Source organism: Perca flavescens, chromosome 15 (assembly GCF_004354835.1).
Source record: "Perca flavescens isolate YP-PL-M2 chromosome 15, PFLA_1.0, whole genome shotgun sequence".
In the NCBI taxonomy this organism is placed as follows: Eukaryota; Metazoa; Chordata; class Actinopteri; order Perciformes; family Percidae; genus Perca; species Perca flavescens.
The window spans coordinates 34,382,221-34,526,399 of record NC_041345.1 but is presented as its reverse complement, the minus strand read 5'-3'; the positions used below and the strand labels follow the sequence as shown (position 1 = coordinate 34,526,399).

At 43.0% G+C, this 144,179-nt stretch overlaps 3 protein-coding genes across 3 annotated transcripts in view; all 3 read right to left on the bottom strand.

The window, feature by feature from the left end:
* Positions 1–963, bottom strand: part of cdc27 (cell division cycle 27) — a 38,338-nt gene extending 37,375 nt beyond the window's left edge. Inside the window, exon 1 of the mRNA XM_028599970.1 lies at positions 663–963. Within this exon, the coding sequence (XP_028455771.1) occupies positions 663–689 (27 nt within the window). The 5' untranslated portion in view covers positions 690–963. The remainder of the gene's footprint in view (positions 1–662) is intronic.
* A 25,120-nt stretch (positions 964–26,083) lies between these two features.
* Positions 26,084–29,444, bottom strand: gh1 (growth hormone 1). Its single transcript, XM_028598648.1, has 6 exons — positions 29,386–29,444; positions 29,109–29,242; positions 27,964–28,080; positions 27,664–27,807; positions 27,146–27,292; positions 26,084–26,403 (listed from the first exon to the last, which is right to left on the bottom strand). Exons 1-6 carry the CDS (start codon positions 29,393–29,395, stop codon positions 26,341–26,343), a joined length of 615 nt encoding a protein of 204 aa, XP_028454449.1. The 5' UTR covers positions 29,396–29,444; the 3' UTR covers positions 26,084–26,340.
* Positions 29,445–42,440: 12,996 nt separating this feature from the next.
* scn4ab (sodium channel, voltage-gated, type IV, alpha, b) lies at positions 42,441–136,568 on the bottom strand. The gene is given in 33 exon segments (XM_028599566.1): positions 42,441–44,443; positions 44,900–44,977; positions 46,199–46,343; positions 47,289–47,910; positions 49,717–49,987; positions 50,090–50,194; positions 50,724–50,861; positions 52,350–52,403; positions 53,307–53,591; positions 54,126–54,248; positions 54,658–54,831; positions 55,257–55,411; positions 56,946–57,051; positions 57,232–57,467; positions 57,740–57,938; positions 58,365–58,721; positions 58,876–58,977; positions 71,216–71,287; positions 73,754–73,992; positions 74,141–74,213; positions 74,302–74,502; positions 86,585–86,726; positions 86,818–86,881; positions 87,706–87,764; positions 87,766–87,979; positions 88,175–88,266; positions 88,465–88,593; positions 109,329–109,418; positions 109,521–109,639; positions 112,149–112,286; positions 127,002–127,186; positions 128,282–128,337; positions 136,497–136,568. Coding segments are annotated over 33 exon segments (5,361 nt in total). The 5' UTR covers positions 136,511–136,568; the 3' UTR covers positions 42,441–44,119.
* Positions 136,569–144,179: the final 7,611 nt, after the last annotated feature.

The following is a 144,179-nucleotide window of genomic DNA, read 5'->3' as shown; positions in this document are numbered from 1 at the left end:
CTGACTGAAGCCTCTCAGCTAAACGCTAGCTCCACTGTTAGCATCTCAGCATTAGCGATGCTAATAATACAAAACTCCATTTGAGATCTGGCTGATTATTATTATTATCAGCAGAAAAACACCAGTCTCTTAAAGACCTTTAACCAACCAACACGGCCCGCTGATATATTCTGTACAGACGGTTTGTTCGGGTACAATATCAACTTTAATAAACACTGCTAACACTGCGACCCACAGGCCAAGTTAATGTTTTTAACGTCGTATGATCTAACCTAAACACAGGTTGGGTATTCAGTCTAAGCCGAAGCGACGAGAAACATAAAGCAAATCACAAAATATCACAACAATTATTCCATTTAGTTTATTTCGTAACGAAACCACCGGAAACCTAATAACTGTTACGACCTTAGATATGTGAACTAGCATAGTGTGAAAGTCTTGAACCAAATGGCTCTAACATTGTGTTGAACCAAAGGGCCCCTGGCAGACCAAATCTCCCTGTAATTATCGGAGTTTTTAATAAAATGTCCCGTGCAACTAGCCGCGGGCTGCGGGGGCCTGTGGCGGAGAGAGGGCTCTCACACCGCGGACTGGACCGGCCGCTGAGGCCGCCGGAACACGCTTCATAAACACATGACAACGAAGTGAAGATGTGTTTGTACCTGGACAGGTTCCTGCAGCACCGTCATTCCGCTTCCAGACTCCGTATATCTGTTCTTGTCGTCTGTTTTCCCTCTTTTCTGTCGGCTCTTTCTTTACTTCAGTCTCCAGGAGGAGCTGCGGCCGAAGATTTGAACACACCGACCGTTAGCAGCCGAGCACAGCCGAAGAATACCGAGCAGGGTGGAGGGCCGGGGGCGGAGATGACCGACAGTTACAAGCCGAGCACAGTCGAAGAATACCGAGCAGGGTGGAGGGCCGGGGGCGGAGATGACCGACCGTTAGAAGCCAATCACAGCCGAAGAATATCGAGGAATGATTGTAGAGGAGCTACTAACTACTTCTTCTTCTTCTTCTTCAGTTGCTTGTTTAACGGCGGATGCGGACTAACTTAGCGCACTACCGCCACCCTCCAGATAAATTGTGCATGATCATCACTATGGCTTACATCCTTGAAAAATACTGTAGCCTGCAAGCTACAAAAAAAAAAAAAAAAAAAAAAAAAACCCTATATTCTGTCAATGAGTCCAGTGTTCTTTAAAAATTCAAGCATATACTTTATTACTCTGTGATCAGAGCCCTTAGACAAAAGATCTCTAAGGATAAAACTTTCTCCACTGCCCTCTATTTTCCTTTTCATAAAAACCCTTTCTCTTTTAAATTTCCTACACATCATAAAGACGTGTTCCACTGTCTCTGGCACATTACAAATCTCGCAATTTCCTGTATTATGTTTTCCTATTAACTGTAATGTTTTGTTTAGTCTAGTATGCCCTAGTCTCATTCTTGTATAAATTCCCTCTTCTTTTCGACACCTTAGTACTAAACGACCCTGACCCACCTCAGGATTTACACTGTAAAAATCCCTCCCTTTAACTTCCCTGTCCCATTTATCTTGCCACAACTTTTTAACATGTTTTTAATCATTGACTTAGCCTCTGATTTTGATATTTTACACTGAATAGATACATTTGTCGCTTTCAAAGCCTGTTTAGCAAACTTGTCTGCCAACTCATTACCAACCATGCCTACATGAGCCGGAACCCAAATAAACTTTACATCGTCCCACAATTTTGAATACTATGCAGCAACGTCAATATCTCACATACAATATCAGACCTTTCACATGAGTTACCTGATTTAAAATTTTCTAAGGCTGACAACGAGTCTGAGCATATAGCTACTCTTATCGGTTTACTTTGCTCTACCCACTGCAAGGCCATCACAATAGCTATCAACTCTGCTGAAAACACTGATAAATGATCCGAAACTCTTGCAGAAAACTTAATATCAAACTCTGGTATCACATATGCAATTGCCACTTTCCCTGTATCTGGTTGCTTTGACCCATCAGTAAAAATTTGCACATACCCATAATAGTTATCCACATACCTCATAGCCATTTGTCCACTATCCCCCTTATAGTTTTTTATCTTTTCATGCAAAGTTATATCAGCATCTGGAACCGGTAGCAGCCAGCTACTAACTACTGTAGTTTGTGTGTGTAAATATATATTTTAGACATTTGACGCATTGGCCTAAAGCTGCTCGGTGCAAACCACTTTGAGAATATGAACTACAATTAGATTTGAACTTATTATAATAAATGTTTTGTCAGTAATAAAATAAAGTGGTCCGTTACACCCAACAAACCAAACTTAAAGAAATATAAATCTGTCTGTGTGATATTTTGTGAGAAGATATGTTTTGTGTCGATAGTTTCAGATGGATGTTGAGAACAAAGCAGAGATATATATTTTTTACTATTTAGGAAATGATTTGGATAATAATGTGTTTTCATTTTGAATCTTTTATTTGCTAGTATAATGTAAACAGTCTGAAAGAAAAACCAAAAACTCAGCAGTTTAAAACTTACATTAAATTATATTTTGAAACTATAAAAGGTGACATAGGCCTATTAGAAAGCCGTCCGGACTCTAAACATCCACAAAATCACACAAGCTCTTTAATGTCCATTTCATGTTATTATGGGATGGGTTAGTGTCAGGGGATTCCAACAATGATGATAAAACATAAATGTGATAGTCCTAATAAAGGAACGTCTTCTTCTTCATGGACTTTAACTGCGGTTGGCATTTATAAGTGTTGCATTAGCGCCATCTACTGGAGAGAGCTGGATCTTTTTTATTATTATTATTGACCAAAAACAACAATATACAAAACTCTCTTTTGGGAAAATAATATACACGCGTATATGTGACGGGTCACAACTGTATGTGATGAAATGCAGCTCCACACTACTGTCGCTCCTACACATCAGAGGCAGCCAGGTGGATTACAGGGGTCTTTATTGCACCGTATCTTCCTTATTGCTCTGTAACACAGTACAGCAGTGGCATGTCAATCGCATTGGTCTCAGGATAACAGTCACTGCGCTTCCCGCATCACTCTGTGTAGTTCCATAACTGGATGTGATCGTATAGTGGATATTACCTGATATATTCTAATACATTACAATGCCTTAGACTACACTGTATTCACATTTGCACAATCAAATATATCTCTATATGTACTGACATTATATTGGTGAAAACACCACCCAGTGATCCATTTTATAATATAGAAAAAAGGCTGAAAAACCCATTCGCCATTTAACATGAGGTGAGCATAACCACAGCACAGGTATACGTCATACACACCTAATCAACAGGCTGCTTCACTAACTATGAGCTAGCCAAACTAGTGTGAGCTACTTAACAGTTAGAAAAAGCTGCTCACGCAGACGAACAATAATTGCAATAAAACATATGAAAACTAACACAGAAATGCATAGGATATTACCTGTAACACAGTACAGCAGTGGCATGTCAATCGCATTGGTCTCAGGATAACAGTCTGAACAAAACACGGAACAGATGCAAACAATTATGCTAGGCTAACACTGACACTGTACGTATCAGTAAGTCTCTAAAATATCATTTTAAAGACTAGATAGCTTATAGTCTGGGTTCAAGATAGTTAGCTAACGTCAATATATGTACATTACATGGTAAAATACAAAGTATGAACATTTGAAATCTCACAAAATTATTAATTATCCCGGACCATGCGCGAGAACGTGACCTACCACTGCGCTTCCCGCATCACTCTGTGTAGTTCCGTAAACACAATGTCATAACTACCACCGTGCCAATAGGTGGCATTGTTGCCCCACTTTTGCCATAATTAAACCAAGTGTATTCTACTCCGTTACATACACCCCCCTTAAATTATGCCAAATAGGGGCAACACTACAGAGAGAAAAAAACAAATAAACTGTGGATTTCGGGCACTGACGTACGAAAAAGTCAATGTTAGAAATTCTTCCTTAAGAAGTGTGTAAGGACAGGATGGCACCAAAACCCATACTTATCACAGACAAACAAAGATGCCATTTACATCTCACATACTTGTACATATCTTTGCCCTATTAGTGTAGAGAATCTCATACTCCCAAATCGTAAACCAAAACAGACTGATAAAATAAAAAAACAAAAGGGTGCTACTCGTCACCAAATCTCATCATTAGCACTACACACACATTGGCGCTGCAATAACACTAAATGCAGACCCCAATACAGGTTCAATATTCCCCACAAGTCTCTGGTTTGCCATCTCACAAATAAGCCTATTTGGAAGCTTAACGCTCCTCCCAAATCTTGTGAAAACTGAAGGGGCTTGTGTGGTCTGTGGATATGTGCAAACAACCTCCTCTAGCTCAACCTCAACTGCAGTGAGAGGGTCACCTATGACTACAGGTTCATTGACAAGCAAGCGTGCTGTGTCGTGTACCAGGTCTGATGATGAATCAGTGTGTGCATGAGTGATGTGGACATGTTCAGAATCATCAGGAAAACTGTCCGGCAACTCATCCAATTGGTCCCCTTCCATGACACCCACCATTAAGGCATCGTCGAGGCCATCTCCTCCAGAAACATTCTCTGCTTCCACTTGGGCTGGTGACTGCATGAGCCAGTTCATGGTGCGCACTCGAGTATCCTCCTCATTATCCATGACGGAGCTCTGAGCACTCCTTTGCGAGCTCTGAGCACTCCTGTGTGATGCATCAGATCGTGACTCTCCAGAGGCAGCTTGGTTTCCATCTTGCTCAGGAAAAGCCAGAAAGTCAACTGGGAGCAGCATGTTCCTATGTACAACCTTCTCTTTTCCTGTGACGCTATCTCGGATCCTGTACACGTTGATTCCGGATCTCACAGACACCCCATCAAAAGGGGTTGAATCCCACCGGTCTGCAATCTTCTTCTTGCCTTTCTCACCTCGATTGGCTAGCAGCACCCTGTCACCCACAGTCAACGGCGATCCTCTGACCCTGCGATTGTAAATCTCTGCGTGACGGTCTTGCTCGCCAAGGGCATTGCCGCGCTAATCTGGCGGAGGTGTGGCTGTCTTCTGTGTACCTGTCATTTCTGTCTGCTGCTTGCCGCCTCCCCTGAGCATGCTCTGCGTAACAGCCCTCTAGTGGCTGTGCACGCACTCTGGTGCAGGCTCAACCAGGTGAACTGAATTAGGGTAATTAGGAGCTCTTGCTTAGTCAGTGGCTTAAATAGGCATTAGTTCACTGTGAGGGGAAGACGGACAAAGAGGACGGCAGAAGTACAAACTCTTTTACTGTGAGGAACTAGGACTTTTGATCGTAACGGGCTAGCGGTTTTCACCTGTTTCCTGATCCTGTTGCATCATTGTATCAACTGATAAAAGGAAAAGAATAAACATTCTTCTGAGTGAAATCCCAAGTCTGGTCCTTTTCAAGTGTGGGCACCTCACAGCTACAAAACACTTGACAGTGAAAACCGTGGCATCAGAGAAGACTCCACAAAAAGCCTGCCACAAGAGGGGAAGATTTCCACCTGGGGGCCTGGAGGCAAGCCAACTATCTGCTGTCCACCCGTCCGTCCACCTGTTTGTCCAACAGCCAGGAAAGCAACATGGCCGAGTCCAAGTCACTCGAAGAGTTGAAAATTGAGCGAACCACAGCAAAGAGACTTTTTTCCCGACTTACCAACTATATAAGGAGGACCCATATGGAGATGTCTCTGGAGGAGCTAGAAAATAGCTTCAAAAGAGTCACAGTGGAGGGATCCAAAGTGATGGATGTAAATGAGGAGATTGAGGCTGCTTACATTGCGCAGTACAAAGAGACCGAAGAAGAGGGCGTACCTGAGTTAAGCGACCAGCAGAGAGCCGACCTCAGCAGGGCAGAGGGAGAGTGTGAGCAGAAGTTAAAGGAGGTAAAGCACCTAATCAAAGAGACATTGTGGGCCACATTTGGAGAGAGGGAGCTGACCCTTGCTCTAAACACTGCTGAGGCAGAGTGCGAGACTGTTTCTTCCATCGAGCCTGAAACCCCCCTGGAGGCATATGACTTTATGCTCCACCACTTAAAGGGGTTGGTACATAAAGCCAAGGAAGCGCACAAAGCCTGGAACCATTGGGCTCCACAACCCGAGAAGCAAGACTTCAATTGTCGCCTAACAAAGCTAGAAACCCTCCTTCCTAAACTGGTGTCAGGGAAGGCCACCCTGATGATAGCAGCAAAGATTAAAGAGGACACCGACAGGTTACCTGCCACAGCCCAAAGAGCACCCCCTGTCGCTGCCATAAAGCTCAGAGCCACAGCTTTACCGAAGTTTACTGGCAGTCAGCGTGAGTACTACAGATGGAGGAAGGAATGGGAGGCTCTGCAGAAGCAAGGCGAACCAACCGGGTCCAGGGAAGTGAAGAAATTCCAACTGCTGGACAGCCTCGATGAAAGAGTGGCCAAAGATCTACGCCTGTCTACTTACACCTCAGCAGACGAGATCTTTAGAGTTTTGGAGAACCGTTATGGGAACCAAGCCAGTATCGCCATCGAGATTATTGAAGAGCTAAACGCTATCCCACCTGTTCGTGGAAATGAGAATCGTAGAGCTCATCCAAGAAGTTGGAAAAGCCCTCTATGATCTGAATGAATTGAGCAGTGCAGATGCCATAAAGAACCCACTGGTAATAAAACCGATTGAGAGTAAATTGCCGGGGTCCCTCAAGAAAGACTGGCTTACCCACGCTGCTGACCTGAACAATGCTGTGAGCCACCAGAACCGCTTTGACAAGCTACTTGCATATCTTCAATCCCAGGAGTCCATCTATGAGCAGTTAGAGCAGCTGAGAGATATCGACCGTGCCAAGGAGAAGACCAAGTTTCAAACAAAGTATGCTCGAACAAAGGCAGCCAACGCCAGCAGTGGATCAACAGGCTGCATTATTTGTGGAGACCCGAAGCACAAGAGGAAACTCTACATCTGCAGGAGATTTAGAACTACCACAAAGCTTCAGGAGAAGAGTGACGCAGTGCGACAGCTCGGAGCCTGCAAGAGGTGCCTGGAAGTCCACGATGAACCCTGCAGACAGACGACTTACCTGTGTGGGAATCCAGAGTGCAGAGACCAACACCACTACCTTCTCTGTCCCTTGCCTAGACTTCTGTCCCAGAGACCCAAGTTTGGTCCAGTGAGAGCTGATGGGAGAAGATGCACTGAGGTCCAGGAAGAATTCCTCTCTAAACTTCCACCTGAGCTAGCGCAGCAGGGTCACGATGCCTTCTGTAACATTGCAACACGAGCGTGCAACTCCATTGCAGCGAGGAGAGCCCTTATAGAAGAGACTGGTTTGCATGAGTACCCTGTGATTCTGATGCTCCTTGACGTCAGCGCCAATGACGGGCGACGGATCGGGACACTTATTGATCTGGCGTCTGACACAAATTATATAACTCATGAAGCTGCAAGCAAACTGAACCTCCGCAGTGAAGATGTCACATTGGTCGTCCATGGCGTCGGAGGGATGAAGGTGTCTGTAGCAACCAAGCGCTACATCCTCAAGATTCGTATCAGCACGTTAAGAGGGACCCTCAAGTCTCACCAACTGATCTGCTACGGACTTGACAAGATTGCAGAAGTGCAAAGACATGTTCCACCTAATAAGTTGCAGAAGATCTTTCCTGATGTTCCCCTCAAAGACCTCATTAGACCCAGAGAGATCCAGCTTTTGATCAGCCACAAGGAAGGCCAGCTCGTGCCACAAAAAGTCCGCTCTATTGGCGACTTGGTGCTCTGGGACGGTCCACTCGGCAAGACAGTCGGGGGCATGCATCCAGATCTCTTCGAGGAAGTCATCCTGAAGGCCCATATGTCCAAGACTCACTTTGCGAGATCGATGAGAACTGCAGCAGTGAAGTATCGAGAGTCTGTAAGACACCCAGCTTTCTGCCAGTATCCAGATCACTCTGAAGCCCAGTCGAGCACAGCCACCAGCAGCAGGGACTTTCTGAAGTGGTGGAGGTGGGAAAGTATTGGAGCCGCCTGCCAGCCGAGATGTGGAGGGTGTCGCTGCGGGAACTGCCAGCCAGGGGGTAAAGAAATGAAATTTCGCAGAAGAAAGGGAGATGGAGATCGTGAGAAATGGCTTGACGTATACAACTGGAGATGATCACAGTGCTGAACCACACTGGCATGCAAGGTATCCGTGGGCAGAAGATCCAACAACTCTACCAAACAACAAGAGAGCAGTAGAAGCAACATTCCTCAGAACTGAGAAGCAGCTGTCGAAAGAACTTGAGTGGAAGGCAGCCTATACTGCGCAAGTTCATGAGATGGTGAACAACAAAGCTGCAATAGAGCTGTCTGAAGACGTCCTGCAGAGTTGGACCGGGCCAGTGTGGTACATAAGCCATCTCATCGCGCCAAATCCACACTCAGCCTCCACCCCAGTGAGACTAGTGTGGAACAGCAGCCAAAAGTACAGAGGTCTCAGTCTGAACGACATCCTCATCAAAGGTCCTGGCGTCCTGAATCCGATCAGAGCTGTCCTCCTTAGGTTCGAACTGGAGTCTATGCTGCCCTTGGTGACATCCGCAAGATGTATAACTCCGTCTGGCTGGAAGATCGAGAGGTCCACCTGCACAGATTCTTGTGGCGTGACAGTGAAGATGCTGAGATAAAAGAATATGCCATTACAAGAGTCAACATTGGAGATAAACCTGCCGGTTGCATAGCCCAAGTTGCCATGCGAGAGACTGCAAACTTGCCTTTGTTCAGTCAGTTCAAAGAAGAGAGACGCGTGCTGGAAGAGGATGCCTATGTTGACGACATTCTGACTTCTCACAACAACCTTGATCATCTGAAATGCCTCACAACCAACATTGAGCACATCCTGAAAGCTGGAGGATTCTACATGAAGCCCTGGGTCTACTCTTTTCGAGGTGGGAGGAAAGATCCCAAGAGTGAGAGACTCAAAAAAGAGCCAAAGACTATGATCCTGCCTAACCAGCTGATGGAAGATGACAACAAAGCCCTTGGCCTTGGTTATACCATGGATGATGACAAGCTTCATGTCATGGTTGCAGTGAACTTTTCAAAGAAGAGGAAGATGCGCCTTGGTCAAGACCTGGTGAGAGAAGAAGTTAGAAATCAAACTCCCGATCCACTCACGAGAAGAGAGCTTCTAAGCCAAGTCTCTGGCCTGTACGACCCACTCGGCCTGGTGACTCCTGTCAAGCAAAAGGGTGCCATTCTGGTTAGAAGAGCTTTTCAAGAAGCCAAAGTAAAGTACTGCTCAGAAGACACGTGGGACGCTGCCTTGTCTGAAGGTCTCCGGGAAGACGCTATAAAGCTTTTAGAAGAATATGCTGACCTGAGCCGACTTCGCTTCTCCAGATCCCTGACTCCGCCAGATCACTGTGCAAAGCCCAGTGCCATCACATTCTCTGATGGCAGTGAAAAAGCATATGGAGCGGTGATGTATCTTCGATGGAGCTGTAGCCATGGTGTAGTTGTGAGATTGGTCGAATCCAAAGCCAAGCTGACCCCTCTCGACCACAGAGGAGATCCTGTGAAAGCTGAGATGTGTGGAGCCATATTTGCAGCCTGGCTCAAGACCTACTTCCAGAGACACTGCCGACTCCAGGTCGAGAAATGGTACCATCTTGTCGACAGTCAGACCGTCCTGGGCGCAATACAGCGTGAGAGTTATGGTTACCAGACCTTTTTCGCAAACCGTGTTGGCGAGATTCAGAGCAGCACCGACGTCCAGGACTGGTGGTGGATTCCAGGGCTAGCAAACATTGCAGACATCATCACCAGAGGGTCCAATCCAGATGCCCTAACCGAGGACTCCGAGTGGCAGTCGGGTCCAAAGTTCCTTCGACTGCCTGACGATGAGTGGCCAAAGAAATCCGCTGAAGACGTCTCAGCCCAGGCTCGAGACAAGGTCACAAAGATCCAGAAAAAGGCATTTGTAGCGGTACTTACTAGAAGTCACCTGAAGACAGCGCAAGATCCAGCATACGATCTGGCCCGGGTGGAGTCTAGAAGACCACCGCCAGGAGGAGCAATTCGGCAGCTCGTCGATATAAGGCGCTTCAGCAATCTGAGAAGGTTGGTCGGGACTGTGGCGTGGATCTGGAGAGGAGCTAAAAAGTTCCTGAGCGCCAAAATCAGAGATAAAGAAAAGTGGGAGGCAGTATCTTCCTTGGGGGTTCTTACAGTCGGCGAGAGACGAGACGTGTTTCGGGACCTTTGTCTAGCAGCACAAGAGGGCGTCAATTTCCCAAGCACCACAATAGACCGACTAGTCGTCTACAGGGACCAGACAAGTGGACTTCTGGTCTGTGGTGGCAGAGTCCAGACCTTCGGAGAAGACCGCGGAGCTGTTCCTCTTTTACCATTCCAAACTTGGTTATCCACCCTGCTAGCCAGAGAAGCACACAGCGAGGGACATGACGGGGTGGCAGGAACTCTGTTGCGGATGAAGAAGAAGGCGTGGGTCATAAGAGGAAGAATTATTGCCCGAAAAGTCGTTGACAAGTGCATCGTCTGCAGGAAGGCAAGAGGAAGAACCTGCAAGCAGATAATGGGAAACTTACCTGAAGAGAGGTCAAGTCCTGCTGCGCCATTCGAGTTTACGTCCGTTGACTTGTTTGGACCTTATCATGTGAAGGATGATGTCAAGAAGAGAGTAACTATGAAAGTATGGGGCGTCAGATTTTGCTGTATGTCCAGCCGAGCGATCCATGTCGAGTTGGCAAACACATTGTCAACAGAGAGCTTTTTGCTTACCTACCAGAGGTTCACCGCTGTCCGAGGCCATCCCGTAAAATCTGGTCTGATCCTGGTACAAACTTTGTTGGAGCAAAGACTGTCCTAGAGAAAAATGTACACTTACCTGAATCAACAGAACAAGGAATCGCTTGAAGAGTATGCTGCCAGAAATGAGACCACCTGGACGTGGAAAATTCTCCCGCAGATTCACCTCACCGAAATGGGGCTGCCGAAGCTGCTGTCAGAGTCACGAAGAGAGCTCTCCAAAGTCTTGGGAATGTAGAAGGCCTTACCTTCAGTGAGTTCCTGACTGTGCTCCAGCTAGCTGCTAATCTTGCTAACGAGAGACCGATCGACGCCAGAGTGCAGAGCCGAGAAGAGCGCATCCAGTATATCACGCCAAACAACCTGTTGCTTGGGCGAGCCACACAAGGTGGAGACTTCAAAGCTGTCGACTACACCATGTATCCGTTCAAAAGACTCAGAGAAGTTCAAAGTATAGTCAACAACTTTTGGAAGTCCTGGAGCCAGCTTGCTGGCCCGAACCTGTTCATTCGCAGTAAGTGGCATACTGCTGAAAGGAACGTTGCCATTGGAGACATAGTGTGGCTCTGCGACCAAAACGCTCTGAGAGGGCAGTTCAGACTTGCGAGAGTCGTCGGCGTGAATCCTGATTCCAGAAGTGTTGTCCGAGATGTTTATGTGAGGGTCTCTCTGAACTCCAGCGTTTCGGTGAGAGATCCAAGATTGGGTGCCAAAGATCCCGAATTGAGTACCATTCTGCATCGGGATGTCCGGCGCCTTGTGGTCCTTGTACCGGTGGAAAATCAGGGCGAAGACCAGACCATTTGAGAGTGCGATCTTTCCGGGCATTGCCACGGAAAAGATCGAGTGGGAGGTGTCGCGCTAATCTGGCGGAGGTGTGGCTGTCTTCTGTGTACCTGTCATTTCTGTCTGCTGCTTGCCGCCTCCCCTGAGCATGCTCTGCGTAACAGCCCTCTAGTGGCTGTGCACGCACTCTGGTGCAGGCTCAACCAGGTGAACTGAATTAGGGTAATTAGGAGCTCTTGCTTAGTCAGTGGCTTAAATAGGCATTAGTTCACTGTGAGGGGAAGACGGACAAAGAGGACGGCAGAAGTACAAACTCTTTTACTGTGAGGAACTGGGACTTTTGATCGTAACGGGCTAGCGGTTTTCACCTGTTTCCTGATCCTGTTGCATCATTGTATCAACTGATAAAAGGAAAAGAATAAACATTCTTCTGAGTGAAATCCCAAGTCTGGTCCTTTTCAAGTGTGGGCACCTCACAGCTACAAAACACTTGACAGGCATGCTGCTGAGCAATCTGCGCAGCCTCAGAGAGATCTCTCCTCAGATGGTGTACAAACTCATGGTGGCTGACGACGTCAGCATCCTCCAGGACATGATGGAACATGACATCGACAGGCAAGCGCGGGATCCGCCCAAACATCAAGTAAAATGGCGCAAAGCCTGTGGTCTCGTGCACCGTGCAGTTATAGCAGAAGGTCAACATCTGGAGCATCTGCGGCCACTTGGATTTGCACTTTGGGGGAAGAGTCCGTATCATGCCCCCAAGGGTTCTGTTAAATCTTTCTGTGATGCCGTTGCCCATGGGATGATATGGTGTTGTATGGGACTTATGCACACCTGCCATTTCAAGTAGATCTTTGATGAGCCTGCTCTCAAAGTTGGCCCCCTGATCTGAATGGATCCTTTTGGGGAACCCGTAGATGCAGAAAAACTTGTCCCATAAGCAGCGGGCAACTTGTTTCGCAGATTGGTTTCTACAGGGAAAGGCGAGAGCCAGCTTGGAGAAATGGTCTGTAACAACAAGGACATCAGTAGTTCTCTTATCACTTGACTCCGCTGTCCAAAAATCAATGCACACTAGCTCCATAGGAGCTGAAGTGCGAATGATCTCAAGAGGGGCTCGAGCAGCTGGTTTAGGAGTCTTCCCTAAGATGCACCTCTGGCAGTGCTTCACATGCCTCACAATATCCTTCTCCATGCCTGGCCAGAAGAATCGTGCACTGGCCAGAGAGAGAGTCCTTGAACGGCCCTGGTGACCAGCTGCATCGTGAACACTGTGCAGGACTTGTCGTTTCAGAGACTCTGGTATGACAAACTGAAAGATCTTTCTGTTCATGCGACGGTCACTCTTCACTCTGTAGAGAATTCCATTGCGCACCTTCAGCTTCTCCCAGTGCTTCAACAGCCTGAGTACACAGCCCGACTCTGTCGCCCGTTAATGTGCGTTCGGCCTCCTGCCGCTGAACATAGAAGAGAACTCTGCTCACTGCAGCATCCTGCCGCTGTAGATTGGTCAACTGACTGTGTGGGAGGACAATGGATGGGTCTTCCTCAGGTAGTTGCAGCGACTTAGGGCTTGCGCCAGACATTTGAGAGACACCACCAGCGCGATGGGCATCCAAGACTGCCAACACTTCCTCAGCGCAGATGGCACCTCTAGATGGCGGACAGAAATCTTGTTCTGGACCAAGGTCTCCATCAGCATGGCTTTCAGCGGTTTGGACAGCTTGACAGTTGGTGGTCAGTCGGAAGTCATCCTGTACTGTCCCAGTAACAACTCCATTGACCTCATCCAACAAAGACAGGTAAGGTTCTTTCACCAGGCGATGGCTTACGCTGGACCGGACAAAAGGCTCACAGCTCAGTGCATCAGCGACGGTGTTCTTTGGCCCTGGGACATACTTTAGGTCAAAGTCATATGCCGCAAGCTTCGCCACCCATCTTTGTTCGCACGCATCCAGCCTGGGCTTTGTTAGAATGTAGGTTAAGGGGTTGTTGTCAGACCATGCAGTGAAATGCCTTCCTTTGAGCCAGTGGGAGAACTTGTCACAAATGGCCCACTTCAAAGCGAGAAATTCTAGCCTGTGGGCCGGGTAGTTCAACTGAGCCCGTGACAGTGTTTTGCTGGCGAAGGCGACTGGCCTCGCAATTTTCTCACCAGGCTGAAGCTGGGAAAGGACAGCTCCAATGCCATCAAAAGAAGCGTCCACAGCAAGAATGAAGGGCTTCCCGAAGTCAGGATGGGCCAAGGTCACACTGTGCGATAGATCGTGCTTCAAAGTGTCAAAAGCACCCTGACACTCGGTTGTCCAATCCTCTGCCGACAGCTTCACGTGACCAGAGAGATTATTTCTGGGCTTCCTCCCTCGTTGGGCTTTCACCCCAGTCCTTTGTTCTGAGAGGAGCTTGAAAAGGGGCCTGGCTTTAGTGGAGCAATCTTCGATGAAATGCTGATAGTACAGCACCATCCCCAAGAAGGACCGAATCTTCTTCTGCGAAGGAGTGACACCGTCACTGTCCATCAGGTCAGACACTTGCACCCGGCTAATGGCTGCAACCTTGCCAGGATCCGTCTGCACTCCTGACTCAGAAATGACATGGCCAAGGAACTTTACAGATCTCCGCAGAAAGTGACACTTTTTCGGTGCCAACTTGAGGTTATGGTTCTTCAAGCGAGAAAACACCATCTCCAGATGCTCAAGTGCTATCTGCTCAGTTGGGCCGAAGACCATGAGATCATCCAAGTAACACAAGAGGCTGGTGAAATTCTCATCTCCGAAGATGGAAAGCATCATTCGCATGAATGTAGCTGGACTGTTAGACAGACCTTGAGGCATCCGGTTGTACTCATGCAGGCCAAAAGGGGAAGAAAAGGCAGTGTACCGTCTGTGGTTTTCGTGCAGAGGCACATTGTAAAATCCAGAGGTAAGATCCATGGTGGAGAAGAAGGCATTTCCCCCGAGTGCAGCGAGAGCATCAGCCTGATGAGGCAGAGGGTGTGCATCTTTCACTGTCCTAGCATTAAGCCACCTGAAGTCTGTGCAGATGCGCAGATCCCCATTTTTCTTCCAGACGAGAACCAGTGGTGATGCGTACTCGCTGTAGGATTTACGAATGATGCCTTTTTCCTCCATGTCATTGAGAGCTGTTCTTAGCGTCTCATAGTGGCTTGGCGGCACTCTGCGGTAAGGCAGGCGGAATGGCCTCTCATCCACCAGATGTATCTTGTGCACGAAGTCAGACGCCTCTCCACAGTCCATCTTGTCCCGTGAGAAAATTGACTCATGTCTCTCAATGATCTGTGAAAGTTTGTCTATCCACACGTCAGAGACAGCACACGCATCCAAGTCCAGATCTTGTAGGCCAAGCTCGTCTAATGCCCTTCTGACAACCTCCCTGGTCCTTGTCGTCGTGGCATCAGTCAGGGATTGAGAGTGGACTTGGATGTGGCCAGACTGAGACATATCCTCCACGGCGATGCAGGGAAACACATCTGCCAGCTTAGTGTTTCTCCTCAGCACTATGGGCTCACTGGAAGGGTTGATGCCCTTCATGGGCAGCCATCGATCGCCCCACATTGGTGTAACGAGTCTACCAACCAGTACTTTCCTGGATCTGCATCTTGATTGAGTTGGTTCGACTATCACTGCACTGCCAACTGACATTGGTGCTGAAGCAGGAAGCTTACCCCACACAAGATGTTCACTTGGTGGTGGCGTCACACACCGTTGTAACTTCAGTGTGCCAACCTTGTCAAGCACTGTTTCACCTCTCCATCTCTCTGTGTTGGAAAGAAGGGAGAAGAAGCGATGACAGTCTTCATCAGAAACACTGCTGGGCTCTGACATGAGTCGCCAATAGCTGTCAGTCTTCCTCATCAGTTGAAGAATCTTCTTGATGGCGTTGCTGCCCAGGATAACATCGTCAGTCTGACCAGGCACCACAAACATAGGAACAACCATCTTGCAATCATACACCACTACTTCCACATCACATACGGCTGAAGGCGTGACCTGGTGACCACCACATCCAATAATGACGACATCGTCTGCAGAGTAACGTCTCAGTAACGCCTTCGGAGCAACATTTCCTGCAGTGACAGTGGTATAGAACAAACTGTCTGACTTCTGGATTCTTTGTGTGTCTTGAAATATAACAGTTTTGCCTGGGGCTGCTGTGGAACTGAATGACTCGAACACTGACTCAAAATCCTCCATATCACTACTGGGAGGTACACTAATAGGATCTGCATCGTCCTCCCCTGGATGCAGACCCACTAGTTTCCCAACTGTGCAGGTGTAGTGGACATTGTCTGTACAGGGCAGCTGCGTCTGGAGTGATCAGGTGAATAGCACTGAAAGCAGAGTTTCTTGTCACGGCAATGAGTGAGAGCAGAGTGGGCAGCATCACCGCAGGTTATTCAGACCCTCAATCCTGGGGGGTTTCGACCTAGGCTGTCTAGAGGTACTGGCCCTATTCGGAGCAGATCTCTCTAGTAGAACTTTCTCCAGCATGGTGATGACACGTTCAAGAGCAGCAAGGTCTGTCGTCTTGGCTGTGTGAGAGTCTGAAGTGTCAGGTGGAGGCACTGCAGTGTGAAGCATTTCGACTTTGTTTACGTACACATTCTCGCTGGGCTTCCTACTCACAGCAGCAGTAGCAGGACTCTTCGAACCCATCTCTGAGTGGTACGCATCCAGCACGTCCTGGACCTCCACCGCAGACCACTTGTCAATTGTCTTTGACCTGAATGTTATGGCGAGCTCTTTGGAGGGACAGTTCTCGATAAACATACGCGTCACTTCTAGGCTCGGGCAGTCCAGTTCCTTGCCTTGCTCTTTGAGGCGATCAGCAGCAACGTCTGCAGCCTGGTTGAGCCTCAGCCAGTAGTCGTACGCATCCTCATTACTCCTCGGCAGTGTAGTGTAAAAGTCTGCTAGGGGAGAGGTGAACAGGGGACAGCAGCAAAACGTTTACGGAGAAGACCATAGATGGCGTCTGGGTACCGGGTCACATCAATGCCACTGTTCCTCATTCCGAATTTAACAACATCTTTTGCCCTACCCCTGAGGTGGATGAGTATTTCCTCCGCCTGTTGCTCCGTTCTGACATCCATCCTCTTCACGTAGTTCCTCATCAGGTCCTCCCACTCATGCATATCTACAGTGTCCGTGCCATCCCCTTTGAAGGTTGGAGGCTCATTCACCTTCCTGTGAGGCACTAGCTGAACTCGTGACAGGTCCAGACTCTGCGTGGATGTGTTAGTGGGTGTGTCATGTGGAACTGAAGTGCTCGGTGTGGGCACACTATGTGTTGGGCTGAGGCGTGCAACTATACTATCTGCTAGCTGCTGACCAACATGTCTTATTATCTCACTCATCTGACTGACTACATCAGGTGACTGCAAGATAGGTTGTGGTGTGGGTGTGACAGTAACCTGCGAGCTTGGTGCAAGTTCAGTGTGGTGGCTCTGAAGAGGAACCCTGTCCCCACTAACTGAAGGGGCCTCTGCCGTGTCTGGCCTATTCCCTACCACATGAACGTCACCCCCCTGAATAGGACTGTTAAAGTGCAACACCATAGGGGTCCCCCTACCTCTACCAATACCTCCAGTAAAAGGCGTACTGAAACTCCCTGGAATGTAGCTCCATAGAGGACTACTACAAACTCCTTCAGAAGATTGCAGTTCTGGAAACCAAAATTTACCGGTTAGAAGTAAATATGGAAGTGAACGGATCATGTGGAAATGACATCACTTTACCAGTGACCCAAAACAATGGACAAAAGCATGCTAACACACGGCTAACTAGCACCAGCAAGACCACAAAGAAACAGGAGGGCTGTGGAACGGATAATAAATCAACAAGTGGTAGTCCTCCCTGTAACTCTTTTGGTGCAAAGCCTAAGAGTAAATCATTTTCCTGGGAAATGGGAGGACGACTAACGGGCAGGACACATGGCCCTGAGATTTGTGATACGTCCGGCTGGCCTGCATTACCACCCAGGCAGAGCGCCTCTTCAACCCCTGTACTTAGTAGGACACAGTCGTGGACAGCTGCAAAAGGGAAAATCAGCAACAAAATGCCTCCCCAACAACTGAGTGTGCAGGTGAAGAACAGATTTGCTCCTCTGCTGCAGGACCCTGGACATGACCTGGATTACGTCTCATCGTCACACAGCAGGGTAAGGACTGAGAGCAATTCTAAAAGTAAAAAGCTACAGGGAAAGCTAATGACTGGGCCCCAAACTCTGATTGTGGGTGACTCTGCTGTGAAAGATATAAAAAGCAGTAAAAACACCAAAATACTCTGTTTTCCCAAAGACATGGTGTCTGACTTGGCCCAAAGAATCCCAGATATCGTAGCAGCACACCCAACTGTGAAGAACATTATACTGCATATAGGGTCAAATGATGTTGTAAAGCAAAAGTCTGAAGTGCTGAATCGTGACTTTATGAATCTGCTGAACACAGTCAGCTCCCTAAACGCAAAGGTGTTTGTCAGTGGCCCTATACCGCCAGTCAGAGGAGGAGCTGAGAGTTTCGGCAGACTGTTGGCACTGAACAGATGGCTTTCAACTGCATGTACCAACAACCATTCTATGCAGTTCATTGACAATTTTAACATTTTCTGTGGCTGCAGACATCTTTTTAAAGCAGATGGACTATTCCTTAACAAGCCAGGAGTAAAGCTGTTCACCTCTAGCCTACTTTACTTTCTGCACCACACATCTGCTCCCTTGGCCAAGGACACGAGACAAGATGAACCAAAACAAGAGGAAAACACAACAACGTGCGGCAGTGGGCCACCACAGCCCCCACCTGAGCAAAGATTTGACCATGGGAGACCACAGAGCGGAGATGAGAAATCTCAACCCCCCTTCTCACCCGTCCACCACTCCTCAAACCCCTTTGACAACCACGAAAGCTTTGAGGACCTCTTTAAGGATACGTCGCTCTCCCCTCTTTCCCCCATCCCCATGTTGGAGTTCACTGACCAGATGAAGCAGCTGGTAAATGCTGGAACCAAGTATGCCCCCCCTTCCTTCTCCCATCGTAAAACGCCAGGCACCTCTGCCCCCTCAAGGACGGCAGTTAATTCCTTCTCCCCAATATGATAAGGATGCTTTTGTGCAAAATGCAGCAAGCATTAACTGATATGGGCCGGGTCCAGGCTGCATGCCTAGTAGCACTCATGACTTTTTCCAAGACAAGCCTGGGCCCTACGTATTAGATTCTTCCACAATTTATGTTGTGATAGGTAATAGAAAAAGAATGGTGAATAAGCACGGAACTGCAAACTTTGCAAATTTAGCATCCATTCCTCGTCAGCCACAGTCTGTCCCAAAAAATGAAAACGCACTAACACTAGCCCTACTAAACGTTAGGTCTTTGGCGGGAAAATCATTTTTAATCAATGATTTTATTATCAACCACAATCTTGATTTTATGTTTTTAACTGAAACCTGGTTGGACCATAATAACAGTGCTGCTGTTCTCATTGAGTCAGCCCCCCCTAACTTCAGTTTTATGAGTGAGAATAGAGTGAATAAGAAAGGAGGTGGAGTCGCCATTTTGTTTAATGTCTCATTCCAATGTACGCAAATATCTTACGGAAATTTTGCTTCTTTTGAATATGTGGCTCTTCAGCTAAGATCCTCCCCTCAAGCTCTACTTCTAAATATCTACAGGCCACCTAAATACTGTGCATCCTTCTTTGACGACTTTACTGAACTGTTGTCTATAATCTGTATTAACTTTGACCGTGTAATTATTGCTGGTGATTTCAACATTCATGTTGACAACCCCCAGGACCGAGGGACCAAAGAACTGTGTTGTGTTTTTGAGAGCTATGGACTTACTCAGCATGTGACACAGCCCACGCACAATAAGGGGCACACTCTGCACTTGATTATCTCCAAGGGTCTGAACATTTCCAAGGTTGTGGTGACTGATGTTGCTCTCTCTGATCATTCCTGTGTTTTCTTTAACGGCACTATCTCTCTGCCCAAAAGTGCTCAAACAAAATTAATCAGAAAACGGTATATCACTGAAAACACCATTGAATCATTCGTTCAGCTTTTCTTGTCTACACCCACTCTCACTAGGGCCTCAGTCACTGAGCTTGTAGATAATTTCAACATTAAAATTACGAATGTTATTGATGCTATTGCTCCCACTAAGGTCAAAACTGTCTCTGGTAAGGAAAGATCTCCATGGAGAAATTTTATAGTTGTGAGAACAGAAAAAAGAGAGTGTCGAAAAGCTGAACGCAGTTGGCGAAAATCTAATCTCCAGGTCCATTATAACACTTATAAAGAGAGACTTCGCATTTATAATCTGGAACCAAGGAATGCAAGGCGGTCCTTTTTCTCTGACATTAACAATAATAATTCACGTGCTTTGTTTGCTACTGTTGATAGATTAACAAACCCTCCAGTACCAGTAGCATCTGAACTGTTGTCTACCAAGGCTTGCAATGACTTTGCCTCCTTCTTCACAGACAAAATTCAGAAAATTAGACAAACAGTCAGTGCTTCCATATCAAGTACAGGATATGTGTTGTCACAGTGTGCACGCAAAACAAATTCCAACATGACACAATTTCATACGATCAACCTTAAAAACCTGGAGGACATAATACAACATCTGAAAACCTCCTCCTGTTGCCTTGATATTCTACCAACGGGTGTTTTCAAAAATGTTTGAATTGTTTGGCTTCTGATCTTCTACAGATTGTAAACACATCTCTGCTCTCAGGTATCTTCCCACAGGCCCTGAAAACTGCAGTCATCAAGCCACTCTAAAAAAAGAACAATCTAGACATGACACTAATGAGCAACTATAGGCCAATTTCAAACCTTCCATTTTTAAGTAAAATCATAGAAAAAGTGGTTTTTCAACAACTCAACCTTTTCTTATCACTAAACAACAGTTTTGATGCCTTCCAGTCAGGTTTTCGACCACACCACAGCACTGAGACAGCTCTTGTTAAAGTCTTTAATGACATCCACTTAAACACAGATAGTGGCAAAATTTCAGTCTTAGTATTACTTGATCTCAGTGCTGCATTTGATACGGTAGACCATGACATATTGCTTGACCGATTGGAAAACTGGGTTGGTCTTTCTGGCTCAGTACTAAAGTGGTTTGAATCCTATTTAACTGTGTCTATAGGTAATTATACATCTGAGCATACAAATATGACGTGCGGAGTTCCCCAAGGCTCAGTTCTGGGGCCTCTTCTGTTCAACATCTACATGCTTCCACTCTCTCAGATTATGGAAAACAACAAAATAAGTTACCATAGTTATGCGGATGACACACAAATTTACATAACCTTATCGCCAGGGAACTATAGCCCAATACAACAATTAAATATGTGCATTGAACAGATTAGTGATTGGATGTGCCAGAACTTTCTTAAATTAAATGAAGAAAAAACGGAGGTGGTTGTTTTTGGAGCAAAAGAGGAACGATTGAAAGTCAGCGCTCAGCTTCAAACGACAATGTTAAAAACAACAGACAAAGCAAGAAATCTTGGTGTAGTCATGGACTCAGACCTAAATTTTAAAAGCCACATTAACATAATTAAAAAAATCAGCCTATTATCACCTTAAAAATATATCAAAGGTTAAAGGGCTTATGTCTCAGCAGGATCTGGAAAAACTTGTCCATGCTTTTATCTTCAGTAGACTTGACTACTGTAACGGTGTCTTTACAGGTCTCCCTAAAAAATCAATCAGACAGCTGCAGCTGATTCAAAACGCTGCTGCTCGAGTCCTCACTAAAACCAAGAAAGTGGATCACATCACTCCAGTACTGAAGTCTCTACACTGGCTTCCAGTGCCTCAAAAAATTGATTTCAAAATACCTTTACTGGTTTATAAATCACTAAACGGTTTAGGGCCAAAATACATTTCTGATCTGTTACTACATTATGACCCACCCAGACCTCTCAGGTCGTCTGGGACAGGTCTACTTGTTGTCCCCAGAGTCAGAACTAAACAGGGGGAAGCAGCGTTCAGTTTTTATGCTCCACATATCTGGAACAAACTCCCAGAAACCTGTAGGTCCGCTGCAACTCTCAGTTCTTTTAAATCTAAGCTAAAGACCTATCTTTTTGATGTTGCTTTTCTTTAAATAATCTATTTTATTAACTTTTATTTCTTATACTGCACTGTAACTTTTATTATTATACTGCACTATCAATTTTATTCTTGTCTTTTAATGTTTTTAAGTTGTTTATTATTGTTTTTTAATTGTTTTCTAATTGCTCTTTAATGTTTTATGTAAAGCACTTTGAATTGCCCTGTTGCTGAAATGTGCTATATAAATAAAGCTGCCTTGCCTTGCCTTGCCATTGTGAAATGTCACTCAACAAAACAGCATGAAATAATCAAAACAGAAAAGTACATCAATGACAAGACAGCTCAATAAGAGCAAGGTCACTTAAACTAAGTGTACTAGTTATGCAAGGCTGACACACTGTCCACCTGGTAGTACAATGCAGAAGCCATCCAGTAAGATGGTCCCGGGCCGGGGTGAAGAGCCAACTTCAAATCGACGGGTCACGGCACCAATGTGACGGGTCACAACTGTATGTGATGAAATGCAGCTCCACACTACTGTCGCTCCTACACATCAGAGGCAGCCAGGTGGATTACAGGGGTCTTTATTGCACCGTATCTTCCTTATTGCTCTGTAACACAGTACAGCAGTGGCATGTCAATCGCATTGGTCTCAGGATAACAGTCACTGCGCTTCCCGCATCACTCTGTGTAGTTCCATAACTGGATGTGATCGTATAGTGGATATTACCTGATATATTCTAATACATTACAATGCCTTAGACTACACTGTATTCACATTTGCACAATCAAATATATCTCTATATGTACTGACATTATATTGGTGAAAACACCACCCAGTGATCCATTTTATAATATAGAAAAAAGGCTGAAAAACCCATTCGCCATTTAACATGAGGTGAGCATAACCACAGCACAGGTATACGTCATACACACCTAATCAACAGGCTGCTTCACTAACTATGAGCTAGCCAAACTAGTGTGAGCTACTTAACAGTTAGAAAAAGCTGCTCACGCAGACGAACAATAATTGCAATGAAACATATGAAAACTAACACAGAAATGCATAGGATATTACCTGTAACACAGTACAGCAGTGGCATGTCAATCGCATTGGTCTCAGGATAACAGTCTGAACAAAACACGGAATAGATGCAAACGATTATGCTAGGCTAACACTGACACTGTACGTATCAGTAAGTCTCTAAAATATCATTTTAAAGACTAGATAGCTTATAGTCTGGGCTCAAGATAGTTAGCTAACGTCAATATATGTACATTACATGGTAAAATACAAAGTATGAACATTTGAAATCTCACAAAATTATTAATTATCCCGGACCATGCGGGAGAACGTGACCTACCACTGCGCTTCCCGCATCACTCTGTGTAGTTCCGTAAACACAATGTCATAACTACCACCGTGCCAATAGGTGGCATTGTTGCCCCACTTTTGCCATAATTAAACCAAGTGTATTCTACTCCGTTACATATATACAATACAAATGTCAATGTACAAGAAAGAATTACCTGAGCAAAAGAAACAAACCAAAAGGGGGAGCTACTTAAATATACACAAGTCAAAAGCAAAAAGGCTAGAGAAAATAAAATTAACGTTTAGAGCGGCACACAAGGGGAGATTCATCACAATAGCAGTTTCCAAAAATGTCACTACACATTTTTCTTGCAATTTTAATAGATCTGATCTTCTTCAGGGAGGAAAAAAACAATTTAAAGTGATTTATAAACCAAACAAAGGAAGGCTTAGAACATGATAATATGAGCTAGGGTGAATAACATTTTCCAATATTAGAGAACTTGTTTGTGGAAGTTTGATAACTTAACAGGAATTTTGGTCACCTCAAAATCACATTGCAGAAGAAAATCAAGCCCTCCTACTTTTTAAAATAGATGTCTAGGTATGTGAAACCACATAGAATCTGGTTGTGATAGGTATGTTTTCAACCAGTTCATCTTAAAGGTCCTAAACATTGATTCAAAGTCCAATGCTTTAATACCACCCATATCATACTCTTTAACCAGCTGTGATTTCTTAATATAATTGGTTTTGTTTTTCCACAGGAATTGGAAAATAATTGAATTGGCTTTCTTACATTACCGGGAGAAACATAGAGGGAGTGACATGGATAAATTGCTTTGGAAATACCTTCTGTTTTAGACAGACCAAAGATAGTGAGGTCTCTGGTAAGCCAGCGACTCAAAGACTTATTCATATCTATTAAACGGTTGGAAAAATTAACATCTTCACTTCTAATAGCATTTTAGATAAAACTATTCCTACATATTTCACTTCAGCTTTAACCTCGAATGAAGAGATGATGGAATCCGTTGATGAGTGAATGGGAAGTACCTCACATCTTTTAATATTAAGGGTTGATCCTGAAGCTTGAGAGAAAATCAAGACTGAACCAAGGGCAACATCCACCATAAATGTATTCCTTAAAAGGATTGCTGTGTCATCTGCAAATTGACTAATTTTAAATTCCTTATCAAATATTGAGCTCCCATGTAAGTTGGGGTTGTGATTGCTGTGCATGATAAGTGATTGGGTGGCTAGAATAAACAGTTTGGGAGAAATCAGACATCCTTGCCTAATACCGCGGAGCACTTCAAACGTAGGAGTTATACCAGGATTCAGGGACACAGAACTATATATGTCAGTATAAAACATCTTAATTATTTTACATAAGTTGTTCCCAAAACCTAAAAATTCTAAGATTTCAAATTAAAAGGTACGTTCAACAGTATCAAATGAATAAAAAAATAATATCAAGAAAATCAAGAAATAAATTAAAAGCATCAGTGTCAATGAGGTCTTGATAATCAAGCATGTCTAGTAGCAATCCGGTATGATTATGTATGTTTCCACCCTTCATGGAAGCTGATTGGCACTCATACTAATATGTGATAATCCCTCATTCAGACGATTAGCATAGACAAGTGCCAGCAATTTATAAGTTTCTCTGACAAACATGATTGTAGGCTGGATTTATGACAGCCATTCAAACAATAACAAAACAAGTGTTGAGTTTGGGTCCACTCTCCGGTTATCAATCAAAGCGTATCCTTCCTTCAAGAACGTCCGTTTACCTGTCTTTCACCTGTCTTTCACCTGTCTTTCACCTGTCTTTTACCTGTCTTTTACCTGTCATTTACCTGTCTTTCACCCGTCGTTTACCTGTATTTTACCTGTCTTTCACCTGTCTTTCACCTGTCTTTTACCTGTCTTTCACCTGTCTTTTACCTGTCTTTTACCTGTCTTTTACCTGTCATTTACCTGTCTTTCACCCGTCGTTTACCTGTCTTTCACCTGTCTTTCACCTGTCTTTTACCTGTCTTTCACCCGTCGTTTACCTGTATTTTACCCGTCGTTTACCTGTCTTTCACCTGTCTTTTACCTGTCTTTCTGACTTCTTGGACCAGTGGCCACAGCTTCGCACGTGCCTCCCGGTCTTCTTTCGACAAGTCTTATTTAAAACGTATGTGCATGTCTTTACACAGTCTTGCATCCTTCGACTTCTTCCAAACATCGTCCCGCACCGTTCTCATCCCGAACTGAATGATGATTGCTATTCGAGGTGAACGGTGTCTACGGTGTCTCACAGCCGCTCCACTGACATTGGAACAACTCTTGTCAGTATCCCGATGACAACTTCCCTCGTGTCCTCTCCTTGCCTGGGACACACATTCATACGCTTTGATGAAGTATTTATTGGACTTTAACTTATCTTTGCACTGTGCTCAATTTAGGTCATTGCGTCGTCTCATCTCCGGTATTTCCTGCATCCACCATGTGTGTGTGTGTGTGTGTGTATGTGTGTGTGAGTGTGTCTGTGTGTGTGCATCAGTCGCGGGGTGGAACTGAGCAGCAGCCCCCTGCAGAGAGCCGACAGGATTCAAATAGCAGCAGCTTTTAGCGACTAGAGTGAAAAAACGTTACAGCGTTCATTGATGTTAAAATGTCTACATGTTGGCAGGACGGTCTTTCGCTGTACGCTTTGTTGGTAAATGAGATGTTCAAGTCACACACATCTCGCCTTCATATCAGTAACAAGGAAATTAATTTGGTGACGTGCGTGTGTTACGTCAACCCATTCTCACTCCCATTTGGTCAGTGGCTCTCAGAGTCACATGATGATACAAAGTCTGGCCTGGGGGACTATTGGGATTGGTTGAAGTTGCGGGAAACTCCGGTTATTGGTCACATTTGCAGGAAAGTTGCATTGATTGGTCAAAATTGCGAATCACACTGAATTTGCGTTAATTGTTGCAATTGCGACATCGCAATTCCTGGAGGGACTGTTCATTTGTGCATTGTGTTTCACGAGTTGCAAATTGATAGGAGACTTTTTTAGCACCATATTTATGATTCTGACACAGAGACGCGCCTGAATGCAACACAGCTTTATTTCACATGTTGACAGTATGACATCACTTCCTGTTCTCATCAGAAAACATTTCATCATCAGCAAAGAAACACTAATTTCTAATGCTAATCCTAGTTAGCGGCAACAGATAACATGGAGGCCTGGGCTACAGAACACACAGGATGTGACATCATCTACAGGGGTGGGGCTACGTGCCAGAGGGTGGAGGGGCGGGGCTACACGATGGAGGGGCAGGGCTACATGATGGAGGGGCGGGGCTACAGGGTGCAGTTAGCTTCTGGAGAGAGTCGACATTTCGCCACCGTCAGGTACGTCTCCACCTGCAAAACACAAACATCAGAGCCGCAGAGATTCATCGGTTAGTTGTCAACTATTAAATTAATCGCCAACTATTTTGATAATAATGTTTGAATTTACATCTGAAATTGAAAACAACACATCTGTTCTCTTCACTGATTGGAGTCGCTGCAGACGGTTTGAGAAACACTGTTTGGATTTTTAATTTAAAACGTGATATTTTACCAAATCTACTGGCCAAACACCAGGCGTTGCTCTGAGAGAAAAACTGATCTAGTGGACTCAAACAGCCAATTATTGTTAGCCTGGCTGACCCCAGACCCTTCTCAGCTGTAACTGAGAGTGGGTCTATGGAAGCTTCATTCACAGCCCATTTCCAAAGGGGCGTCACCAACGGATGCCGCTCAAATGCCTCTTGGCGCAATTGGATAGTTCTTCAACCAATCAGACCAACAATCTGGTTGATGTAGCAGCGACAGCGGCATCAACGCCTCAATGGTTGTGATTGGTGCCTCGATTTGGAAAAATTAGAAATGGGCTTGAATGGGCTCTTGGCCAGACGGACTTGCAGAACAAATCTCAAATTTGCCAGAAGTTCGTCAGGGTTTTCCCAGGCTAAATTATTTTATTATTCTCATACCAAACAGTTAAATTCAAAAGTTTTGTTCCTATAATAACAGATGGATACTTGGCATCTGTGTGTCAATACAGTATTTAGTTACAGTATTAAGTTACAGTATTGTTAAAGTATCCCCCCATCCCCACCTTGTGCATGTCTTTCTTGAAGCAGGCCAGCAGTTCATAGGTTCTGCGCAGTGACTCGTCAGTGCTCAGACTTTGGTAATAGTTTCCATACGGCGCCAGCTGCAGAGCCGAGCTGTCGGGGAAAAGCTCGGCGCCATCCTCGCTGGCCTGCAGGGTCACATGGTTAGTCAAATCATCAGGTATCTACAGGGTCACATGGTTAGTCACAGCCAGACTCACATTACTGTTGCGTATTGGTGTGTGTGTGTGTCTGTGTACGTATGTGTGTGTGTGTGTGTGTCTGTCTCTGTATGTGTGTGTGTGTGTGTGTGTGTGTGTGTGTGTGTGTGTGTGTGTGTGTGTGTGTGTATGTGTGTGTGTGTGTGTGTTGTGTGTGTGTGTGTGTGTGTGTGTGTGTGTGTGTGTGTGTGTGTGTGTGTGTGTGTGTGTGTGTGTGTGTGTGTGTGTGTGTGTGTGTGTGTGTGTGTGTGTGTCTGTGTGTGTGTGTGTGTGTGTGTGTGTGTGTGTGTGTGTGTTACCTTGATGAGCAGCAGGATTCCTGTCTTCAGTTCCGACAGTTTGGGGGAAATCTGGTTTCTGGAAACTGAACCTCCAGATAGAGAACGACTCGGAAACTCCCAGGACTCGACCAAACGATAGGAGATGGACAACAGCTTCAACACCTAGAACCAATCAGACAACAGTTATGTCTCTGTAAATGATAGAGTGTGGAATAGACCTACTCAATCTGTAATGTGTCCTGAGATAACTCCTGTTAGGATCTGACACTATAAATAATAATAATAATAATAATAATAATAATAATAATAATCTCTCACAGAGCTGCGTTGTGTCTCGTGTTTGTCGATGGGGCTGATGATGTAATCAGAGTTGCAGAAATCCTGTAGGAAGATTTTGTTGAGTTGACGCTGCTCCTCCGTCTGCAGAGAGCTCTCCTAATAAACACAAACACACAGTTATACACATAGTTATAAACACACAAATACACACAGTATACACACAAATACACACAGTCTGGATCAAAATAAGAACAATTTCCACCTTCCTCTCTCTGTGTGTTTCTGTTCTCAAACTCCGTTCTCTTCAGGAAACAACACCAACCTTGTAGCTAGCAAGCTACACGCTGAAATATCAAGTTATGAAGAAGATGTAGATGGAGCAACAAGTCAGACCTTCTTGGTTCTTTCAGGGAATGATTGTAGAGATTTATAAAGAATATGTTTAGGTAATTTCCTCTCTAACTGGGAGGTTTTATAAAGAATATGTTTAGATCATTTCCTCTCTAACTGGGAGATTTTATAAAGAATATCTTAGATCATTTCCTCTCTAACTGGGAGGTTTTATAAAGAATATGTTTAGATAATTTCATCTCTAACTGGGAGGTTTTATAAAGAATATGTTAGATCATTTCCTCTCTAACTGGGAGGTTTTATAAAGAATATGTTAGATCATTTCCTCTCTAACTGGGAGGTTTTATAAAGAATATGTTAGATCATCTCCTCTCTAACTGGCAGGTTTTGGGACTGATTGGTGGGATTGCTGTGGATGAAGTCCACACAGAGATCCACTGGTAAGAGCCAATGAGGTTTAACCATGTATCAGCTGATTTAAATAGCTCACCTTACTGGATTGTGTCAACAGTTAACTTAATTTAATAGTGGATGAGGAGTTTTCTTATACGGGGTGCAAATGTTCCACCAGAACCAGTTCCTTCCTAAGACTATTTAGCAGAGCCACCCTCACTGCGTCTGGAGCTTAGTGCCCAAGACCATTGTGATTGGTTTAAAGATATGCCATTAAACCAGGAGAGTCTCCTATCTTAGAATGCATCTGTGGTGTATCCAGACCTTACTGCACAGCGCTGTGGAGGTAAAGCTGGACATGAGAGACTACAGACACAGTAACAGACACAGTTAGACACAGTTAATGAGGTTTTTTTCCCTGCGAGCTGCCGTAGACTCACAAATTCTGAGAAGATTCTCTGAGCGAGCAGGTGGAGGTGCTGAACTCTGCTGACAGCAATGGAGAACAGACGCTGGCCGTCGGTGATTGGCTGAGAGGACACGCCCAAAGACAGCAGTGACAGCAGGAGGACAGCTGAGAGACAGAAAGGTGGGGGACAGAGAGGTTTGACAGACAGACAGACAGTTAGACAGACAGACAGTTAGACGGACAATAAAAATTAATTAATTAAATGAGTGATGTCAGTGTTTATGAAACCAGTAATCTTCATGTCTTGCCTCTTTCCATGGCTGGTTCTGGTTGAGTTCTGGTTGAGTTCTGGTTGATCTGATCTGAGTTCAGTCGTTCAGCTTTCTGATGTTTCCAGCTCAGAGTTTTGTGGTTTTATAGAAGAAAACTAGATGATTAAATTCATCAACAGAAACATGAAACGAACAAACAACCACTGAGAGAGAGAGAGAGAGAGAGAGAGAGAGAGAGAGAGAGAGAGAGAGAGTGTGTGTGTGTGTGTGTGTGTGTGTGTCTGTGTTTGTGTTGACCTCTATTTAACACCTTAATAATAATCACAGAAAATAAAAACTCTGACGATTGAATGGATTTCCAGGTCAAAATATTCCAACGAGTCAAAGTAATGTGAGATGGAAACTTCATAATTTATTAAGGTAACAACATGTTGAGAGTGACGACACTTCAGACAGAATTAAAACCTACAAACTTACAAATAAAAAAACAATCTTTACCCTAATAAGGAAAATAAACAAGGTAAAATCAGTATTAGTGATTCCTTAACAAATTTACAAAATACTTCCATTAAGAACTTTATATTTAATATTCTGTTCATATAAGAACAAACAAGACTGTCCTCTAAAAAATGCCCCCAGAAGTTGTTTTGTTTAATATTTAGGTTTCAAGTAACAGCGCCCTCTAGTGACTATTAACTACTGTTCATCATATCCCCAACCGGCCCGTCAGACACCACCTACCAAGAGTCTGGGTCTGTCCGAGGTTTCTTCCCAAGAGGGAGTTTTTCCTCGCCACAGTCACACTGCTTGCTCTTGAGGGAATTACTGTAATTGTTGAAATTGTTGGGGTTTTGTAAATTATAGAGTGTGGTCTAGACCTACTCTATCTGTAAAGTGTCTCGAGATAACTCTTGTTATGATTTGATACTATAAATAAAATTGAATTGAATTGAATTGAATAGTGGCCGTAGTAGTTATGACGGGAGCAAACACTGCTTTTCTAAAACTCAAATGATGTGTTCTCATCCTTTAATGAAGGCCAACTCACAGGTTTAATTTGATATGGTTGATTACACTTCTGTGTCCATCCATCCGTCCATCGTCATCCTCTTATCCGGGGTGGGTTTGCCCCTGCGACCCCACCACAGATAAGAGGATGACGCTCCAGTAGGGGACCCCAAACTTCCTTTCCCGAGCCACATTAACCAGCTCCAACTGGGATATCCCGAGGCATTCCCAGGCTGGGTTGGAGATATAATCCCTCCACCTAGTCCTGGGTCTTCCCCTAGGCCTCCTCCCAGCTGGACATCTCTCCATCTAGTCCTGGGTCTTCCCCAAGACCTCCTCCCAGCTGGACGTGCCTCTACCTAGTCCTGGGTCTTCCCCGAGGCCTCCTCCCAGCAGGACGTCCCTCCACCTAGTCCTGGGTCTTCCCTGAGGCCTCCTCCCAGCTGAACGTCCCTCCTCCTAGTCCGAGGTATTCCCCAAGACCTCCTCCCAGCTGGACATCCCTCCACCTAGTCCTGGGTCTTCCCCGAGGCCTCCTCCCAGCTGGACGTCCTTCCACCTAGTCCTGGGTCTTCCCCAAGGCCTCCTCCCAGCTGGACCTCCCTCCACCTAGTCCTGGGTCTTCCCCAAGACCTCCTCCCAGCTGGACATCCCTCCACCTAGTCCTGGGTCTTCCCCAAGACCTCCTCCCAGCTGGACCTCCCTCCACCTAGTCCTGGGTCTTCCCCAAGACCTCCTCCCAGCTGGACATCCCTCCACCTAGTCCTGGGTATTCCCCAAGACCTCCTCCCAGCTGGACATCCCTCCACCTAGTCCTGGGTCTTCCCCGAGGCCTCCTCCCAGCTGGACGTCCCTCCACCTAGTCCTGGGTCTTCCCCAAGGCCTCCTCCCAGCTGGACGTGCCTGGAACACCTCCCTAGGGAGGCGCCCAGGGGGCATCCTTACCAGATGCCCGAACCACCTCAACTGGCTCCTTTCGACGCAAAGGAGCAGCGGCTCTACTCCGAGCTCCTCACGGATGACTGAGCTTCTCACCCTATCTCTAAGGGAGACGCCAGCCACCCTCCTGAGGAAACCCATTTCGGCCGCTTGTACCCTGGATCTTGTTCTTTTGGTCATGACCCAGCCTTCACGACCATAGGTGAGGGTAGGAACGAAAACTGACCGGTAGATTGAGAGCTTTGCCTTCTGGCTCAGCTCTCTTTTGTCCGACTTACTGCTGAGAACCCGGACAGGTCGTACAGAGATTGGATATCCCTGAAAAGGTTACCCACATCCCATTCTTCCACAGCACCTCTCACAATAAATCCCAGAGACTCAAACCAATGCATAAATTACTTCATACCAGATTTGTTGACTATAATCAGAAAAAATGTGGCATTGTTTCTTATCATATTAGATAAAACCTGTTACTATACTAGCAGTATGTACTGATTTGGCCAAAATGTAGTATGCAGTATGCAAACAAAAGGTAAATCTGCATTATGCCAAAATGGTGTACTGATTCAGAGAAAATCTCCAGGCTGCATGGGTCCAGTCTACATCAACTACTGCGCCCCTCAATGCAAAGCACTGGAACGGTAACAACAACAACTGGAAGCTTTTTACAATTTCCATCTCCCATTTCATTACTAAATTCACTTCTGGTCAAGACGCTCCACTTCTGAGATGCTCCCGGTGTGGTATGGCACTTGGCGGAGGACGGAACAAAACTGCAGCACAGATGCCCTCAGCACAGACGCCTGGTGGAAAATCTGGGTTAAATAGATTCATTTATCATATCATCTGCAGGTGTCTTACGAAGTTTGACGTTGTCCCAGGCTGATTGTATCTGTGTTAGTTATCAGACTGTATCAGTGTTAGTTATCAGACTGTATCAGTGTTAGTTATCAGACTGTATCAGTGTTAGTTATCAGACTGTATCAGTGTTAGTTATCAGACTGTATCAGTGTTAGTTATCAGACTGTATCAGTAGTAGTTATCAGACTGTATCAGTGTTAGTTATCAGACTGTATCAGTGTTAGTTATCAGACTGTATCAGTGTTAGTTATCAGACTGTATCAGTGTTAGTTATCAGACTGTATCAGTGTTAGTTATCAGACTGTATCAGTAGTAGTTATCAGACTGTATCAGTGTTAGTTATCAGACTGTATCAGTGTTAGTTATCAGACTGTATCAGTAGTAGTTATCAGACTGTATAAGTGTTAGTTAACAGTTATCAGACTGTATCAGTGTTAGTTATCAGACTGTATCAGTGTTAGTTATCAGACTGTATCAGTGTTAGTTATCAGACTGTATCAGTGTTAGTTATTAGACTGTATCAGTGTTAGTTATTAGACTGTATCAGTGTTAGTTAACAGTTATCAGACTGTATCAGTGTTAGTTATCAGACTGTATCAGTGTTAGTTATCAGACTGTATCAGTGTTAGTTATCAGACTGTATCAGTGTTAGTTAACAGACTGTATCAGTGTTAGTTATCAGACTGTATCAGTGTTAGTTAACAGACTGTATCAGTGTTAGTTAACAGACTGTATCAGTGTTAGATAACACCGAGGTTAATGAGATGAAGCTGTTTTGTCACTCTGCTGGTTAACATGCATCTGATCTCTGTGCTCGGATCAGTTTCACGGAGCTTTGAATACATTCAGTTTCCTGTGTGATGTAACTTCTCACATCAGACTGAATAAATTCATCAAACATCTGACTCTGTTTTCTAAAAGTGTTAACATCAGCAGCATGTTTCCACTGAAACACAGAACATCCACTTTAAATATTCAAACGATTCCTCACTCTTCTCCAACACATCTCCACTGATCTCTGTATAGCTGCTATCGATTATCGATTATAACTATTGATTCTTAGTCTGTGGATTATTTCCTCAATAAATAGATTAGTTGTTTGGTCTCTAAAAGGAAGTTTGGGAAACTAAATGTCATCAGTATACTCGTTTATAGTAAATATACAAAGATCAGATATCAGATCAGATCTTAAATGTCAGATATTGGTGAAAAATGTGGATCAGTGTTTCCCAGAAAGCCCAAGATGACGTCCTCAAATGTTTTTGTTTCAAATTGTTTTGTCCACAACTCAATGATCTTCAGTTTCCTGTCCCGGAGGAGAGAAGAAACTAGAACATATTGATATTTACAGGGCTCTCAAGACACATGCATTTCAACCCGTTCACACGCTCACACGCCACACCTTGTATTTCTCACTCAGAGAAATTACCAGGATAACGCCCACCAAGTTGCGTCGCTATTTTTAACAGTGAAACAGGTCGAGGAATCAAGTGAGTTCCCCATAGAGTTCAGAACGCCCTGCCACCACCCGCGGCACTACCATTGGGCATTTTAGTTCCGGGCCCGCCCATTTTGATCCAGGTCTATAGTGAGTAGTGAGTGATTTTAATTCTAGCATGTCATCAAATAAGCAGCCCGAGGAAAGCTTTGAGTGAAAGCTTCTCAGCCAATCAGCGGCTTCTACCCCACGTATGGACTATTAAGCCTGCCCACACAGGCTGCATCGTCACTAGCAAGTGATCCAATGAAATGAATGATGTTTGCACGCAAGCTTTTCAAGCAAGCTCAATGAGACAGACACAGCTAGCTATTAGCTAATATGAAACGTATAGCAAAGCAAAACAGCTTGTTTTCATTTAAATTCAGCAAGAAACGCTGCGAGGAGCACATTCTAATTAACGCTGTTACAAGTGACGAGTTACCATCCTGCTCGGCCGCCCTCTCCCCATCAAGTCCTCCCGTAGCCACACCTCACACCAGCAAGGCAAGTAGTGTCTTAACGTTATTAGTGTCTGGCTGTCTGAATGCAGGGGGAACCTGAATAAATTTTTTTTTGGCTTATTTTAATTGGCCCATCCAGTTTTCTGGAGGCCCACCTACAATCAAAATGCTGGCGCCACTAGTCCCTGCCATGCACCAGCTGAGTGAGTGTGGATTTTCGTCACTGTTTGTGACTTTGCCTGAGATTGAGTGACCAGTGTAGCCTACTCGCCCTGTTGTTTATCTGGTTGCCATGACTTGATGAGTGATGACGTCCTGTCACTGTTCCAGTTGAGGGGAGAGAGAGGAGGACAGTTCACTTGAGTTCAGTAGAGCTCAAGGCTCTGTAGAGTTGTGGAATTAGGACTTTATATACTACATGTAGCTACATAGCGGAAACCCTGTTGTGTGTCTGCCCTATTTCTGATACTGTGGCGGCAGAAATCAACATAGAGGAAATACTGGGTAGCTTTTGCTTTTATTATTATTATTATTATAGCTACATGTTGAATTGGCTGCAGGGCCTCTCTGACAGTTTTATATTTTTATAAAGATACCCATTTTATAATAGGCCTACCCATAATATTTTTATAACAGTACCCATAATAATTTGGAATATGTTTTATGTAGTTTTTTCTTTCCTTTTATTTTTACCGCACAACCTCCCGGCCCCCATTGTGAACACCTTTGGCCTAGGCAATTTCATTATATTTTATCCAGACAATGCATATTATTAATTATTGCACACACACACATAAAGAAAAACTGAATGAAATAAAAAAAAATATTTGTACGAATTATATGTCAGATCAGACTCCGTCCTCACCCAAACACCTGCGGCCAAAATCTCACTCTGAACTCTGTTCAAAACTTGAGAGCCCTGTATTTAACAAGCTGACATCACAACGGTTTACCTATTTTATCATAAAAAATGACTCAAACTGATTAATCAATTATCAGAATAGTTGGAGATTCATTTAATAGTTAAAAAATAATCCAGTAATTGTTGCAGCTCTACACAACTGTTTAATAACCATTTTGGGTAAGAGATGAAAATCTTAAATGCTTCCCAGGAAAAGGAACTAAATCAAGTTTTGATCATTTAAAAAAAAAAAAATAATAATTGGAAGATTTACTTTTTAAATTGAACTTTAAGAAATACGACAACATATTCAAACTAAAGATAAGTTTAAGAAAACAAATTTCAGGTTAAATATAATGGATTCAGTTCTAACATTCTCTTGACTAAATTATTTATTTTGATTTTTACTTTAATATATATTTTGATGTTTAATGTCTATTCATATTCAAATGTTAGTTTTTCTGGTTTCAGATCATTTTAAGTTTCAGATCAAACTGAACTGGAAGAAAAGAATATGCTTTAAGGGAAAGTTTCACTGCCTGCAATGTATAAACTGGATGTTAACAATAAAACTATCCAAATTCAAAGACAGATGCACTATGAGGCATTTCTAAAAACAAACTGCAGAGCTACAGTCACACAGCTACAGACTAAAATCTTATTACAGCCAGTGTTTGTTTGGAGACATTTAGGATTCAACTTCCACTAAAGGTTTCATTTTAAAGAACAGAACCTTAAAGACGCCTGACAGGGCAGAACAGGTTTACAAATGTGCAGGTTAGGGTTAAACGTGGAAACTAGATAACGTTACATGTCTGTAGCTGACACTATTCTCTAAAGTGACTTCTAATTAAGTGAGAGGAAGGGGAACATGTTTTTAGGGGTAGGGGAAACCAGAGCACCCCATACAGACACTGGGAGAACATGCAAACTACACACAGACACGGAGAGAACATGCAGACTACACGCAGACACAGGGAGAACATGCAAACTACACACAGACACAGTGAGAACATGCAGACTACACGCAGACACAGGGAGAACATGCAAACTACACACAGACACGAGGAGAACATGCAGACTACACGCAGATAAAGGGAGAACATGCAAACTACACGCAGACACGGAGAGAACATGCAGACTACACACAGACACGGAGAGAACATGCAGACTACACGCAGACACAGGGAGAACATGCAAACTACACACAGACACAGTGAGAACATGCAGACTACACGCAGACACAGGGAGAACATGCAAACTACACACAGACACGAGGAGAACATGCAGACTACACACAGATAAAGGGAGAACATGCAAACTACACACAGACACGGAGAGAACATGCAGACTAAACGCAGACACAGGGAGAACATGCAAACTACACACATACACAGTGAGAACATGCAGACTACACGCAGACACAGGGAGAACATGCAAACTACACACAGACACGGGGAGAACATGCTGACTACACGCAGATAAAGGGAGAACATGCAAACTACACACAGACACAGTGAGAACTGTGTCTTATAGTACATCTTTGGACACTTTTCATCCACTCTTTATTTCTGTTTAATTAGAGTTGTTTTAATTTCTCCCATCTTCGGCTTTAACTTGGTAACTAACATCACATCCCAACCAGAGCTGGAGTTCCCACTGAAGAAGACTTCTGTCACTTCGTACCGAGCCTCAAGAAGTCATTAATGACAACATATTGTTATATTACAGCTGTAAAATGAGTCCAAATCTCTCTCAGTCTCCCAGTAAACATGTTCACCTGCAGGAAGTCTGCAGAGATAATGTCAAAGTGAGTTTAAATTATCCAAACTGTGTTTCAGACAGGTTTTATCAGGTGGAAACATGGCTTTAAAGCCCTCAACAAGAAACCCTTCAGTCCAGAAACCCTTCAGACCAGAAACCTTTCAGACCAGAAACCATTCAGTCCAGAAACCATTCAGACCAGAAACCATTCAGACCAGAAACCTTTCAGTCCAGAAACAATTCAGTCCAGAAACCATTCAGACCAGCAACCATTCAGACCAGAAACCTTTCAGTCCAGAAACCATTCAGTCCAGAAACCATTCAGACCAGAAACCTTTCAGTCCAGAAACCATTCAGTCCAGAAACCATTCAGACCAGAAACCATTCAGTCCAGAAACCATTCAGACCAAAAACCTTTCAGTCCAGAAACCATTCAGACCAGAAGTCTTTCTGTTCAACTCTTTAACATCATCTGGAGTGTAAAGTCTTAATTTTGCTGCCATCTCCTGGTGAATCAGATCATTACAAAGCTTGAAAAGGCTGAAAATAAACCGAAGAGGGTTGTAATAAAAGTCACCCACTTTATGAAGATGCTACTCAGTTAGAAACCTGTAAAAAATGCGATACTTCAAATTCAAATCACGAGCTGAAACATCTGTTCAGATTAGCAGGACTTCCACAATGTTTTTAACAAGCCACCTGGATTTTACTTTTGATACATTTAGTCATGCTTTTATTAATGTTTTTATTAACGTTTTCATTAATGTTTTGTAAGGTGTCCTTGGGTGTCTTGAAAGGTGCTGACAAATAAAATGTATTATTATTATTAATGATTTTTATTTTTTTTTCACATTAAGAGAAAATAATAGCCAGTTTAAACTGTTTCTCTGAGCATGTTTAAAGAAAAGATTACCAAGCACCATGTTTCAACAATGCAACTTTAAATGTTCTTACCTTTTATGAAAGAGAAAGAAAGAAAGGAGGATGTTGCCAATGCTTCCCGCCTCCTGCTTTTACATGTCAATAATTATATAATAAATAAATAAAGTTCTTAATGTTATAAATATAGTGTTGTGTATCACAGCAACATTTGGCAGCTTGCTTTAAAGCCTCTGAACCCCCACACAGCTGATATAGGGTTTGAGGTTTCAGTTCTTTTGGCTGATTAAACTCTGCTCAGCTTGAAGTTGGCCAAAGCTTAAATGGGAATTTATCAGGTCACAAATCCTTTCTACCAATAAGAATGAAAAAAAGTCCCACCCTAAAAGGTGCAACAAAGCTAACAAGAGCTTGACATACAACTTTTCAGCACTGTAGCCAGGCTGACAGATAGTCACAGCTCTACTGAGCCATCTATTCCTCTAGCATTGAGTAGTGATGACTTCATGAGCTTCTTTAATGATAAAACTACAACAATTAGAGATGAAATTCATCACCTTTTGCCCTCAACTTCTAATGGTTCACCTTTCAACGCAGGACTGCTAGAAAGAACAACTAGACCTGACATATACTTAGACTGTTTTTATCCTATAGACCTTCAACAACTAATGGTAAAAGTATCTTCAACAAAGCCATCTACCTGTCTCTTAGACCCCATCCCAACGAGATTACTCAAAGAAGCATTACCCGTGGTTAACACCTCTCTACTAGGTATGATCAATATGTCTCTATTAACAGGTGATGTACTGCAGTCATTTAAAGTAGCCGTGATAAGACCTCTTCTGAAAAAACCCACCCTCAATCCTGAGGTCTTAGTAAACTATAGACCTATAGCTAACCTTCCCTTTCTCTCCAAGATCCTTGAGAAAGTAGTTGCTAATCAGTTATGTGATTTTCTCCATAGCAACAGCTTATTTGAAGACTTTCAATCAGGATTTAGAAAGCATCATAGCACAGAGACGGCACTGGTGAAAATTACTAACGACATTCTAACTGCTGCAGACAAAGGACTTGTCTCCATACTTGTTTTATTAGATCTTAGTGCTGCATTTGACACTATTGACCATACAATCCTGTTACAGAGATTAGAACACTTAGTCGGAATTAAAGGAATTGCACTAAGCTGGTTTAAGTCTTATTTTTCTGATCGATCTCAATTTGTTAATGTTAATGATAAATCCTCTAAGTACGCGAGGGTTATGCATGGCGTTCCACAGGGCTCGGTGCTAGGACCAGTTTTGTTGTCCTTGTATATGCTTCCTCTTGGTAATATCATTAGGAAACACTCAATTAACTATCACTGCTATGCGGACGACACCCAATTATACTTGTCAATCAAACCAGACGAAACAAGTCAGTTAGCTAAACTTCAAGCATGTATTAAAGATATAAAATCCTGGATGACCTATAATTTTCTGATGTTAAACTGTAACAAAACTGAAGTTATTGTGCTGGGCCCTAAACACCTCCGAACTTCATTATCTACAGATATAGCTACTCTTGATGGTGTTGTCCTGGCTTCCAGCACTACTGTCAGAAATCTAGGAGTTATTTTTGATCAGGATATATCCTTTAATGCCCATCTAAAACAATCATCGAGAACAGCCTTTTTTCATCTTCGTAATATTGCCAAAATTAGGAATATCCTGTCTCAAAACGATGCTGAAAAACTAGTCCATGCATTCGTTACTTCCAGGCTGGACTATTGTAATTCCCTACTGTCAGGTTGCTCAAATAAGTCCCTTAAGACTCTCCAGCTGATCCAGAATGCTGCAGCACGTGTTCTGATGAGAACTAAGAAAAGAGATCATATTTCTCCTGTTTTAGCTTCTCTGCATTGGCTTCCTGTAAAATACAGGATTGACTTTAAAGTCCTTCTCCTGACCTACAAAGCCCTTATTGTCCCACTAGAGCACTGCGCTCCCAGAATGCAGTTACTTGTGGTTCCTAGAGTCTCCAAAAGTAGAATGGGAGCCAGAGCCTTCAGCTACCAGGCTCCTTTCCTGTGGAACCAGCTCCCAGTCTGGGTTCGGGGGGCAGACACCATCGCCTCATTTAAGAGTAAACTGAAAACTCTCCTCTTTGATAAAGCTTATAGTTAGGTTAGATATGGGTCTATGGTGGAGTGAGGAGTTGCAGCGAAGAGCTATGCTCTGCGATTCCCTTCAACGCCCGGCCGCGTCCTGCTGCGTCTGCTACACCCACCCGTGCTCTGCAGCGCCACGTTATATCCCGCAACGTCCTGCTGTGACATGAACTACAATGACTACCTTCAAAGTCACTGTTCCACTATCTTCAATGCGACTATTATCGCCCTCACACCCCCAACCGGCCCCGTCAGACACCGCCTACCAAGAGTCTGGGTCTGCCGAGGTTTCTTCCCAAGAGGGAGTTTTTCCTCGCCACTGTCGCAATAGCCATTTATAATGCTTGCTTTTGAGGTAATTACTGTAATTGTTGGGGCTTTGTAAATTATAGAGTGTGGTCTAGACCTACTCTATCTGTAAAGTGTCTCGAGATAACTCTGTTATGATTTGATACTATAAATAAAATTGAATTTAATTGAATTGAACTTGCATCAGTGAGTGACAGCGAACAGCATCGTAGAAACCTGTCTGGTTCCTCGCCGCTGCAACTCTTTGCTGATGATGTTCATTTTTCGTTGATTAAGCTGCAGACGAGCTACAACTCTGACTGATCTTCCAGTTAACGGCATAGATAACTGAATCATATCAGTCAGTTATGATCGCAGCATTCAGCTGTTAGTTCCTTGTTAGTTAATCAAATATCAATAATCTATTGATGAAATCTCTGCTTTTTGTTGATATCATCTTTCAATCTGCAGCGTAAAGAACAGAGATGTCAATTCTAAAAGGTTTTAAACCAACAATATGTAACTTTCTGCCGCTAGGGGTTTCTCAATCAAAACAATGGATGGTAAACACAGACTTTTGATGACGTTGGGAAGTAGTTTTTAGTGTTACTGGTTAGAATGCATCTTTTCACAGACAAGTTTACCCATTCAAGGTCATTCATGTTACGTGTAGTAACGTTTATTCATGTTATTCTAATAAAATAGCTGCAGTTTCCCCAACATAATTATGTTTGATTTGATTTTTATTGTTAGCTGACCTGTTAACTAGTGAGCCAGTGTTGTATCTTGAGTTGCGATGATGTGAAGATGTGTGGAGGAGGAAATTCGCTTGACACTGTACTTGATCATAAAGGTTTTATTACATCAAGTTTTCAGCATCAATAACGAATCCTGCAGAACCTGGAGAGTACAAAGCCAATGAACATACTCTCCTCTTGCTCTAAAAGATATAGCTTATATTGGGTATGTTTAGGTAACATGTTAGATAACATAGGAACATGTAAGTTGACATAGCAGGGGTTAGTGTCCTCCTGGGGGCTCCCTGGCCATACATTATAGTTCGTTAACCCCTCAACATCCAATCCTGGACCTCCTATTGAACATCCCAGCGAAATCACGCCACTGAGAGTTTAATCATTAAACCACTGCACTGCCATACTTTCTCATGAGGACTAAGCTTATTTGAGCTTTATACAAACTTTAATTTTATAGGGCTGGATACCACACCAGCAAGCTAACATTAGCTAGCAGCTAAAACACAAAATATTTCACATATCAATGTCACCTTTTAGATGGTTCAACACCGGGGTGGACGGGGTTTGCTGTAATGCTAGCTAGCTACTCATCGAGGCTGAGAGACGGGTGTGGGAATTGCCGGGGGAATCTCCGGCCCGGACGGCGAGGACGGTCGATGGCCGTTGTGCAGCAGCAGAACATCTCCCAGCTGCCCAGAATGATCTCACCTTCACTTTTCTGTAATCTTAACTTTTCATTTTGGTGCTTAACCCACCTTTTGTCGGGTTAATTTGGCTAACCGTAAAGACAGCTAAACGTGAAGGGGGGAGAAATACGGCAGGGAGGAGATTTCGGGCATGGACATCGGTAGCGCTAACGGAGATGGCGCTTCATTAAACTGCCGTTAAGTGGAGTTAAGTGCTGGCCGGGGGGCTTGCTGTAATGAAAGTGGCTGGCTTCTAGCTGACTGGGGGCTAACGTTAACTAGCTAGTTATGTCCCGACTGAGTGGGGGAGTGAGGAAGACAGACCGGGGTGTGCTAGCTAGCTGGCTAAATTAGCATTAGATTATTTGTCTATCTATACAGCTAATGTTAACGTTACTGGTGAACTCATTCGTGGGTTAGACCAGTGCTGTTAACCATAGTCAAAACAATCCTACTAAAAATACCTTTATGAGCATGTTGAACGATGTTGTAAACCTATAATGTTAGCCACCATGCTTTAGCATTAACGTTAGCTACTTGTTAACCAGCTCATTGTAGTAACATTAAGCTGGATCGATATTGATATGTATCAATAAATAAGGTATCTGTTGCAAAGTGGCAATCAATCACAAAATGATGCTGTGTGGCAAAAAAAGCAGTATTACGGTTACGAGTATTTTTTTCTGTGACACCGTATGATTTACAATTACTCCTGAACATATCATCTGGGTGCCGTGTTTTGACGGAAGTTAGGAGTAACTAGAGGATAAATTGTTATATGACACCACTGACACGACGACTAAACGAAACGCTCCGTGTCTGAAAATAAAATAACAGATTTCTCTGAGTTTGACATTTGATGAAAACATTTGGGATAGTGTAACACAACTCATATATAATATAATATAATAATATAGGTATGGTCACTTTTAGACATTTTAATGCAGAAATGTTACATATTGTATCTTTAAAACAGAATATAATAACATCGTCCATAATCTTCTCATTCTGTCATATAAACTGTAACTTTATTATGTTCGATATTCTTCTTCCTGTCTGTTCTGAAGGACTCCTCTTCTTCCTGTTTCTTCCAGTAGAGTTTTGATCCGAGAACAGAGTCATACGGTGACAGACTCTGACACCCTGTATCACCATCTTCATGATATTATAATATGTATGATCATAATCCCTTAACCCTAACCCATGTAGTCAGTACTGAGTAAATGTCGTCAAGACAATTTGCAAAGAAAACTTTCTGCGTCACATGATCACCTTCAGGAACATCTGATTTGAACCCAAACCTCCATCTTTTTATCAACTTACCTTAGTAGTATTGGTGTCTAAACCTAACCAAACTGGGAGCGTTTCACAACGTTAACCATGTGTTTAAAACTGCCACCGTTACCTTCTCTGGTTTAGATATGAGGACGTATTTCCTGCCACCACTACAGGGCGCTAACTAATGAAATGCTTCTGTGGGTCGGATTAGAGGGGGAGAACAAACCACCCATATCCCCTGAGGGTTTGGAGGGGTGGGGGGCAAACCACCCATATCATGGTTGGGATGTTCTGCTCCGTTACTAAAACAGTCATCCTAAAGTCTATTTGAGTCTTCTTGAGTCTAAAATCAAAAGTTATCTTTAACCAGGTCTCATTAATGCTTTTAGACTCTGCGCTGTCATTGGCTGGCTGCTCTGTCAATCACTACTAAAGATCTTCTCAGTGTCGTATGTCTGCAAGAAACAAACATTGTTCCACAAACCAGAGCAGCAAACACAATCTGTACGCAGAGAGAAACACACGTTTCTGCGTAAGGAGAAACCTGATGCACGTTCAAAGACAGACAGGAGAAGAAAAAGTTCACGTTTAACTGTCACCTAAAAAGAGACAAAAGTCCAAACCAGGAAGACAGATGAAAACCTATCCGAAAGGGGCCAGACTGAGGAAAAATGTCAGACAGATGGGCAGAACATATGTCTGCAGATTAGAGAGTAAATCACCACCAGTATGAAACTGCTGATGGGAGAAGTGGGAACAGGTGACCGGGAAACAAATCAGCAATAGAGAATATATCTGAAGGTTGTGACAGACTGTTTGAATAAAGAGTTTAATTATTGCTGGAGCTTATCACTGAACTCAAATCAAAAACACTTTAGTGGTTGTAGAAAGTGGATTAAAGAAAGATCTACCAATGAACACCTGGGAAGAGGTAACAATCACCTGGTCTGGGACTAACAGAGTAGTCATTATATATGAAATCAATAAGTGTTATATAAGTGTTACTAATAACATGGACAAGTAGAATCCCGCTGATCATGTTCAGGGTGTCAGCAAGCCTGAACTCTGTTAGAAGATTAAAACATCAGCACAGACAGAAAATGAAAACGCAGCAATGAACATTTCCATGTCCAAAGAGCACAGAATCAGCCAACACAGTTTCAGAGAACTTGCAGCAGACTTTCAGAGTCAGCGAAGCTTGAGATCTGTGGCGTTTGCTCGGCAAACTGGACCTGGAGTCATCTCTGCTGCGATCTGTCTCTCTGTCCGTCTGAATCGGAATCGTCCTCCGACACACACTGGAGGAAAACAGAACGACACGTCATCAGACGACTGACTCCCTCAGGTTCTCATCTCGGAGGAAGTTGGTGCCATTGAGCGGAGGAGCAGCGTGGAGGATGAACTCTCTCTGAAGCGCCACCGGGCGGGGCCCCGGCTCGTCTCCATAAAGCCGGCTGATTCGCTGGCAGAGCAGTCCTTCGGTCTCGGGCGGCGCCTCACCCCGTCCATCCATCTTCGCTCTGTATTTGTAGGACGCCAGTTTGAGCGTCCTCTGCAGTAGGTGTTTCCTGTACGCTCTCTGGATCACTGATGCCGCCACATCTTCCTGTTTCCTCCGCAGAGTGCTGCTGATTGGTTCATACGACACCTGCAGGGAACAACAATCATCTGGACATCAGTTTACTAAAAAACATTATAAACAATATCTGTTTGTGTCTTAGAATTTGACAACCTAAGTAATGGATCCTAAATATCCACTCAGTCTTTTTGTGCTCTCGAATAATAAATCTCTACTTTCTATCGGGCACTGAAAAAGATAAGTTATTTTTACAAAAGTAGCTTGACAGGGTTTGAAATATTTGCAACACTTTCATAATATCCTGGAAAAGGAAAACATACAAATTGATGGATGAACTGTTCTGATTGTTTACATGGCTGTTTTTTTATATATATCTATAGTTTTTCTACATTTACATTTCTATATTTTTGCGGTGTATTCATTTCTTTCTCTTCCTTTCTTCTATAGTCTGTTTCCATGCTACTGGTATGTTTGTTTTATGTATGCTGATTCCTTATTTTGTTGTATGATGTAACGGAGTGAAACCTTGGAGGGGTTGTTGGCCATGAACTTCTCCTCCATGCTTGCTTTAAGAGCATCCATTCCACCGGCATCACCCAACACCTGCACACAGAATGATTTATTACAACATCACATAAAACCCAACCCAAGAGCTGCACACAGAAAGATTTAATACATAACATAAAACTCAGTCTATTTTCTTGATGTTCCACTTCTGGGATTGCTCTGGTGCTGCAGGAAATTCTGCTGGATGCATGTATGTCCGTTTCCTTCCGCTTTCTTTGTGTTGGAATTTTAAACTCTGGTGGATTTGTGAGGACTGTGGTTAACTGCTCGTCAGATCTCTGCAGGGTAAATCCAGACAGCTAGCTAGACTATCTGAGTTTTCTCTCACACAACTATTTTATAGCGGCTCCGTGCAGAGATTAGTGCCGCCCATGACGATTGTGATTGGTTTAAAGAAATGCCGATAAACCAGAGCACGTTTTTCTCCGATCCTGGAAAGCTGTGTGGAGTAGCCAGACCCTGCTCTGCTCTGCAGCGTGTGGATGGTCTGGCAAAGCGAGACTACTTAAAACTTAACCCAACAGCTGCACACAGAATGATTTATTACAGCTTCACATAAACCCAAAACCCAACACCTACACATATATATCATAGAATCATAGATCATAGATCATAGATCATAGATCACAGATCACAGATCACAGGTCACAGAGAGTAGCATTTTTTGGCACGGGCGCACCGGGCAGCCGCCTGGGGCAGCATTTTTTCATGACACATGGGTGGGGGTGGGACGAGAACTTAGAAAAATAAATAAAAAATCCTCTGCGCCGCAAAGCAATTTTCTGTTATCATTTCACCTTGTGGGGAATTGGCAAATTGGTGCCCCCCTGCAGCTGCAGGCGCCCTGCTTGCTGAGAGAGAAGAATATCGCTGCAGCCCACGGGAAGGCGGGGGAAAGCCGCCTTCTTGTGCACAGAACCCGTGTGAGAAAGGAAAAGGGGATGGGGGCAGGGGGGACAGTTCACCTCTGGGTCTCGCAAATCAAAACGGGGGATCACGAGCCTCTTTGAGCTCATCACTGTTATGCATGATAAGGATCTATCGGATATCTAGGGGCGTCATTCAATGTAGAACCACCACTGATCATAGAATCATATAATGTAGAAGGATTTCATACAACACAACCAAATACAACCTCAGGTAAAACCTAACACAAAATAACACAACATGATATACAATATTATACTTTATAACAACATAAAAATATATATATATATATATATATAGTAATAATAATCTGAGTCCAGGTGGAGTTACCTGGGCGGTGAGAGCCAGCAGGATGTCCAGACAGTGAATTTTGTCTCCAGGAACCAGCGGCAGATCCATGTGGATCAGTTTGATTGTGTTTGGTTTGGAAATCCTCAGAGGATCCTTCAGAGTATCGCAGAAATCTGACAGTTTACTGTGGAATACAGGACATTCATATTAGACACATCAGAGTCAGATGATAATATCAGCCCAGATCAATGCTTTGGCTACATCGCAGTGTAACGTATGCGGACCATTTGGCGGAGCGGATTGTGTGAGTCACAGCAAGACGCTAAGCTTTTCTTTGAGATTGTTGTTGTTTCATAATTTTTTTGGAGCCGGTGTAGTATCAAATTCGGTTTCCCCTGTGAGATCTGTTACGCCTAAACCTGAACCAAACCTTAACCCTAACGCTAACTACGCATTTTAACCAGAGGGACACAGATGGATGAGGGAACAGCCATCGACACGACACCTGGCACCAATGTGAAACATCAATGAAGCATCAATCTACTGTCAGCTGTTATCAAAAACACAGTTGACAGGAAACAAGAAAAAAAACAGAAAATCTAAAAACCAAACTGCCTGCATTTCCTTTCTATCGCTAGTTTAGTTAAAAAGCAAAGCAGAAACAGAAAGTTGTTCCAGCCAGATCACTCAGGTCCTCCTCTGCTGTCTGTGTCCCAGATGAGAGTGACATCTGTTTTAAACTGTGGAACTCACTGCCTCTGCCTCTTAGAAAGCTCTCTCAGGATTTTTTTTAAACTAAATAAGTTTTTAAAAAAGTGGAATGATGTTATAGTATTAAGTAGTTTATAAGTGTAAGTCATTGTTTTTATATCATCGCTAACCAAATATGGTATGGAGGACTGGTTGCTTTTTAAACCTGGTGTTTATTTTATTTGGTTGTTGTATTTTTTATATTTATTTTTTGTCTTATTGTTGTTGTTTTAGTGTTGCTTAATCTTTTTTATTGTTTGTTTTTCTCATCAGTGTTTTAATCTAGTTCTGTGAAGACTCTGGGTTTTCATGAAAGGTCTTCATAAATAAAGTTACAATGAAAAAGTAATCCCTTCCGTGTAATGCGTCTGGGAATCACCTGTACTGGATGAACTGTGAAGCGTCAGGGTCGAACTTCTCCCATGTTTCATAAAACATCTCAAAGTCATCCTCGCACAGCGGGTCGCCGCTCTCCTCCGTCGCCACATTAAAGTTCTCCAGGATGATGGCGATGTACATGTTGACCACCACGAGGAAGGACATGATGATGTAGGTGGTGAAGAAGACGATGCCAATTCCCGGGCTGCCGCAGTCGCCCCGCACCGTGGAGCCTGGGTTCTCCAGGTCGGGGTCGCAGTCTGGCGGCGTGTTCATGATGGGGCTCAGCAGCCCGTCCCAGCCGGCCGACGTGGTGATCATAAAAAGACAGATCATGCTGTTCCCAAACGTCTCGAAGTTAAACATGTCGTCGATCATCGCCTCCTTACGCACGTAGGCGAAGTTTGACATGCCGAAGATGGAGAAGATGAACATGATGAGGAAGAGTAGCAGGCCGATGTTGAAGAGTGCAGGAAGTGACATCATCAGGGCAAACAGCAGCGTCCGGATCCCCTTGGCTCCACGGATGAGACGAAGGACCCGGCCGATACGAGCCAGTCGGATCACACGGAAGAGCGTGGGCGAGACAAAATACTTCTCTATGATGTCAGCGAGGAGCAGGCCTGAAGGCAAGGAAGGAAGGAAGGTATTACACAGAAGAAACCCAGATATATCTAGTGCTGGGACGATATGCTTTTGTCCAGATTTGATTCTTTCCCGATATATGGGTGCCAATTGGATTTGTATTGTGACTTTCATTTATTGTGATTCTATAATAATTAATACTTTTTATTAAAGAAAATACAGGGACTTGAACCAGTGACCCTCAAGTTCCAAACCCAACTCCCTACAGACTGAGCTACTGCCACCCAGAAGTTACTGAGATTTGATAGTATTGAGTAACGTGATTTTCCTTTCCTTCTTTAACAAAAACATAAGTTGAATAAAACACTTCTAGAGCCATTATATCCTGAGACGTTTCTAAGAACTGATAGTTTCTAAGAAGAATGACGTCACATGTCAGTCAGTCAGTCAGTCTGACGTTTATTTAATTTGTGAAGAACATAAGATGGATCTTCTGCTTTTTCTGCTTTCGCTCTGTTTCCCTGGAAACAGATATGATGTAGTCACCATTGGCGGTTCCGTATGAACAGAACATATTTAGGTCAATCATTGGAAAAAATAAATAAATAAAAAGTATTGATTCTAGTAAACAATCGGTTTTAAAAATCATTGCAAAGGGTTAGGGGGGGTTAACCCTAACCCTCTGCAAACCCTTGGTGTTCGCTCAATGAGCTTCATGAGGTAGTCACCTGAAATGGTTTTACCTTCACAGGTGTGCCTTGTCAGGGTTAATTAGTGGAATTTTTCCCTTATTAATAAAAAAGCAAAGGGTGGCTACTTTGAAGAATCTGTTAAGTACATAATTCCATATGTGTTCATTCATAGTTTTGATGCCTTCAGTGAGAATCTACAATGTAAATAGTCATGAAAATAAAAGGAAACGCATTTGAATGAGAAGGTGTGTCCAAACTTTTGGCCTGTACTGTATACGTAGGCATATGAGCAGTGAGCACTATATTCAAATGTCTCAATTCAAAATGTTGAATTCAAAAAGCACAGCATTCATTCATGGATAATCCAGGCCTGTTTTTGTCTCACTTTCACTCTATTTAGAATCTAATTATTGTATTGTATATATTTAGTATTTATTCACCGTGGGTCAAAGAGAAACATATTTTGGATTCCTCTGTATATCTGGCACATATTTTGAGAGAATAAACCCTAAAGTTGACTTGACGTTTTGACTCGACCGTTAATGTTAGAATAGTCTATATCAACAACGTTTAACTTCCAGGATTATTCCGGTGGTGCCAGAAATTCCGTCAGATGTCACGCATTTTAGGCCGGATATCCGTCCCCTTCCTCTGTCTCTGTGTTGGTGTTCTAACCTCCGGTGGATTTGTGAGGACTATGGTTAACTGCTCCTCAGATCTTTGCAGGGTAAATCCAGACAGCTAGCTAGACTATCTGTCCAATCTGAGTTTTCTGTTGCACGACTAAAACTACTTTTGAACGTACACATGTTCCACCAAAACAAGTTCCTTCTCAAGACTGTGTTGCAGAGGCACCATTTCTTCATCTGGCACTTAGCACCGCCCAAGACGATTGTGATTGATTTAAAGAAATGCCAGTTTTCTCCTATCCAGGAATGCTGTGTGGACTAGCCAGACCTGCCTTTGCAGCGCTGTGGAGGTTACGCTGGACATGCAAGACTAACTGGGTTAGACGAGCCGGTAACTGACCTATGATTGACAGGATGGGTTAGTTAGGGTTGGGTTTGGGTTAGACGAGCTGGTAGGTGATCTACGATTAACAGAGTCGGTTAATTAGGGTTGGGTTTGGGTTAGACGAGCCGGGTAACTGACCTACGATTGACAGGATGACGACCACGAAGTCGAAGATATTCCAGCCGACGGAGAAGTAGTGCTGGCGGAGTGCCGTCATCTTAAGACTGCACTCTCCGGTGAAGATGACGATGAAGACCAGGTTGATCCAGTACAGGATCAAGACTTTATCCTCACTCTGCTCATCCGTCTCCACCATCATTGTCACCATATTGAGACAGATCAACACCATGATGAAGATATCAAACACTTGCGTGGTCACCAGGTCGAACACCAGAGCCTGGAACTTATTCTGCAGAAGAAGAAGAAACAAATGATGGTTAGATCTTTCGTAATAATCTTTCGTTAGAGAAGATCTTTAGTTAGAGAAGATCTTTGACTAAACCTACTGTACCTCCGGTCGTGGAACAGGTTTCTGAGGTTTCTTGGAGCCCAGTTTCTTCATGGCGTTGTAATATTTCTTCTGCTCCTCTGTCATGAAAATATCTTTTCCTCCCAAGTAAAGACACAATAGATAAGTTAACTCAGTGACAGAGAAACAGATTTATCTCTACGTTTAAACTAAACTAATCTCAACAACAGTTAGCTCACTATTCATGTTTTCATCCACACATTGTTTCTGCAAATTAAGTAACACTAAATAGAAAACGCCTCATGAAAAAACAATACAATTTGATTGAATTTCATGAACATCAACACAAAGTTTGTATGTCCGATCTAATAAATAATTAATTACAGTGTTTAATTAGACAGAGCGACCCAATTTGGGAAAATTAATGGAAACTCTTGAAATGTCTCAAATCTATTCAACATACCAATTTGACAACAAAACAGCATGTGACATCATTATGCAGGTTGTTATTGGCTTTTTAAGCTGCTGGATGGAAACATTCACTGGCTTTATTCACATGAATGTTTTTAGAGAACTTCAGATGATTTGATTGACAACTGGAGGGAAACATAGCCACTGACATAGACAAACAGATTCATCTCTTCGTTTAAATTAACGTCAGCAAGCAGAAACTTATCTTTGATTTCTGCTGGTTGAAGTTGTCAATGATAACTCCGATGAAGAGGTTGAGAGTGAAGAAGGAGCCGAAGATGATGAAGATGACAAAGTAAATGTACATGTAGAGATTGGCCTCGTATATCGGCTGGGACTCCACCTATAAAATCATTAATGTGAAGTAGTATGACTGATGGGACAGAATCTGCTTCACTATCAGTATGAGTATCTGTTACTGTATCAGTGTTAGTGGGTTATTATAGTAAACTAAAACTAAAATAAGCAATAAAAAGGGTTTTTAGTAAACTGAAACTATATCTGCAGGTTAAAACAGCTCTTTTTTACATTAATCTTGATCGCTATTAATATGCGAGTACTGTCGATAGAAGAAAAGAAACGAGCCAAATCGGTGCTAGCAACACGGAGTTGCTGCAGCTACGACCAGAGCTCCCAGGTAGCTAAAACGTCAGTTGTGGGAGCATGTTCTAAAGAGTGCCTTTGTGCCTCTTAACAGAAACAAAATGCAATTAAAATGTCTTTGCAACATGAACAGGGCCCTTGCGTGAAGTTTTTTTCTCCCTCAAAAATAGGTGATCGAGCACTGTAGGGGTTATGATCATATCAGTGACTATGTAACTACATGGAAACAGCCCAAATGATGTCTGTGGCTTGCACAGTGATAGCGTTAGAGAAGGCTAGCTATAGCTAGTCGTTATTCTTACTCCGAGCTTCCTATCTTCACACTTCACACACTACACTCTGGTCTGCACACTACTGTTTACCTTGTCCTGCTACAACTGAATTCCCACGGGACTTCAGCATGAGACTACAGCTAGCCTTCTCTAACGCTATCACTGTGCAAGACACAGACATAATGTGGACCGTTTCCATGTAGTTACATAGCTAGTCACTGATATGGTCATAACTACTACAGTGCTCAATTACCTATTTTTGATGGGGTAATAAACTTCAAGTTTTCATCGCGAAGGCATGACCTGTCCTCTGGAGGACATAGCCAGAACAGCGGGCGCTCGGTGGATTGTTGTCGGCCACGGCAGGCGACGAAGGAGGGGAGAAAGCAGAAGCAAGGATGCCGGTTGGGCCTGCTAGCCCGGCTAAGGGAACTACCACACAGATCGCCACTGCCAAGACTCCTACTCACCAACGCCAGATCGATTGCACACAAAATGGATGAGCTACAACTACACACGGAACTGCTGAGTGATGATTACCCCCTACGCCTGGCTGAACACACTGCAGCTAGCAGCTAGCAGGGTGAGCTAGCCACTGGCAGGATGTCTGAGTTGAAAACGTATCTTGTCGTGATCTAAGGGCCCTGTTCATGTCGTACAGAAATTTTAATTGCATTTTGTGTCTGTTAAGAGGCACAAAGGCATTCTTTAAAACATGCCCCCACAACTGCCATTTTAGCTTAGTGTGAGCGTAGGCGTAGCTGCAGCAACTCTGTGTTACTAGCACCATTTTGGCAATTTTTTTTCTATCGACAGTACTTGCATATTTATAGCAATCAAGATTAACGTAAAAATTGGCCTGAGTTATCCTTTATTAACAGTAAATAAAAATGCTAAACTATTATAACCTTGTTAGTACCAGTGTACATAATAAAACATTTAGTCAGTGCACTGACGTCTGTGCTGTCCACCGCTGCGTACATGATGTCCATCCAGCCTTTAAACGTGGCCTGAAACAGATAAACATCAGCTTTAATAGAAAATCCAACACCTCAAACAGCAATGCTGACCTATATTTAGGTTCCTAGTGGTGGCGCCCTCTAGTGGCCAATGTATTGACAGGCTCAAAGCTGGAATTAAGGTGAGGAAGTATAAGAGCACCAAGGAGGCAGGTTGGGGTAGTGGATAGGTCAAACAAACGCAGGACTTTCACCCAGGAGACCGGGGTTCATGTCCCTTTTGAAAAGAAAAGGAAACAGAGTTTTTTAACAAATGGAGATACGTCACTTTCTGCGTCACGTGGTAACCTTCAGGAAGTGATGTAACATCTGATGTGAACCCAAACCTCCATCTTTTTATAAACTTAACTTAATAGCTTTGGTGTCTAAACCTAACCAAACTGGGTCTCTTTCACAACGTTAACCACGTGTTTAAAACCGTGACCATTACCTTCTCTGGTTTAGTTATGAGGACGTACATACCACCCATATCCTCAGAGGATTTGGAGGGGGGGGTTGGTTCACTGTGATACGGTAAATCCGACAAGATTTCCTGTGAATGTATATTCAAACCTTCCTAAGGGATGTTTGGCATGGAGATTATAAAAACAGGATTAAGGACTGTTTGTCCTCTTACTGAACACTGATCATTCATTGTTGGATGTCAGTTGCAGTTTTGTTTTCAGTCTGTTTCTTTTTTATGTGAAACTCTTCATGCTGCTTGCTTGGACAGGACTTGGACGGAAATATTCCTACTAAAAAAAAATCTAAATAGACAGGTTTGAGTTTAACCTTCATGATTTTAGATATTAGCCTGTAGAGTTGATCTGAGCTGAGTCTGTACTCTCAATGTTTCACTGTATGCAGACGACAGGAGACTCAGTGAAGTCCCTTTTGTTGAGTGTTAAGACTCACCACCTGCAGCAGCGACAGGTAGCCCATCCCCACGTTGTCATAGTTGACCTTTACGTTCTTCCAGCGAATCCCGCTGAAGTTTGCCTCGATCAGAGCAAAACACTCGCTCCTGTTGTTGACGTCTTCAGGGAGAAACATCTCCTCAGACGTCTCATTGAAACAGTGATAAAACTTTCCTGCAAACAAATTGACTCCCATGATGCTGAAGATCAGCCAGAAGATCAGACACACCAGCAACACGTTGAAGATGGACGGGATCGCTCCGACCAGCGCGTTCACCACCACCTGCAGACCGACGGACCAGTACAAAGGGAGAGACAGACAGGCAGGCAGACAGACAGACAGTAAGACAGACAGACAGACATGTGGGCAGGGAGACAGGTTGATAAGTAAAGGTCCTCACACACTAAGTCGGAAATTTTTGTCCAAAGGTTGTGCACATTAAAATATAATGACGACCTCATGTTGTGTTATTCACATTTACAAATTTACTCCGAAAGTTTTGTCCGTCATGAAAAAAAATCTTAACGGTTTAAATTTTCAAGGGAGGAAATGAGGGAGAAGGAGAGAAAGGCAGAGTAACAGCAGCGTCACATTTTGTATTGTTTTGCAAAATGTTTCACAATGGATTCATTAATACGCATAGGACTCAGTGTGCAAAGTCCTAAAGGGTTAATGAAAGATGAGCACTCCATTATCAGGAATTAATGTATTCCTTCAGATAAAATTTCATTTCATAAATGTTGCAAAGGTGAAGACAGGTAACCTTCCGACAGACCTGTCTGTATGTCTGTCAGTGTTTTAAAGTGCGTGTCTCACCCTCATTCCCTCAAAGCGAGACAGGGCCCTCAGGGGCCTCAGAGCTCTCAGAGTCCTCAGAGACTTGATGGCTCCCAGCTCAGAGTATCCCAGGATGTTTGCTGTCAGTGACACCAGAGACACCTGGAAGGACAGGACATCACATTAACTGTCTTTTTAGGTATTCTGATCCATGATAAACTCTCTTCTGGAGAGAACAGATTGGTTTTGTCTACAATAAGGTCACTAAACCTCTTTGGATCCTGAGAAAAATTAAAGTTTTTATACACCAAACATATTTCTTAACATTATTTTATAGCGTAATTTATCCATACTAAGACATTTTAACTCAGTAGTTTTGGTGTCTAAACCTAACCAAACCGTGACAGTTACCTTCTCTGGTTTAGATATGAGGACATATTTCCTGCCACCACTAGGGGGCGCTAAGTTATGAAACACTCCTGTGGGTCGGATGAGAGGGGGGGGAACCACCCATATCCTCGGAGGGTTTGGACAATGGTTGACTGAAATAAATAGGTTGCAAAGCTCTTACGTCTACGATGAGGAAGTCGAGCCAGCACCAGGCGTTGGTGAAGTATGTCTTAAACCCGTAGGCGACCCACTTCAGAGCCATCTCCACCACGAACACGTAGGTGAACACCTGGTCTGCGTACTCCAGAACCATCTTTATAACGCGGCGCTGCTCCAGGTAAATGTCTTCAAACGCCTGTTCACAGGGAGAAGGGGGGGGTATTTATGCTGAGTTACCATCCAGTCTTTGTCATTACTTTTCATCGTTTCGTTAGGATAAATAAATGTTGTGTCATGGTGTTAAAATGTTTGAGTCGGTTCAGGATCATCTCACCTGCTTAACATCTGGCTGTGGTGTTAGTTATCAGAATGTCAGCCATGTTTGTAGTCCACTTACAGCCATGTTAGTAGCCCTGCTGTCGGCCATGTTGTTTCCACAGGTTAGTATTCACATTGCACACATTCCTGAGAACCAGTCAGATCTAAGGTGCTCAGTCACGTGATCACATCAAACAAACTAACAGCCATCAGACAACGTGCAGCAAAGCAAATAAAATGCAGCAACACTGTACTTGGAGTTAAAATGGTCAGGTATTGATCATCTATAATAATAATATTTACCAGAGCTCCACTGCTCATTAGGATCATGAAAATGATGAAGCTCTCAAAGTAGTTGTGTTCGACAATGCAGAAGCAGGTTCTCCTGATGTTAGACCAGACCTTCCCTCTGCCCTGGGATGTATCTATGTCCAGGAATGGACAGCGGCGGTAACACTCTAAAATAAAAACACAACAAAGGTTTGATTTCAATCCGACAGTTACATTACAATGTTTACAGATTGATACTGTGGAGTAAGATGCTGTCTTTTCTTTTTTAATCCTGCCAATCACTTTGTGTCTGATCCCAAATATCAGACTCCAACACTGATAGTTACAGCCGTAATATGCAACAGTTCATATTTCATGTTCCATGTTAGTCACACGCTGTACTTTATGTTCTCTGTCAGATGAGCAGAACAGGGTTCATGACATTGTATATGGTTACGTTGAAATCAAACCACAACCATAGCATATAATCTGACGAGAATGTCCTGATGTCGGTGCCATTAGGAAAGAAAATAAAGATGACTTAACGACTTGACGTAAATAAGAGTTAGCTAGTGAGCACGTTTAGATCTGCAGTAACCGCCACCTGATACTCATCACGGTTTTTATTAATCACTGATTGGTTCCTTTTCTTAAATAAAGACACAAAGATGTCCACATGTCTGAAGTTGTTTTACAATTACAGTTTATAAATGTGTTATCCTGCTATGTTTGTAAATAAGTGCTTGTCTTTCGATGTCCTTCTTAGCCTAAATCACTGAATTGACCGTTCGCAAAACCCCGCCCTCTAACGGTCCTCGTCCAATCATAGCTCAGCAACTGTAACTAAGGAGAAGGACCCCCGTCAAACATTGTGATTTCAGCAAGATGGTGAAACGATGGGCCTATGGCACCTGCAAGTCTGACACCAGGTACCCCAAAAGTTTAGAGGGAGGGGTCGTTTTTTTCACCTTTCCAAAGCCCAAGACCCAAGTGGAAAGATGCCGACAATGGATTAAGCGGTGTGGGAGACTCCACTCACAGCTAAATGCCTCGAAAATTAACAAGCATAGCTACATATGTCTGCTCCAAGGTAAGTAAAGCTAGCGAGCTAACTTATATCAATAAGTAGTTTAAGTAGCTAAGTACATAACAGTTACAATCTGTAAAACTGGATTTAAGTTAACAGTTGTGGTTCTATATAGCATTATTATCGAAAGTAGTAAAGTTACAACATTAGATACTTTATTATTGCGTAGGAAATTCAGGCAGCCTGATAGCTGTCAAGCAAATGTTGCTATGGCCACAGATAATTTAGCAAGAGGTTGACGGTCATTGAACATATCCCTCCACTGCATATTGCAGCCCTGTGCCCTGGAGGATATGTCTGCTGCATTACTCCAAAACCAATCACTTATACCAACAGGTATGGAGCTCAACCCAGCCATGGCTATGTGTCTGGTTCTCAATTGTTTGACGGGCGTAGTAACAATAACTAGGGGGCGTGGCTTTTGTGAACGGTCAATTGCAAGTGTGTTTTATTTTTATTTTATTACTCTGTGACAAATGTGCTATAGAAATAAACTTTACTTTCTTACTGTGTATGTATTTGTGTGTGTGTGTTTGTGTGAGTGTGTGTGTGTGTATGTGTCTGTGTGTGTGTTTATGTGAGTGAGAGTGTGTGTGTGTGTGTGTGTGGGTGTGTGTGTGTGTGTGTGTGCATACTGTCACTGTAGCAGTCCACAGGTGTGTTTGGATCATCTTCATCGTCTTCGTCCTCCTGAATGTCAGGAAGTTTCTGGACGGTGCTGCAGACCGACGACCCATCACACTGAACACAGAAACATTTTACAGTTTACACTCAGGTCCACATTTTATTTTAACACCTAAATGTCTCACTGGCAGATTTTAAACTTCCTTCTGGGATGTTTGTCTGGTTATGTTTCTCTGTGCTGTCTTCATCTTAAATAAAATCTGTCTGAACTTCAGTTTTATAGAAAAGTGTTTTTACTTTGGAGAGTTTTTCTTCATTTTCTTTGTCGACTTCGTCCTCTTCTTCTTCATCGTTGTCCGGCGTCTCGAAGTCCGACTCGGCCTCTGCGATGGGGACCCTCGGACAGCCAACGTCGTGGCTGTTGCCATGGTTACAGTCGAGGGACTTAACCTCTGACCCCGGCTGATCTAAGGTCATGGAGGTCAAAACCAAACAATCCTTTGTCGTCCTGTCATCTTCCTCACCGTGAACCGCTGACGATGATATCCACAAACAAAAAATCAGTCAATTACAAACATTACATTCAATCTGTGATGTAAACAAACACAAACCAGTCTGAAATCACAATGAATATTTCATTAGAAAAATAAGAAATAGTACCGCAGAAAACACAAACAAACACACACTTTAGTTTGTATACAGTACATAAATAAATAAAGTATTAGTTAGTTAGTTTGATAGATATAAAAATAGTCCGTAGTTAGATAAATAAGTAAATGAATAGAGTCTGTAGTTTCAGGTCTACCGGTGTGTTCTGGGTCCAAGTGGTTCTGCTTTCCCGTTAAAGTCCAGATTTGTTGGAGGATCCAGGTCTTGGTCCAAGCCATGGCCATGTTGATCCGGTTTATGGCAATCTGCAGATTGTTTTCTCCTTCTTCTTCTGGAGCCGCAAGATTATCTCCGCTAAACGAGCTCAGCAACAAAGCAAGGAACAGATTCAAGACCTGAAACAAGACCAGGAACACATTCAGAACCTAAAACAAGGCCAGGAACAGTTTCAAGACCTGAAACAAGACCAGGAACACATTCAGAACCTAAAACAAGGCCAGGAACAGTTTCAAGACCTGAAACAAGACCAGGAACACATTCAGTACCTGCAACAAGGCCAGGAAGAGATTCAGAACATGAAAGAAGACCAGGAACCTCACCCAAAACTGAGAAAAATGTTGGACCCCAGACCTGGATCTGGGTGGACTCTGTATCTACAGCTGGACTCTGTATCTACAGCTGGACAGGATTGCAGACTGACTGAACCCGGCTCAAAGCCTGGGTTAGTGTCTGTGTTTGGGTTAGTATATGTGTGCTTCCAGAGACTCACCACCATGTTCCTGAGGGTCTGTGTTAGTATCTGTTTGCCTGCGGAGACTCACCACCATGTTCCCGATGACCATGACCATCATAAAGACGATCAGACACATGGTCTGGCCGGCAACCTCCATGCAGTCCCACATGGTCTCGATCCACTCCCCACACAGCACTCTGAAGATGATGAGGAAGGCGTGGAAGAAGTCGAACATGTGCCAGCGGGGGAGCTCGCAGTCGAGCGAGATACGGCAGACACAGTCTTTGTAGTTCTTCCCAAACAGCTGCATGCCAACCACGGCGAAGATGAAGACGATGATGGCCAGCACCAGCGTCAGGTTCCCCAGCGCGCCCACCGACTTCCCAATGATCCTTATCAGCATGTTGAGGGTCGGCCACGACTTGGCCAGCTTAAACACTCGCATCTGAGAGAGAGACAGGTAGGGAGACAGGTAGGGAGAGAGACAGACAGCCAAGCAATGTCTTGTCATGCAAATAAAGTACTTAAAATTACAATTAAAATGGACAGACAGACAGACAGTCAGACAGACACCCAGACAGACAGGCAGACAGACAGACCAGTCTGAAGGAGCGCAGCACCGACAGGCCCTCAACATTTGCCAGTCCGAGCTCCACCAGACTCATGGTGACGATGATGCTGTCAAAGATGTTCCAGCCCACCTGCAGAACAGAACAACCACAGACACACGTTACCTAACCCAGTCTCACGTCAGTTCGTGATGGCATTACGAAATTAAATCTATTAGAACGTGATACCATTACGTTATTATAATCACATCACAAAACTTTCTGCCACTCGGCTGCAGCAAAGAAGCTGGATACAGCTTTGATATTATTGGTATTTGTAGCCCAATAATTGCTGTTTTAATCAACATTTATTCACCAGATCTTATCACGGTTTATGTGTATTTCTTTTAATGTTATTATTTCGGTCTATTTCGGCCAGGGAAGCTGGATTGCTTTGTTTTTTATTGATATTTTTAAAACTATAACGCTACATCTTTCAACATGTATTTAGCTGTTATCATGGTATGCATTTCTTTATTTTAATAATATTATTTCGGTCTTATTACCGGTGAAATATTACAGTAAATAAGACAGAACAGTAGGCTACGATATGAGCCGAACTGGGCGCATTCAAAGCCGATGTCCCACAATGCAATGCGGGCATTCATTCAAAGAATCAGACGGCGATCAGCGGGTCTATAACGCTTAAATATACGTAAGGGATCATGTAGAGCGTTGTTATAGCGAATACAACAACGACGGGGTGATCAGGAGCCCGACGCCAATCTTCTTCTAGCGGATTTATTGATAGCTCTCCTCCGGAGGGAACAGAACTGTGTCCATGGCAACGCTCTGCTATGCATGGCAACGGTGTGTTATATTTAGCAGCAGTCCGTTATCAAGAAAATAACAGACTGCATTCTACATTAGAATATAAGCAAGCCATGTAATAAATATATATAATCAGTAGTTTTGTCGCCAGCAACAACACATTGCTCAGTTTTGTTCCAGTAAGTTATGCATCGTAATAACGTTTAAAAAAAATCAGACGAAGACTCTGGAAGTGACGTCGAATTACCTCTCGGCGGATATAAAAGATACAAATACATAATATTTGTAATATTGATGTTTTTGTCCAACGTTGTATTTGAGGAGTTAAACAATAAAGATAGCATCAATAATAAAATACAGTTTCATGTATTTATTTATTTATTTATTTAAGGACAATGCACATTTAATGAACATGTACAGCAGTACACGTAAAAGTGCCAGATTATAGCCCAAAGGCTAATTTCCATCTGTAGTCCCAATTGGCAGATATAAATTACAATAACAAGACATAAGATAAACACTATTAACATCTGCTATATAAAACAGGATGAAAAAAACTAAAATTATTAATAAATGTTATAACAGAGGCTCAACATACATATGTTTCACTAAACTAATACGGTACGACATACGAGTAAGGGTGACCCATACGTGGTTAGTTTTAAGACAAAATATATACAGTAATAACATTTGTTATGTGAAACAAGGAAAAACAAAATAAACAAACAAAAAAATCAAAAAAAAAAAAAAAAAAAAAAAAAAAAAGCAAACAAGACAATTTATTAGTAAGTGTTAAGACGAAGACGCAATTCACCAACACACTCCCTGGGCTAATACAGTACAGCATGCAGTCAGAAGTGATTGCACGTTTGGTTAGCTCTGAGTCATTCCTTTACCTGGCTCTTAAAGGTGGCCAAAGTGGGACATTCCCTTATAGTTGGGGGTAGTGTGTTCCATAATGCATTACCTTTAATAGATAGTGCATTATGGCTAAAAGAAGTTTTTCTAAAAGGAAGCTCACAGTCCCTGTTTACAACAGCTCTAGTAATCCGAGTCTGTCTGTATTTAATAAATTCTTGCAATGGCGGTGGTGCCAAGCCATGCAGTACTTTATAAACTAAGCATATTGAGGAAAATTTACAAAAATTGTCAAAAGTTAGCAAGTTATATTTCTCTAAGATTTTGCAATGATGGTAAGAAAAAGGTTTTTTATCTAGAGTTTTGAGTGCCTTTTTGTACAAAAGCTCAACTGGTTTTAGGATAGTAGAACCCGACATAAACCAGCTGGTGATGCAATAATTTAGATGTGAAAATATCATTGAGTGCAAGAACATCAGAGCTGCCGTCTCTGACAGAGATCCTCTAATTTGCTTAAAATTACAAAGACTGAATTTAATTCTGTTGGAAATCATTTTAACATGATTTTTGAAAGAAAGTTTGGAATCTATAATCATGCCCAAATATTTAAACTCATTAACAGCTTCCAACTCCTCTGTACCCAAAAACACCCCGGATTGAGAAGGCGTAATGGTAGAAGGCTGCTTCGACAAATATAAACAAACAGTTTTTTTAGCATTTAAAATAAGACATGATCTATTGAGCCACGTTTTTATATGTGTAAGAGCTGTTGAGAGCACACGTGCTACCTCCTCAGGATTTTTTCCTTCAGTAAAAATTACAGCGTCATCTGCGTAAAGCTGAACGTCAACATTTAAACAATATTCAGGTAAATCATTTATATATAAAGAAAATAAAATGGGCCCCAGTATGGACCCTTGAGGGACCCCCACTGGACAACCCATGTAGACAGAACTAACCCCGCCCACCACAGTGCATTGCTCTCTGTGAGACAGGTACAAAAGAAACCACTTAATAACTTGAACCGAAAAGTCAAAACGGGACAATTTAGATAGCAGCACACTGTGATTGACGGTGTCGAAAGCTCTTTTTAAATCTAAAAACACTGCACCAACACATCCATTTTTGTCTAACTTACATTTGATCTTTTCCATAAATAAAGCCAATGCAGTCTCGGTTGAATGGCGTGGCCGAAACCCAAACTGCACGGGATGTAAAGATGTTTGGCTGTTTCTAAGAAATTCAATGAGTTGTTTAACAACCCATTTTTCAATTATTTTAGAGATTATAGGTAAAATACTAATTGGTCTATAGTTATTTATGTCAGATTTATCCCCAGCTTTAAATACTGGGGTTACTGAGGCTAATTTCCACGCTTTAGGGACAATTGCATTTTTTATAGATAAATTAACCAGGTACGTAATTGGAGGCGCTAAAGCGTCCTTATTTAATTTTAACAAGCTAGTATCGAACCCATAATTATCATTGGCTTTAGAATTATTCAAAGCCATAATGATATCAATAACTTCTAATTTTGTTATTTCTTGGATGTGAAATTTTGACTGATTATTGTCAGATAGAGTAGCAACCTGCTGATCAGAACCTTCAAATGTGAAATTTTTCACCAAATCTTCTATTGATTTAATAAAGAAGAAATTAAGCTCTTGTGCCAAAACTACTGGGTCGCTCACCAGCTGATTGTTGATTTTTAATTCCAAGCCTTTATTTTCTCGCTTGGGTTGTTTCCCTGTCAATTTATTAATGTTGTGCCATATTTTTTTACTGTTACCTCTAGCGTTTTATATAATTCGAATAAAAAAGTTTGCTTTGGCCTTCCGTAATTCAGACGTTAATTTATTTCTAGCTCCTGTAAAATTAAGTCTGTCTATATTAAGGCCAGACTTAATAGACTTTCTGAGTAACTGATCCCTGTGCTTCATTAGCTTTAAACAGGCAGAGTTAAACCAGGGGAGAGAGTTGGACTTCTTTTTCCCATGGCTCCCTCTCCTGGAGAAAGAGAGGATAACCTCTTTAACTTTTGCAAGAAATAAGTCACTACTAGCATCAGCATCCCTGCAATTCATGAGGCCAGTCCAGTTAATATCGTTCAAAGCTCTACCCACATATTCTAGTTGATCCTTGGGAATTGTCATATTAGTCGTAAAGTTTGTTGGAGTATGACATATATTTTCTCGACGTTTAATCTTTCTAGAAAAAAAAATTGCATTATGGTCTGAGAGACCTGTTAATAAATTATGAATGTTTGTGATTCTTTCCGGTTTATTGGTGAAAATTAAATCAATTCGAGAGTGAGAACGATGTGTAATTCTAGTGGGTTGTTCTATTATTTGAGTAAGGTTAAAATAATCTGTTAAATGCTTGAGGTTTTTTTTATTATCCCAATTAACGTTAAAATCCCCAAAAAGGAGGATTTCTTTTTTATGATTACATAACGTAAGGAGAGCTTTGAGCTGGTCATAAAAATCCAGACTAGCAGTAGGTTTGCGATAGATGCAGATAACTGTCAGCGACATCTCCCTCGAGAGGGAGATGTTTACACCAATGCAATCTAGTGTGATGTTACTGGGCCATTTAATGTTATTACATTTCAAGTCATTCTTAACATACATGAGAACCCCCCCACCCCTACCCTGACCCCTATCTTTCCTAAAAGTTGTGTACTCTGGTAGTGACACAGCAGCCTCAGGTGAGGAGTTGGTAAGCCACGTTTCAGATAAACCCATAAAATCGATATTAGAATTACATAATAAATGTTCAATCTGTTCACGTTTTGGCACCAAGCTGCGAGCATTTAAATGGCCCCCAAACAACCCCCCCTTTTTATATACTGGATCCCAAATAGTCCTAGCCTGATTAAGTGTCCTAAATAATTTAAATCCTTTGTGCTTTCTGAATACTGGGAATACTGAATATTTGTCTCATGTATTGTGTTCTCGGCCGGCCGGCGGGCGGCATCAATCTGAAATGTAATGAAGCCCAGTCACGGCAGACAGCAGAAAGAGGAGCCGAACACGTCCTCCCACCCAGCCCGGAAGAACTACAAGTGCTCAAGCTTTGTAACAGATTCCGGGCCGCGTCTATAGTGGGAGTTGTAGTTTTTAAATATATTGGTATATTTCTCATAAGTAGAAGTTGGTAGTGTAGAATTCTGGATACACCCTGGGGTTTTAGGGGATGGGGAACACACTGGTGTCATCAGATTTTAAAAATAGAATCGTTAAATAGGTGAAAATAGCTTATTACCATATTTGACAGTGCTTACAGTGGATAAACTTTGGAGACCATATCTACATGATAGCTGAGGTCCAGAGCTTTTTATAACAACTGGTTTTATGTGTGTAGCACCTTCTGTTGCTAAATGACAGCAGCTGAAGACTCCGGAATTGACGTAGTAATTACCACTCATGGATAGAAAAGATTGCTGCACGTAAAAAAATAAAACAAATTGCTGCACGTTTTATGTGAGAATTTATACAATAAAAATACCAATAATGATTCTAATAAATAATTCTCCGTGATACTCAAAAGCCCCCGGCTGAGCGCCGCTACGTTGGAGTTTACCCCGGTGGACGAGAGGGTCGCCTCCCTACGCCTGCGGGTTGTGGGGAGGAAAACTCTGACTGTTGTTTGTGCAGATGCACCAAACAGGAGTTCGGAGTATTCGGCCTTCTTGGAGACCTTGAGTGGAGTCCTGCATGGGGCGCCAGTGGGGGACTCCATTGTTCTGCTGGGGGACTTCAACGCAGACGTGGGCAATGATGGAGACACCTGGAGAGGCCTGATTGGGAGGAACGGCCTCCCTGATCTAAACCAGAGTGGTTGTTTGTTGTTGGACTTCTGTGCTAGTCATGGATTGTCTATAACGAACACCATGTTCGAACATATGGATGCTCATAAGTGTACCTGGTACCAGAGCACCCTAGGCCGAAGGTCAATGATCGATTTCATAATCGTTTCATCTGATCTGAGGCCGTATGTTTTGCTCTTCACACACTCGGGCGACCCGACACCGGATAAGCGGACGAAGATGGATGGATGGATGGACACTCGGGTGAAGAGAGGGGCAGAGCTGTCAACCGATCACGATCTGGTGGTGAGTTGGGTCAGGGGGTGGGGGAAGACTCTGGACAGACCTGGTAAGCCCAAACGTGTAGTGCGGGTAAATTGGGAACGTCTGGAGGAGGCCCCTGTCCGACAGACTTTCAACTCACACCTCCGGCGGAGCTTTTAGTGCATCCCTGTGGAGGCTGGGGGCATTGAACCCGAGTGGACAATGTTCAAAGTTTCCATTGCTGAAGCTGTGGCGAGGAGCTGTGGTCTTAGGATCTTAGGTGCCTCAAGGGGCGGTAACCCACAAACACCGTGGTGGACACCGGTGGTCAGGGAAGCCGTCCGACTGAAGAAGGAGTCTTTCCGGGATATGTTATCCCGGAGGACTCCGGAGGCAGTTGCAGGGTACCGAAGGGCCCGAAGGGCTGCAGCCTCTGCCGTGAAAGAGGCAAAGCAGCAGGTGTGGGAGAAGTTTGGAGAAGACATGGAGAAGGACTTTCGGTCGGCACCAAAGTGCTTCTGGAAAACTGTTCACCACCTCAGGAGGGGGAAGCGGGGAACCATCCAAGCTGTGTACAGTAAGGATGGGACACTGTTGACCTCAACTGAGGTAATAGGGCGGTGGAAGGAGCACTTTGAGGAACTCCTGAATCCGACTTATACGCCCTCTATGTTAGAGGCAGAGCTGGAGGATAACGGGGGGATTGATTTCCCAGGCGGAAGTCACTGATGTAGTCAAACAACTCCACAGTGGCAAAGCCCCGGGGATTGATGAGATCCGTCCAGAAATGCTCAAGGCTCTGGGTGTGGAGGGGCTGTCCTGGTTGACACACCTCTTCAACATTGCGTGGAAGTCTGGGACGGTGCCAAAGGAGTGGCAGACTGGGGTGGTGGTTCCCCTTTTTAAAAAGGGGGACCAGAGGGTGTGTGCCAATTACAGGGGTATCACACTTCTCAGCCTCCCTGGTAAAGTCTACTCCAAGGTGCTGGAAAGGAGGGTTCGGCCGATAGTCGAGGAGGAACAATGCGGATTCCGTCCTGGTCGTGGAACAACGGACCAGCTCTTCACTCTCGCAAGGATCCTGGAGGGAGCCTGGGAGTATGCCCAACCAGTCTACATGTGTTTTGTGGATTTGGCGAAGGCGTATGACCGGGTCCCCCAGGAGATACTGTGGGAGGTGCTGCGGGAGTATGGGGTGAGGGGGTGTCTACTCAGGGCCATCCAATCTCTGTACGACCAAAGTGAAAGCTGTGTCCGGGTTCTCGGCAGTAAGTCGGACTTGTTTCAGGTGAGGGTTGGCCTCTGCCAGGGCTGTGCTTTGTCACCAATCCTGTTTGTAATATTTATGGACAGGATATCGAGGCGTAGTCGGGGTGGGGAGGGGTTGCAATTCGGTGGGCTGGGGATCTCATCGCTGCTCTTTGCAGATGATGTGGTCCTGATGGCATCATCAGCCTGTGACCTTCAGCACTCACTGGATCGGTTCGCAACCGAGTGTGAAGCGGCTGGGATGAGGATCAGCACCTCTAAATCGGAGGCCATGGTTCTCAGCAGGAAACCGATGGAATGCCTTCTCCAGGTAGGGAATGAGTCCTTACCCCAAGTGAAGGAGTTCAAGTACCTTGGGGTTTTGTTCATGAGTGAGGGACAATGGAGTGGGAGATTGGTCGGAGAATCGGGCGCAGCGGGTGCGGTATTACATTCAATCTATCGCACCGCCAGACGAAAAGAGAGCTGAGCCAGAAGGCAAAGCTCTCGATCTACCGGTCAGTTTTCGTTCCTACCCTCACCTATGGTCATGAAGGCTGGGTCATGACCGAAAGAACGAGATCCAGGGTACAAGCGGCGAAATGGGTTTCCTCAGGAGGGTGGCTGGCGTCTCCCTTAGAGATAGGGTGAGAAGCTCAGTCATCCGTGAGGAGCTCGGAGTAGAGCCGCTGCTCCTTTGCATCGAAAAGAGCCAGTTGAGGTGGTTTGGGCATCTGGTAAGGATGCCCCCTGGGCACCTCCCTAGGGAGGTGTTCCAGGCACGTCCAGCTGGGAGGAGGCCTCGGGGAAGACCCAGGACTAGGTGGAGGGATTATATCTCCAACCTGGCCTGGGAACGCCTCGGGATCCCCCAGTCGGAGCTGGTTAATGTTGCTCGGGAAAGGGAAGTTTGGGGTCCCCTGCTGGAGCTGCTCCCCCCGCGACCCGACACCGGATAAGCGGACGAAGATGGATGGATGGATGGACCAATAATGAAAAAATTGTGTTTTATGCTAAGCACTTTGATTTGCCTTGTCGCAGAAAAATACTTGGCCTATATAAACAAACTACAGCCTAATGGCTTGTTGGACTAAAGGGCATTTGTTTTGACTTGTAGGCTACTGTTGTGAAAAACAAAAAATAAACTACTTACAAAGAGAAGCATTTTTCATTTTATTTTCCATGCAGTTATTTAAAAAGGCAATTTTCTAATTTTGCAGTTGATGAATGTAAATAGCAAAGACTAAAGGTGAAAAAAAACATGAGGATATTTATGTGTGGGAATTAATTTGATTTAACATCACCCTGCATTATTAGTTGTTTTAAATAACTGACTTTTTTAAAATAATTTATGGTAGGCCTATCATATTAATTATTATTCAGAAGATGATCCTAATATCAATCAGCATGGTTACAACTTGTAGCTATAACCTTTGTAGCCTTTACTGAGACTACCTTTTCAAAATTAAGAAGGGGCTAGTTTTAGGAAGCATTTTAAACAGATTTTTGCTGAGGGTTTTGTTCACAGAGATGTATAGCTTTGTATGGGTATGTGTACACAAACATGTGTTTTGGCATTTTTGGTACACTTCTACCTCAGCCTACTGCACACAGACACAAGTACGTTTGCATATTCTGCTAAAATAGAGACCAGAATGTGGTGCCATACCAACAATCTCATTCAACCATTTCACAAAATGAGGAGTTTCATTCATTTAAGTTATTTGTATAGCACAAGTAAACACAACAGAAGTTGACCACTGTGCTTCACATAACAAGAGTCAGGAAAGATAATAGAATAAAACATCCTTCAGACAGCAGAAAACAAATAAAAATAAGAATTTAGAGAAATGCGCGCTCCAAGAGATAAAACTTTAGTTTGAGTTTAAACTCATATAAAGGAGGACAGTGATCTCAAGGAGACAGGGAGACCATATAGGACCAACAACAGCGAAGGTACGCTCTCCTCTTGACTTTAGTCGCGAGCGTGGCTGGGACAGATTATAGTTGCTCGTGGAGTTGGTTGTGACATGGGTCAGAGGGTATCAGAGGTCATAAATGATGAACCAATCAATCGGCTCTGCTCCTATAGGCACCTTGGTGTGTATATACAACACCTTTGGCTGGAAGGCCCGTGTTGAAAGTGTCTCATCATTTAGAGCAGACACTCACAGTGAATCAGAGGGTTTATGTTATACAAGGCTGCATTACAGAGCATTTTAATATGTCAGCGATATCTAAAAACATCTCATTTAAAGCTTATTATTCAGGGGAGAACAGATAACATGGTCTGATCAATCTTATTCTCCATGCCAAGCTCTTACCCTCTGGCAGAAGAAATGGGTACCCTAATGTAGACTAAATAATTCTAAACTATAGCCCTAATTTGGACCTACCTCAATTAAAACTTTAAATAATGTTGCTTGAGGCTGCAGGTAATAGCTGCATGATATGATGCATATAGGGTTTTGTGTTGCTCACTGTTTGTGAAAGATGAACAATAGATTGTGGCTGTGTGATGTGCTTCAATCTGACTACATATCACTTTGTTTATTTTTTTTATCGTACGTAGGTCATCTATGATAAAACAATATGTCAAGTATTATTTGTGAAGCATTTGAACTCAAGGCAAATATCCCTCTGAGGACAATAAAGTAGGCCTATAGCTTGCAAAATGGTCCCTATGATATGTGAAAATTAAAACCTTGTCGTTGGACTATAGCAAACACATCGTTGGGAAGGTCTCAACCTGGAGAGGAACATATGTCAGTCTGGAGAGCATACATTACTCCTGCTTTGAAATATTGACTTCTGAACCTTGAACCCAGTCCATGTTTGAAGGCTGGTTATTTAGCAACAGAAGGTGCTACACACATAAAACCAGCTGTTATAGAAAGCTCTGGACCTCAGCTATCATGTAGATATGGTCACCAAAGTTTACCCACTGTAAGCACTGTTAAATATGGTAATAAGCTATTTTCACCTATTTAACGATTACATGACTAATAAAAATGACACCAGTGTGTTCCCCATCCCCAAAAACCCCAGGGTGTATCCAGAATTCTACACTACCAACTTCTACTTATGAGAAATATACCAATATATTTAAAAACTACAACTGCCACTATAGACGCGGCCCAGAATTTGTTACAAAGCTTGAGCACTTGTAGTTCTTCCGGGCTGGGTGGGAGGACGTGTTCGGGTCCTCTTTCTGCTGTCTGCCGTGACTGGGCTTCATTACATTTCAGATTGATGCCGCCGGCCGGCCGGCCGAGAACACAATACATGAGACAAATACATGAAACTGTATTTTATTATTGATGCTATCTTTATTGTTTAACTCCTCAAATACAACGTTGGACAAAAACATCAATATTACGAATATTATGTATTTGTATCTTTTCTATCCGCCGAGAGGTAATTACGACGTCACTTCCGGAGTCTTCGGCTGATTTTTTTTAAACGTTATTACGATGCATAACTTACTGGAACAAAACTGAGCAACGTGTTGTTGCTGGTGACAAAACTACTGATTATATATATTTATTACATGGCTTGCTTATATTCTAATGTAGAATGTGATCTGTTATTTTCTTGATAACGGACTGTTGCTAAATATAACACACCGTTGCCATGCATAGCAGAGCGTTGCCATGGACGCAGTTCTGTTCCCTCTGGAGGAGAGCTATCAATAAATCCGCTAGAAGAAGATTGGCATCGGGGTCCTGATCACCCCGTCGTTGTTGTATTCGCTATAACAACGCTCTACATGATCCCTTACGTACATTGAAACAATACTGCCGTTATAGACCCGCTGATCGCCGCAAGGGGGTAAGCTTCGCTTCAGAACGCGAACCTCCGATGGCGCCATTTTGTTGCTACAAAGCGATCACCTCTTGTTAGCATTACACATTTTTTTTTACGTCACTTGACTGCGAATAACTTTACATCTGAAGCGTTTAAAGACTATTTGTCCATTGTTTATTTCTAAAGAAACACGACAATGTATAAAAGGCTCCATTACCTTGTATCTCACGTTATAGCTCCGTAGTAGACGTTTTTGTAAAAATAAGCTAACAATTGTGTCATAACCACGAGACTTACTGTCACACAGTAGAGGAATTACCGTATAGTACAGGAGACGCTCGCAGGCAGTTTCGACTTACATTAACTGTTTAGGTTTAATTACTAATGTTAACTAGCATGTTAGTTAGCAATAATTAGCCTGTACTTATGTTATCTCCTTACATATACATACACTCTCCGTCTCTGTAAGATTGGGAATGATTGAGATTTCTCTTGGCACAGCTACCAGAAGACTTACAACTTTCAGACACGTTGCTCACGTCACATCTACGTTGTCTCTGTCAGTTGGAGGCTGCGCATTAAAGCAAGAGATCACCGGAAAAGTGCTTCTAATATCCTTTACTGGTCTCCGTCCAGAGACACGGGGTCTATTGGTCCATTATATATGTCAATGGATCGCCGTCTGATTCTGTGAATGAATGCCCGCATTGCATTGTGGGACATCGGCTTTGAATGTGCCCAGCTCGCCTCGTATCGTAGCCTACTGTTCTGTCTTATTTACTGTAATGTTTCACCGGTAATAAGACTGAAATAATATTATTTAAATAAAGAAATGCATACCATGATAACAGCTAAATACATGTTGAAAGATGTAGCGTTATATTTTTAAAAATATCAATAAACAACAAAGCAATCCACCTTCCCTGGCCGAAATAGACCGAAATAATAACTTTAAAAGAAATACATATAAACCGTGATAAGATCTGGGGAATAAATGTTGATTAAAACAGCGATTATTGGGCTAAAAATACCAATAATATCAAAGCTGTATCCAGCTTCTCTGCTGCAGCCGAGTGGCAGAAAGTTTCATGATGTGATTACGTAAGATGCTTCTCATTGAAATACATTAGTTTAATAAACGTGACCCCAACACGTAAATCTTCACAATAACGTAATGGTATCACGTTCTAATAGATTTAATTTCGTAATGCCATCACGAACTGACGTGAGACTGGGTTGCGTTACCATGGGAACAGCTATCAGTTGTCATCACTGAGCTGGTTTTACACAGGAAAGAGAGAAAGAAGAAGTTAACGTAACAAGTACAGGACCGGTAAGTGACAGAGGTCCAGATTCATTAGGCATGAAAGCAGGAAACAGGAAACATTCTGGAGAGAGTGAGCTAACATTAGCCCTCCTTATTATTATTACATATCATCAACAGTTTCATGTTGGTTATTGATAACAAAGATGCTCCATTAAACTCAGATACAGAAAGCTGCAGGCTTGACATCCTGATGTATGTTATGAGTCATGACTGTTCCTTCGTTCTTCCAAACAAACAGGAAGTCTGACCTGGAAGTAGTAGTACGGGTCCATGGCCAGAAGTTTGAGGACCATCTCAGCTGTGAAGATCACTGTGAAGACCTGAGAGGGGTCAGAGGTCAAAAGGGGTTAGGGGTTAGGGGTCAGAATTACATTTACTCCATTACATTACATTACTTTAGTCACATCTTTGAGTTATTTCATCTCAAACCATCAAGACAGTGCCTGTTCACTTCTTCACCTTTCTTTACTTTTAAGTCATTTTTAGTAGATAGAATGTACTCAAACACTTAGTAATTTCAATTGAACACATTACACAAGAAAGTGAAGAAATATCTTTTGATTGGAGACGTTGAGTAGACACACAAACTACATTGTTGAGGTTTAACAAAAATATATTTTGTGTGTTCAATTGTGAGACGTGTCCTGAGAGGGTGAAATGGATGTTATGTGACAATAGCATGATGGTGAAACTCTCTTAAAAAGTGATGAACATGAATGTAGGGAATTACTTATGGCTGAACTGATGGAGCAGTCCCATCTGGGTCTGTCTTTGTCTTACGTGTGTATTTTGTCATTATCATATGAGTTGTGTTATTAAATTATATTGCATATGTTTAGTTTCAGTCTTATCATTTCTTATTTCTGTATTGTCCACAATGTTCTATAGTGTGCATATTAATTATTGCATAGTCCCATTAAGAGAGTTGTAAGGACATAAAGGAAGAATAGGACCCTAAATAAACAAAAAAAATAACTAACTTGATTTCTACTTGAGTACTTGTTTTATAAAGTAACAGTACTTTTACTCTGTCTGCTCTTTCATTGGTTCATCCTGAAGGTCCATTCTGAAACTAAGTCTGCCTCTCTCACCACCAGATGGCAGTAATAACCGACTAGTTACATGCTGCAATGTTTAAATCTAGACTAGCAGTGGAGTCCACTGATGGATTTTGCATGTTTGTTGAAAAATGCAGAGAAACAGGAGGAAAAGGATATTTTAAAGTCAAGAGACAGGCAGTTATGTATTATATACCTGAGTTATGTCTTGTGTAAGTATCATTGACTTAAAGGAACACGCCGACTTATTGGGAATTTAGCTTATTCACCGTAACCTCCAGAGTTAGACTAGTCCATACATACCCTTCTCATCTCCGTGTGTGCTGTAATGCTGTCTGACGGCTCCAGCGTCATCAGGCCAGCACAGAACATGCAGGTGAATGGTTCCAGTAATCCTACTGCTCCCAATAAGTGACAAAATAACTCCAACATGTTCCTATTTACATGTTGTGATTTATAGAGTCACAGCGTGCACAAAAAAAACAACGTAACATGAGACACACCCGTCTTCTAATTGTAAACAAACTGGGAACTATATTCTCAGGCGGAAGAATATAGTACTTGGGCGGAGTGATATGCTCGCAGCAAGCCTGTTTGAGAATATAGTTCTCAGTTTGTTTACTGTCAGAAGACGGCTGTGTCTCATGTTACGTTGTTTTTTGTACACGCTGTGACTCTACAAATCACAATATGTAAATAGGAACATGTTGGTGTTATTTTGTCACTTTTGTCACAATTGGGAGCAGTAGGCTAGTTGGAACCAGTTACCTGCAGGATCTGTGCTAGGCTAAGCTAATGCTGGAACCATCAGACAGCATTACAGCACGCACGGAGATGAGAAGGGTATGAATGGACTTGTCTTACTCTGGGGGTTACGGTGAATAAGCTAAATTCCCAATAAGTCGGCGTGTTCCTTTAAACATTTTGTTTTTGTTTTTAACATACAGTAGGTCTCTCTCTATGTTTGATGATGGACACACCTCCAACACAGCTGTGGATCATTGTATAATCATGATTTGTATTTAAGCACTTTGTCACTTTATTAACACATTTCTCGAGAAAGGTCCTTCATCATTGTTTTAATTTGGTTACTTTTGTGCATATTGTCCAAGTTTGAGTGCTTTTAATGCTGCTCTCTGTTCTTTAGCATTCATGTCAGTGACTGTGCCGTTCTCTGTAAACTCAATTCCTTCAGCCATCATCTCAGTTTAATTCAGTTGTTTTGATTTATATGCATTCGAAAGGTTTAATTCAGTAGTTTGTTTAAGTTTAGTTTGTTTTTATTTCTGTCATTCATCAGTCTTTTTCTTCTCAATACGCACAGCCAACGCTTTATTGTCATCCGTCTCTCATTCATTCAGTCACTTTGTTCCTGATTTTGATTTGAGTATGATATTCCAACACTTTTTTTTTTGCTTGCCGTGGAGTTTCTCCGTATAACTTTGGCTTTCCGTGCAGCGCTGAGCTGTTTTAAACACGCAGAGTCAAATGTCAAACGTTGACCCAACAAATAAACCAAATGCAGAGAGGACAAGTGTGTGAGGGAATCTTCTTTCTTTTTGTAATGGATTGACGAGGGAATGAATTCCCTGCACCGTAAAGGTGACAAAGCAAGTGGTACTTGTTTCTTTCTACTCATCTAGTAATGCATCCTACCCCTGACCCTGGGCAACATGTAAAGAACAGGAGACTCCACTGGACCAATAGAAACGTTTCCTCATCACTGACCAGATTTCCGATGCTCAGAAGCTCCTCAAACTCCTCGGTCATTGGATAATGCTCCATGGCCATGAAGACGGTGTTGAGGACGATGCAGATGGTGATGCCGAGGTCGACAAACGGGTCCATGACGATGGTGTAGAGCCATGGTTTGAGCCACCGCCAACAACCACAGCAGTTCCACTTCAGGAAGATGTCAGCGAAGGCATACCAACATGGAGGACACGGCCTCTGTTCGTCAGCAAACTCTGAAACACACAGCAGGTTAGTCAAGTCAGTTTGATCCCAACAGAAGTTATCACTTTGTGTAAAACTCAGTTTTTGATTGGCTGTGAGAACCTATGTGTGTCATGTGATATAATGTCTTCATTGTCTTTATTGTCTTTGTGTGTTTACCTTCCATGGCAGAATGTTCTTGCTCGTGTTTGTTTGTGTCTGCAGATGAATCCTCTGCTCTGCAGGCCGCCTGCTGTAACAGCGAGAAGAGAAGCTTCTGATTGGACCTGTACAATGTAAAGATGGTGATGTTGTTGGTTGTGTTGTCTGACGGCTCAAACCTCTTCTTTTCTCGTCTTCAGCAGCTCCAGGATCTGAGCGTACTCTTCCTCCTTCTGTTTGGCCTCGGCCATGTTGGCCTCGTTCTGCTCGGCGTACGCCATGGCAACCACAGCCAGGATGAGGTTAATGAGGTAGAACGAGCCGAGGAAGATGATGACAACGAAGAAGATCATGTAGGTTTTACCTGCTGCTCGCAGCGTCTGCAGTCAGACAGATAGGTGGAAGACAGACAGACAGAGAGATAGACAGGTAGGAAGACAGACAGACAGGCAGGGAGACAGACAGACAGACAGGAAGGCAGTCAGACAGACAGGAAGGCAGAAAGTTGAGAGACAGACAGACAGACAGAGAGACAGACAGGTAGGCAGTCAGGCAGACAGGTAGGCAGAAAGGTGAGAGACAGACAGGCAGGAAGGCAGACAGACAGGCAGGGAGAAAGGTGAGATACAGACAGACAGAAAGAAAGGTGAGAGAAAGACTATCAATATTTGGAGCATCTGTTTGAAATAGTCTTTCCACTTTCTGTTAGCCTCGTTCCTTGGCCTGACAAATCTGCCTGAGTTTATCTGTGAACCAGGGGTTATCTGCGTTGAATTGGACATCAGACAGAACAAAACTGTTTAGAGGAAACCTGCTCTCATTTACCTGTTCATGTCAATACTGTCTAAACTCCGTTCCTGTCAAAATCGGAACCAGGAGAAGCCCGAACAGAATGAGTCGACCAGTATTGCTTTGCATACCAGGGCTCCCTTGCCTGACGCTGCAAATGTCCAGTGGGGGAGCTGCGCCTTCACACTCTACGTCTGCACTTTCTGCTTTAAGGCCCCCAGACCGCTTAAAGTTTGCACTACTGAACATAAGACCACTGTCCAGTAACACGGTGTACATTAATAACCTTGTTACTGAGCATAACTTGGATTTTGTATATCCTTACTGAATGCTGGCTATCCTCTACTGCCACAACAGTTCTCCTCAAGGCTTCCCCCCCAGAATACAATTTCTTATTTTCGGGATCGCCTCTATCTTCTCTGATGCCAGTAACAGTACAGAACGTAAATTTGGCGATTTTTACCACTTTTGAATACCTAGCTTTTGTTGTTAGAGCCCCTCAAATCATCCTTATTCTCTCAATATACAGGCCCCCAAAACACTCCGATTTCCTCTCGGAATTCTCAGATTTGCTATCCATAGTGCTAGTTAAATATGACACTGTGCTGTTAATGGGTGATTTTTAACTTACATATTAATGACAGTTCTGATCTCAGAGCTAGGGAATTCATGGACCTAGTTATTAGCCTTACTTATCCAACATGTGAATGGTGCAACTAATAACTGTGGGAACTCACTAGATTTAGTTTTTACACACAGATTAAATGTTGTTATCTCCTCTATCAAGCAGACTCCCGTCTCAGATCACTTCTGTATCATTTTTAATGTCTATTTTAATATCTTGTGTCATGTGTCCTGACACTGGAACTTACACATATTGTCGAATCGACAGTACTGCCAAAACTATGATGACTCTACCAGACATTCTAAGCTCCTGTTGTGCTGCCGCCTCCATAGATGATTTATCTGACAGCGTTAGTGTGGCACTGTGTGTTATTATTCCCCCCCCTCCCCCCTTTAAATTTTGAACTGAGTGAAGCTAAAGTCTAAAAATACCAGGTAACTACTGTCTTTATTGTATATAATATACCACAAGGGATTCTGAATTAATGTGTTTGAATGGGTGATATTAGTCCGGCTTAACTCAGCTTGGCCAACAGAGGGCGCTCTACGCTTTACACTTGACTGGGTATCAGTAGCTGAACCAGTAGCGCCGAAGTAGAAGTCAGTACGTGATGAATGAGTTTAAGTGTACATGCTACAGCACATGCTACGGCACCTGAACTGTTTTCATATTTCCTACAGGTAAGCTGAGTTTGTGTTATTAGAGCTTTAGCTAACAACTGTGACATTAAGAGACATTGAATTTGACCGTGTTATGAGGGTGTATGTTTGCCGTCTTGTGTGTCTAAGATGGCGGACACCGATAGTAATGACTTCAGTCGCTAAACACAAGCTACTACTTTTCTGTGTGAGCTGTAAGGAGTGGAACACATGTTTAGAGACATATATGGTTAAGAACAAACGGTGTGGACGGAATGAACTGTAGTAAATGTTGTAGGAAACTTTAACTGTGTGTATTGTTAGCAGGCCAAGCTAATGCTAATCACGGTAAATGCTAACGTCACAGCCTGAGCGTCATGTAGGTTAAAGGAGCATTCCGTGATGTTTTGATCAGTTGAGTGTGCCATAGTCAGTGTTTAAAACTTTAATTGTAATCCATGTAAAATTTATACAGTAACTGGCTGTGGGTTAAAGAATAGTTATGTTAGATAATTCCGTTCATAAGTATAATTCATAGAAGTTTAAAAACAGTAAAAACAGTGAGACTAATAAGACCAGATCATAGATTATTCAGTATGGAGCAATGTGGTATTGCTGAACTGTTATTTCCCTGTTTTCATGTAATTTCAAGTTATGCTGTTATTCCTGTGTGTATGTTAACAAGAGTAATTTGACACTAAAAATTGTTAGTAGCTATGGTCACTTGCTAAATTACTTGTAGTCCCTGTAAGAGTAAGTAAACATGTATTTGGGTACTTAACATGGGTATTGACACAAAGTAGCAGCGGAAGCAATAGTCAGTATGGTACCAAGAATAGCACGTTTTTTAGTTTATGAGTTATGTGCATTATGAAGTTTATTGTGATTGATAGTAATTGAGTAAGAGTTATGAAAGTAATGCTGAACCAGTAGCGCCAAAGTAGAAGTCAGTACGTGATGAACGAGTTTAAGTGTACATGCTACAGCACATGCTACAGCACCTGAACTGTGTTTTCATATTTCCTACAGGAAAACATGTGAAAATGTTATTTAATGTTATTAAATCATCAAATACAGTACAGGCCAAAAGTTTGGACACACCTTCTCAGTCAAATGCGTTTCCTTTTATTTCCATGACTATTTACATTGTAGATTCTCACTGAAGGCATCACAACTATGAATGAACACATATGGAATTATGTACTTAACAAAAAAGTGTAAAATAACTGAAAACATGTCTTATATTTTAGATTCTTCAAAGTAGCCACCCTTTGCTTTTTTATTAATAAGGGAAAAATTCCACTAATTAAACCTGACAAAGCACACCTGTGAAGGTAAAACCATTTCAGGTAACTACCTCATGAAGCTCATTGAGAGAACACCAAGGGTTTGCAGAGTTATCAAAAAAAGCAAAGGGTGGCTACTTTGAAGAATCTAAAATATAAGACATGTTTTCAGTTATTTCACACTTTTTTGTTAAGTACATAATTCCATATGTGTTCATTCATAGTTTTGATGCCTTCAGTGAGAATCTACAATGTAAATAGTCATGAAAATAAAAGGAAACGCATTGAATGAGAAGGTGTGTCCAAACTTTTGGCCTGTACTGTATATCAATATTTTTTCAATATTATTTTTATCATAAATCACTTAAACTAACTTGCTCAAAAGTACCAAACATTCAATAGTTTTCAGGATTTTAACCCTTTAAATGCCAGTTTATTTATTTGAAGTATTGCATTATTTATTACAAAAAATGTTTTTTTTTTCCATATAATGAATAATATGGAGATGGGGCTTTGGTGGTGATAAAAGGCTTGGATATGTCAAAAAAAAGCAACAAAACTGATTTGATTGCATTAGTATTTTTTATGTAGTTCCAGATACTCCCTCTGGACACCTTCGTGGACAAAAATGCCTCATTGACTTCCATTATAACACATATTTTTATTTCACTATCTTTACATTATACATTACATTATAAAACCATGCATTCTGTAATGTCAGCATTTCATTTTGAACAAAAGTGGCATTTTTACAGTATTCCACCAGATTCAACCATTTTGCCCTTGTAGGCCGATGTATGAAATCCTTGTATTTTTTCCAGTTATATTATGGAGCTGTGTGTGTGTGTGTGCGTGCCTGCGTGCGTGCGTGCGTGCGTGCGTACGTGCGTACGTGCATGCGTGCGCATGTATGTATGTGTGTGTGTGTGTGTGTGTGTGTGTGTGTGTGTGTGTGTGTGTGTGTGTGTGCGTGCATGCATGCATGCATGCATGCATGCATGCATGTCTGTGTAAATCTGTGTGATAAGGGGTGAAAAAGAGAGACTTTTGCCTGTTATATTATGGAAACATGCATGCGTGTCTGTGTGTGATAAAGTTTTTAAACAAGGGATAAATTTGGGTGAAAAAGGGCTTCTTTTGAAGGATGCATTTCATGTGTCTTTGAAGATGTGCTTGAATAAAAACATTGTCTCCTGCATTTGCTGTAAAGAAAACCAACTATTAGTGTGTTCATGCACCTGGCTCTAGAGAAGGAGAAAGACCTGGAGCAAAGAGAAGAAGCCTTTATCTTCCTGCAAACTCAAGATGACACAAGTTTCGGGAGTCTGACACAAAATGGTCACTGGTGTCCTCCAACTCTGAGTGCCTCTAACCCTTCCTCTGAAAGTGGAGAGGACACTGAAGATTCTGTCCATCCTAACATTGAATGGACAGTGAAGAATTGGCAAGTCTGATCTCCATCTAATACTGAGACGCTGCGCAACATTCAAGCACCGACCGGCATGATGCCAGAGCCCACTAGATATGCCATATCAAGATTCCATGATGTGGCATCCTCTTTCCACCTTTTCTTCACTCTTGGCTTGATCCAGCTGATTCAGGAAATGACAAACCTACACGGGAGGTGTTCAATCTCAGGATGGAGTGATGTGGATGCTCAAGAGAGTCGAACATACATGAGACTTCACACTTGGCTGGTGTGTACCGGTCCAAAGGGGAATCCACCCGGAGCCTGTGGGATGTCCATAGTGGGAGACCAGTCTTCAGGGCCACCATGTCCCACAAACCATTTGAAATGATAAGCGCCAGTTTACAGCAAATGCAGGAGACAATGTTTTTATTCAAGCACGTCTTCAAAGACACATGAAATGCATCCTTCAAAAGATGCCTTTTTTCAGCCCTAAAATGATCAGTGCTTGCTTACAGATTTACACAAACTCTCACTCTCTCACACACACACACACACACACACACACAAACACACACACACACACACACATGGTTACATAATATAACTGGCAAAAATACAATGATTTCATGCATCGGCCTACAAGGGCAAAATGGTTGAATCTGGTGGAATACTGTAAAAATGTCAAATATTATGGAGTTATATTCCTATCTTTATTCAAGAGCGCATTCTTTCAATTTGAGAGCATTTCTCACTGATATTACGTTCAGATTTTGTAATAATTTTCCTCAAAACCTTGCTCTCACACTCAAATGGTCATGCTCGCGCTTGGATTTGCTCTGCTTGTGCTCAAACTTTGTGCTCGGACTCAGATATGTTGTTGATGATTTCCTGCTCTCAGCTTTGAACCTTCTCCTCGCACTCAGCCTGATTCTGCGCGCTTGCAAATCTGCTGCTCTCGGATCTCTCCTGCGCGCTTGGATTTTTCTGTGTTACAACACTATCAAAATTCCACAACCAATAGAATGCCAGGTGTAGTGTTGACCAATGAAATGATCCCTGCCCCGTTGAGGGTGCATTCGTTTTATATGAGAACATCCGTTGCGGCCGGCTCCTATGTAACCATGGGTCTGTAACCCAAGTTTATTTAACCCCGCCGTCCATCGCTTTATTATTAGTATATGTCAATAATGTGCACAGAATGGTCGACGCTCTTTCACCTGCACCCATCAGGAAACGGGAGAAAGCTTTGAAGTGGGACATATCAAGTTACGTAGCTACACAACTATGAGGGTGAGTAACATAAATTAAGCACATAGCATATGGCGCTAGCCTAGCTTGATGTCTGTAAACAAATAGCTTTTCTTTAAATCAGTAGTTTAGCTAGATAGATTGAACGACATATGACGGACAGTATGTGTGTATTTACAACTGGTATTTAATGACACCACTTTGTAATTTGTCCTCGTTTGGTTAACCATGTTCCTGGGGATTTGGCTAATTTCAGACATGCTAACATACAGCCTAGCTTGATGTCCGTAAACAGATTTTCTTCATAGTTTAGCTAGATTGAACAACATATGACCGACAGTATGTGTATTTTTCCTCGTTTGGTTAACCTCTCCTTCCTGGAGATTTTGCTAATTTAATGTTAGAGCCAATAGTAAAACCTAAACTGTAATATAACTGAAAGAACACCAGAAACTGGATTGTTTGTGTTTGTTTTTGCATCACTGTTGTGTGTTGTTCATCAGAATTTAGTCTTCATTTCTTCATATAACATTAGTTTGAAAATGATGGATTCATATCAGTCTGTTCAAAACGTTGTAATGTTAAGTACAATGTTATCACTATAATAAAAACATCTAGAATAATTTGCTCCTTAAATATCAATTTTTTTTAATGAATACAAAGCAAACTGAACAGAAAAAACAAGCATTTTCTTTTCTTTTCTTCCAGTTGAGAATGAAGGGCTCGACCAATGCTGCATCATAGCAGCAGAGTCTTATCACCAGCCCATGAAAGCTAGAAGTCACCCTGCTGCTCCAGATCTACCTACTGTATGACTGGCTACAGACTACAACCATCTGCAACATCATCAACAGCTGCAATTAAAGTCTCTTGGGGTCATATGGGACTCGGTTGTTCTCCATACTATATATTATTTTTCTGTTTTGTTATATTAGTAGTCTACAGACAACACTAAGTATCATTACTTAATCACAGTATATATTATTCTGGTGTACACTGTTGATGTGACTCACTGCTATTGATTATACGTCACTTTAGCTTGCTACTATCTCATAACTTTGCCTTAATTGCTCTTGTTTAGTTAATTTATTTTCTACTAGTTATATATACCTCCTATTTAATTCAATTATTCTATAACTTGTGTTGCAATACCTGAATTATCCCTCTTGTGAACACTAGGCTTATCTTATCTTTATTTTAGTTCATATCATAACCCTGCTCACAAACTCACCTGTACCTGTTGTGGTTTCTGTATTTTGCCTTGTGTTTTGTGCCGTTTCTGTTGCTTCGTAGTTTTCTGTATGTTTCCTGTTCTTGTTGTTCTCCCTTGTGTTTAGTGTTGTCAAGTTTCTGTGTTTAGTTGATTTCATGTTTCCCGGTTTATGTTCTGCTTCCTGTTTTATTTTGATAGTCTGGTCTTCTGTCTTGTCATGTCTAGCTTTGCTTTCTGTTCCCACCTTTGTTGATTGTCTTGCCCCGCCCTGATGTGCTTCACCTGTTGTCTCACCTGTTTATGATTTGCCTGTCACCTCATGTATTTAGCCTCTGTGTTCCCCTTGTCTCTTGTCAGATCGTCTTGTGTGCTTGCCCATGTCTGGTGTTTGTTCCTTTGTCTGTTCTATTTGCTCCTGCCGTCAGTGTTCGATTTTGTATGTTTCCAGTCGTTGTACTGCCGCCCTTTGTTATATTAAATACCTCAGTTTGACCGCCTCCTGCCTGCCTGCCTCCTCTCTGCATTTGGGTCCGAATTCCTCGCTCCCTCGTCACAGTACCTGGGTCATCAGTTTGCCAATATCAATGTTCCTGCTACAGTAAATCCTACAGGCAAAGTGTACTGCTTCACAGGAGTATGAACCATACGCTTTTTAGGTTTTGTGTCAAATATTGTGCAGTTGGTTATGAATTACTTATTGTTTTGACAAGGTAAATTAAAGCTGTTGAACAACCTGCAAGTGTCCACTTTGGTAAATTTAATTATACTGTTTTTAGATTTAGATTACAGAAAATGAAAAACCTATTTGTGTGCAGACATTACAGGCACCTATTCATGTAAGCAGAGAACAAAATAATTTCTTCTCTCTTTTATCACTTGGATTATGCAGGTGATGGTGCAGAAACGGGTGAAGTCCTTGTAGATCTCTGGCACTTTGAGGACAGACCGATCCAGCAACTCTCCACTGTTGTCTTTGTATAGTGTGCTCCTATTTAAAACCAATTCATAGACATCAACACATAAGGTATTAGGAGTACATAGCTTTCTTTAACATCATTACTATCTTACCTTACCTTCTCTTCTCTGCTTTGGATTTGTGGACATCACAGTAATTGTCTCTCCTGGGCCTTGTTGTGCACCCTGTGAATTTAAGCAAGAAAGAAATGATAAGTGTATGTAACATGATTTTACAATTAAATTATTATCAGACTTGCCAACGTACTTGGTTTGTGCCACTAATGTCTGCCTTCTGCACACAGGTGAGTACAGGGGGAACCAATGGGATTTTGCGTTTGGAGTAATGTACTGACTGGAACAACACAGTAGTGTGGTTGTACAACACTGGTCCATGCACACGGTGCAGCTCAACAGGGGTACTTCAGCCCCACCTGGAAGAAGGGAAACTGAAACTAAATACTTGTTTTTTTTCTGTTCAATTTGCTTTGTATTGATTTCATAAGGGTAAAAATAAATAACTGCTATTTTAAATAGTGTTTTATTATAGGAGTGGAATTGTACTTACAACTTTCTATATATATATATATATATTCTTATAACATTATTTTAACAATAACATATATATATATATGAATGTTATTGTTAAAATAATGTTATAAGAATTTAGAACATCTGAAAAACATGCAACAGTGATGTAAAAACTGATACAAACAATCCAGTTTCTTTTGTTTTTCAGTTATATTACAGTTTAGGTTTTACAATTGCCTCTAACATGTCTGAAATTAGCCAAATCCCCAGGAACATGGTTAACCAAACGAGGACAAATTACAAAGTGGTGTCATTAAATACCAGTTGTAAATACACACATACTGTCCGTCATATGTCGTTCAATCTATCTAGCTAGCTAAACTACTGATTTAAAGAAAAGCTATTTGTTTAAAGACATCAAGCTAGGCTAGCGCCATATGCTATGTGCTTAATTTATGTTACTCACCCTCATAGTTGTGTAGCTACGTAACTTGATATGTCCCACTTCAAAGCTTTCTCCCGTTTCCTGATGGGTGCAGGTGAAAGAGCGTCGACCATTCTGTGCACATTATTGACATATACTAATAATAAAGCGATGGACGGCGGGGTTAAATAAACTTGGGTTACAGACCCATGGTTACAGAGGAGCCGGCCGCAACGGATGTTCTCATATAAAACGAACGCACCCTCAATGGGGCAGGGATCATTTGATTGGTCAACACTACACCTGGCATTCTATTGGTTGTGGAATTTTGATAGTGTTGTAACACAGAAAAATCCAAGCACGCAGGAGAGATCCGAGAGCAGCAGATTTGCAAGCGCGCAGAATCAGGCTGAGTGCGAGGAGAAGGTTCAAAGCTGAGAGCAGGAAATCTGTCCACAGAACAACATATCTGAGTCCGAGCACAAAGTTTGAGCACAAGCAGAGCAAATCCAAGCACGAGCATGACCATTTGAGTGTGAGAGCAAGGTTTTGAGGGAAATTATTACAAAATCTGAACGTAATATCAGTGAGAAATGCTCTCAAATTGAAAGAATGCGCTCTTGAATAAAGATAGGAATATAACTCCATAAAATATGACCACTTTTGTTCAAAATGAAATGCTGACATTACAGAATGCATGGTTTTATACTGTAAAGTCAGTAAGATAAAAATGTGTGGTTATAATGGAAGTCAATGAGGCATTTTTGTCCACGAAGGTGTCCAGAGGGAGTATCTGGAACTACATAAAAATTACTAATGTAATCAAATTAATTTTATTCATAATCTTTGACATATCCAAGACTGTAATCACCACCAAAGCCCCATTCCCCTACGATTTATTTTATGGAAAATAATTAATGTTCTGTTGGGTTTTTCATAAATAATAATTGCTTATAAAGGGTTAAAATCCTAAAAAACTGTAATACTGTTTAGTAGTTTTGAGCAAGTTAGAAGTTGTTTAAGTGAATTATTAAAAAAAAAAAAGCAGAAAGAAATATTGATATATGATGATTTAACCCTCAGGAACCTGAGGCCATTTTTACAATTACTTTTCTGTCTGGTTTTATTTTCTAAAAAAGCTTGTAAAACATCAACCCTGTTGTTCACAGTCAATCAATGTACATCATTTTTTACAGGAAAAACTGGGCCTTTAGAATATTTGTGCTGCAGTGAGGTCAATTGAATGTAAAAAAAAGTTGTATGACCTTAAAAACAAATAAATAAATAAAACAGAAAATGAATCTCACAGATATTTATTGATATCACACACAGAACAATAAAGGCTAAGCCAATCTCCTGTCTAAAGCAGTTCCCATATGTCTTGGGTGTCAAACTGTGAAGAAATAAACATTATAACTTATAAAGTTGACAAAATATATAAATTTTTTCCAAAAAAGTCCAGACGCTTTTGCCAATAATCAAAATAATAATGTCAAATGTATTGATATCACACACAGATAAATGGTACACAAGAATTTGAACAAGAACTATTTACATTTCTTCAAAAAAAGGCCCAAATGTATCCCAAATATCTAAACAGTGACGCCATTATCTCTCTTTTTCACTTTACTGTTTGTTCTCGCTTGATTTTCGGATTTCCTGCGGTCAGGGAACTCACCTTTCCACTTTGTGTGACGGACGTGCATTCCCATTGATGAAAAACGTAAACACACTTGCAAAGCATCATGGGAGATTTATACTAGATGGCAGCACCCTGTAACAGAGACCCAGCTGAAGAAATGACCGAAAACGTGATAAATTATGGACATCGAGTGGATAAATCTTGGATGTAAGTGTTTGGATTTATTGCTTAACACCTCCAAAAAGACGCACGCGTTCCAGGCTGGATAGAAAACCTTCTGTGAAGGCTACAAAGACAAAAAAGACATCCCTGTGATCGTTAGCTTCTTAGCTATTAGCAGTTGAAGTCGGCTAGAAGCTAGCACCAGAAATGAACGAAAACGAGATAAATTATGGACATCAAGTGGATAAATCTTGGATGTAAGAGTGTGGATTTATTGCTGAACAACTCCGTAAAGAGGCACAACTTCCAGACTGGATATAAAACCTTCTGTAAAGGCTACGAAGACACCAAAGACATGTTCGTGATGCCTAGCTTCTTAGCTTGTAGCAGAACAAACGGTAAGCAGCTACATTAAACTGTTATGAAATTATCTAAATATTAATCGGAGGTGCCGTGTGCGGTCGTGTACAACCTAGCCGGTTTAATAACAGTTTTTTGGACATGTACATTTTTGCCTCAAAGGTGTCCAAAGGGAGTATCTGGCACTATGTAAAAAATGCTAATGCAATCAAATTAATTTTCTTGCTCATCTTTGACATATCCAAGCCTCTAATTACCACCAAAGCCCCATCTACATATTATTCTTTATATGGAAAAAAAATCATTTTTTGTGTTTTTTTGTAATAAATAATGAAATACTTCAAATAAATAAACTGGCATTTAAAGGGTTAAATTCCTGACAATGATTGAATGTTTGGTAGTTTTGAGCAAGGTAGAAGTTGTTTAATTGATTTATGAAAAAAGCAAAAAGAAATATTGATATATGATGATGTAATAGCAGTTTTTGTGTGCGTGTACATTTTTGCCACGAAGGTATCCAGTGTTATTTTTTTTTGAGGAGGGCATGAGGGTTAAATCCACCACATGTTCATTAGACCCAATTCCAACCAGTCTATTTAAATAATTACTACCTGTTTTTCTCAGTTCCTGTCTTCCCATTGTAAATAGGTCATTATCAGTGGGTTCAATTTCATCTGCCTTTAAAAAAGCAATTATTAAACCACTACTAAAAAAGCATGGATTCATGGATTCACAATTCTTGCAGAACTACACACCAATATCAAATCTCCCATTTATGTCAAAAATACTCGCAAGAGCTGTTGCTGACCAACTCACAACCCATCTATCCCAGAATAGTCTATTTGAGAAATTTTAGTCCGGTTTCCGTTCCTGTCATTCTACCGAAACAGCTCTGACCAGAGTGACAAACGACCTATTGCTAACAGTACACTCTGGGCAAACTTCCCTGTTACTGCTCCTTGATCTGAGTGCTGCATTTGACAGAATAGATAAACTGTATGAAGCTGGCCCCTCCCACTAACCCTGTTACTTAGAGACAAACTTATTCCAACAACAAAACATAGCTATTAACTTTCTAAGAAACAGCTGATGGAGGAAGAATGTTGACTGAAAAGGTTAATCTGAAACACTGATAAATGACCCAAGTCAGAGAGCAGTGAGGCCAAATGTGTTACTGACCAGCTGGAAGAGGTTTTCCCAGAAGTCCTGGGTCATCAGTCTAAATAGAGACAGAAACGCCCAACCAAACGAGTCGTAGCTGGTGTAGCCGTAGTTTGGGTTTCTCCCCGCCTTCAGACAGACATAACCCTCCGGACAGACCCTGAACACATCATATCATCAGTATTAATTAGAGTTTAATCATAGTCATTATAATTTTGGTTTTCTTACAAGTGGAAGTGTTGTGAACATACCCGGCATCCGAGCTGTTCCCACACAGCAGAGCATCAAGTTGACCAGGCAGGAAGTAGAAGTTATCTACAGACAGACAGACAGACGGAGGTATTAGTCACATTTCACTTGATTTGCCACATCACAACGTGTTTGGGCACAGAGGCTTCATCAGAGCTTGAAGTACACAGATTGAGTTTGGTAACTTGGGTTTATTCAGGAACGAATCAGTATTCTAGATACAGGGACCAATCACAAGTATTTAGTTAAATCTGATGTGAAGGCAAGGCCACGCTATTCTACACAATGCCCTCCTACGTCCCACTATGCCCCGCTACGCTATGCCCGCTACACCCCGCTAGGCCCCGTTTTGCCCTGCTATTCTCCGCAACGCCCTGCTATGTCCCACTATGACCCATAATGCCCTGCTATGTCCCACTATGACCCATAACGCTCTGCTATGTCCCACTATGACCCATAACGCCCTGCTATGTCCCACTATGACCCATAACGCCCTGCTATGTCCCACTATGACCCATAACGCCCTGCTATGTCCCACTATGACCCATAACGCCCTGCTATGTCCCACTATGACCCATTATGCTCTGCTACGTCCCACTATGCCCTGCTGCCCCGCTATACCCTGCTATACCCTGCTACGCTACGCTATGCCCCACAACGCCCTGAACTGCTACAACTATTATTTCTAGTCACTGCCACTGATCATCGTACCTCGTTCCTCGCCACTGTTGCACCAAAGGCTTGCTCGTGGGGAATTGTTGGGTCTTTGTAAATTATAGAGTGTGGTCTAGACCTACTATATCTGTAAACTGTCTTGAGGTAACTCTTGTTACAATTTGATACTATAAATTAAATTTAAATGAATTAACAAACAGTGAACATCTTCATACCTGGGTTGTTGATGTACTCGTTGTAATCAAAGTCACCGCTTCCTGTCCTGTTGCCGTGGTGTGTCATTGCCATGGTAACCGGTGTTGAGGTCAATGCCAGACGTGTGGTTGCTACGAAACAGTGGTGGTATCAGGACACATTTTTGCCGCAGGTTTCCCATGAAGAGCTGCAGACCAATCAGAGCGAAGACGCAGAGGCAGAACACGGTCAGAATCATGACGTCAGCCAGCTTCTTCACTGATTGGATCAGAGCTCCAACAATCGTCTTCAGACCTTGGGAGGGGGGGGCACATTACAGTCTGTTTTCATGAACCATTCGTATACATGGCTTTCATCCAGGAAAAAGGTGTTTATGTCCCGGGAGTGTTTTAATCAAAACCACCTTAACTAGATGTTTTGGTGTCTAAACCTAACTTGACTCTTGCTGCATGCACGTGCACACGCACACGCACACACACACAAACTGACCAGGGATGACTGTGATGGTCTTTAGAGCTCGAAGAACTCTGAACGTCCTCAGCACAGAAACATTTCCCAAATCTATAAACTCTGTCAGGTATCTGAAACAGAGACACACCAAAAACATCATCATCGTCATCATCATGGTCATGTGACACAAAAAATAAACCAGAAATAAACAGAGAACTTCCAGATTAAGAAGTGAATATTAAAGAAAATGAGTTACATATGTTACAGTACTAATACAATAATTAAAGTATGTGCATTGTTGTGTATGTTGGGTGTGTTGTGAGTTTTACGCCATGCTGATGACCATGAAGTCCAGCCAGTTCCAGGGGTCTTTGAGGAAGGTGAAACCACCGACACAGAATCCTCTCGACAGAACTTTGATCATTGCTTCAAACGTGTAGATGAATGTAAAAACGTACCTGTTCAACAACAGAAACACATTAAAAAGATAAAACAGCTCGGCTGGACCTACAGATTGAGAGAGATCAAATGTTTCCACAGAAGACTGAACATTCATTTAATTTATTTACAAAGAATAGATACATTGTTAATGTGTTAATGTGTGTGTTAGTGTGTATTGTCAAATTGTTTGTGTGTTAGTGTGTGTGTGTGTGTGTGTATTGTCTCATTGTGTGTTAGTGTGTGTGTTTATTGTCTCCTTGTTTACATGTTAGCGTGTGTTATTGTGTGCTATTGTGTGTGTGTGTGTGTGTGTGTACACAGAGTGTGTGTGTGAAGCGTCTAGTGCAGTAGTGTGGAGGTGCTTGTAGTTAGTGCATGCTGCTTTCTGCTTGCAACTTCCTGCTTTTTAGCAACTGCCACTGGCTAGGAGACGAGTGCATAAGTCTCCTCCACCAGAACACAGCCTCTCCACCACCAACACTTTTGCAGTGCTTCCTCGCAGCCACACATGGTAACTGGGTACCTCGCAGTCCCAGGCTAAACTGCAGGGGATCTTCGAGTTCAAGTTCAAAGTTCAAAGAGTTTATTGTCATATGCACAGACAGAAAGCATGTTCTTAATAAAAGCAATAAAAAGTGAGGTATTGCAATTCTAAATAAGGCAATAAAATTAAACAGTTATGTCCCTGGTTGCAAGCTCCTATTGGCTGTTTAGGAGTCTGATGGCAGAGGGGAAAAAAAGAGTTTTTTAATCTTGAGGTCCTGCATTTCACACTTCTATACCTCCGCCCTGAGTGTAGAAGTGTAAACAGTCCGTGCTGGGGGTGGGAGGGGTCTTTGAGGATGGAAGCAGCTCTCCTGGGGACTCTGCAATGGTAGATGTTCTGTAGAGAGGGCAGTGGAGTCCTGGTGGTCTTCTGTGTAGTCTTCACCACTCTCTGCAGGCGTTGGCGGTCCATGACAGTAGTGCTGCCGTACCACACAGTAATGCAATTGGTCAGTACACTCTCAATAACGCAGCTGTAGAAGTTGTTGAGGATCTTAGGCGACATGCCAAACCTCCTAAGCCTCCTCAGAAAATACAGTCCTTGTAGGAGGCGACACATTCGTAGGTGAACAGGGTGTAGAGGATGGGGCTGAGTACACAGCCCTGTGGAGTGCCAATGTTTGTGGTGATACTGGCTGATGTCCTATTACCAATCCTGACAGACTGAGGCCTGCCAGTCAGGAAGTCCAGGAGCAGCAGTGGGCCCCAGAGATGTGGTGTGCAGGCCCACCACACGGTGGACATGCCCTTATGTCCATAAACCACTGCTCCAGCTATGGGCAAAGGCGTTCCCAGGCCAGGTTGGAGATATAATCCCTCCACCTAGTCCTGGGTCTTCCCCGAGGCCTCCTCCCAGCTGGACGTGCCTGGAACACCTCCCTAGGGAGGCGCCCAGGGGGCATCCTTACCAGATGCCCGAACCACCTCAACTGGCTCCTTTCGACGCAAAGGAGCAGCGGCTCTACTCCGAGCTCCTCACGGATGACTGAGCTTCTCACCCTATCTCTAAGGGAGACGCCAGCCACCCTCCTGAGGAAACCCATTTCAGCCGCTTGTACCCTGGATCTCGTTCTTTCGGTCATGACCCAGCCTTCATGACCATAGGTGAGGGTAGGAACGAAAACTGACCGGTAGATCGAGAGCTTGGCCTTCTGGCCAAGCTCTCTTTTCGTCACAACGGTGCGATAGATTGAATGCAATACCGCAACCGCTGCGCCGATTCTCCGACCAATCTCCCGCTCCATTGTCCCCTCACTCGGGAACAAAACCCCAAGGTACTTGAACTCCTTCACTTGGGGTAAGGACTCATTCCCTACCTGGAGAAGGCATTCCATCGGTTTCCTGCTGAGAACCATGGCCTCAGATTTAGAGGTGCTGATCCTCATCCCAACCGCTTCACACTCGGTTGCGGTTGTGAGTGCTGAAGGTCGCAGGCCGATGATGCCATCAGGACCACATCATCTGCAAAGAGCAGCGATGAGATCCCCAGCCCACCAAACTGCAACCCCTCCCCACCCCGACTATGCCTCGATATCCTGTCCATAAATATTACAAACAGGATTGGTGACAAAGCGCAGCCCTGGCGGAGGCCAACCCTCACCTGAAACGAGTCCGACTTACTACCGAGAACCCGGACACAGCTCTCACTTTGGTCATACAGAGATTGGATGGCCCTGAGTAGAGACCCCTCACCCCATACTCCCGCAGCACCTCCCACAGTATCTCCCGGGGACCCGGTCATACGCCTTCTCCAAATCCACAAAACACATGTAGACCGGTTGGGCATACTCCCAGGCTCCCTCCAGGATCCTTGCGAGAGTGAAGAGCTGGTCCGTTGTTCCACGACCAGGACGGAATCCGCATTGTTCCTCCTCAACCCGAGGTTCGACTATCGGCCGAACCCTCCTTTCCAGCACTTTGGAGTAGACTTTACCAGGGAGGCTGAGAAGTGTGATACCCCTATAATTGGCACACACCCTCTGGTCCCCCTTTTTAAAAAGGGGAACCACCACCCCAGTCTGCCACTCCTTTGGCACCGTCCCAGACTTCCACGCAATGTTGAAGAGGCGTGTCAACCAGGACAGCCCCTCCACACCCAGAGCCTGTGTGCCAGTGCCACTGTGTAGTTGTTTGACTACATCAGTGACTTCCGCCTGGGAAATCGACGACAATCCCCCATTATCCTCCAGCTCTGCCTCTAACATAGAGGGCGTATTAGTCGGATTCAGGAGTTCCTCAAAGTGCTCCTTCCACCGCCCTATTACCTCCTCAGTTGAGGTCAACAGTGTCCCATCCTTACTGTACACAGCTTGGATGGTTCCCCGCTTCCCCCTCCTGAGGTGGCGAACAGTTTTCCAGAAGCACTTTGGTGCCGACCGAAATTCCTTCTCCATGTCTTCTCCAAACTTCTCCCACACCCGCTGCTTTGCCTCTTTCACGGCATAGGCTGCAGCCCTTCGGGCCCTTCGGTACCCTGCAACGGCCTCCGGAGTCCTCCGGGATAACATATCCCGGAAAGACTCCTTCTTCAGTCGGACGGCTTCCCTGACCACCGGTGTCCACCACGGTGTTCGTGGGTTACCGCCCCTTGAGGCACCTAAGACCCTAAGACCACAGCTCCTCGCCGCAGCTTCAGCAATGGAAACTTTGAACATTGTCCACTCGGGTTCAATGCCCCCAGCTTCCACAGGGATACACGAAAAGCTCCGCCGGAGGTGTGAGTTGAAAGTCTGTTGGACAGGGGCCTCCTCCAGACGTTCCCAATTTACCCGCACTACACGTTTGGGCTTACCAGGTCTGTCCAGAGTCTTCCCCCACCCTCTGACCCAACTCACCACCAGATGGTGATCGGTTGACAGCTCTGCCCCTCTCTTCACCCGAAAGTGTCCAAAACATACGGCCTCAGATCAGATGAAACGATTATGAAATCGATCATTGACCTTCGGCCTAGGGTGCTCTGGTACCACGTACACTTATGAGCATCCCTATGTTCGAACATGGTGTTCGTTATAGACAATCCATGACTAGCACAGAAGTCCAACAACAAACAACCACTCTGGTTTAGATCAGGGAGGCCGTTCCTCCCAATCACGCCTCCAGGTGTCTCCATCATTGCCCACGCGTGTGCGTTGAAGTCCCCAGCAGAACAATGGAGTCCCCACTGGAGCCCCATGCAGGACTCCAGTCAAGGTCTCCAAGAAGGCCGAATACTCCGAACTCCTGTTTGGTGCATACGCACAAACAACAGTCAGAGTTTTCCCCCCACAACCCGCAGGCGTGGGGAGGCGACCCTCTCGCCCACCGGGTAAACTCCAACACAGCGGCGCCAGCCGGGGCTTGTGAGTATCCCCACACCCGCCCGGCGCCTCACACCCTGGGCAACTCCGGAGAAGAAAAGAGTCCAACCCCTATCCAGGAGTATGGTTCCAGTATGGATTTTTATTGGGATGATTATCACAGATGCCTGGCTGAATACACTCACCGGACGGCAGCTAGCAGCTAACGGCTAACAGCTATCTGGCTGTACACACTCACCGGAGGGCAGCTAGCAGCTAACAGCTACTACCGCACTACTGTTTTTTTTAGGGGGGAATACACTTCAAGACGTGACATGACCTGTCCTCTGGAGGACATAGCCACACCACCACCGCTCCGTGGATTGTTATTGGGATGATTATCACAGAAGCCTGTCTGAATACACTCACCGGACGGCAGCTAGCAGCTAACTCCTATCAGCTAGCAGGGCAAGCTGACAGGGACCCAGGGTAGGTGAATTTAAACAATGTCTGAGTTGAAAACGCATCTTGTTGACACGTAAGGGCCCTGTTCATGCGGCACAGACATATTAATTGCATTTTGTGTCTGTTAAGAGGCACAAAGGCACTCTAAAACTTGCCCCGAGCACTGCCGTTTTAGCTCAGGGGACACTTGTAGTACGTAGCTGCAGCTTCTCTGTGTTACCTGCACTGATTTGGGTCGGGGTTTTTTCTATCGAAAGTACTCGCGTAGCTATAGCAATCAAGATTAACGTAAAAATTGGCCGGAATTCTCCTTTAACATTGTATAATGTGCTGTTAGATTGCTTTTTATTTTGCAATTCTGTCTGCCATCGGACATGATTGCAGTGCGCTAACATTAGCTCTGGTAGCTAACATCGGCAGTCAAACAAACATCAATGATCCAATGTCTTTTTGACAATCTACACCAGGGGTGCCCAACCTTTTTTGACCCAAGATCTACTTTTCAAGTAGCCAACCTCCCGAGATCTACCAGTCCAGTGTCAACATCGCAAAACCCACACACATCGTTTCCAGCATGCCAAACTAACCTCACAACACTTTTTCTTGTTGTCACACAACTACTAGACATCACAACACAAACCCTCCCTCTCTCAAACACACCCAGAGACAAATTCCTCTCACACAGTTGGCAGTTTGCATAATGCTCTGTAGCACAAACCCGCTCTCTCTGCTCCTCTCTCTCTCTTTCTCTCTCACACACACACTCACACACACACACACACACACACACACACACACACACACACACACACACACACACACACACACCAATCTGCATGATGAGCAATAGTCATAACTGACCTTAATATGAACCAAACAGAAAAATAAACTAGATACAAAACAGGTAGATCTCTGAGTTTGAAAAAAGACAATCACTTTCTACCTTAGTGGGAGACCTGGCACTGGGAGGAGGAGGCTAGCTTCTCCTAGTCAGGAGTGTAGGAGCTGGTTGCAAGGCGTAGGCAGGCTGCAAGGTGGTCATCAGTCATTGTTGATCTGAACTTGGACTTGATGATTTTCATGTGCGAGAAAGCAGACTCGCACAAATAAGTTGATCCAAAAAGAGCTGTCAGTTTCAAGGCACATCTTCTGAGATTGGGATACTTCTGTAGTTTCCAGAACACTACATGCTCTCCAGGTTGAGCGGATGTGATCTGGCTTTGATCTCAATGTCATTTTGCAAAGTCATCCTCAAGAGCGAAGCTTTCCAAGTCGAAAAGTGATTTGACTTTGGCGGCAATGTCACCAACATCAATACTTGCACCAAATGGATAACACATAGCTGGCTACAGGCTCGATGGATACAAAGTCAGTAAAACGCCTCTCAAACTCTGACGAGATGCTCTGAACATGCTCCTCATAACGTGCACTGTCAAGCTGTGTCACAACTTTACCGTGACGTTGTAGTTGTGCGTGCATGTGATGGAAGTTGGGCAGGTTACCACGCTGCAGCCTGCTTGACATCAGCTGTAGCTTGCTTTTAAACGTGTTCACTGAACTCATCATGTTGACTACATCTTTACCCTTACCATGCAGCTCTAAATTCAATTCATTGAGCTCGCCAGTGAGAACAGTGAGGAAATATAAATCTAAAATCCACTGGTGGTCCTCTAGCTTTGGATGGTAATCCACGTTTTGAAAGCTTCAGGAAGTCCTTGATTTCAGGTAATAGCTCCGTGAATCTGGACAAAAATGTACCTCTGCTTAACCACCTAACATCCGTGTGAAGCAGCAGGTCTGTGTGCTCAGCCTCATTCTCCTCCAAGTGAGCACGGAAAAGCCTTCTCTGCAGACTCCTAGCCTGAACTGAACACACAATCTTCATCGCAATATCCATCACTTCTTTTATATTTAAAATCTTTCCGCACAGTGCTTGCTGGTAAATTATACAATGATAATTCAGGATATCCAGGAAAGATTCACTTTCTTTGCACAGTGCAATGAACCCACTGGTGCAGCCCATCATAGCAGGCGCTAGAGCTGGGCGATGTTTTTTTTTTTATATAAAAAACTCGATTTACGATTCGATTTTTTCCGCCCCTTCCATTTAAAATAAAATAACTGCGAACTGTAAATATATTTTAAAAATATATATTTATTGCATTTAATTAAAGTGCATCAACATAAACAAAATTGCAAAGGCAAACCCTTTCTCTAACTGAAAATTCACTGTGCAGTGTGCAACAAAGATTGTTAAACATCCAAATTATTTATACTGTATTTGGATTGAGCTAATAAAACAACAAAAAATCCTGAGGTAACTCTTAGCTGAATTGAACATGTAAACAGTAACACCATTCGCCATAAAAAAATTTAATTGTATTTTAAACATTCTTTGCAAGGAAAATGAGCCTATCAACAACAGCAGGCTTGAGGCAAGCTCGGTGACAGGTGACAATACCCCCACCCACACTAAAGACCCTCTCCGATGGGGCGCTAGTTGCTGGAATGGCCAGGTATTTTCTTGCAAACGGGGTGCTAGCGCTAACGCCACAAGAGTGGTTTTCTTTTCGAAGAAGGCAACACTTCTCCCACTCAGCCGCATGTCTTCACTTTAAATGCTGAAACAGATTTGTCGTACTGCTACCAGCAACAACAACAGCCTTAAGACATAGTTTGAATCAAGGTGTTTTCTGTTCCTCATCAGATGCCGTAAATCCAAACCAACTCCACACGACTGAAGTCAAAGAGCATTTCTTTGGAAGGAGCTGGCTGTTTCTGCCATGTTGTTTGTGTATGCATGCGCTGCCCTCGGGAGGGGAGGGGCAGAGGGCAGAGGAAATCCCTCTCGTAGCTCCCGTGTACTGTTTTAAAATGCCGCTCCAGATTCCCTTTCTTTGCCAACGCCACCGTTGCATTGCAGATCAAACAAACAGGCTTTGAATGAGAATAAACAAAAAAAGAATCTTCCTCCCATTCAGGGTGAAAATGGTAGGTCTTGGCTCGTTTCCCCTCAGCCATGTTAATGTTTAACAGCGTGTAACCGCTCTGTTCGCTAGCTTCTAGCTACTTTTGACAGCTGTCAACTTCCTGTCATGCATGTCATGCGCGACCATAGGTTTTCTCTTTTTTTATACTTTTTGTGGACATGTTTAACCCTTTAGGCGTCGGGTTTTATTTGTAAAAATACTAGGTTTTGACACCTAAATTTCAGAAGGCTCTGGCTTGAAAATAATTTGAGATAGAGACAAAGTGTAAATGAGACAAATATTCAGAATGACCTAACGTCTTAACGTCCTAACGAGTTGATTTATTTCATCAGATTAACCCCCCTCCATCCATTTGTTATGTTATCCACATATCACATGAACAGGGAAAAAGTAAATTGTAAGCCAACAGTCGTAAACTAGAACTATTACTACACCACAAAACTCATGTAAACAGTAGGCTTTTTTTTAGTTAGTTTTTTTTTTTTTTTTGGGACAGGGGAGGTGCTCACGGCAGCACCCACTGCTCGTTGAGCACAGTAATTGTAGAGTGATACGTGCTTTCACGAGTCTCCAAACACCACAAAAGTTTCCAGTAACACCAGAAAAAGTCGCTACTTGCTTTTGACAAAAAAAGTCAAGTTTGGATGGGATTTCGTCTGACATTTTGCATTGAAGCATGATGTATTTCTGAGCTAAGGTCTAAGTAGTGGAGTGCTGTGTGTTGTTGAAGTTAAAAAGTTAAAACCCGGCTTATGTTTTGAAAACAATGTATTGCTAGATCTAATCAAATAACTACACTGATTAGCATTGGTCTGGCTCACACCGTCTGTAGCTTCTAAAGAATTGATTAGGTCATTGCTGATTTAGCATAAATGTAAAAGCGCTAGAAAGACTTATTGTTTAAACAACTTTGAGAGCCATTGCCAGTTGAGCCAGACGTGATTAAGACAAAGAACAAGTATTGCTGTAGTTTGGAAACAATTGACACCGTCTCAGTAAGATCCTGTGACCGGGTGTAGCCTCAGGAACATACAACTTTTCTTTTGAGAGACATCTGACCAATAGGGGAAGATTTCATTTGAGAAACCACCCAGATGTAGGGGAATAAATGTTTGATCCGGGGAATGTCTCAGGACTGTTTTTATGGGACTCCAAAAGGAGAAGCATGGATTCAGTCCGCTGTCAGCTGCAGTGTTTTCATGTTTTATGTTTAATTGTGTTTTGACTGTCGTTTTCATGTTGTTTTATTAAACCTTTTGCTTAACTTTCAATTTGACCCCAGCCTCTCCTTCTTCCTCCAGAAATCAGAACGAACACGTCTTTTTAATATTCTTAACAGAGTCTTCTCTCTGCTCTGACTGCAGGCTGGGACTGCTGCGTGAGGCTACTGAGAGAATGACCGCCTGTGAGGGCTTTGGACGGGGGAGGGGCTCACGGCAGTTCCCGCTGCTTGTTGGGCACAGTAATTGCAGAGTGATAACACTCTGTTCGGAGAAAAAAGCTGTTTGATTCAGTACCGCGTCGTGTCCCTAATTATTTTGTGTAAGAGTGAAGAAACATTTACATTTACACCCGCTCTCGGGTGCGATGCCACATGGGTGGCAGTGAAGGTCAGGGGCCTCGACGGACCAGACCCGGGCGGCAGACGCTGGCTCTGGGGACGTGGAACGTCACCTCTCTGTGGGGGAAGGAGCCGGAACTGGTGCGGGAGGTGGAGCGCTACCGGTTAGATCTGGTGGGGCTTACCTCTACGCACAGTCTTGGTTCTGGAACCATACTCCTGGATAGGGGGTGGACTCTTTTCTTCTCCGGAGTTGCCCAGGGTGTGAGGCGCCGGGCGGGTGTGGGGATACTCACAAGCCCCCGGCTGAGCGCCGCTGTGTTGGAGTTTACCCCGGTGGACGAGAGGGTCGCCTCCCACGCCGCCTGCGGGTTGTGGGGGGAAAACTCTGACTGTTGTTTGTGCATATGCACCAAACAGGAGTTCGGAGTATTCGGCCTTCTTGGAGACCTTGACTGGAGTCCTGCATGGGGCTCCAGTGGGGGACTCCATTGTTCTGCTGGGGGACTTCAACGCACACGTGGGCAATGATGGAGACACCTGGAGAGGCGTGATTGGGAGGAACGGCCTCCCTGATCTAAACCAGACTGGGTGTTTGTTGTTGGACTTCTGTGCTAGTCATGGATTGTCTATAACGAACACCATGTTCGAACATAGGGATGCTCATAAGTGTACCTGGTACCAGAGCACCCTAGGCCGAAGGTCAATGATCGATTTCATAATCGTTTCATCTGATCTGAGGCCGTATGTTTTGGACACTCGGGTGAAGAGAGGGGCAGAGCTGTCAACCGATCACCATCTGGTGATGAGTTGGGTCAGAGGGTGGGGGAAGACTCTGGACAGACCTGGTAAGCCCAAACGTGTAGTGCGGGTAAATTGGGAACGTCTGGAGGAGGCCCTGTCCAACAGACTTTCAACTCACACCTCCGGGCGGAGCTTTTCGTGCATCCCTGTGGAGGCTGGGGGCATTGAACCCGAGTGGACAATGTTCAAAGTTTCCATTGCTGAAGCTGCGGCGAGGAGCTGTGGTCTTAGGGTCTTAGGTGCCTCAAGGGGCGGTAACCCAAGAACACCGTGGTGGACACCGGTGGTCAGGGAAGCCATCCGACTGAAGAAGGAGTCTTTCCGGGATATGTTATCCCGGAGGACTCGGAGGCAGTTGCAGGGTACCGAAGGGCCGAAGGGCTGCAGCCTCTGCCGTGAAAGAGGCAAAGCAGCGGGTGTGGGAGAAGTTTGGAGAAGACATGGAGAAGGACTTTCGGTCGGCACCAAAGTGCTTCTGGAAAACTGTTCGCCACCTCAGGAGGGGAAGCGGGGAACCATCCAAGCTGTGTACAGTAAGGATGGGACACTGTTGACCTCAACTGAGGAGGTAATAGGGCGGTGGAAGGAGCACTTTGAGGAACTCCTGAATCCGACTAATACGCCCTCTATGTTAGATGCAGAGCTGGAGGATAATGGGGATTGTCGCCGATTTCCCAGGCGGAAGTCACTGATGTAGTCAAACAACTACACAGTGGCAAAGCCCCGGGATTGATGAGATCCGTCCAGAAATGCTCAAGGCTCTGGGTGTGGAGGGGGCTGTCCTGGTTGACACGCCTTTTCAACATTGCGTGGAAGTCTGGGACGGTGCCAAAGGAGTGGCAGACTGGGGTGGTGGTTCCCCTTTTTTAAAAAGGGGGACCAGAGGGTGTGTGCCAATTATAGGGGTATCACACTTCTCAGCCTCCCTGGTAAAGTCTACTCCAAGGTGCTGGAAAGGAGGGTTCGGCCGATAGTCGAACCTCGGGTTGAGGAGGAACAATGCGGATTCCGTCCTGGTCGTGGAACAACGGACCAGCTCTTCACTCGCAAGGATCCTGGAGGGAGCCTGGGAGTATGCCCAACCGGTCTACATGTGTTTTGTGGATTTGGAGAAGGCGTATGACCGGGTCCCCGGGAGATACTGTGGGAGGTGCTGCGGGAGTATGGGGTGAGGGGGTCTCTTCTCAGGGCCATCCAATCTCTGTACAACCAAAGCGAGAGCTGTGTCCGGGTTCTCGGTAGTAAGTCGGACTCGTTTCAGGTGAGGGTTGGCCTCCGCCAGGGCTGCGCTTTGTCACCAATCCTGTTTGTAGTATTTATGGACAGGATATCGAGGCGTAGTCGGGGTGGGGAGGGGTTGCAGTTTGGTGGGCTGGGGATCTCATCGCTGCTCTTTGCAGATGATGTGGTCCTGATGGCATCATCGGCCTGCGACCTTCAGCACTCACTGGATCGGTTCGCAAACCGAGTGTGAAGCGGTTGGGATGAGGATCAGCACCTCTAAATCTGAGGCCATGGTTCTCAGCAGGAAACCGATGGAATGCCTTCTCCAGGTAGGGAATGAGTCCTTCCCCCAAGTGAAGGAGTTCAAGTACCTTGGGGTTGTGTTCGCGAGTGAGGGGACAATGGGGCGGGAGATTGGTCGGAGAATCGGCGCAGCGGGTGCGGTATTGCATTCAATCTATCGCACCGTAGGACGAAAAGAGAGCTTAGCCAGAAGGCAAAGCTCTCGATCTACCGGTCAGTTTTCGTTCCTACCCTCACCTATGGTCATGAAGGCTGGGTCATGACCGAAAGAACGAGATCCAGGGTACAAGCGGCTGAAATGGGTTTCCTCAGGAGGGTGGCTGGCGTCTCCCTTAGAGATAGGGTGAGAAGCTCAGTCATCCGTGAGGAGCTCGGAGTAGAGCCTCTGCTCCTTTGCGTCGAAAGGAGCCAGTTGAGGTGGTTCGGGCATCTGGTAAGGATGCCCCCTGGGCGCCTCCCTAGGGAGGTGTTCCAGGCACGTCCAGCTGGGAGGAGGCCTCGGGGAAGACCCAGGACTAGGTGGAGGGATTATATCTCCAACCTGGCCTGGGAACGCCTCGGGATCCCCCAGTCGGAGCTGGTTAATGTTGCTCGGGAAAGGGAAGTTTGGGGTCCCCTGCTGGAACTGCTCCCCCCGCGACCCGACACCGGATAAGCGGACGAAGATGGATGGATGGACCCGCTCTGTAAGCAAAGGCAAGAACGGCGGCGCATACGTGATTCACTGCAGCCTGGACGCGGAGTGCTGTGTGTCTCATCTCTGCTCTGATGGTAGGCTGGGGTGCTGCGCGAGGCTACTGAGAGACTGACCGCTCACGGGCTTTGGACTGGGGATGGGCTCACGGCAGCACCTGCACAGTAATTGTAGAGTGATACGTGCTTTCACGAGTCTCCAAACACCTCAAAAGTCTCCAATAACACCAGAAAAAGTCGCTAGTCGCTTTTGACCAAAAAAGTCAAGTTTGGATGGGATTTCCTAGAACATTTTGCATTGAAGCATGATGTATTTCTGAGCTAAGGTCTAAGTACAGGATGTCAGCCAACTAGTGGAGGGGAGTATGAATGATATATAACACTCTATTCAGAGAAAACAGCAGTTTGATTCACAATTTTGTGACTTTGGCGCTTAAAGGGTTAAGAGACTGATAGGGTGCGCAGGCAAGGACTCATGATAGGCTGTAGTGACACACACGCACCAAAAAAAAACATTATTTAAAAAAAATTTCCTACACCCGGTCGACTTGGGATCAGTCCACGGTCTACTGGTAGACCGTGGACTGATCGACTGATCGACTGGTTGGGCACTCCTCAGCTACACGCTTTCTTGCGGTAGCCTGTTTACAATAAGCCGTGGTAAAAGTTACTATAATCCGTTCAAGGAGTTGATAAGCAGACAGATTAGCTAGCTAGTTGATAAATTGTCTACTTCCACTTTATAAACAGCTAACCGTAGCAGCTAACGTTAACGTTACGTCACTGCTGGAGCATCAGCTACTTTAGTGATGTTTAATGTAAGCTACATAATGTTAGCATCCAGGACCGGGGAGTGTCAGGGTCAGAGGGAAGTGTCAGGGAGCAGAGACAAAGTATTTAGATGAAGTGAGCTGGTTTGGCTATAAAGATGGGATATGCTTGCTTAGCTTCACCACAGTCGTGTGTGGCCGTGCACTAGTGCTAGTGCAGGTAAGAGGTTGAGGGGTGTGGCGATGACATCATCAATACGGACGCATGCGGTTTCGCCGTCCAAAAGAGAGCCGTTTTCGAATTTTTTCACCCTGGGACCAGGTTTCAAAAAAGTGTGTTTTCAGGCAGTGCGTTTACAGGATTTGTTTGGACGACTGGCCCAAACGATGCAAAACGTGCGTTTGCATCAAAAAGCATCTCCGTGTGGATGGCCCCTGGGAGCTCTTAGTCACAGCCCTGCACATCAGCGGGACAGGGTATTGGTCGCTAACAGCTGGGGCTGAGTGGCAACTGTTCTCGGCAGAACCTTGTGTGACTGAGCAGCCCAATTCAGGGACCGCACTGCTCACCTCAAGCTGAGGAAGGGCCTAGAAAAGGTGGACTAAAAAATGCCCACTCAACTCACAGCTGGACAGGATACCGCGCCTAGGGTATCCCTCGGTTTTTAACTATTGACTGCTTGGCCTATTTCTCGGTTAAAATGTTTTCAGAAACATGTTTCGGTGAACTATTTTACTCTCTGCCAGATCTGGCTCTCTGCCAGATCCCCAAGAATGACAAGCTCCTCCTGCTTGGGGACTTGGGCAGAACAGTGAGATATGGAAATGAGTATTTGGCAGGCATGTGATTGGTCAGGCCAACTCAAATGGACCTCTAACCAACGTGACCATAACCAACACCATCTTTCAGCAAAAGACCAAATACAAAACATCATGGATATACGCACGTTCCAAACATTGTCACCTGATTGATTATGTCATTGTGAGATGTTGTGACATCAGAGACGTTCTCAAAACCCAGGCCATGATAGGTGCAGAATGCTGGAGAGATTACCTTATGATCATGACCAAGGTCCTCATGAAAGTGCGCCCCCCCCCATATGCAAAAACGTGGACCCAGTAGGAGGCGCTTAGACTGTGTCTACCTGGAAGTCACCACTACAAGGAATGAGTTTTGACGCTCCCTGATTCTGTGTTCATTGATAACCTTCTCTCTGGGCTTTCCCAAGGTTTTCGGGTGGGCGTACTCACAGCGCCAAATGTTACTTTCGTGGCTAAAAATCTCCTTTCCGCTACTTCCAATCCCAACACCGTCTCTCGGTTGTTGGCGTCGGAGGTCGATAAGGGCTATGTCATTGGGCCGTTCAGTTCTTCTCCGTCTTCCCTGTTTCGCGTTAATCCGATTGGTGTCGCTACTATGAAGTATTCTGGGAAAAAGCGCCTGATTTTTTATCTGTCCCCGCCGCATAACGGTCCTGTTACTAGTCTCATCCCGCTAGCCCTCTTTTATCTACACTATGCCACCGTCGATAACGCCATCAACCTGATTAAACTGGCTCTGGTGGGCGCTTGGCTTACCAAGGTGGACATCACCGATGCTTTTAAAATCGTGCGCATCCATCCTTCCCAATGGCCTCTTTTCGGGGTTAAGTGGGATTCGAACTTCTATTTTGGGGTGCGCCTGACCTTCGGGTGCAGGAGCAGCCCGTGCATTTTCAACCACATGTCAGAAGCACTTTGCTGGATCCTGCTTAACAGGGTGAGGGTGCCTTCGGTGCGCTGGATGATTTTCTGCTTATCAACCCCCCACACGATAGCTCAGGTTCGTCTTTGGGGAAGCTGCGGAGCTGCTTTCTTTCCCTTGGCATTCCTTTGTCGGAAGAAAAGACTATAGGTCCTGCCACACACCTGGAGTTTCTTGGCATTACCCTTGATTCCGTTGTCATGGAAGCGTCTCTCCTGCTGTTTCCATAACTAAACGCCAGTTACTTTCCCTTCTAGGCCCACTAAACTTCGCCATGCGTGTTATCCCTCAGGGGCGTTCTTTCATATCCCGGTTACTGGATATGGCTTCTTGAGTTTCCCAACTGCATGATCTCGTATCCCATGATGACGGCTGCCATTCCGATTTGCGTTTTTGGTCTCACCTTCTCAAATGTTGGAATGGGCGCTCCTCATGTAGTGCCATCATGCCTTTTATGAGAAGCATCACCTGGTCCGCCGTCATGCACAATTTTCTCATCACTGCCCGTCATGTTCCCGGTCATTCTAATGGTGTGGCTATGGTCTCGTTTTTATTTTTCAGAACTTTCGGCGCCTATGCCCAACTACCAGCCCCTTCCCTGTAACTCTGCCTTCTCTCCAGAACCTGGTGCTGTATTAAACCTATTGCCCCTTCATCATTATCTAGAATCCTCAAAGGAGTATATGAGAAAAGGCTTAGCTGCGTCTACTTTGAAAACATATGATTTTGCTTGGCATACCTTCTGTTTCTTTTGTGTTTGTATTTCTGTTCCTCTTAAACCTGTTCTTCCAAGCAGCATTTGTGCATTAATTTGATATTGTACTGACACCCACAAGTTTAAGTTGCGGTATACTCAAGGTTTGCTTGCCGGCGTTCAGTTTCATATCCGCTGTTACGATCCGTCTTTTCCAAGCATTTTTTCTAAGGCATTTCCAAGACTCATCCTTTATCCCCTGATTCGAGGCAGCCTATCACCCTTGGTATTTTGCACGCTAATTCTCAGAGTGGGGGTGTTTTCTCCCTACGTAGACGCCTTACTGGAGTCCGTGTTTTTGCTGGCTTTTTATGCCTTTCTCAGATGCAGTGAATTTACTACCCTTTCTAAATCTTTTATCCCCAATAGTGATGTCACTTTTTGTGATTTGGCTTTTTATCCTGGTCATTATCGCTTATCTCTAAAACATTCTAAACAAAGTGGCGCTTGCTCAGTCCTCGTCGCCCGCAATGATACTTCTTTTTGTCCCTTCAAATCTATGCTAAACTATTGAAAGCTTGGTTTGGGCTTCATCTGAAGCTAGTTCTCCTTAGGTGTCATATGTCACCTCAGCATTATTCAGGCCATTTGTTTAGGATAGGGGCTGCGATGACAGCAGCTAACCAGGGCATATCTTGTGCTTTGCTGCAACTGCTGGTCATCTTCTGCTTACTCCTCATATATTTGTCCTGATGTTGATGACCTTCTCACCAACCAAAGATCATTGAAGCCTTGATTCTGGTGAGCATGCATATAACTGGGCCATGAAGAATATGTTAGTCTGAATGAAGCCACTCCTCCCAGTCATATTAATACTCAAATTCCTAGAGGCTCAGGCCGAGGAGAGGGAGTTGCAGCCATCTTTGATTCAAGCCTGTTAATTAATCCTAAACCTAAACTAAATTATAACTCGTTTGAAAGTCTTCATCTTCAACATCCAAAATGGAAAACATTACAGCCAATTATATTTGTTGTTATTTACAGGGCTCCAGGTCCGTATTCTGAATTTTTATCTGATTTCTCAGAGTTTTTATCATGTTTAGTCCTTAAATCAGACAAAGTACTTATTGTAGGTGATTTTAATATCCATGTGGACGTTGACAATGATAGCCTTAGTACTGCTTTCAACTCATTCTTAGATTCAATCGGTTTCAGTCAGAGTGTGCACAAGGCGACGCACTGTTTTAACCACACCCTCGACCTTGTGCTGGCATATGGTATTGAAATTAAGGATTTAATAATATTTCCGCAGAATTCGGTATTATCAGACCATTTTTTAATTACTTTCGAATTCTTACTACCTGACTATACTAAAATAGACAAAAGCTTCTACACTAGATGCCTGTCGGACAGTACTGCAGCTAAATTTAAAGAAGACATTCCAACAGCAATTAACTCAATGTCGTGCCTTAATATAAAAGAGGACCTTTATGTTAACTTTAGTTCCTCCCAAATTGACATATTCGTAGACTGTGATACAACCTGCCTACGGACGACTTTAGACTTTGTTACTCCCCTCAAAAAGAAGATGATGAGGAAAATGAGATGAGCGCCTTGGTATAACTCCCAAACTCGCAAATTGAAACAAATCTCGCAAAACCTTGAAAGTAAATGGCGTTCCACCAAACTGGAAGAATATCGTTTGGATTGGCAAGACAGTCTCAAAACCTATAGGAAGGCCCTCAGACATGCTAGATCAGACTACTATTCATCATTAATAGAAGAAAATAAGAATAACCCAAGGTTTCTTTTCAGCACTGTAGCCAGGCTGACAGAGAGTCACAGCTCTAGTGAGCTGTCTATTCCTAAAGCTTTGAGTAGTGACGACTTCTTGAGCTTCTTTAATGAAAACAATATTACTATTAGAGATAAAATTCATCATCTTTTGCCCTCAATTCCCAACGATTCACCCTTAAACGCAGGATCACTAAAAAGAATGATACATGCTTAGACTGCTTTTATCCTATAGACATTCAACAATTAATGTTAAAGGTATCCTCATCTAAGCCTTCTACCTGTTTCTTAGATCCCATCCCAACGAGGCTACTCAAAGAAGCGTTTCCCGTAATTAACACTTCATTACTAGATATGATCAATATGTCTTTATTAAAAGGTTATGTACCGCAGTCTTTTAAAGTAGCTGTGATAAAACCTCTCCTGAAAAAACCCACCCTCGATCCTGAGGTCTTAGCAAACTATAGACCTATATCTAACCTTCCCTTTCTCTCCAAGATCCTTGAGAAAGTGGTTGCTAATCAATTATGTGATTTTCTACATAGCAATAGTTTATTTGAGGACTTTCAATCATGATTAAGAAAGCATCGTAGCACAGAGACGGCACTGGTGAAAATTACTAATGACCTTCATACTGCTGCGGACAAAGGACTTGTCTCTGTACTTGTTTTACTAGATCTTAGTGCTGCATTTGACACTATTCACCATAAAATCCTATTACAGAGAATGGAATACTTAGTTGGCATTCAAGGAATCGCACTAAACTGGTTTAAGTCTTATTTCTCTGATCGATCTCAATTTGTTAATGTTAATGATGAATCCTCCAAGTACGCTAAAGTTAGCCATGGCGTTCCACAAGGCTCAGTGCTTGGATCAATTCTATTCTCCTTATATATGCTTCCTCTTCGTAATATTATTAGGAAACACTCAATTAACTTTCACTGTTATGCGGATGACACCCAATTATACTTGTCAATCAAACCAGACGAAACCAGCCAGTTAGCTAAACTTCAAGCATGCATTAAAGATATAAAATCCTGGATGACCTACAATTTTCTGATGTTAAATTCTAACAAAACTGAAGTTATTGTGCTAGGCCCTAAACACCGCCGAACCTCATTATCTAAAGATCTAGCTACTTTGGATGGTATTGCCCTGGCCTCCAGCACTACGGTCAGAGTTATTTTTGATGAGGATATATCCTTTAACGCCCATCTAAAACAAGAACAGTGTTTTTTCATTTACGTAACATTGCCAAAATTAGGAATATCCTGTCTCAAAACGATGCTGAAAAACTAGTCCATGCATTTGTTACTTCCATGCTGGACTATTGTAATTCCCTACTGTCAGGTTGCTCAAATAAGTCCCTTAAGACTCTCCAGCTGATCCAGAATGCTGCAGTACGTGTTCTGACAAGAACTAAGAAAAGAGATCATATATCTCTTGTATTGGCTTCTCTGCATTGGCTTCCTGTAATATCCAGGTTTGAATTAAAAATCCTTCTCCTGACCTACAAAGCTCTAAATGGTCTAGCACCATCATATCTAGAAGAGCTCCTAGTACCTTATTGTCCAACTAGAGCATTACGCTTGCAGAATGCAGATCTACTTGTAGTTCCTAGAGTCTCTAAAAGTAGAATGGGAGCCAGAGCCTTCAGCTACCAGGCTCCACTTCTGTGGAATCAGGTCCTCGGTGGGTGGACACCGTCAACACTTTTAAGAATAAACTAAAAAATATCCTCTTTGATAAAGCTTACAGTTAGGGAGGAGGAGTTGCAGTGTCCGCCTAACCCGGCCCATCTGCTTCTCTTCATAGTTGTCAGATTAATAATATAATAAAAGTAGAGGGAGGCAGGTTAATACAGCCCGATCCGGCAGGGGAGAGTTCCAAGCCCGAACAGGCGCCTCTCCTTAAACTGCCTGTCTCTCTTAGTCATGCTCTTAGTTATGCTGTTATAGTTTTAGACTATCTGGGGGACTTCCTTCCTTCCTTCCTTCCTTGGACTGTCTCCTCTCCTCTTTCCTTTGACTGCTCTCTCCTCTAACTTTTCATCTCTGTGCATCCCATCCCACGTGATGCCTGCTACTAAACGGGCTCGGAGGAGTTTACTCCCCAGAGTCCTTGTGTTCCGTTTTTTTCTCACCCAGCATATTTCCTTGGAGCACGTTGGCACCAAGATCATGGTTGCAGCTGTCGCCGTGGTCCTGCTGCACTCCCTGCTGAGCTCTGCTGGGCCCTGCTGAACCCTGCTGCTTCCTGCTACGTCCATCCATGCTCTGCTGTGCCGCGCTACATCCTGTAACGCCCTGCAGCACCCTGATATGACATGAACTACTACGACTACCTTTTGAAGTCACTATTCCTTATCTTTAAAGTGACTATTATTGCCTTTTTTTATCACATCCCCAACCGGCATCGTCAGACACCGCCTACCAAGAGCCTGGATCTGTCCGAGGTTTCTTCCTAATAGGGAGTTTTTTCCCACCGCTGTCGCTCTGCTTGCTTTTGGGGGAATTATTAGAATTCTTGGGGCTTTGCAAATTATAGAGTGTGGTCTAGACCTACTGTATCTGTAAAGTGTCTCGAGATAGCTCTTGTTATGAATTGATACTATAAATAAAATTGAATTTAATTGAGTTGAAAGCGCTCAACCCTCCTCCTCCCCTGCCGCCTCCGGTCTTCGTGTTTCTCCCAGCTGACCGCTTCGTTGCCTCTTCAGTCTGTTCTCTGGTCTCATTCTCTGCCACCACCAGTGTCTGGACTCCATCGCGGGGTTATGTTCCTGTTCCCTGCCCCCTTTAAAAATATTATTAATTCGATGGAGTCTAATCTCCAAAAGACTTTGTACATTTCATATTATACAGTAAATATTTTTGCATATCTGCAAACAAAGTCTCTCCTGATTGATGAAGACTATACCATCCTGGATGAACTGCCTGAATTTCCTCTTATTGAAAACCTTAGCCAACCTCCAACCTTCCTGGAGGTTCTGTCAGCTGTCCACTCCCTGAAGTGCAACAAGTCTCCTGGCTCTGAGAATATTCCTGCAGAACTGCTAAAACAGAGAGGCAGGGTAACTTCACCTCTACCTCAATGACTCATAGGGTTTTTTGAACCATTCTTTGTCTGGCCCCTCACCTGCTTAAGATGTGCAAAATCAAATCTGGGGACCTGGAGAACATGGCTGCAGACCGCAACACCTGGCGGAAGCTATGTCTAGATGGGACCCAAACATTGGAGGAGGAAAGGACAGTCAGGAGACAACAAAGAAGGCTCAGGAGGAACACACCCATGAATGCCAGTATCACCAATACCATGTATACATGCCCCACCTGCAATACTACCTGTGGATCCAGGATAGGACTATACAGCCATCAGAAAACTCAGCGTTAAAAGACAGAAGTGGACGTCATCGTCGGATTCGATGGACAACCACAAGCAAGCAAATAGTGTGTGTGTTTATTGACTCATTGTTTATGTGTTAGTGTGTTTGTGTTTATTGTCTCATTGTTTGTGTTAGTGTGTGTGTGTGTTTATTGTCTCATTGTTTGTGTTAGTGTGTGTTTATTGTCTCATTGTCTATGTGTTAGTGTGTGTGTGTGTTTATTGTCTTGTGTATGTGTTAGTGTGTGTGTGTTTATTGTCTCATTGTGTATGTGTTAGTGTGTGTGTGTGTGTTTATTATATCATTGTTTATGTGTTAGTGTGTGTGTATATTGTATCATTAGTGTGTTAGTGTGTGTATTAGTGTGTATGTATCATTGTGTGTGTTAGTGTGGGTATCATTGTGTTTGTATCATTGTGTGTTAGTGTGTGTATCATTGTGTGTCTGTTAGTGTGTGTATCATTGGGTGTGATAGTGTTTGTATCATTGTGTGTGTTGACTCACTCTACAGCTTTGCTCCACGCTGGAGGATCACTCATCGTCATGAACACACAGTTGGTGATAATCGTCACCATGATGAACATACTGAATAAAGTTTTGGTTTTAAGGAACAAAAGCATCATCAGCTGATCATTTGTCAATAACCTGTATACTGGCCAATCAGGGAGGTGTAAAGTGTGACATCATAAAGGATATGAGTGGATGAGGATCTTGATAGCGACGGTCCTTATCCGACTGAATGGACTCAGCAGGTAACAGGCTGGCTCGGCGTTAAAACGGTAGATCATGTTTCCTTTACCAATCACGATGAATGTCTGCAGAGAGACAGACAGGTTAGAGAGAGACAGATAGGTCAGAGAGAGACAGACAGGTCAGAGAGAGTCAGACAGGTAAAAGAGAGGCAGACAGGTGAGAGAGAGACAGACCGATCACAGAAAGTTACAGACAAATAGAAGACAGGTCAAGGAGAGAGAGATACACAGGCTCAGTAGAGACAGGAAGACTCAGACAGACAGATCAGAGAGAACTACACAGACTGAGTAGAGACAGGAAGACTCAGACAGACAGGTCAGAGAGAGAGACAGGCTCAGTAGAGACAGGAGGACTCAGACAGACATGGCGGCCCAGAGAGTAGTGTATACAGTACAGGCCAAAAGTTTGGACACACCTTCTCATTCAATGCATTTTCTTTATTTTCATGACTATTTACATTGTAGAGTCTCACTGAAGGCATCAAATCTATGAATGAACACATATGGAATTATGTAATTAACACAAAAGTGTGAAATAACTGAAAACATGTCTTATGTTTTAGATTCCTCAAAGTAGCCACCCTTTGCTTTTTTGATAACTCTGCAAACCCTTGGTGTTCTCTCAATGAGCTTCATGAGGTAGTCACCTGAAATGGTTTTCACTTCACAGGTGTGCCTTGTCAGGGTTAATTAGTGGAATTTTTCCCTGATTAATGGGGTTGGGACCATCATTTGTGTTGTGCAGAAGTCAAGTTGATACACAGCCAACAGCCCTATTGGACAACTGTTAGAATTCATATTATGGCAAGAACCAATCAGCTAAGGAAAGAGAAACGAGTGGCCATCATTACTTTAACAAATGAAGGTCAGTCAGTCCGGAAAATTGCGAAAACCTTGAATGTGTCCCCAAGTGCAGTCGCAAAAACCATCAAGCGCTACAATGAAACTGGCTCACATGAGGACCGCCCCAGGAAAGGAAGACCAAGAGTCACCTCTGCTGCTGAGGAGAAGTTCATCCGAGTCACCAGCCTCAGAAATCACAAGTTAACAGCAGCTCAGATTAGAGACCAGATGAATGCCACACATAGTTCTAGCAGCAGACACATCTCTAGAACAACTGTTAAGAGGAGACTGCACGAATCAGGGCTTCATGGTCAAATAGCTACTAGGAAACCACTGCTAAGGAGAGGCAACAAGCAGAAGAGATTTGTTTGGGCCAAGAAACACAAGGAATGGACATTAGACCAGTGGAAATCTGTGCTTTGGTCTGATGAGTCCAAATTTGAGATCTTCCAACCACCATGTCATTGTGCGACACAGAAAAGGTGAACAGATGGATTCTACATGCCTGGTTCCCACCGTGAAGCATGGAGGAGGAGGTGTGATGGTGTGGGGGTGCTTTGCTGGGGACACTGTTGGGGATTTATTCAAAATTGAAGGCATACTGAACCAGCATGGCTACCACAGCATCCTGCAGCGACATGCCATCCCATCCGGTTTGCATTTAGTTGGACCATCATTTATTTTTCAATAGGACAATGACCGCAAACACACCTCCAGACTGTGTAAGGGCTATTTGACCAAGAAGGAGAGTGATGGAGTGCTGCGCCAGATGACCTGGCCTCCACAGTCACCGGACCTGAACGCAATCGAGATGGTTTGGGGTGAGCTGGACCGCAGAGTGAAGGCAAAAGGGCCGACAAGTGCTAAGCATCTCTGGGAACTCCTTCAAGTTTCAGGTGACTACCTCTTGAAGCTCATCAAGAGAATGCCAAGAATGTGCAAAGCAGTAATCAGAGCAAAGGGTGGCTACTTTGAAGAAACTAGAATATAAGACATGTTTTCAGTTATTTCACACTTTTTTGTTAAGTACATAATTCCACATGTAGTTCCATTCATAGTTTTGATGCCTTCAGTGAGAATCTACAATGTAAGTAGTCATGGAAATAAAGGAAACGCATTGAATGAGAAGGTGTGTCCAAACTTTTGGCCTGTACTGTATGTGGAGGTAGAAACATAAATGCACTTCCTCCTCTACTGTGAGAAGTTCTCTTCACTAAAAGATTTACACCTAGGAAAAATAGCTGAATAAAGAGCAAACTTCCCAATGTTATCAACAGAAAAGAAGCTTGAGGTTCTCCCAGGAAGACAGCAGCTAAATATATATCTGCCTGCCACAGGCTGAGGGACTCACCACTATAAGATCCTATAAGATCCCCCAATTACAGATAGGTTTAGTATCATACAGTAATTATATTATACAAAACTGCTACATATTATATTGTGTAATGCAATGGTTTTGTAATGTAGTGTATTGTTAGGCGATCAGTATAGAATCTATATGACACCTATGCATTTTATATTTGATATGTATAGTATATGAGATTTTTTTGTGTAAACTGCTTTGGTAACATGTTTATTTGTTTTGTTCATGCCAATAAAAGAAATTGAATTGAATTAATTGAATTCTGACTCCTGCAACTGAAACTGAGATGAAAAACTGAAAATGAATGATTTATTAATCTAAACTGATCAGTCTCCAGTTGCCACAGAGGGAAATAGAGAGAGAGACCTTCTGTGATTGGTAGAAGGGATCCAGCTCCTCCAATGGGGTGTTGAAAAGCTGAGGGGGCGGGTCTCCATAGATGAATGGGAGGGGCTTCCCAGCCTCAAGATCACTGGCTGGTTTAGGAAGATCTTCCTCTGCAATCTGTCAATCAGACAGACAGCCAATCAGAAAGAAAGACAATCAGAAAGACAGACAGACAGACAGTTAGTCAGAGAGACAGATAGACAATCAGAAAGACAGACAGAGAGACAGTTAGTCAGAGAGACAGAGACAGTCAGATAGACAGTCAGAGAGACAGTCAGTCAGTCAGTCAGAGAGACAGTCAGAGAGACAGAGAGATGTCAGAGAGACAGACAGTCAGAGAGACAGAGAGACAGTCGGATAGACAGTCAGAGACAGTCAGAGAGACAGTTAGTCAAAGAGACAGTCAGATAGACAGAGAGATAAACAGTCAGAGAGACAGACAGACAGACAGTCAGTCAGAGAGACAGAGAGACAGTCCGATAGACAGTCAGAGACAGTCAGAGAGACAGTTAGTCAGAGAGACAGTTAGTCAGAGAGACAGACAGAGAGACAGTTAGTCAGAGAGACAGTCAGAGAGACAGTTAGTCAGACAGTCAGAGAGTCAGTTAGTCAGAGAGACAGTCAGAGAGACAGTCAGATAGACAGTCAGAGAGACAGACATAGATACATTTAGTCAGAGACAGACAGACAGATAGACAGTCAGAGAGATAAATAGACAGAGAGACAGACAGACAGACAGTTAGTCAGAGAGACAGTCAGATAGACAGTCAGAGAGTGTTGTGGCAAAATGTGATAAAATCTGGTATAAAATATATAATGTACAATTAGTATGATACTGAATAAGAGATGACATGTATTCTGCTTTGAAAATAAGGAAAGATCTTCTCCCTCCATATACCCTCAGTACCACAGAACCCCTGCTGCGGCTGCGATACAGTCGCTACTAGCCATGATGATATACCATTGAAGCAGTTGCGCTAGTTGCGGATAGTCTACCCGGTGAAAAGTTCACTCAAAACTGCAAGATCAGCAAAATGACTTCATACAGTGGAAAATCCCCAGAAGAGGTGGTCTTAAGCTTCGAAAGTAGCCAATTGAAGCTTTAGACGCATATTCTGAAGGTGGTCATTGGAGCATTTAGAAGGGGGAGGATCTCTCTTTTTACGATAAAAAGTGGAGTAAGACAAAGGAATCTTTAGCAAGCTTACCGGTGCTTGCTTGGGCTTTCTTGTGTGTTGATTTTCTTTCATGCACATTAAAGCTCTTTTTCTAATCTGATTCCCTTGACTGCTGCGTAACTCTTTTATAACTCTTAAAACTTGCACCTAAAGCGAGAAACGAGGAGCATAGAGCGGTCGCAGCAAGCGGTGGAGTTCGCGCGGCTTATCTGGCCTTGAGCTGCGGACACTTCAAATTTACTTCTTCACTTTGGCGAGCCACATCCAGGAGGAAGACGTGAGGTAGGCAGAGCCATTTTTTCTGCTAATTCTGAGTGTTGACGGAGTGCAAGTCTCGCCCAGGTAGAAAGAGTCAGAAGTCGTTTTTCTCTCCCAAAAGAACCTAGAGGAAGTTTTAGTAAATTGGCATAGAGTGAATGGCTAGAATAACTAACAAATACACTGCCAACAGGAATCAGATGTGAAAAATATATGTTGTTTGTCTTGAAATACCATGGTGTGGACGAAGTGTATGAATGTGCGCATGAGTTTGGAAAGTGTGTTTGAAGGCTGAGACTAATAGCTCGAAAGAGTAAGGAGTAAGGCTAGAGGACAGATCAAGGTGTACAGCAGTAAATCATACAGATAGGGAAAAGAGGTATAATTTCGGTCTTGGCGCCTTTGTTTGTAGCACCGGCGCATAAGGTCAAGGTCGTGAGGCTGCAGGAGGAGGCGCGAGCAGGAAGATCATTACCGAGAAAGTCAGAATAAAAGGAAAGGCACATCATAGGATCTAGCTCAGGGGTGGCTGAGAGTTTTTAAGGGGTAAAAAAAAAAAAAAGACATAAAATAACAGAAAATAACAAAAAAAGAGGTTATTCCGCCGAGGGGAGGCGAAGTGCGCGGGTCATGTAGGATAGATGACTTGAACGGCCCAAGGGGGGCTAAGAAGGTTTTTTGGGGAAGAAACCTTTTTCTGCCAAGGAGGCGATGAGCGCAGTCATTTAGGGCAAATGACTTAACCTCATAGAAAACAAGGTATAAAAATAAAAAATAAAAATAAAAAATAAAAAACCAGAGAGCAAGCAAACAGTGGAACCAGGCAGAAAAGTGTAAATTCACAGTTCACGGCTGTAGGGAGGGGCTCACAGCCAGTGGTTTAGTTGTGGCTATAAGATAATAGCGGGCAATATCACTCTATTTTTGCAAATTTGGATCTGACAGCTTGTAAATAGACAACCTAGATTACAAGCACAGCTAGAAGACTGCTCACTCTCTCTCTTCTCTCTCTCTCTCCCTCTCTCTCTCTGTCTCACACACATTTTCCCTTCACACACACACACCCACACACAAGTATTTAACAGCGCACACACACATTTACATCCCCACACACACACCCAAAGACATATATCATATATACACCCACATTCACATCTCTCACTCTGTCTCTCTTTCTCTCTCTCTCTCTCTCTCTCTCTCTCTCTCTCTCTCTCTCTCTCTCACACACACACACACACACAATTTTTTACACACACATACTCACACTTACACTTACAACTCTCTCTCTTTTACACAAACAACGCACACACATTTTCACCCCCCCCACACACACACATTCAAAAACACATCATACACACACACACACACACACACACACACACATCCCTCCCACACACACACACACACACACACACACACACACACACACACACAATAACACACACATATTTTTCATCCCTACACATACACACATTCAAACACATATATCATACATATACCCCCACACACACACACACACACACACACACACACACACACACATTGTATCTATCTTGCACACACACACACACACACACATACACACACTCATATATCATCCTCAAACCACACACATACACACACACACACACACACACACACACACACACACACACACACACACACACACACATTCTGTTTTGGAAAAATCTAAAAAGTTGTGCGGTGAAGAATACGCAACTGAGCAATTGTGAACTGTATTTAATCGGTAGATTTTTGGATTAAAAACAAAATCAAATAGAGCACTAATTGCGGGTAATATAGCACAACTGTTTTGAGTCATAACACCTGTCAGGACGGACTGATATAGTAAAAACGAAACAAACAGTATCACTGACAGCCCATGACTAGTAAATGCCAAAAAACCATAAAGTGAGTTAAAAAGAAGGTAGATAAAGAAGCAAACGGTTTTGGTTAATGAGAGTGGAACAGTAAGGCAGGTATATGAAAGGATAAGATGAAAAGGATCAGGAGAGGAAAGTGAACGTATGGAAAGAAAGTGAAACAAGAATGCTAAATTACTATGTTTTTATTAAATAAAGTAATAAAAGAGAAGGAAGAACGAGTAGAGGAAAAAGTAAGTGCTGGAGGGAAAAGTAAGTGCTAGATTGGATTATGCAGGTAGGGATGATGTCAGAATGATAACTATGACAATGGCGGACGGCAAAAAAAAAAAAAAAAAGAGGTGTGGATTATGCCAGGAATTAACATCTGTTGATGAAACTCTCTTTTGTTAATGTTTGGTAATCATGAAACAGCCACTGTAGTACAAAACACCAAGTGGGTATACTGTGGTAATGAACCCGTCAATAGGACAGATTTTATCTAGGAAATGTGACTCTATAGTCACAAAGGAGGGAATGTTGTGGCAAAATGTGATAAAATCTGGTATAAAATATATAATGTACAATTAGTATGATACTGAATAAGAGATGACATGTATTCTGCTTTGAAAATAAGGAAAGATCTTCTCCCTCCATATACCCTCAGTACCACAGAACCCCTGCTGCGGCTGCGATACAGTCGCTACTAGCCATGATGATATACCATTGAAGCAGTTGCGCTAGTTGCGGATAGTCTACCCGGTGAAAAGTTCACTCAAAACTGCAAGATCAGCAAAATGACTTCATACAGTGGAAAATCCCTAGAAGAGGTGGTCTTAAGCTTCGAAAGTAGCCAATTGAAGCTTTAGACGCATATTCTGAAGGTGGTCATTGGAGCATTTGGAAGGGGGAGGATCTCTCTTTTTACGATAAAAAGTGGAGTTAGACAAAGGAATCTTTAGCAAGCTTACCGGTACTTGCTCGGGCTTTCTTGTGTGTTGATTTTCTTTCGTGCACATTAAAGCTCTTTTTCTAATCTGATTCCCTTGACTGCTGGGTAACTCTTTTATAACTCTTAAAACTTGCACCTAAAGCGAGAAACGAGGAGCATAGAGCGGTCGCAGCAAGCGGTGGAGTCCGCGCGGCTTATCTGGCCTTGAACTGCGGACACTTCAAATTTACTTCTTCAAGAGACAGACAGAGAGACAGTCAGAGAGACAGACAGATAGACAGTCGGAGAGACAGACAGTCAGAGAGACAGTTAGTCAGAGAGACAGTGACACAGCTGAATTTTTGCAGTGAAAGCGGTGTGTACACCACATGGCTTATAAAACTTAACAACTAGTATGTTGCTTATTATCACACCCAAACACAATCTGCACTATCTACATTTTTTATAGTTTTCAGTGGTGATCGTAAATGAAAATCTGCATAATTTAGCAGACTGGTGAGACAGGTGTGCTTGCTGCTCTCCTATTTTATGCTTTACTGTCAAGCCTATGTGTAAATCCAACTGAAAGCCTTGAAGTTTATCTGAACAGGAAGAATATTTCCTCCCAATGCCAAGGATTTGAAATCCAGATCGGTAGAAGTTCAAAAACAGCAGGCACCAGCTACAAACATTTCGGCTTTGGAAGGAGTGTAATACATACTTGCGTTTGGGCTAAGTTTCTACACACTGGACCAAAGTATAAATCCTGGGCTGTCAGCAAACACCAAAATAACAAAAGGTTGTTAATCTCACTCTGTTTATTGTTATCTGGCGATATACACCAATGCCCTGGTCCTGTAACTGCACTCAGAGGAAAGGTGAATTTAGCCGGCCTTCCCACAAAGGCAATAAACGAGGAAGCGATGAGCCGCCTGCAGCTTGCTGCAGACGCGGACGTGAACCTGGAGGGCAGGCTGTCTATGGATCTAGTGGATGTGGCTGGGCCGTCTGGCGTGTCCTGCGATGGTGCTGGCGGACACTGGCAGCTGCGGCAGACGCAGCGGGAGCTATTTGGTATGAAGGCGGTTGTAAACTCAAGAGCCAGCGGATACCGGGTGCCGAGGCGGACGAGAAGGAAGCCGCAGTGTGCCGCTGAGGCTGCAATACCAAACGCCAGCGGACAACAGGTGCTGGAGGGGACGAGGACGGGCGCCTGGAGGACATACAACACCGGTGGAGACACTGACGGGGCTGCTACCCGGGGGAGGCGAGTAGGCTGACACGCACTGATGTGTTGCTGGAGACACCAGTAGTGTTGGCTACTAAATCATTGCCCAAGGCTACTTTAGTGATAAGTAACACGTTGGACTTCACTGAGGAGCAGATATCCGTTTTTGCATCAAAGGGTTTGCACTATTTTCATTTAAACATTCGCATCTTACTGCCAAAGATCACGGAGGTACGTGAGCTGGCCAGGAAAATCAAGGCAAGCATACTATGTTTCTCAGAGACATGGTTAGATTCTCATATCGCTGACTCCGAAGTCAAAATTGAAAACTTTGTTATTGTTTGCAAAGACCGGAATAGACAAGGGGGAGGGACATGCATATTTGTGAGGTTGGATATTGATTTAAATTAAGATAAGAACTTGGATGTTAACCTCAAAGCGGTATGGATTGATATTTTACTTCCAAAAAGCAAACCAATAGCCTACTGTTTGGTGTTGTTTATAGACCTCCAAATCAGAATGACTTCATCCAAACCTTGGAATGTGTATGTGCAGGTTGCCATGATTTTTTAAACAGGGAAGTCATCTTAATGGCAGATAATAATATTGATGCTTTTAATACAGAAGGGCCGCAGTGATTTCCTGAAAATGCATGGTCTAACCCAATCCCCGGCAGCACGGTGGCTTGGTGGTTAGCACTTCTGCCTCACAGCAAGAAGGTTCTGGGTTCGAACCCAGGTTGTCCCAGGGTTTGCATGAGTTTGCATGTTCTCCCTGTGCTTGCGTGGGTTTCCTCCGGGTGCTCTGGTTTCTTCCCACCATAAAGACATGCAAGCAACTAGGACTACAGTTGAAAATTAGCTGGCTAACACTGGTGCATGTACAGAAATGTTGATTAATGTGCATTGTCCTAATATAAATAAATAAAATCTTCTTCTACTTCAATTAATTAGTGTTCCAACCAGAATAAATGAACATAGCCAAACTGCTATTGTTGGAAATTACCAACATATGTGATGTTGATGTAGCATTGGATCGCTTTCAATCTATTTCCTTGAAAGAACTTGACAAGATAGCCCCATTAAAAGAGACCAGGATTAAACAGAGATCTCAGCCTTGGAAACAATGATAAATTATGGATACCATTTACTTGAGGAATAAAATTGTAAGTGAGTTTAAGAGAACTAAACTGCTTGCTCTTTTTAATGAATATAAAATACTTAGAAATAAGGTACAGCGAATGGTGGATGAGGCAAAAAAGGATTTTTTTACGTCTAAAATTGAGGAGCATTAAAAAGATCCCAAGAAATTTTGGGAATAAACGAGGTAGAGATGGAGTGACCCTGCCCGGAGGAAGCCCGGGGCCCCCGTCTGGAGCCATGCCCAGAAGGCGGGCTCGTCGGCGAGCGCCTGGTGGCCGGGTTTACCACGGAGCCCGGCCGGGCACAGCCCGAAAAAGCTACGTGGCTCCCATCTCTCCAGCCCATGGGCCCACCACCTGTGGGAGGAACAGCTGGGGTCGGTTGCATTGTCACACGGGTGGCAGTGAAGGTCAGGGGCCTCGACGGACCAGACCCGGGCAGCAGACGCTGGCTCTGGGGACGTGGAACGTCACCTCTGTGGGGGAAGGAGCCGAAACTGGTGCGGGAGGTGGAGCGCTACCGGTTAGATCTGGTGGGGCTTACCTCTACGCATAGTCTCGGTTCTGGAACCATACTCCTGGATAGGGGTTGGACTCTTTTCTTCTCCGGAGTTGCCCAGGGTGTGAAGCGCCGGGCGGGTGTGGGGATACTCACAAGCCCCCGGCTAAGCGCCGCTACGTTGGAGTTTACCCCGGTGGACGAGAGGGTCGCCTCCCTACGCCTGCGGGTTGCGGGGGGGACAACTCTGACTGTTGTTTGTGCATATGCACCAAACAGGAGTTCGGAGTATTCGGCCTTCTTGGAGACCTTGACTGGAGTCCTGCATCGGACTCCAGTGGGGGACTGCATTGTTCTGCTGGGGGACTTCAACGCGCACGTGGGCAATGATGGAGACACATGGAGAGACGTGATTGGGAGGAACAGCTTCCCTGATCTAAACCAGAGTGGTTGTTTGTTGTTGGACTTCTGTGCTAGTCATGGATTGTCTATAACAAACACCATGTTCGAACATAGGGATGCTCATAAGTGTACTTGGTACCAGAGCACCCTAGGCCAAAGGTCAATGATCGATTTTATAATCGTTTCATCTGATCTGAGGCCATGTGTTTTGGACACTCGGGTGAAGAGAGGGGCGGAACTTTCAACTGATCACCATCTGTTGGTGAGTTGGGTCAGGGGGTTGGGGAAGACTCTGGACAGACCTGGTAAGCCCAAACAGGTAGTGCGGGTAAATTAGGAACGTCTAGAGGAGGCCCCTGTCCGACAGACTTTCAACTCACACCTCCGGCGGAGCTTTTCGTACATCCCTGTGGAGGCTGGGGGCATTGAACCCGAATGGACAATGTTCAAAGTTTCCCTTGCTGAAGCTGCGGCGAGGAGCTGTGGTCTTAGGGTCTTAGGTGCCTCAAGGGGCGGTAACCCATGAACACCGTGGTGGACAATGGTGGTCAGGGAAGCCGTCCGACTGAAGAAGGAGTCTTTCCGGGATATGTTATCCCAGAGGACTCCGGAGGCGGTTGCAGGGTACCGAAGGGCCTGAAGGGCTGCAGCCTCTGCCGTGAAAGAGGCAAAGCAGCAGGTGTGGGAGATGTTTGGAGAAGGACTTTCGGTCGGCACCAAGGTGCTTCTGGAAAACTGTTCGCCACCTCAGGAGGGGTAAGCGGTGAACCATCCAAGCTGTGTACAGTAAGGATGGGACACTGTTGACCTCAACTGAGGAGGTAATAGGGCGGTGGAAGGAGCACTTTGAGGAACTCCTGACTCCGACTAATACGCCCTCTATGTTAGAGGCAGAGCTGGAGGATGATGGGGGATCATTGTCAATTTCCCAGGCGGAGGTCACTGATGTAGTCAAACAACTCCACAGTGGCAAAGCCCCAGGGATTGATGAGATCCGTCCAGAAATGCTCAAGGCTCTGGGTGTGGAGGGGCTGTCCTGGTTGACACACCTCTTCAACATTGCGTGGAAGTCTGGTACGGTGCCAAAGGAGTGGCAGACTGGGGTGGTGGTTCCCCTTTTTAAAAAGGGGGACTAGAGGGTGTGTGCCAATTACAGGGGTATCACACTTCTCAGCCTCCCTGGTAAAGTCTATTCGAAGGTGCTGGAAAGGAGGGTTCCTGTAAGTAAGGATCCTGGAGGGAGCCTGGGAGTATGCCCAACCGGTCTACATGTGTTTTGTGGATCTGGAAAAGACATATGACCAGGTCCCCCGGGAGATACTGTGGGAGGTGCTGCGGGAGTATGGGGTGAGGGGGTCTCTTCTCAGGGCCATCCAATCTCTGTACAACCAAAGCGAGAGCTGTGTCTGGGTTCCCGGCAGTAAGTCGGACTCGTTTCAGGTGAGGGTTGGCCTCCGCCATTGCTGCGCTTTGTCACCAATCCTGTTTGTAACATTTATGGACAGGATATCAAGGCGTAGTCGGGGTGGAGAGGGGTTGCAGTTCGGTGGGCTGGGGATCTCATCGCTGCTCTTTGCAGATGATGTGGTCCTGATGGCATCATTGGCCTGTGACCTTCAGCACTCACTAGATCAGTTTGCAGCTGAGTGTGAAGCAGTTGGGATGAGGATCAGCACCTCTAAATCTGAGGCCATGGTTCTCAGCAGGAAACCGATGGAGTGCCTACTCCAGGTAGGGAATGAGTCCTTACCCCAAGTGAAGGAGTTCAAGTACCTTGGGGTTTTGTTCGCGAGTGAGGGGACAATGGAGCGGGAGATTGGTCGGAGAATTGGCGCAGCGGGTGCGGTATTACATTCAATTTATCGCACCGTGTGACGAAATGAGAGCTGAGCCAGAAGGCAAAGCTCTCGATCTACCGGTCAGTTTTCGTTCCTACCCTCACCTATGGTCATGAAGGCTGGGTCATGACCGAAAGAACGAGATCCAGGGTACAAGCGGCCGAAATGGGTTTCCTCAGGAGGGTGGCTGGTATCTCCTTTAGAGATAGGGTGAGAAGCTCACTCATCCGTGAGGAGCTCGGAGTAGAGCCGCTGCTCCTTTGCGTCGAAAGGAGCCAGTTGAGGTAGTTCGGGCATCTGGTAAGGATGCCCCCTGGGCGCCACCCTAGGGAGGTGTTCCAGGCACGTCCAGCTGGGAGGAGGCCTCGGGGAAGACCCAGGACTAGGTGGAGGGATTATATCTCCAACCTGGCCTGGGAACGCCTCGGGATCCCTCAGTCGGAGCTGGTTAATGTTGCTCGGGAAAGGGAAGTTTGGGGTCCCCTGCTGGAGCTGCTCCCCCGCGACCCGATACCAGATAAGCGGACGAAGATGGATGGATGGAAGAAATTGTGGGCAACTCTTAGGCCTAAGCAAAAACAAGGTAAAATAGGCCTAGATATTAATGGGTCCATATTGTATGATAAAAACTTGGTGGCAGATACTTTTAATAATTTCTTCACAACAATTGCAAGAAATCTGGTGCAGAAGCTTCCATCTACTTCTGGTGTTTTTAGTGATCCACAGAGGGTGCATACATTTTATGAAGAAAAGGGAGTCCAGACAAACACCTTTTATTTCAAACAAGTAACAGAGGAGCTGGTACTACAAAAACTCAAAGGTCTGAATCCTTTCAAGGTTACTGGTTTTGACAACACCCCTCCCAGATTTCTAAGAGATGCTGCTGAAATAATCACTCCTGTCATAACCTATCTCATTCATTTATCCATTGAAAATAACCATTTTCCAAATAAATTTAAGGTGGCAAGAGTGATACCTTTATATAAAAAGGAGCCCAAATCTGATCCTGGAAATTTCCGCCCTGTATCTATCCTGTGTTCAATATCAAAAATTGTTGAAAGCATCATTTATGAGCAAATAGATCGTTATTTAGCAGAGCAGAACCTTTTATTTGACTTTCAATCATGCTTTAGAAAAACCCATTCCACTGATACCTGTCTGCTTTATCTTTCAGATTTTATTAGGAAAGAGGTAGATTAGGGGAACTTTTGTGGCATGGTGTTAATAGACCTTTAAAAGGCCTTTGATACAGTTCATCATGATATCCTTTTGAACAAACTCAAAGCTCTGGGATTTTCTCGTACATCTCTGCAGTGGGTGAAGTCATACCTGGTTGGCAGAGAAAAGGTGGTAGATGTGGAAGGGACTTTGTCCTGACTACTTAAATTAATGTGGAGTTCCCCAGTGGAGCATTTTGGGTCCTCTCTTTTTTTGTTATATGTTAATGACATGCTATCTGCCATAAATTGTAATTTGTTTTTATTTGCAGATGATTCAGCTATTTTAGTCTCTCCTAAAGAGAAATCAGAGGGTTAAAGGTTGCTTAGTTTAGAGCTCCCCTAACCCTAACCCTTACCTCAGTGCTTGGTTAACAGACAACAAGCTGTCTCTCCACTTTGGTAAAACAGAGTCAATTCTTTTTGGGTCCAGAGTTAAACTAAAAAAGGCAATGGGGTTTAAGGTAGTCGTAGGTGATGTGGAAATTAGGCCAAGGAAGCGGTCACTTACTTGGGCTACATACTGGACAACAAATTATCTGGGGAGTTTATGGCCCGAAACATTATCTCAAAGGTAAGCCAAAGGACTACGTTCCTGGCAAGAATATCCAGCCTCCTAGATAGTAACACCTTGAAAATCCTGGCTGATGCTACTAAAAGCCTCAAACACAAGCTACAGATCTGTCAAAATAAACTGATCAGAGTGGTCCTCAAACTCCATCCTAGAACGCTTCTTCTCCCTGACCATTTCTCCAGTCTTAGGTGGCTCATAGTGGAGGAGCGAGTTTCCCAACTTAACCCTCATGCCCTCTTTGGACATTTTTGTACATTTTTCTCAAGTTTTTTATTCATTTAGTGATAATTTTTGCTGTGTTACTTCTTATGGCATGACATTTTGTAGGAACCTTTCTTTTTAGTCAAAATTTCTAAATCCAGTGTTTATTAGTCTTACATGTTTTTTATATTTAAATGATTCATTTTGTACCCTCTGGACACCTTTGTGGCAAAGATTGAAACGCAAAAACTGCTATTAAATCATCATATATCAATATTGTTTTCTGTTTCTTTTCATAATCAAAACCACCAAACATTCAATCATTTTCAGGAGTTTATCCTTATTATAAATGCCATTTTATTTATTTGAAGTATGTCATTATTTATAAAAAAAACAACAGAAAAAAAAATGTCTTTTCCATATAATGAATAATATGGAGATGGGGCTTTGGTGGGGATTAGAGGCTTGGATATGTCAAAGATTATGAACAAAATTAATTTGATTGCATTAGTACTTTTTACATGATACATTACATGCCAGATACTCCCTTTGGACACCTTTGTGACAAAAATGTACATGTCCAAAAAACTGATATTAAATCATCATATATCAATATTTATTTCTGCTTGTTTTTCATAAATCACTTAAACAACTTCTAATTTGTTCAAAAATACCAAACATTCAATCCTTTTCAAGATTTTAACCCTTTAAATGCCAGTTTATTTATTTGAAGTATTACATTATTTATTACAAAAAAACACAAAAAAAGATATTTTTTCCATATAATGAATATGGATGGGGAAGGGTCTTTGGTGGGGATTAGAGGCTTGGCTATGTCAAACTGATTTGATTGCATTAGTATTTTTTATGTAGTTCCAGATACTCCCTCTGGACACCTTCATGGACAAAAATGCCTCATTGACTTCCATTATAACCACATATTTTGTATCTCACTGCCTTTACATTATAAAACCATGCATTCCGTAATGTCAGCATTTCATTTTGAACAAAAGTGGTCATATTTGACATTTTTACAGTAATCCACCAGAATCAACCATTTTGCCCTTGTTGGCCGATGCATGAAATCCTTGTATTTCTTCCAGTTATATTATGGAGCTGTGTGCGTGCGTGCGTGCGTGCATGCGTGCGTATGTATGTAAGTGTGTGTGTGTGTGTGTGCGCGTGTGCATGCGTGTCTGAGTGTGAGAGAGAGTTTGTGTAAATCTGTAAACAAGCGCTGATAATTTTAGGGGTGAAAAAAGCGCACCTTACTTTTGCCAGTTATATTTTGGAGCTGTGTGTGTGTGTGTGTGTGTGTGTGTGTGTGTGTGTGTGTGTGTGTGTGTGTGTGTGTGTGTGTGTGTGTGAGAGAGTTTGTGTAAATCTGGGTGAAAAAAGGGCTTCTTTTGAAGGATGCATTTCATTTGTCTTTGAAGATGTGCTTGAATAAAAACACTGTCTCCTGCATTTGTTGTAAAGAAAACCAACTATTAGTGTGTTCATGCACCTGGCTCTAGAGAAGGAGAAAGACCTGGAGCAAAGAGAAGAAGCCTTTATCTTCCAGCGAACTGCAGGACTCATCTAAAGATGACACAAGTTTCGGGAGTCTGACACAAAATGGTCACTGGTGTCCTCCAATTCTGTGAGTGCCTCTAACCCTTCCTTTGAAAGTGGAGAGGACACTGAAGATTCTGTCCATCCTAACATTGAATGGACAGTGAAGAATTGGCAAGTCTGATCTCCATCTAATACTGAGACGCTGTGCAAAATTCAAGCACCGACCGGCATGATGCCAGAGCCCACTAGATATGCCATATCAAGATTCCATGATGTGGCATCCTCTTTCCACCTTTTCTTCACTCCTGACGTGATGCAGCTGATTCAGGAAATGACAAACCTACACGGGAGGTGTTCAATCTCAGGATGGAGTGATGTGGATGCTCAAGAGAGTCGAACATACATGAGACTTCACAGGTGTGTACCGGTCCAAAAGGGAATCCACCCGGAGCCTGTGGGATGTCCATAGTGGGAGACCAGTCTTCAGGGCCACCATGTCCCACAAACCATTTGAAATGATAAGCGCCAGTTTACAGCAAATGCAGGAGACAATGTTTTTATTCAAGCACGTCTTCAAAGACACATGAAATGCATCCTTCAAAAGATGCCTTTTTTCAGCCCTAAAATGATCAGTGCTTGCTTACTGATTTACACAAATTCTCACTCACACACACACACACACACACACACACACACACACACACGGAAACACACACACACACACAGCTCCATAATATAACTGGAAAAAATACAAGGATTTCATGCATCGGCCTACAAGGGCAAAATGGTTGATTCTGGTGGAATACTGTAAAAATGTCAAATATGACCACTTTTGTTCAAAATGAAATGCTGACATTACAGAATGCATGGTTTTATAATGTAAAGGCAGTGAGATAAATATATGTGTTGGTGGAATGGAAGTCAATGAGGCATTTTTGTCCACGAAGGTGTCCAGAGGGAGTATCTGGAACTACATAAAAAATACTAATGCAATCAAATCAGTTTTGTTGCTTATCTTTGACATATCCAAGACTCTAATCACCACCACTTGAGCAAGTTAGAAGTTGTTTAAGTGATTTATGAAAAAAAAGCAGAAAAAAATATTGATATATGATGATTTAATAGCAGTTTTTGTGTGTGTGTACATTTTTGCCACGAAGGTGAGCAGTGTTATTTTTTTTGAGGAGGACATGAGGATTAAACTGTGTTTAGTTTATAAGATAAGAAATAACCTGGTACCCAAGTATTTATGTAATTACTTTTTTAAATTAGTGACACGCACAGCTATTCCACCAGGGGGAGTTCCACAGATTACAGGCCCTGCCGTTTTAAGAGCTGTATGGGAAAGTACTCTTTCCTATACTCGGCAGCTGTCTTGTGGAATGGTTTACCTTCCAAGTTTAAATTGTTGAGCTCCTCCTACTTTCATTTTAAATCTTCAATAAAAAAAATGGTTATCAAACCCTTAAACAAAATCAAAAGATCCTTGAAGTATTAGTAATATGAATATTGTACTGTTGTCTGTACTGTATTGTCTGTTTGTGTGTCTGCATGTCTATCTGGGAGTCTAGCCCTTTTTTATTGTGTTTTAGATCTGTTTTACTTGTTTGTTTTGATTATTTAGTTGACCCCTTTCCCCTTTGTCCTCAATGTTTTTAGTCCATGTGGTGTTACTCCCCTTCCATCTTAAGGGACCACAATGGAAACAAGCCTTTGGGCTTTATTGTGTTTTTATCCTTTTGAAAACCTATTATTGATTGTTGTTCAATAAAGTTTTTCAATTCAATTCAATTCACTATGTTGTGTTGTATTCCCTCAACAGCAGACACAGTTTGTGTATGTGTCTAAGACAAATTTATTTTGGAAAAATAACAATATATCTCTTCTTATATTATCCTATTGTCCTTCTCGCTGGTTGTAACAGTTGTTGATTCCTGTGATTGTACCTCGATGTTCTTCTCTTTCCTCCTCTGGCGCTCCTTCTCCTCCACTTCCTGTCGCCGTTGGATTTCCTCCAGCGAGGCTGGCGTGAAGCGTCTGAAGATCTCTGAACCAACAGGGGGTAGTACAGGCGCCATGCTGGCATCATGCAGTGCCGCTCCAACTCCACCGTCTCCTAGCAACCGCCTTCCTGCAGCGAGAGGAAGAGGAGAGTTAAAGTTACCTGACACTGAAAGACAGGTTTACTGTCCACAGACAACAAGCTAACAATGAAAACTCTCAATCAGATGGGCTGTTCACTAGTTAACTGAACCTTAACAGCTGGCTTAACGTACAAACCAGGGCACCCAAGCTCACTACCGGAGTGTGTACCAAAGATAATACACTTGGTTCTAACCTATGGTTTTGTGATTGCCTCAGCTTAATATCATTGACAATTAAGCAGAGAGATACGAGTGACTGCCCTTTAGCTTCATAGGCAGATACTTTTGCAAATCATCTGCATAACAATGAAACAACAAGTTGTACCGGTCTATAATCACCCCTAAAGGCAACATAAATAAGGAGAAGAGGATGGGGCCATGAATGGATCCCTGTAGTACCACACAAGAGAGAGAAGAGGTCACCGATCATTACAGAGAAGCTCCTGTTGACCAAATAGGAGCTAAACCATTTCAATGCCGAGCCTCGGATGCCCGATGATGAAGGTGAGAGAGCACAGCATGGTCCAGCGTTTCAAAAGCTGCTGTGATGTCCAATAGAAACCTGCACAGCACCGGTGTCTAAAGACTCTTAACAGTGCTGGGACGCAATCTGAAACCAGACTGGACGCTTTCAAAGAGTTGTAAGATGTAAAAAGGCTTGTTACTGTATTAAAACATCTTTTTCAAAAACCTTAGAAAGAAACTGCCGATGAGAGACCGGTCTAAAATTGGACAATAGTGAGGCTTCTTAAGGATAAAATCAGACGCAGAGCTGCTCAAAAAACACACACACACACACACACACACACACAAACACACACACACACACACTTGTCTCTTGTGTCTTCACCGTTGCCAGGGTTCACCCCACCCTTGCGTTGCCATGGCTGCTGCAGCTGTTAGGAGTTATCAGTTTAGCCTCTGGTGTAAAGTTGCAGTCACACACACACACACACACACACACACACACACACACACACACACACACACACACACACACACACTTCACAATTCATTCCTCTATGTGTTCCTACATGATTTTCTTTCAGCCCCTCCTCACCTCCCTCTGATCAACCACTAACCTCTCCTTGTCTCCTCTCCTTGTCTCCTCTCCTTGTCTCCTTCAGCAGGTGTTTGGCTGTGATTATAAAAAGTCAATTAGATTAGTTAATTGATTAAGTTATTGATGGATCAGTAAAACATTTATTGAACCAATGGTTGTTATTTTCAGGAGTGAACTCTACAGGTAAAGTAAACTGATCACTCTGTCATTGATCAGTTCTTCAGAGATTTTCGTACGAGTCATTTTACAGATTATTAAGATGATCACTCGCTGTAAACATGCAGCAGGTAGCGCCCCCTACAGGCTGAAGCTGTTATCACAGCATCAACATAAACACATTTATTAACTTCATCTGTCTGTCTTTCTGTCTGTCTGTCTGTCTCTCTTAGATTGTGTGTCAGCTTAGTGACTCTGCTGGTTCCCACAAATATTAGGCTTCAGGCAGCTAAATACAGCAACACCCACCCACACACACACACACACACACACACACACACACACACGTTTTCTGCTGTCAATCGAGTTTCAGACCAACAACACCAATGATGAAGAATTGAAAAAAATAAATAATACATTAATAAAGAGCAGTAGCAGCTGTGTTTTAAATACAACTTTTTATTTCAGTGAACACATCTTTCAAACTTCAAAACTCTACTCTACTATATTGTAAATTATCTTGTAAATTATATTGCTATATTTTTTTACATTTACATCTAAATGAATAAAAACAAAGATGATGATGTGATGGTTGGGGTCGGCTTGCTGTGAGTTTGTTTTATTTTCTAGTTCCTATTTTGCTCTCACTGTCAGTTTCTTGGTTGCTCTGGCTCTCTCTGCGTTTCCTCTGGGTTTTTTTTTCTCCTTCCCCTCCTACTGCAAGCTGACTACACACACCTGGGGCATTTCTCAATACCAAGAATGCAAACTACGGACTCGTGTTCTTGGGGAGAACGTTCTTGCTGGTTGTTCTTGGAAGAATTAACTCGCAAGTTCACAAGCACAGAAAACACTGTTAACAGTTTGAGACGATGCCTTCTTCCTGTTATTGCTCAACACCCCCAGCACAGAGGCTACCTGCAGGGCTCCAAAATAACAGCTAGATATATAAACCACAACTATATAACCACTTTGTATTAAAACAATCTCCGCACAAGAAAACCTCATAATGCTATTGCAATAATATTGCAATAATATTGAAAAAAAACAACTAATTGAGCTTTAATTTTATTGTTTATGGTTTAGCTCAAACACCCTTTACTTATTTAAAAGAGTTGAACGCGATCCCTATTATTGGTGTATAAGTTTAAGTCAGTTTAAATTAAAAAAATAAATAGGCATATGCACTGGCGTGTCCTATGTGTTCCTATTAGTGTTAGGGTTAGGGTTAGGGTTATGTGAAATTATCATTTCTATATTATTGTAGTGCACTGTATATGCCCACGGAGATGGAAATTAGCAATTCAAATTATAAAGGTTGGTGTCTCCCCTTTAGTCTACATAACATGCCATAGCATGTTACCACTTTATGTACAACTGTTCATTTATCATACAGACTGAAACTCAACTTCTAATAAATCAGAAAACAAATACACCAAAAATATGAACTAAATACAAAATATAATGTAGGCTATAGCTTATGGCATAATTTAATAAAATTTAATAATAATTTAATAAGTCTCCCGAAAAGAAACGGGTATATCTCATAGACTAATAATATACAGTCTATCTATGGTATATCTCTCCTCTGCCTGCTGCGCTGTGTGTATGTGTGTGCTTGTTGAGTTTAACTCCAAAAAGACAGTTAACACAGGTTCTCGTTAATCTTATGATGAACATGTGTTGTGATATTTAAACAAACGATCCATCAACGGGGTCCTACGGCGGGGTCTCCGAGTGTGACTGCCCGAGCGCCGAGCTAGTGGCCCCGACAGGCGCAAGCTGGCGGCCGCGTCAATTTATGGAGCTCCTAAAACTCCGAAAACTTTGGAGCAAATTGTCAATTCGGCAAAGATTTTTGCAAGACTGCCTATATTAGAAATTTAAACTTTTCATTTCGTGCTTAAAATGTTCTCAGAAGTGAATTTAGTGATGAATAAGATGGCAAAAATTGTTAAAATAGTCCCGTTTTTGGGCTGTCTATGTACTGGAAATCCAACCCATCATTGAATGCTGAAATGAATGTTGGGATACAGGTGCTGTGAAGTTCATACAAGTTACCAACCGATGTATCCTCGGTAAATGGGTGTGTCAAGAATACATCCGGGAATTTTAACCGTTCTTGGTGAAATGGGAACTTGTGTATTGGGACAGTACTTTGGCAACACGAGATGACGTTACACAGGGACACAAGAACACAAGTCAATAGAAGAACACAGATTGGGAAACGCCCAAGGTCATGGTTCCATCATCACCCCTCCTGCCGCGATCACCTGCTTGTCATCTACTCCAATCAAGCTCTGCATTTAAACCCCAGATCCAGTCACCATCTTCGCTGGATTGTTATTTCTGCCTTCCTTGGTGATACATGCTACAGCTCTTCCTAGATTTAGCATTGCTGGTAAACCCTGTCAGTTCTGTATCAAACTTCTCTCTGTGTCTGTCCTCCGCAGTTATCATCACCTCATCTCCGTACCCAGTCAGCTGGCCTCACCATCTGGTCCCATCCCCTGGTCTCCCTGCTTTCCCAGAGTCCCTCTTCCCCTGCCACCCTGTTTTGCCCTCTCGGCTTCCAGAGCTCTAGTGCCTCTCCCCGGGCTTCTCACTCCCAGCTTCCCCTTTATTTCCCAGCCCCTTCGTTGTTTCCCTCCTTTTTCCTTCCCAAATAAAAACACTTGTTTTCCCTACATCTCGCTTTTGGGTCTGTTCTGTTACCAGCGTCACAGATGACTGGACAAACAATAGGAACTCATTTTAGTTTGTGATGAGATGGTTCAAGTCCCTGTATAGACCAAAGTATGGAGTGTGGACTGGTAGCTGGAGAGGTGCCAATTCACCTCCTGGGCATGGCCAAGGTGCTCTTGAGCAAGGCACCGAACCCTCAACTCACTCTGACATCTCTCCATTAGTGTGTTTAGCATGTATAAGTCCTGAGCATATTTGTAATTCAGGCCTGTGTTCAATGTGTGTGCAAGTGTACTAACCGAGTGAAAATTGTGAATTTCCCCTCACGGGATAAATAAAGGCATTCTTCTTCTAACCCCACTGCAGATGTGTACTCATGTTTAATTTCTGTTTTCTGAACCCAACCAATGTGGTGAAACTGATATTTGATGAAGTATTGTTACGTGACAATCAGACGAACTGAAGTCTCTGCTGCTAAAGGACCAAAGGAGCTTCTCAGGAGTTTTGTCAACAACTTTATCATTTTTTATTTAAATTCTCATTTCAAACTAAATATATTCCAATGTGGACCTTCTCACTGGCTCCAGTTTGGAGCCCCTGCCTGCAAGTGCCCAAACTTTTACCTTGCAGCAAACGCTGAAAGATCGCTATCTTTTATTTTTAAGACCCTGTGTCTCTGTTAGTTTCAGGGCTTCACAGAATGTAGGCGAAGTTTGGACCCAAATGCAGTTCAAAGGAATTTATTAAAGATAGGCAAACACATACTTAGAGAATAATCCACACAGCAAGAAAATACACAACAGGGAATGAACAGAGAAACTAACAAACGACAATCCAAGAGAGCACACAACAGCAAAAAATAATCTGACAAGACAGAAAGACAACACAGCCACTAAATACACAGGGTAACCAGCTTAAACAAGGAACAGGTGACACAAGGAAAAGGAACAGGTGTAACTGGCATTCTTTTTTTCTGTTCACCAGCCACCACATTCCATTACAACAAGGCCTGCTGGGACCTGTGATGACAGCGAGCTGCTCAGAAAGGCAAATAAAGAGATCACTGACTATAACCCTTGTAATGTGTTAGAAAGCTGCACACATTTTTTGTGTTAGCTGGTCAAATTTGATGGTGATTTAACTCAGCCCAAAATACTCATAAAACAATGATTATCATGCGATATAGTTTTTCACCTCATAGTTAACTTATTATGTATTCATTTACATTTAGTGTACATTTACAAACTATTTTAAATGGTTTTTTTGGCCTCACTGATCTTAAAATTATCACACTCGTTTTAAACTTTAATTTTTTTTTTAATTCACACATTATATTCCAATAATGAAGACAATGGATACTTATTTTATCTGACTATAATATACTAATATTAGAACACACCTCCAAAATTATTTGCATGTCGTCATTTTTAAATTAATATTATAAACCGTAGTGACATCTGTGGTGTTTAGATTTAGGTTAGGAAAAAGGTAAGTCTTTGAACAAGAATACACATGTGTGGGTGTGTGTCGTGGTTGGGGACATTTGCACAAAATTTCAGTCAATGGGATGCTAACGGGAGGTGATGGCTTGGTAGCATCAAAATGGCTCCATAGGAGCTACACGTTCCCAGTTCGATCACACTCACCAGCTCCCACCTATGGCCTCATATGTCACCACCTCATCCTTTAAACAAACACTCTCGCTGCCTATTCACATACCACTTCTAATTGACAAACTACATCCCTTCACTATGGTCAAACTGTATTTCGTCATCACGTCAACACCAATTTATAGCATGCCAATTTGCTCAACCTCTGTTCTCTCCCCCAGGACTCCCAACAAATCGCAAAACAACATCATCTGTAAATAGCCTTGCTCAACACTCGATCACTAAGTAAAAAAACTCTCTTCCTGAATGAATTCATCACTGACAAGAAACTGGACTTCCTCTGCATCACCGAAACCTAGCACAGACCCATGGACTACTTCTCACTTCACCAGATCACACCAACAGGGTTCACCCACACAGAGAAACCACGGGATGGGGAGGTGGCGTTGCCACTGTTCACAGATAGGATATTAAAATAATAATAAAAATGTATTATTATAGTTATTATATTTTATTGCTCCAGTTGTTAGTCTCGTTTTAATTAATAATGTTGGCAGATATATGTTGGTTTAAAGAGTCAATCTGGAATGTGTTAGAAGAGTTTTGGTTGCATTATTCTAACATAAACTGTTGAAAATTGTGAATTAAAGTCACTAATGCTCTCCTACAGAGGCCACTGACACGGCAGCCAGCTGAATTCATTCAGGTTTATGAGCCTGCCGGTAAATACTAACAAGAGGAACCAGCATGTTCCTGTCACAAACCATTACAATCAATCTCAATCAATCATTGGGATTCACTGTTTCAGTCCTAACCCCCCAAACTGTAACAGTTGCTATTAACAGCAGCAACTGTTTGGCCTGAAAAAGTGACAGCTTCTGGCATCTCACCAGCAGCAGTTGTCGTGACATTTAAGTGTCGGCAGTTACTGTGGCATCCTGCCAGAGGCTACAGCAGCTACAAACAGCAGCTACAAACAGAAGCAGACAAAGCAGTAACTGAAACGTTTTGCGGTGCCTGTTACAGCACAGGCCACAAATGGTGGAAGTCTCTGTGTTATCTTGAGTCACAAACAACATTATGTCAGGTCTGAACAGTGGTAGCTGTCAGAGTCAAAGCAGGTGCCACGATCTGTAATTTTACCACAGAATCTTACCCGGGGCAGGGCACATGCCACAAATAGCAGAAGCTTCAGCAGCATCTGGCTAGTTTCTGAGGCAGCTGTCACCGAACCAAAAGCTGTCACAAACAGCGGTGCTACCATGGTTTCCACAGCATGGCCTTTATCAGGGAAAGCTTTGGCAAACTCTTAATGGACCAAGGTGGTTCCACAAGCAGTGGCAGCTACAAAAACCTTGGCAGCTTGCAGAGGCCCTGGCAGAAACAACAGTGAATACATCAATACAGACACTAAACTACCCAGATATATTGATACAGATCACTGACACTAAACTACTCTGATACATCGATACAGATCACAGACACTAAACTACTCTGATACATCGATACAGATCACTGACACTAAACTACTCTGATACATTGATACAGATCACTGACACTAAAACTGATACATTGATACAGATGATACAGATCGATACAGATCACAGACACTAAACTACTCTGATACATTGATACAGATCACAGACACTAAACTACTCTGATACATCGATACAGATCACAGACACTAAACTACTCTGATACATCGATACAGATCACAGACACTAAACTACTCTGATACATCGATACAGATCACAGACACTAAACTACTCTGATACATTGATACAGATCACTGACACTAAACTACTCTGATACATCGATACAGATCACAGACACTAAACTACTCTGATACATTGATACAGATCACTGACACTAAACTACTCTGATACATCGATACAGATCACAGACACTAAACTCTGACTCTGATAGATCACAGACACTAAACAGATCACAGACACTAAACTACTCTGATACATCGATACAGATCACAGACACTAAACTACTCTGATACATACAGATCACAGACACTAAACTACTCTGATACATTGATACAGATCACAGACACTAAACTACTCTGATACATTGATACAGATCACAGACACTAAACTACTCTGATACATTGATACAGATCACAGACTAAACTACTGATAAACTACTCACAGACACTAATACTAATCGATACAGATCACAGACACTAAACTACTCTGATACATCGATACAGACACTAAACTACTCTGATACATCGATACAGACACTAAACTACTCTGATATTGATACAGATCACAGACACTAAAACTCTGATACATTGATACAGATCAGACACTAAACAGACACTAAACTACTCTGATACATTGATACAGATCACAGACACTAAACTACTCTGATACATTGATACAGATCACAGACACTAAACTACTCTGATACATTGATACAGATCACAGACACTAAACTACTCTGATACATTGATATAGATCACAGACACTAAACTACTCTGATACATTGATACAGATCACAGACACTAAACTACTCTGATACATTGATACAGATCACAGACACTAAACTACTCTGATACATCGATACAGATCACTGACACTAAACTACTCTGATACATCGATACATACACTAAACTACTCTGATACATTGATACAGATCACTGACACTAAACTACTCTGATACATCGATACAGACACTAAACTACTCTGATACATCGATACACATCACTGACACTAAACTAACTAAATAATTAGTTCATTTTAAGTGAGCAGTGGCTGGCATCACAGAAGTCATATATATATATATATATATATATATATATATATATATATATATATATATATATATATATATATATATATATAAATATTTATATATCTATCTATCTATCTATCTATCTATCTATCTATCTATATATATATATATATATATAGATAGATAGATAGATAAAAGGTTTGCCAGTATCAAAAGGGTCTGGGAACTGTTGCAGTCATTTTGAAGGAGAAAGATACACATTTCCTCATGTGCTCAGCCTGTTTTTATTTCACAAAACATGCAAATTAACTGTAACTAAACCAACTTTCCTAAAACGGATATCTCTCTTTCTCCAGATGACATTAATTACTTAACTAATAAAGCTAATGAATAAATTTGGGAAGAAATAAGTTAAAAGTTTGATATGATGGTGGTTTCTTACAGTAGTTTGTTCTTGGCGTCCCCAGTCGGTAGTCTCTGTGTGTAAAATATGTTGGTAGAATGAAGGTTAACACCTTAACACTCATTAATTATCACTAACAAAGTCAACAGTTTAAACATCTGGAAGCATCCTCTGCTAGTAAAATTCATTAATCTGATCAAACACAGAAACATTAACGCTGTTAGAAAACACAAGTCTTACTGCGTTGAGCTGCTGTTGGTTGGTCCCCTGCTTCAAACTGAAGGTGTGTGTGTGTGCCTGTGCGTGTGTTTGTGTGTGTGTGCATGTGTTTGTGTGTCTGTCTGTATGTGCGTGTGTGTGTGAGAGTGTGAGTGTGTGTCCATCACTAACATGTCGTTCAGCCTCTTGTCTTTGTGATAACAGGCGCCACACAGACTCACAGAGACAAACGGAATTGATGTCGTCAAATTTTTCACCACAAGATTGCGCCAGAGAAAAAATTTATTGACACAAACATAAAACTTCACACCAACCACCTTGGGCCAAGGCCATTACTATTTAATCAGATATGTGCACCCACAACAATAAACACCCCAAATATTATAAAAATGCCATTCACTGCAGAACTATCTTACCTGTTGTGGTACATCTTAGGAGTGCCCTGCCCTGCTGAAGGAACCTAATCAGGCAAACCTGTATGTCCTGTCCTTGATTAGTTGACATCACAGGCAGAACCAAAACCACAATGAAACCATAAACCCATAAACCCACTAAACAGGGCCTATATCAAATGATAAAGTAGCAAATCAACTAAAACATTGAACTTAAATATTACACTGAAATTAAGTATTAAGCAGACACAATACATTGTGTATTCACACCCGGTCAGTATGCAGAATGGCCATTAAAAACTCCTTCATTCCCCACTGCAGTCACCACACTGAACAGCCATACATAGACAACATCCAAAAGCTCTATTAATTTTCTAAAAAAAACAAGCAGAGTAAGACGTCTTTGTTATTTGGACTGAACGTGTCAGCATGAGTATTTTAACTAACTTACCTTAAGAACACAAGAACGCAGACTGAGAAAGGCCTATTTGGAATCTGCACATTTTCATCTCCATCAGAAGTTATTGCAGCATTTTTTGGGTTGATACATACACAACAGTGTCTTTCGCGATGTTTTCATTTTGCCAGTTGATGTTGTGATGATGTTAAAAAATTATATATTGTGCAGCCCTATTTGTTACACAGATGTAGTGCAAAATGTAGCTATTTTTATAAACTCAAGAATTGATAAAAATTATCAACAATCCCTCCGAAATCCCACATTGAGACACAATGACCTCAAGGACAAGAAGTTTATTAAATGTTGGACTGCTCCTTTAATAAAATGAAACCAGTCTTCTTTTTTCTCAGAACTGTCTGTCTGATCCCCCCCACACACACACACACACACACACACACACACACACAGAGCTGTTATCAGTGTTGTTGTTCCAGCAGAGTGTGATGTTGTGCCACACTGATAGAGAAAAGTCCTTCTGCTTTTAAATCACCACAGATGTGTGTGTGTGTGTGTGTGTGTGTGTGCAACTGAAGACTGCAGAATGTTTTTGGACGCAGTCAGAGACGCCCGGCATTTCCTCTCTCTGTCAGCTTACCATGCTAAAATAAAACGATGTGTGTGTGTGTGTGTGTGTGTGTGCAGCATCCTGTAGGAAGTGAATGAAAGACAACAGCTGACAGAGTCCTGGAGTTCAAAGGATTTCACTAAATATTGACTATAAATAGGTCTGTGTCCTTAAATGTTGATCACATCTGACATAAACTCAACTTAACATGTTAATGCTCAGATTTATTTTATGTGTGCGTGTGTGTGGGTGTGTTTGTGTGCTAATGTCACCGTCAAAGAATAACTTTTATAAAAAGTCAAGTCAGTTTTAGATATGTGTATTTCTATAAGTCTTAGTAGTAACGTCTTCATAAGCTTTTTAAATAATAAAAAACTATTAGAGATAAAATTCATCAACTCTTGCCTCAACCTGTTCTGGTTTATCTTCAAATGGAGGAACCGTAGAAACATAACATATATTTACACAGCTTTTATCCAATCAACCTTCAATAACTAACGCTAAATATATCTTTAGCTAAGCCATCTACCTGTCTCTTAGACCCCTTCCCAAGTTAGTTATGACGTTCCACAAGGCTCAGTACTTGGACCGATTCTTTTTACCTTATACATGCTTCCTGTATGCAATATAGTTATTAAAGTGCCCATATTATGAAAAAAACACTTTTTTCTGGGATTTGGGGTGTTATTTTGTGTCTCTGGTGCTTCCACACACATACAAACTTGGAAACAAATCCATCCATGCTGTTTTGAGTGAGATTCGGGTTTCTGAATGTATCCTCCCTTCAGTCTCCTGGTCAGCTGGTCAAAATCGGCAGGGCCGTCTACGTCATTGGCCAAAACATTTGGTGTGTGCTAACCACTTTAGCTAATACCACATCAGCTAGCTGTTTCTCCAACTTCGGTCAGTAGGCAGGATTAGCCGGGAGACTTCTTCTAAACGAGGGCCCACTTCCAACTGTGCGTGGAATACCTGCAGACGAGGGACATGGAAGTAGTTCTATAGTGTTGTTGCAGTGTTTTGCCATTGAGAATGAGGTGGCTAACCTCTTGCAGCGCTAGCTTCTAGCTAGTAGTCCTTACCTAGCTACTGTGTGACTCCCAACAAAGATGGTACAGAAGTGAGATGTCTCACTCTGTAGCTAAAACAGAGAGCTCAACACACAGGGTGAAAAGAGGAAATCAGCAATGTGCAGTACAACAAAAATATGGTGTTTTTTGAAAATTAAAACATGTAAACCTATTCGGGTACAACATCAAAATACAATTATGAACCTGAACATGAGCATAATTTGAACACTTTAATAGTTAAACTTCAAGCATGCATTAAGGACATAAAATCCTGGATGACTTACAACTTCCTGATGTTAAATTCAGAAATAACCAAGGTTATTGTGCTGGGATCTAAACACCTCCGAACCAGGGATGTATTAGAAGTATTTTTGTTTCGGTTTGTTGACATGATGCTGTGCGCGCCCACCTCCATCACACAAACAATGGGCGAATCTACTGACATGAGTCATGCAACAATGTGTTTTCAGCGAGTGTCCTAAATCAATGAAATAAAGACTATATAGGGAATAGTAAGCGAGTGAATGAGGGAGCAGTTTCGAACACAGCTCCAGAATGCACTGCACTCCCAGAATGCACTGCGGTCCCAGAATGCAGAGTTACTTGTGGTTCACTCCTTGCTTGAACCAGAAGTTGTTCTGGCCCTCCTTCATGATGGCTGTCTCAAAGCTCTTAAGGCCCTGACACACCAAGCCATCGTTCCTAGTCTGCACGGTGTGTCCCGCCCGCCTTCGTCAGCGTGTTTTTGGGGCCGTTGGCAGTTGTCGGCGTCGGCTGAACAGCCAATTCATCTCATTGGCTGTTCAGCTTGAAAGCTCATCTGATCAATACAATACCAATAAGAGCTGTCAAAACGGGTCAAAGATTAGGTTTGAATGTTCCTTCTAAAAACACACAGGTTCAAATATTGGAATAACTATTTTTGCACATTATATCCATAAAATGGGAAACGTAGCATATTACGAGATATACATAATTACTTACTTAGGCATATTTATTCCAACATAAAGGATCTCTACATACCTACACATTACAAAATATACTAACTTTTTAATAAACTAATATCCTACAACGTGATATTTAATATAAAGACCGTAATAGAATTCTCTCTGCGCCCTCTATACCGCTAAACAATTAGCCCCATAGCAAGCAAGCTAGCTTACTAGCCAGCTGGCCAGCCTCTAAATTGGTATAATGTTTAATTCACAGGCTCTTGTCAAATCTAAGGAGAGCACATTGCTATCTCCAGATGAGTAACATGTTTGTTTGGCTTATTTTACGGTAACCAGTGTATGATGAAGGCATGTTGAGTGGAGGAAATTAGCAAGCTAACATTAGTTAACATTTGGGTCGCTCCACTCACACCGAAGGGAGATTTCTTTGCCCTTAGAACGGATGAAATCCCAGGAGAGGGTTAGGCACACTCTGGTTAGCCATCTCCCAGTACCACTGTCTTCCCAGCAGTTAGTGAAGCAGAGGGACTGTAGGCTCTGTTCGGTTCTGCCGCTGGTGGGTTAGGTGGGAGCCATGAGCGAGGATACACAGAGCAGAGATGTACCCACAGAGTCTCTAAAAGCCTTCAGCTCCCAGGATGCCTGAGATAACTTCTGGTAGGATATGACACTATACATACAATTTAATTGAACTGAATGATACAGTGTGTATATAGTATATAGCAGTGGTTCACAAAAGGACACCTAAACTGACACAAATTAAACCACATTATTAATAGTTTTTTTCTTTTAGATGTTTAATTACAGATAGTGTATGAAGCTCATAACTAAAATAGTGACATTGTGGTCTGTATGGATGGTATTATAATGAAAAAAGATGATTCCCCTTTTTGCTGGGGACCCTGGACCCCCTTCAACGACCCCTGGGGGGGCCCTTGACCCCACTTTGGGAACCATTGCTATATAGTAGAGTGTGTATATATAGTGTTGGTGTGATGTTCTCTGATTGAGACTGAAACTCACTGACAGTTAAGTTAAAGTTTCTCTCTGAAATCTCAGTGGACACACACAGCTACAGTTCCGACCTGCTGCCAGACATGAAACACATCCGCACACTGAGATATCTGTGTGTGTGTGTGTGTGTGTGTGTGTGTGTGTGTGTGTGTGTGTGTGTGTGTGTGTGTGTGTGTGTGTGTGTGTGTGTTTTGAGGATCACATTGCGATTCAGATGCCAAGTAACTTGTAACTCTGAAACCTCCGAATGTGCTGCCATCACATGTGCGTGAGATCAGTGAGACTGACTCTCGGCAGCAGCTTCATTCACTCTTATATCTCTTCAACAGTTTCAATCTACAAACACAAACAACTGACCTTACAGGTCTGTTTCTAGGCAACAGGAATCTACGTCACAACATCAGACAACATAAAGCAAAGTGCTGCATTTCATATTCCAAATGTACCGATTGAAATGAAGATCAGTCTGATTAACTTTGATCCATGTTGTTATTTTTAAAAGTTGGGCGACTCAGACTTCTTCTGTCCTCTGGCAGGAGATCTGAACTCCTGAATCAAATTCGAAAAGATCAAACTGTTTAATGAGGAACTGGAACAAACGGACAGTATTTGTGTTCATTTTTAAGAGAAAGGTTTAAAGGTTCAAACCTTTAGCTTCTATAGCTCTTAGCTCATTGGCCTAAAGCAAGTACTCAGATGTTTTCAGCTAGAAGCACAATATTTAAGCTAGTTCCTCTGCCATCGCTTTTGCACGAGAGATAACTTTAGCAACCAGAGATGTGTGAAGATCCATTAATATGAAAGCTTTCCTGAGTCATTTTTAGCACACATACCATCCGAAACTAAAGCTAACAGTGCTAATCTGACAAGGTAAATGCCTCTGCTGGCCGTTAACCTTTCAGTATGCCCTGCTCAGGTAGTGTTAGCCTGGCCACAGCCACACTGAGCTATATTAGACTACAAGCAGTTGTTAATATCTGATCCCTGATCAGTTGGCCCATAAATACATCCTAAACTCTTACCCCCACATGTCACCTCCGGCCAAAGTCCTGTCGAATGAAACGCCTCATCATCCAGCCAACGAGACACTCTTTAACTTTATGTAACGTTGGAAGCACAGTTAGCATGTAGCCCAGTAATGCTAACCTCCGCTGCTGCTGTCTGACCATCTCCCAGTAACTCATACTGGTCCCTACAGCTGCTTACAGAGGTTCAAAGATCACAGATCTGGAGATTAGTTTACTTTCACCAGTTAGCGGAAGCAGCAGTGATTTGACTCTTGATTATTAACTATTGAGAATTTATAAATATGTTTCTAATTCTGAAAGTTCAAATATGAAACTCAATAAACATTTTACGTTGGAAAATGAAAGAATTAAACATTTTCAGCAATTCTTTGGAATTTCAGCATTCACACGCATTTTCTGCAGGAAATGCATCTTCTAGTTAGAACTGAAGCTTTCCGTGGATCCAGATTTTTAAGTAGTCATTCAGCTCTCAGCTTCTGCAGTTCAGCTTCCAACTGTTGTAACATTTAGTTAAATGGGTTTTAGCAGTGCAATGCATTTGAGACTTTAAGATTTCTGTATTTTCAGCATTCATTATTCACACGCATTTCCTGCATTGTGAAGTTAGAACTGAAGCTTTCTGTGGAGATTTAATGAGCTCAGGACTCTGAACAGCTGATATGATGATGACGCAGAGTTAAATCAGAGAGATAGTGTATCAGTTTAACAGCAGCACAGCAGGTGTACTACACACACACACACACACACACACACACACACACACACACACACACATACACACACACGGTGCGTTCAGGTACAACACAAAATCTGAAGGTGACTCAGTTCTCTTTTATAAATGATTTGTGATTTTTATTTTCATTGTTTTGTTAAAGGTGATTTCAGTTAATCAAATTAATCTAATAATAATCTAAATAATCTAAAATTCTGGTTCTTGCAGATTTAGGCCTGTCCATGCCAATGTTGGAGAGAACAACCAGAAACCTTTGGATTAAAATACTTCACATAGTTGTAAATGAAGAACTCTGAGGCTGCTTTCACAAATGAGCAGTTTGGGCAGATTGTCTGGTTGAAAACGATGTTCTCTGTTCTCTAGAGTTCAGTTCACTTCAGGTGGGAATGATCTGACCCAAATACAAGAAGCTGTACTTTCAACCTTCCACACAGTTTATATACTTATATCTGATTTAAGGGATGATAACTTTCAGATCCATAACTTATTGTGATTACACATCGCTGGTTGTCTGTGTGACATCATCAGTCTCTGTGACATCATCAGTCTGTGTAAAATCATCTCTCTCTCTCTCTCTCTCTCCGTCCCTCACTGTCTGTCAGCTGCTCACATTGTTCAACTTCTTAAATATTAACAACACTAAAGCAGAACCAGAAAACCCAAGACTTTGTCAGTGTCAGCGAGTTTCACTCAGATATTGTGTCCAACGGACCAGCGACCATTTCCACTGTGTCACATTTGTTGACAGTATTTGGTGTTTGACAAAGTGCAGCATGAACGCAAACCCAACCAAATGAAAAACGACGTGATGTTGCACCTTCAGCATTGAATCACACCAAGTCTACAGAACTACAGGTGTAAAAGCACTCTTAATCTCTATACACACAGTCCTTTGTAATATCAACACGAGGTTAATTACAAATGTCACACACACACACACACACACACACACACACACACACACACACACACACAATATCAGTAATGATGGTTCAGTCTTACCTACTCCGGTTGTTTTTTCCCAAATTAATCCAGTAATTAACAGAGTATTTGCTGTCTGTCTGTCTGTCTGTCTGTCTGTCCCTCACTCTAACTATCTTTCTGTCTGTCCGTCTGGTGTCTTCTGGCCTTTCCTCGCTTTGCCTCTATGACTGAAACCTGAGAGGTCAGGTAGTGTGTCATCTCTCACACACACACACATAGACACTCACACAGTCACATGATCATTAGTTCCCATCAGGCCTTTTTAAATCATTTAGTTATAGAAATGTATTCATTTTAAGCCTAAGTTCTGACATAAAAATGGACTTGAATTCATTGATTAATTAATGAAAAAGGATAATTCCCCCTTTTTACTCAACAAAATAAACAGTAGGGGACATGTTTGATTTAGAAAACAGACACATTTTGCTGTAACTTTAAATAAGTAATAATACCGTTATAAGTAAAGATATCCGTAACATGGTTGTATTTAATGTATTGAGGGCTGAAAACAGTAAATAAAAGGTCATGCCCGCACCTTCCAGCCAATCACCGTGGATCAATGTGAGTAACCATGGTAACAGTGTTCTGTGTTCTGAGGAAAAATGTCCATTGAAATTTCTTACTGTAAGTAGATTGAAGAGAAACAGCCAAACTTTTACGTGATGAATGTGCTGCTTCACCTTCAGACTCTGAACAGACGGGATTGTACACATGCATACACATACATCTGTATATACATACATATATATATACATATATACATACATACATATATATATACATATATACATACATACATATATATATACATACATACATACATACATATATACATACATACATACATATATATATACATACATACATATATATATATGTGTATATATATACTGTATATAT

Bases quoted from the DNA above. Each gene is read 5' to 3' on its own strand.
- gh1 (XM_028598648.1), bottom strand. The intron at 27,808-27,963 runs GTGAGAGATTAT...GATTGGTTCTAG, and splicing joins ACGAGACACAACGCAGCTCT to GTGTTGAAGCTGTTGTCCAT. The intron at 27,293-27,663 runs GTAACACACACA...GTGACCCTGCAG, and splicing joins GAATCCTGCTGCTCATCAAG to GCCAGCGAGGATGGCGCCGA.